General features: G+C 43.7%; 2 protein-coding genes across 11 annotated transcripts; one reads left to right on the top strand and one right to left on the bottom strand.

Moving 5' to 3' along the window:
• Positions 1-1,573: 1,573 nt before the first annotated feature.
• Positions 1,574-21,562, top strand: Tor3a (torsin family 3 member A). The gene is made up of 6 exons (XM_021159623.3): positions 1,574-1,853; positions 2,344-2,460; positions 6,265-6,530; positions 8,919-9,097; positions 19,839-19,963; positions 20,477-21,562. The coding sequence occupies exons 1-6, from the start codon at positions 1,628-1,630 to the stop codon at positions 20,725-20,727; spliced, it is 1,164 nt and encodes a 387-aa protein (XP_021015282.1). The 5' UTR covers positions 1,574-1,627; the 3' UTR covers positions 20,728-21,562.
• A 7,180-nt stretch (positions 21,563-28,742) lies between these two features.
• On the bottom strand, positions 28,743-121,668 carry Abl2 (ABL proto-oncogene 2, non-receptor tyrosine kinase). 10 transcript variants are annotated; one of them, XM_029480753.2, is made up of 13 exons: positions 121,278-121,668; positions 55,707-55,769; positions 53,980-54,150; positions 50,252-50,547; positions 46,511-46,783; positions 45,192-45,276; positions 43,386-43,563; positions 42,693-42,877; positions 41,385-41,537; positions 39,804-39,893; positions 36,111-36,284; positions 35,506-35,742; positions 28,743-35,193 (listed from the first exon to the last, which is right to left on the bottom strand). In XM_029480753.2, exons 1-13 carry the CDS (start codon positions 121,432-121,434, stop codon positions 34,019-34,021), a joined length of 3,237 nt encoding a protein of 1,078 aa, XP_029336613.1. In that variant the 5' UTR covers positions 121,435-121,668; the 3' UTR covers positions 28,743-34,018. The 10 variants fall into 10 exon arrangements, with proteins under 10 accessions (XP_029336613.1, XP_029336614.1, XP_029336619.1 ...); XM_029480754.2 differs by having other exon boundaries at positions 35,506-35,739; XM_029480759.2 differs by lacking the exon at positions 121,278-121,668 and adding an exon at positions 60,858-61,362 and having other exon boundaries at positions 35,506-35,739.
• Between the last annotated feature and the right edge of the window lie 22,511 nt (positions 121,669-144,179).

The raw sequence follows: 144,179 nt of genomic DNA, 5'->3' as shown, positions 1-144,179 counted from the left end.
ATGTAAGTATACTGTAGCTGTCTTCAGACACTCCAGAAGAGGGCATCAGATCTCATTTCGGATGGTTGTGAGCCACCATGTGGTTGCTGGGATTTGAACTCAGGGCCTTCGGAAGAGCAGTCAGTGATCGTAACCGCTGAGCCACCTCACCAGCCTCCACCTCAAGAATTTTTTGTTGTTTTGTTTTGAAAAGTTTTTTTTTAAAAACTATACAAGCGTAGCCATTTAATTATTTTACAAAGATATAAAATGCATACATCTAGAAAAGAACGGCCTCTTTAACAAATGGTGCTGATAAACTGGATATCCAAATAGAAGACTGATTTCTGCTGTCTCTCACCCAACATAGCAATCAGTTCAAAGTGAACTGGTCTACAAAGTGAGTTCTAGGACAGCCAGGGCTACACAGAGAAACCCTGTCTCGAAAACAAAACAGGCAAACAAAAGTTCCAAACAATAACAAAACCCCATAGTATGTTAGACTGTCATGCATGCTCAGATATTTATTGTTTACAAATAAGCATAAAGACATGTGTCAGTGTCCTGCCACCTTGGCAAACACCCGAGAGTTATCAAGGAAACAGTTTATTTGGTTCATAACCTTGAAGGTCAAGTTCACTACTTACAGACCTCTGGGAAAAGTGGGCAGTGTGCATCGTGGCGGGAGCAATTACACAATTCTCTTTCAAGAACATGCCCCTACCCCAGTAACCCAAAGACCCCCACTAGGGCTCACTTCTAATTTCCACCACCTTCCTCCTGATGCCAAGCTGGGAACCAAGCCTGAGTATTTGGTGTTTTCTAAATATTGACAGGGTCTCACTATGTAACTGTAGCTGGCTTGGCACTCAATATGTAGACCAGGCTAGCTTTAAATTCAGAGAGCTGTGCCTGCCTCTGCCTCTTGGGTACTAGGATTAAAGGTTTGCATCGCCATCCGCATCTGATCAGATTTTAAAACCTAGCTATGAGTGGGCAAGTACTTAGCCTAACATCTGTAATTCTCACATGATACAATTTCCTCTTAACCCGGGGTTTTCCCGAACTCAAATACCATCCTACCCTACTTCTTACTTCTGCTGGACTGGCATCCATGAAAGCCTGCTGCTGCTCACTGCTCTCTACTGTTTCGTTTTCCTCTTCAGAGGACCAGGCCACCCAGCTCTCCACTGCTTACACTCTTCGGACTGCTTCTGCACTCAGCTGACTCCCCTGACAACAAAAAACTCTCCCTGTTTAGACGGTTTCATCACCCTCCTGTTGGCAGAAAGCTGACCTCCTACGAGGGCAGGGCACCAAACGGGGTTCTTATGTGGGAGGCACAGCTGAATAGCTGGCAGTGGCCATTTCGTGGCCACTTGAGGCCACAGGCGTGCCCCAGAATAGCCTGCATCCCGTGGGGCAGACAGGGGCTCAGGATTCCTGCAGTCTGGGACACCAGTTTTGAGTTTCATTTCGGATGGGTCTCTGGTCTGAATCGAAACTCCAATAGGATGGGTTCCTGAGTCAGCCTCTGCGAGGGCGGAGCGGTCACCACGGCGACGCCAATCCTGGGCCGCGCCCGCTGGTGGGTGTCGATGAGTCCTGGATCCCCGGACTCTTCGAGGCGGAAGCGCTCACTCGGGTCATGTTTCTTGGAGCTCTCTGGTTGCTGCTGCTCCTGCCGCTGCGCCCCCCGGGAGCGGGAGCGCAGGGCCAGGAGGCCGACAAGCCCACCCCTTGGCCGAGCGTCCAAGGCTTGAAGGAGCAGCTGAGGACGGTCGGTGCCCTCTCCAAACGGTACTGGGAGCTTTTCAGCTGCACCTTGTGGCCCGATCACTGTGAAGACCAGGAGACCCCCGTGCCGCCTCTGGGTAAGAGTGGTCCCCGCCGCCGACCCCTCGCTCACCTGCCAGTCTCAGTCTTAAGCACTGCGTCCAGCATATATATAGTCAGAGCACTCTTAAGCACTGCATCCTGCAGGCCTGCATCAGGGGCCTGGTCACTGCATCCCACCTCCGCACGACTCTAGGTGCAGCCCCTAGGAACAACTAAAGGTCTGGCTGCTCTGCCGCCCCTCACCTGCCCTGATTTCTCTAGACACTCAAGCCTCTCCATTCTTGCTCGCTTTATTGATGATGACTTAAGGAAAGCCGTTTGTAGACAGCAGTTTGTAGCCGTTTGTTGTGATTGTCCCAACCCCAGATACTTTCGCTTCTAAGGCTTAGAGAGGAAGCGCTGGAGCATACGAAGGAACCTGGCTGTGAGTTGGGACCTGAACTCTGGTTTGGGCGCTGTCACTGAGAAACCTCAGGACGGTCTCTCTTGTCCCTATCTTGCCATCTCATAGCATTTCCTTTCCAGGCTGGAGCCTTCCTCTGTGGGGCCGGCGGTCGCTGGATGTGCTCACTGCATGGCTCTGCCGCTTTCAGGACTGCTGCAGAGGCGGCGGAGATTGCAGGATCTCCAACAACTTGACAGGTTGGAGCTGATGTGATTTTCAGGGTTCAGGTATCTGGGGGAGGGGGTTGGTGAGTATGGAGAAGCGACTGGTGAGAAAGCTCCCCCTCAACTTCCCCCTCTTCCAATAAGAGGAAAGTCGGGTCTGCAATTATTTGAGAATCTCTCTGACAAGACTTTGAACTCCACGATTTCCAAAAAGGACACTCTCCAACAATAGGAACAACAGAACACCAGCACTGATAGTGCCCTTAGCGGATATTACACTCTATCATCTAGGAAAAGTGCCCAAATACTTGCTATGTGGCTGTTTTCAAAACACTAGTCCTCAGGAGAGCCAGGCAAGTACTTCATCCCCCAGCCCTCCTGGGTTTTTGTTGTTGTTTGTTTTGTTTGTTTGTTTTTTAGAGTATGGAGATACTTAGTGATTTGTTTATAAAAAGATAAAGAAGTTTAAGATATGTTCTATGGGGGTGTGGTGAGGTATGGGGAAGGGGGTGCCTCAGCAGGCCCATGCCAAGGCATCCCTTTCCCCTGAAGGGCCATCAGGGGAAGAAAGGGGAGTTAAGAGGGTAGTAGAGGCAGAGGAAGGAGACAGAGACAGAGAGGTGGGCCATGAGCACGTGGGGAGAGGGGGAAGGGAAGGGAAGAGAGCCCAAGAGAGAAGCAAGCAGGAAGCAAGAGTAAGAAAGGGAGGTGGGGTAAGTAGCCCCTTTTACAAAGGGTCAGGCCTTTGGGTAACTGTAGGTTGGCGTTTAGACAGAATGCTAACATGTATCAAGAGCAAGAGGCCCTTACCTTACTCCCAACCCCAGTCGTGGTGCTCCCAATTTTTTTATCTTGAGGTTATTTATTTATTTATTTAGCGACAGGATTTCTCTGTGTAGCCCTGGCTGTCCTGGAACTCACTCTGTAGACCAGGCTGGCCTTCAACTCTGAAATCACCCTGCTTCTGCCTCCCAAGTGCTGGGATTAAAGGTGTGCGCTACCACTGCCTGGCGAGCTTTAGTTTAAAGGTACAGAGCTTATTAGTATCTATGGGAACCATGAACGTCTCATATCCAACTAAGATAGCTGGCAGGAGACACTGTAAGGTGCAGGCTATGCCCTTCTCACCCTCTGTTCTGAAGATGTCCCTATATTCATGCCTGAAGGACATCTTCTTTTTTCCTTTTTAAAGATTTATTTATTTACTATATGTAAGTACACTGTAGCTGTCTTCAGATGCACCCAAAAAAGGATGTCAGATCTCATTATAGATGGTTGTGAGCCACCATGTGGTTGCTAGGATTTGAACTCAGGACCTTCAGAAGATCAGTCAGTGTTCTTAACCGCTGAGCCATCTCTCTAGCCAGGAAGGGCATCTTCTGAAGAAGAACTGTTAATCTCTGTTGGATCCACTATGTACCAGGCCCTGTGCTAAGAATTCTGCAGCGACTGAGTCAGAATCTGACACAGCCTGCCTCTTTTCAAGAGTGTTAGAATAAGAATAAGAATGGTAAGCAACCTCTCTGAGGAAAGGTGAGATTATGAAGCCAGAAAGCTGATCAATAATTGTGGTTAAAATGTCCCTTAGGGCTGGAGAGATGGCTCAGCAGTTAGGAGCCAGCACTACCCTTACAGAGGGTAGGTTCAATTCCCACAATCCCCATTAGGCACCTCACAGCTGGCTACAACTCCACTTCCAGGATATCGGACTCCCTTTTCTGGCTTCTGCAGGCAGCTGCCCTCAGCTACAGAAACCCAGGACTACATACATATATTTATATACATAATTAAATAAAAAGAATTTTTAAAATGGTATGTTCTAGGGTTTGGGAGTTAGATCACTTGGCAGGGTGCCTACAGGGGAAGCAAGAGTCTTGAGTTCCAATCCCAGTGCCCACATAAAAGTTGGGCATAGCTCTGCACACCTGCCACTCACTGCACTGTTGGCAGAGACTGGTGGCTCCCTGAAGCCTGTTAGCCACAGCCAAACTAATGAGCAACAGGCCCAGGGGCAGACCATATCTCAAAAAAAAAAAAAAAAAAAAGGAAAAAAAAAAAGGCGTGATTAAGAAGATACTTAAATGTTGACTCCTTTTGCATGTACACATGAATGCACACATGAACACACACATACAACACACAGTGACTTTGTGTGACTTTCTAGTCAGGTGTGGTGTCCTGTGGTCTAGCACTTGGGAAACTGAGAAGATAATGCCTAGGAGCTCAGCCTAGGCTACATAGAGAGACCCAGTCTCAATAAAGAAGCGTCCGTCTGTCTCTAGGTTTAACCAGGAAAGGTCTGTAACGTGTAACCTGGCCCAGCAGCCGCAGCATCAGAAGCTGTCCAGGAGCGGTTAAGGCTGGTGGATGCTTTTCCTGAGATGGTCCACTGTCTTTTGCATGGTCTTTGATGGATGAGCTCTTAGAAACAAGAGACTTCATTCCAAGATTGCTTCTTGCTATTCATATACCTTTCCTGTCATTATTAAATTAAGGCATTAGCCCACCCTATTGAGCAGATTTCCCGTAGATCGACATAAAGATGTATTTTCATGAATTAATGCTACTTAAATGAATTAATAATTTTATGGAATTCCTGATTTAATACTAGGGAAAACGTTTTAAAAAATGGTTTTAGTTGTTTTGCGAGGAAGATGTAATAAAGTTAAAATCAAAAATGGAATATGCCCACTCCTCGTAAAGGCTGCATAATAAGAAATGCAATGAGTTTCATAATTACACTAAAAAGAGAAATAGGCTTGAGACAAATTTGTGTTCAAAGAAAAACATTCATTCTAGGTCAGATCCAAGGATGGAGTCACAGATGTGCACTATAAGACAAGGCCATAGGAAAGAAACTGTTGCTTTGAACTTATAATGAGTATACAGAATGAAATACTGCTTTGAACTTAATATCAACATCCTTTTGTAACTTCCATTTTGGGTAGCATTTTATCAATGAGGTAATTTTCTAAGAATTTTTGTCTATAAAAAAGCCAAAGAAAAGAAATAAAGAGGATGGGGTTGGCTTGGGGGGCTCTGCCCTATCCATCCATCCATCCATCCACCCATCCATCCATCCAAATGTCTATGTGTGTTTATATGTATGTATGTGTGTAGGTATATGTGTATGTATATAAGCATCCATGAACACTTGTGGAGTTGATTGAGACAGGTGACTGGGTCTGGTCAGAATCTGTGTGTGTATATATATGCGTGTCTGTCTGTCTGTCTACACATATATACGCTTAAGAGTTAAAAAAGCCCAGAGTTTCTCACTGGGCATTCTTGCCAGCCCCAGATAATTAAGGATTGTTCTGTCAGTAGTATTGACCCCATAAATCGCTCACCTAGCCCCCTCTGCTCCCCCAATTCACTTCCTTCCAGATCTGGAAACCCTATAGATGTCAGGAAGGTCATGGTACAGCAGGACTAGTACTCAGTCCGTATCTTAAGTGTTGTTTTTTGGCCCGATTGAGGGCAAGGTGCCCTTCCATGACCTCCCCCATGGCAGCTTGCTTTTTCCTCTTTTTTGCCCTTTGGAGGAACAACAAAGAAAGCAGATAATGGGCCTTAGAAATGACAATACCAAACTTTCCACCAGCATCTGGCACTGTTGGCACAGCAATTAACAGTTGTATACACAGGGGCACACCCACCTAGCTATTTGATAACAATGAGTGTGAGTGTAGGTCATCCCAACAGAACATCCTCTGCTGTGGGGTTTGCCTTCTTGCTCTGAGGCCGCAAGGATCAGACAATAGAAATCCCGGCGTGGGGAGGGGAGGTGGTGCACACAGGCCTCTGTGCCTCTCACGGGCACCTCTTTTCTCCTAGGCTTAGAATCAGACTTGCGTGTGCGACTGCACGGCCAGCATCTCGCTAGCAAGCTGGTCCTGAGAGCAGTGAAGGGCTACTTAGAGATGCCCCAAGTAAGCAAGGCCCTGGCTCTGTCATTCCACGGCTGGTCTGGAACAGGCAAGAACTTCGTGGCACGGATACTGATGGACAACCTGTATCGGGATGGCATGAGGAGTGACTGTGTCAAGATGTTTATCTCTACCTTCCACTTCCCACACCCCAAGTATGTGGACACATACAAGGTGAGGCTGTAGTACTGGGTGTTGGGGGTTGGGTAGCCTCACTGGCCAGGCAGGGTTGAGACCCTATGCTGAGAGGAGATCCTGACTAAAGGAGGTGGACTCCTGAGCAGCCTAGCACAGGATGGGGGCAGGCAGCTGCAGGGACAGAAGCTGGGACAGACAGCCATTCCCTTCCCTTTCACAGAGGCAGCCCAGAGTTCCAGGAGGGAAAAGGTTTCCAGAACACCTTGGAACTGTTTCCATGACAGTTGCATGTAGCTGTCCAGCAGCCATGGATGAACTGGGTACCTGAAAGTGAGGCTGGAAATGAAGAAGGAGCGGGGCAGGGTGGAAGAGAAGGATGAAGCCAAGACAAAGGTTTCTGATCATGGCTGGAAATTTAATATTCAAAACTGGGTTTATGTAGGGACAGCTCACAGACCCCATCCTTTTAGCTGGATTGAGCTCTGCAGAAGGTCAACTCCTCTTGGCTCCAGCAGGAAATTGCAAATGGACACAAGTGCGACTCCTGCTAGGTGGGGGGTTGTTTAGCCTTCTTGAGGCTGGAGGAAGGGCACAGTTGCACCCTGGAGGCCAGGCACTGCACCAACAGAATCAAACAGTGGGGGTGGGGAGGTGTTGAGTGTGTTAAGTGTAGTGAAATGTGACTGGGCATGGTGGTGCAGGCCTATAATCCCAGCACTCATTGGCTATGGCAGGGAGATCTTGAGTTCAAGACCAGCCTGGGCTACACAGAGATCCCATCCGTGTCTAAGGAAGTGTGGACTGGAGGGAAGCAGAAAGTCTACTATCTCCTCCCCAAAGGCCACAGCCTCCTTAGCTTGACCCAGCTGGCCTTCTATGCCTCTGCTGCTGAGAGACAGACCTCTTTCAGGTCGTTCCAGCCTTGGTAGTTTTATTAGACAGAACACTCATACCAGCCTGTGGCTTACAGACAGATTCTTTGGTTTGTTTATCATTTTCCCCCCTCAAGGTATCATTGAATAATAATGAAAGCAACGATTTGAGGGTTTGGTTTTCTTCTTTGTTTTTGTTTTTGTTTTGTTTTTCCGAGACAGGGTTTCTCTGTGTAGCCCTGGCTGTCCTGGAACTCACTCTGTAGACCAGGCTGGCCTCGAACTCAGAAATCCGCCTGCCTCTGCCTCCTGAGTGCTGGGATTAAAGGCGTGCACCACCATGCCCAGCTTCTTCTTTGGTTTTTCAAGACAGGGTTTTTCCATGTAGCACTGGCTGTCCTATATATAGACCAGGCTGGCCTTGAACTCACGGAGATTCGCCTGGCTCTGGGGGCTTTTTAAATGATAGTTTAACTCTTATGACTTAGCCTCCCAAGTCTTGGGATCATGAGCAGGCGCTCTGCTCATATTTTTAAATATGTGGGTGTCAGAAGTTGAACTGAAGGCCCCCAGCAGGCTAGGCAAGCACTCTACTGCTTAGCCACACTGCCAGCCGTTTCCTCACTTACACAGGTAGTGAAATTCCCTGAAAAAGAGCAAACAGCTGTGACCACACACCCGTGTTGGCTCTCAACTGTAGTACTGGAGAGTGTATAAACCCGGAAGATTAGTCAGCCTTGAGGGCAGAGCTTGCCTGAGTCACCTGGTAATTTTAGTATAGCCTTGTTGGAGGGCAAGGGCTGGACATATGGTACCTCAGATAAGCAAGCGTCAGACAGCCGACCACAGAGCTTTCCCAGGAAGAATTCTCTGGTCTTGGCTGCAGCAAAACCACTTGAGGATATCAGCTTCCCTACTAGAAACCAAAATACACACACACACACAGATGCTAAGGAGGCTGAGAGGCACAGTGAGTGTGGACTTGCTGAGCTGCCCGTGAGAAGCATCTGTGCCCAGCTCTGAGAGCACCACAAAGCTCATGTTCAGTGGAGACCTCATTGTCTTCTTGTGGTGGGCGACCTGTGTGGTAACCCTCAAGTTACACATAGCCTGAGCACCAAGATAGAGCAGGCTGGCTGCCTTGAGATCCCTACCAGCGTAGGCGCTGCTTCTGAGAGGCCAAGGGAATGTGGCTGGCAGGCAGCCTTTTATCTCCGGGGCTGTAGAGCCCATGCCCCTGGGGAGGGTGAGGTGGTCCTTAGCTCCTGGATGGGATTTATTTAGTCCTGGAGAAGGCACCTGGCTGGTGCTTGTTCCCTAAGCAGTTGGGCTTCTCTCAAGAACTTTTCAGCACTGGTCTTCATCCCAGGTGGGCATGCTGAGCCCAAGACCAGGGAACATCACCTGGGGAGCTTGGCAGCCTGCTGGGGCCAAGGGCAGGTTCGGTGATTGTGGTGGGTGGAGCCCAGGCTTAGGTGGTCCACAGCACCAGGGCCTAGGAAACAGGAGAATGCTCTCCTTCGAGGTCTGCAGCTCCCCATGTTCTGTGCAGGAGGAGTTGCAGAGGCAGATGCAGGAGACGCAGTGGCGCTGTCAACAGAGCACGTTCGTCTTTGACGAAGCGGAGAAGCTGCACCCGGGGCTGCTGGAGCTGCTTGAACCCTACCTGGAACCGAGGAGCCCCGAGGCCCATGGAGCTGAGGCGCCCCGAGCTATCTTCCTCTTTCTCAGGTGAGGTCTGAGCAGGAGGTGGGGCGGTGGGGGGGATGGGGTACTGACTGGCAGCGGAGCGGGGCTGGAGAGGGCCTTGTGCTTGGTTTGCTTTTTTTTTTTTTTTTTTTTTAAGTTTTTCCTGCAGTGTATTTTGATCATATTCACACACATCTCAACCCTAGATCCATTCCTCACTTTCCTACTCATCCAACTTTGTGACTTTTTTTTAAAAAAAATCCATCAAGATATTCTTGTATGTGTGGTCTTATACTGGGTCGTGGTCAACTTACCAAGTGCTACATGAAAGAAAATTCCCTCTCTCATTAGCTAATACTTGCCTGTAGCTCCTTAGCTAGCGTGGGACACACTTGGTGAGCTGGCTTCTTTGGAGCTTGCACAGATCTTGAGCATGAGGTGACAACAGCTGTGTGCTCACAACTGTCCTTGCTGTGTCCAGGAGACAGTCTCCTTGTGGTCCTCCACCATCCCTGGCTCTTAGACTCTTCCTACTCCCTGTCCGGAAATGATCCCTGATCAATGATCCTTCTCTTGGGAGGAGAGGGTGAGGTATTTATGTTCCATTTGGGACTGGGCACCTTGGCCAGTATGGGTCTCTGTGTTAATCACAACCTACTACCAATAGAAGGTTCTGGGGGCTGGGAGACACATTAATCTATGGGTATAGTGATATGACATTAGAAGTCCATTTAATGTTATGTCCGTGTAGGGGGATAATAGTTGCGATTATCCTGTAAGGCTTGACCATTGGTTCTTGGCCCTATAATGGTACAGTGGAGTGAGACTTAGATCCAACCGGAAAGTGAGTGGTTACTTCCATGCCTTTCCCCAACATCTTTTTTGTTTTGTTTTGTTTTGGAGACAGGGTTTCTCTGTATAGCCTTGGCTGTCCTGGAACTCACTCTGTAGACCAGAAATCCGCCTGCCTCTGCCTCCCAAGTGCTGGGATTAAAGGCGTGCGCCACCACGCCTGACTCCCCAACATCTTTTAATGTTATCCATCATAAGTCCCTCCTCTATTCTGCCCTCCCCCCCCCCTTACCCCAATTTAACACTCTCGTTCCATTATTCCCCATTAGCCCTTTAGACTACTGTGCCCTGTCATCGCCCTCCTTTGGAAATCTTCCCCTGTGGCCCTGTGGTAATTTTCTGAGCTCCATGAGTAATTTCAAACAGAACACACACGTCTGAGAGCTCCAAGCTAACGTTCACAAACGAGAGGAGGTTTGATGTTTGTCTTACCAAGTCTAGGTAATAACCGCAGAATGGTTATTCCTAGCCCCGCCCACTTACCCGACGATTTCATTTCACTTTTCTTATGGGTGAATGATATTCCATTGTGTAACTATGCTTCATCGTCTGTATCCGTTCATCAGTAGCTGGCCATCCACGCTTTTACTTCTTAGCTATTGTGAGTAGAGCAGCAATAAATATGGATGAGCGTATACAGTCCTTTGACTCTATGCTCAGGAGTTATGGCTGGACCGTGTGGAGGAGTCTCCACACTGATTTCACAGTGACTTCACCAGCTGGTACTCTCAACAGCAGTTTCCTTTTCCCCACATCTGTGCCCACATCTGTCACTGGTTGTTGTTGTTTTTATAATTTTTAATTTTTTAATCTTAGCCATTCTGACTGGGTAATATGGAATCTCAAAGTTGCTTTAATTTGTATTTACCTGATGGTTAACGATGTTGAATTTGAGAAAAAAAAATGTTTCATACCTTGTTTTTCATTTTCCTGTTTTCTTCATGTTGGTTTGAGTTCTTTGACTATCCCAGACTCCAACCCTCAGATGTGTAGCTGGAAAAGGTTCTCTCCCCCATTTTAGAGGCTGCCTCTTCACTCAAGCGATGGTGTAGTTTCATGAGGTCTCATTTCTTAATAGTGGATTTCAGTGCTTGTTCTTCTGTATTCATTCAGTCCTTCCATGTGCATGAGTTCAAGTGTACTTCCCATTCTGTCAGATTCAGGTCTTGTTTAAGCCCTTGATCCATCTGGAGTTGAGTTTTGTACCGGGTAAGAGATAAGGAAGAAATCTTCTGTAGCTATACCATTTGACGAGCCCCAGGTTTTGAAGATGCTGTCTTTTCTCCGATGTGTATTGTTGGCATCTTGGTCAAAAGCCTGTGGGTGTGTAGGTTAATACATGGTTCCTTGATTCTATCCCACTGATTAACAAGTCTGTTTTTAACCCTAGTACCATGCTGTTTATTACCATGGCTCTGTAACGTAATTTGAAATCTGGGATGGTGGTATCTGCAGAGGTTTTTTATTGTTTAGGATTGTCTTGGCTGTCCTGAGTTTTTGTGTTTCCATATGAAATTTAAGATTCAATTTTCAATTTTTGTGAAGAACTGCAATGGAATTTTAATGGGGATTGTGTTGAATCTGTAGTTTGCTTTTGGTAGAGTGGTCATTTCACAGTGTTAGCATGGGAGGCCTTTCATCCCTGGTATCTTATTCAATTTCTTTTCTTTTCTTTATTCCTTTTAAAGGTTTTAGTACACAGGTCTTTCACTTCCTCAGATTTGTTCCAGGGTATTTCTGGGGGCCATTGTGAATGGGGTCCTTTCCCCGATCTCTATCATGATGTGTTTGATATTTGTATATAGGACGCCTACTGATTTTTGAGTATTTTGAATTTTGCTGACAGTATCACCTGTAATTTTCCAGTGGACTGTTTAGGGTCCTTTCTATATAAAATCACATCCTCTGCCAATAAAGATATTCAGTTTCCTTCTTTCCCACTTGTATACGCTTAGTCTCCTCCACTTGTCTTACCGCTCTAGCTAAGACTTCCCGCATCATGTAAAGCAGTAGGGTGAGGAGTGCATATTCTGGTCCTGATCCTGATTTTAGTGGAAATGCTTGAGTTCTCCTCTGTTTAGGATAGCGTTGGTTTCGGCCTTCCTGTGTATTGCATTTATGTTGTATTAATTATTTAATGAATATATCTCAACTCGGGTCACTACCAGCCCCAAAGGTCTGTGTACTCGAATGAAAAACACACACAGCCTTCATATTTTAACATTCCTTAAACAGCACAATAGTTGGGCCACCACCCACCATGCTGTTAATCCCCAGCTATTACTAATTTTATGCTCCATCTTTGTTGCTCTTAACTGCAATTAGTCCTCAGGACCATGTTTTCTTGGCCCAGAGTCTGGGGCCCCTTCCTTGCTTTTCTGCTCCATGGCAGACTTGTCTCTTCTCTGTCCACCCTCTACCCCAGCACTGCAGATCTCCCTCCTCCTCCTGGTCCCAAGCCCAGGAAACCTAAAATCCCACCTTGGTTTGTCCTCCCCAGTTATTGGCTGTTGGCATCTTTATTTACCAATCAGAATCAACTGGGGGCAGGTTCCCAGAAGCTACGTGTAGACCCTCTCTCATGTACAGTTTACTATTCATAATGCAAGCAGCTGCACATTTATTATATTGAAATAATCCTCTGTATCCCTATTCTTCTAGGACTTTTTATCATGAATGGATGTTCAATTTTGTCAAAGGCCCTTTCTTTTTCTTTTTTTCATTTTTTTTTTTTTTTTTTTTTTTTTTTTGTTTTTCGAGACAAGGTTTCTCTGTATAGCCCTGGCTGTCCTAGAACTCACTTTGTAGACCAGGCTGGCCTCTAACTCAGAAATCCGCCTGCCTCTGCCTCCCAAGTGCTGGGATTAAAGGCGTGTACCACCACTGCCCAGCCAAAGACCTTTTCTATATCCAATGCAATGATCCACTGTGGGCCATGACTACTGACAGACTGAATTCTGGGGTCAGCTTCAGTGAGACAGCTCAGCTTTATTTGGGTTGAACAAGGACTGTGTTGCTCTTGGGGAGTGGGTAGGGATTTCCAGGGACTGTGTACGTTACTGGCTAGGGTTGAGGTACTGGGAACGCTTCCTTTACGCGAAGAGGGATTCTAAGAGCCTGCTGGGCAGGTTCTTATTGACAGAGAGGAAGCCGAACCTGCAATCTGACCATAGACCTCCCCAGAGGTGGGGAGGTAGAGGTCATTTGCAGGTAGGCTGAGAGCAAGGAGAGAGCCATCCTAACTCCTGCCAGTCTCAGGAGGAGATTCAAAATCAGTCTTACCCCAGGCCAGCCCTCCCCCCAGCCCCCACAGTTGCATGTAGCCACAATCCATCTGCCTGTGTGTTGGGTTATGTTTATTGATTTTCATATGTTGCTCCGTCCCCGTATCTCTGGAAAAAAGCTGGGTATTCTTTTATGTGTTTTTCAGTTAGATTTTCAAATATTGTACTGAGAAACTCCGAATCTATTTTCATCAGGGAGCTTGGTCTATATTTTTTTCTCCCTTTTTTTGGGGGGGATGGGAGGGGTGGAAATTGGGGCTGATTTTGGTATGAGGATAAAATTGGCTTCATAAAAGGAATTTGAAAATGTTTTTTCCTTTTCTATTTTGTGAATTGGCAGGGGAGGTCTTTTTGTTAATTCTTTGAAGGTCTAATAGAATTCTGTACTAATCTATCTGGCCCTGGGATTTTATAGTTGGGTGGTTCTTACTTTTTTTTTTTTTTTTTAAGTATTAATTTATTTATTTAATGTATGCGAGTACACTGTTGCTGTCTCCAGACACACTGGGAAAGGGCATAGGACCCCATTTCATTACAGATGGTTGTGAGCCACCATGTGGTTGCTGGGAATTGAACTCAGGACCTCTGGAAGAGCAGTCAATGCTCTTAACCACTGAGCCATCGCTCCAGCCCAGGTTCTTACTTTTTTTAAAAATTAATTTATTATTATTTTTATGTGTGTTTTGCCTGCATGCATTTTTTTTGTTTGGTTGGTTTTTGTTTTGTTTTCCAGACAGGGTTTCTCTGTATAGCCCTGGCTGTCCTGGAACTCACTTTGTAGACCAGGCTGGCCTCGAACTCAGAAATCTGCCTGCCTCTGCCTCCAGAGTGCTGGGATTACAGGCGTGCGCCACCACACCTGGCAGTTCAGAGATTTTTAATTACTGCTCTGTCTCACCAGATGTTATGGGTTTATTTGGATTATTTATCTTGATGTAACTTTGGTAGGATTTATATATCTAGAAATTTGCCCACTTGTTTTAGAGTTTCCATCCATAGATTGTTGGTGGTGGTGGGGTTTGTTGAGTGGTGGTTGTTGTTCTGAGGTTTTTTGTTTATGTTTTGTTTTGTTTGAGACAGAGTCTCTTTATATAACCCTGGGTGTCCTGTCCAGAACCTCTCTCTGTAGACCAGGCTGGCCTCAGACTCAAGCGATCCACCTGCCTCTGCCTCGCAAGTGCTGAGATTAAATGTGTGCCTCCACCTGGTGTTCTTCTTCTTGATTTTACTGAGGCTTCCCTCTGGGTTGGTTGTCTGAATTCATGAATTTTTCATGTTCTATTTCATTTTGGCTTTTCTTCAGAGATTATATCTCTTTAAGTTTTGTCTTTGTATCTTAAATTGTTTTCACTATTTCATCCAGTTGTTCATGTTTCAAGGTCTTCAGTCTAGATTTTTGATTTATTTCTTTTGAAATCATTTTTTTTTTGAAATGGTGTTTTTTTTTTTTTTAAGATTTATTTATTTATTATATGTAAGTACACTGTAGCTGTCCTCAGATACTCCAGAAGAGGGCATCAGATTTCGTTACAGATGGTTGTGAGCCACCATGTGGTTGCTGGGATTTGAACTCGGGCCCTTCGGAAGAGCACTCGGCGCTCTTAACCACTGAGCCATCTCGCCAGCCCTGAAATCAATTTTTAAAAAGATTTATTTATTATTATATCTAAGTACACTGTAGCTGTCTTCAGACACATCAGAAGAGGGCATCGATCTCATTACAGATGGTTGTGAGCCACCATGTGGTTGCTGGAATTTGTACTCAACCTTTGGAAGAGCAGTCAGTGCTCTTAACCACTGAGCCATCTCTCTGGTCCTTTGAAATCATTTTTATATATGTCACCTAAGCTGATTTTTCTTAGGCATTTACTAGGGAACTACTACTTTTTGTAGAGACTTGTTTCTATTATTCCTGTGTACTTGCCATGGGACCTAGGCATCTGTAGTTACATTGTTGGTAGTAGTTCTGAAATCTTGTGTCTGTTTCGTTGTATGTTTGAAGCTGTTTCTTGTTACCCAACTTGATCAGTTGAGGCTTAGGTTTGAATCTTTGGGCAATTCAGCATTGAGGTTCCAACTGGGTATTAGAAATAGTCCCCACTCAGTCTGAGCTAAGTGACATTTCTAAGACGAGGTGCAGACCTTCTGTTGAGTTAGAAGATTCTCACAGCCAGTCTTCAGGAGTCTTGAAGAGATGTTCAGGGCCTTTCCTTAAGTAACAGGTACTGATGGTGGTGGCGTTCATGATGCAAATCTAGAATCCCTACTGAAGGTGGTGAGGGGGGATGCAGTAGATGGTCAACAAGAAGCTTGGTCCACAGGCAGATGGTAGAGGTGGGTGGAGTTGCCACTGTGGGTCTAGTGTCCTTTCTTAGAGTGGGGCAGTCCTTGGGTCACCAGGATGGGTGAGGTAAGCAGGACTGGATAGAGTGAGCATCAGCAGGCCACACTCCCTGACGGAAATCTAGTGGAGTAGGGGTTAATGACAAGAGCCTGAGAGCACTGGTTTTTAAGTTAGCTATTTGTTCTAAAATCAAGTAGAAACCCACCTTACATTCCTCAGGATTCCCACCCTGGAAGGGCAGGCTCTTCTCAGAAAATAGTGAGGGAAGGGCAGGTCTCTCACATTTGCAGTGGGCCGTGGAGGCTGCTGAGCAGGATTACTGTGCTCTGTATGCCCAGATCCTCAGAAGGACTCGGTGGGCAAATCTGAATGCTTCACCGAGGCTCCTTGCAGACTCCATTGTGGACTGTTACAAACCTGTTCTCATTTTCCACAGGCTGGGGCTTGCTCATGAGTTGGGTGGGGGGTGGGGTGGGGTTCCCAGGGTGCCCTGGGGAAGTAGGAATGGTTTTTCTCCAGCTGAACTTGGAAGGCAGGTTTGGGTTTAGGGTGGTTCCCCAAGACAAGACCGGACAGATTTAAGCCACGTGGGTTTCTGCATATGGAAGCCAAGGACGGAGCAGGTGAGGGTCTCAAGGGGTTTTAAGAGAAATGGAGGCATTTGTTAACATAACCGAAATGTCAGAATGAAGACTGATCCCAGCTCCCACAGTATTCACCCGTCTGAGTCAGTGGCCTCAGCTGTCCATTCCCATAAGCAGAGGCAGCAGAATGGTTCCCCAAAGCACGGACTCTCCTACCTAGTTGCTTTACAACTTGGCAAACTATCTTAGGTGCTGTATTGCCCAGTGTGACCCAGTGACCCTCCTATCTCAAGGCAAGCATTTTGGATTCTGACCAGCTGGCAGTAACGCTGCCCTTTCCTCTAGAGACCTGACCTTAGTGGACTGACTCAGGCCACGTAGCTATACACACACAATAGTGCACATGGGTGAAGTTGGAGCTGGGCTGATGCCACCTAACAGCAGCCAAGCTGCCATCCAGGGAATTCACTTACCCAGGGGCTCTTACATAAATGAGGCAGTGGTTTCCAGCAACCTGCTGCAGGCGTGCACAAGGCCTTCCATCAAGGAGAGGCCATGAGCCAGACCCCACAGTCCCTCTCCAGCCATGCAGAACCACAACCACCCCTCCTGAGGGTGCCCCCAAATTAGCCACCTCCAACCCCTGCCCCAAGGTTCTCTGGTCTTCTAGTTATGAGAAAACAATGTGTTTGAGATCTAAGTCTCTAGACTTGGTTTCTAGAACAAACTTCAGTTTGCCTTTCCTTTGTGGTAAGGATTCTTGCATGTGTGTTGTGTGTGTGTGCTAGCTTGTGTGGAAGTTGACACTGAGTATCCTGTATCACACTCTCTAGCTTGTTTGCTTTTACCCTTTTTAAATACAGGGGCTCACTGTGTGGCCCCAGCTGGCCTGGAACTTGGTATGTAGAGTATGCTGGCCTGGAACTCATAGATCCATGTACCTCTGTCTCCTGAGGTAATTAAAGGTGCCACCAGACTTTGTTGGCTCTACCTTGTTTTTTGAGACGGGGTCTCTCACCGAATTGGACAGACTAGCTGGTCAGCAAGCCCCCAGGGCTGAAGTTCTAAGGGCACACAGCTCTTCATGGGGCTGCTGGAGACCTGAACTCAGGTCTTTATGCACAGGGAGTAAATAGTTTGTCCACTGAGCCCTTCCCAGCCCCGACACTGCCAACTGGATCTGCAGTTTAATCCTGAAATATACCTGAGACCTGCTGTTGAAATGAGGTACTGGTGGCTTTTCTGCCAGTTCTCTGTGGCACCTCAGACAAAGTAGGTGAAGCCCAGGAGGGATTGCTTGCCCAACATTGACAAAAGCCATTTTCGAGTGCCAAGATTTTGCAAGAGTAAGCTTTATCTGTAAAGCTGACAGTAGGATGGGAGGCAGCCAGGCCTGGAGCAGGGCAGAGTGGAGGGCTGACAAGCTGTGATGAGTCAGCGGACACAGCTGAGATGACGCACAGTCCAGGTGGAACCCTGACATGATCCTGGTCCTGGTCCCTCCTGCATCTATTGATGGCATGCCTCCCGTCTCCTCGAGGGTCTCATTCTTCAGGTAATGCTTATGGGAAACTTTTGCTCCCATTAGGTTCCAAAGGATATTTTAGGTCTGTCGTAGAGTTCCCTGTGCAGTTCGCTTGAACTGTACTGATAGTTTTCAGTAGCAAGGATAGTACTGTTTAGGGCTTGGTTTCAGAGTAATACTGATTTCTGCCTGTGTCCGTCAGTAGAAGACCCCAGAGTCACAAGGCAGGCCTGGAGCTACTGTGCTCTTGTCACGCACCCAGAAGAGGGTTGCTAATGTCTGTTTTCTCTGAGCTATGGTCAGGGTATGAACAAAAGGACTTTGAAGAACTAACTATATGGACGTGAGTTATTCATGAATGACGCATGTGGGTGTTTGTTGACTAACTGCCTCCACACTGATGAAGCACCCCTAGCTTGTCTGGGCCCAGTTTCTCATTTTACCAGTGAAGAAACTGAGTCTAGCTCTGTTTAGGGAAGAGTTCACCATTAGTGATGGGAGCTTGTGACAGTGGTCCTTTCAGTATTCAGTCAGCAGGGGCTTGGAGGGTGAGGAATTCAGCATCTAGCTACCTTGGCATGCAGGTGCCGGAGAGTGCAGCCCTGCTGAGCTGAAGACACTGGACAGGCAGTGAAGGCTCCCCAGGCTTTGTTGTGTGAGAGGTACAACCTGTAACGTGGTGGGAAGATGACATGACTGTAGGCGACAGTGCAAGCAGTTCAGAAGGAAGCTGCATAGAGCTGATAAATACGCAGAAACCATGCAGAATGGGGCCCGTGTCCCATGGTGCAGGCAGGTAGACCTGGGACTGAGAGGGTACTGTACTAGGGTCTGTGACCTTGGGGCTTGATCGATCCACCTCCTCCAGAGGCTTGCCGCTGAGTCCAGGTTGTGGAATCAGGGCTACTGTGGCAGACACGGATGGGGCAATCTCTGCTGATGCAGTTATGTATCCAAAGGCCACCTGAAGGCTGTCCAGCAGGTGCAGAGATCAGATGGGTGATGTAAGCAGTTTCTGCGGGGCTGGAAGTGTGGCAGAGCAGCTGGGCTTGAGCAAGGAGTGGGGATGCCCTTGTTCTTACTGGATTCTTCCAGCAGGAGGCTGGAAATCAGTTAATCAGTGGCTATGAGGGACATACTGGTCTTTACTTGTTTGCTGGGGAAAGATGCTGCCCCACCTAGCTAGGGAGGCAGGTTAGGGATTGGGAGGGGCACGTAGTGAGTATCATCTGCAGGACAGACATTGTCAAAAACATAGGAACGGCCCGGTGTTTAGTGGTGGCACATATATTTAAATCCCAGCACTGGGGAGGCAGAGGCAAGCAGAGCTCCGAGTTTGAAGCCAGGCTGCTCCAAAGGTCTGAGTGATTCCTCTGAGGTAACAAGGACACTGATCCTTGTGAGGACAGAGGACAGGAGATGCTGGACCCAGTTTAGTTTGCTGCCTGCCTCCCCCATCCTTCACTTACAGTGTTCCTCATTCTGTGAGCCTTAAGCAGGGAAAGTGAAGGCACAGCTGTGCAGTCAGACAAGGCTCAGCTGGGTGCCAGCTTGAGACAGGGATGAGCTGTCCTGGTTGCAGGTCCCCAGCACTTGCTCCCGCCCTCCTCGTGGTGTCACTCCTGTCTTAACAGTATGCAGCCATCTCTCTGTGCCTAGCCTGAGAGGACACAGGCAGTGCAAAATAAGCTTTTGCTCTACACTTAGGCATCTCCTGTGTCCACCAACTGCAGGCTCCTGCCAATACGGTTTTCCAAACGAATTCTCTCTACCTCTACTCCATCTCCTACAACCCATTGTAGCCTAACCAAGTTTCTTAGGACAGAGTGGGTGGGGCCACAGCCCTACATTCTGGCCAGCCGTAGTCTAGCTTTCATCCTTACCTTCTGAGCCTTGAAGCCTGTGGTCCTGAGGCATCCTTGAGTCTGTCACTGCTCAGTGTGTCCTCCATTAGTGTCCCATGGTCCCAGAATCTCATTCGTATCTGATTTGCAGGTCAGTCAAAATTTGAGTGTTTCCTGCACTGTGCATAGACTGACCAGTGTTTACCAAAAAGGTCCAGGAAAGCAGAGTGGGGGCAAAGCAGGGCAGTGCCTTTCTGCTCGACACCATAGCAGCAGAACTGATCTCAGCAGTCAGGGAACACAAGGGGGAGTGTGGGAATCGGCTGTTAACAAGCGCTTGTTTCTTTCAGTAACCTCGGAAGCAGTGTCATCAATGAGGTAGTCCTGGGTTTGCTTAAGGCTGGATGGTCCAGGGAGGAAATTACAACGCAGCACTTGGAGGTGCCCCTTCAGGCTGAGATCATGGAGGCTGCAGGTAAGTGGTCAACTCAGATACATACACAGCCTTGCCACGAGCACAGCCAGAGATGATTGTTATCAAATGTGAGGCAGTGAGGGTGTCTGGACAGTAGAGGACATAGGACAGTCTCACCCATCAACTTCTGGTGGCACGAGAATAAGCCTATACTCCTTCCCTGGAAATGCATTCTGAAGAGGGTCACTGGTCCAGCCCCACCCCAGAAACAGCTGTGGTCTCTGACCATAGGCTAGCAGATCTCCCTGAGACAACAGTGCAGGTGAAGGTGGGGCAGCTCCACCTTTTTGCTACACCAAAGCCATCATGCCATCATCTGCTGCTACAGCCACAATCACTGTGCTTCTCCATGCCTAGAATACCACCACTGCACCGTCCTTGGCAACAATGCACACAGTACTCCAAGAGCTTTGTGGGAGACCAGCTCTTGTGCAGGTCTCAATTTGGGGGTCTCCAGCAGGGTTCAGTCCTAGGCTAGGTCAGACTCTATGTAACTCTGGGTCTTGGTTACAGACAGCAGCTTTGGCTCCAGCCGTCTCCTGAAGAAACACCTTATTGACCACTTTATCCCCTTCCTGCCACTGGAGTACCGCCATGTGAGGCTGTGTGTCCGAGATGCCTTCCTGGGCCAGGATCTCCCATACACAGAAGAGACCCTGGATGAAATCGCCAAGATGATGACATACGTCCCCGAGGAAGAGCGGCTTTTCTCCTCTCAGGGCTGCAAATCCATTTCCCAGAGAATCAACCTCTTCCTGCCTTGAAAGTGACTCCTGGGCACCCTAAACAATCTTGCTCTACAAGAGACAGCCATCTGCCAGGTGCCCTGGCGTCCAGCAATCACTGCTTTCAGCTGGTGTGCAAAAGGCAGTTCCTAACAGAGGCAGTTTCTAAAAACCACTTGGTGCCTTAAAAACCTACCTTCTAGACAATCTAGACTGAGGGTCAGGAAGCCAGTGGAATGGAAGGTCCAAGTACCAAAGGGTCCTCAGAACACTCCCTACAGTCTCCTGGCACCATAGCTCTTCCTGGAAGGCAGCTGGAGTTCATATGAGCCTGAGGCTCTAGGATCTTTGGGCTACAGTACAAGGAAGATGTGTGGACTAGAGGTGTGTGGCCCAGGTCTGCAGGTCTGGCTGGCTTTCCTTGCTTTCCGACAAAGTGGGGAGAGGGGCAGCTTCTGCATGTGAGACCAGCAAAGGGCCTTAGGCTAAAGGACAAACCGAAGCTTTCAAAACATGATGGGTGTGGCCCAGAACTGTAGTAGGCTAATATGGGAGAGAGAGCTAAAGAAACTTGAGCTGCCTCGTTTGAGCAGCCTGCCAAGCTTGACCAAAACACAGGTGTGTATGGATAGCTAAGGCATGTTCTGTTGTGCAGACTGAAAACTTTTTTTTTTTTTTGAAACAGGTTTTCTCTGTGTAGCCCTGGCTGTCCTGGAACTCACGCTGTAGACCAGGCTGGCCTCGAACTCAGAAATCTGCCTGCCTCTGCCTCCCAAGTGCTGGGATTAAAGGCGTGTGCCACCACTGCCCGGCCTAAAAACTTTTTAAAGAGGCCTCATCATGTGTAATTAAATCTTGTATTTTTCTAGCATCCTTTCTGACTGAAACGTGGTCCTTGCACTGCCCCGGCAGGCTGGCACAGCACGTGCCGTCCTACGTGCTGGTTCCAGGCTACTTGGAAGCTTCTTAACTAAGCTCCTCTGACTCAGCCCTCGAACACACATGTTCTCCGCTCCAGCTCTGACAAGGAAAGCTGTGGTTCCCGAGGCTGATGTGGCGAGGCAGGTCAGTACCACCTGTCTTTAGGATACCGTGGGCCACTCTTTTCTGGTCCCTTCACAGTTTTTAAACATACAGGTCTTTGTGTTTTCTCAGAATTTCCCCCTCTTATTAAAAGTCCTCCTCAGCACTCCCACCTTTAGTTCTTGGAAAATGGACCATTTCTGCAACCCCCACTTACCAGTAAGTACATGTGTACTCACTCACCTGCCTTAAGGCCAGGGACCACCTAGCCCAGCCATACTCAAATAATTGAGATAAAGGAGTGTAGTTTGGAAGTGGGATCTCAATTAGCAAAGGCGGACACAAAATTCAAAAGCTTGAGTTCTGCTGCCACAAACCCCAGGGACAGAAATTTAACAATTAAGGTTTCTTATAAAGCAAGACCACATGGTAATTAATAAGCATAAAACGCCCAGTGAGACTTAGATTCTTGTTCAAGCCAGGTGTTTCCAGGCTGTCCTCAAATTTTCAGGAGGACAGAGCGGGATGGGCACAAAGTGAGAACCAAGTGAACTGTAACAGGAATACTAAAGAATCCCCCCCCAGCCAAGAGCCAGACGCACTGTTCTCCCTGTGGACAGGGGATGCTGGAGCGCGGAGCAGGTCTTACCTGATCTAACAGAACTGAAATCCTAGAATACCTTGTGGTCATGAGTATTATAGGCAGGAAAGCAGAGCAGGGATAATAAGCAGAAACTTACAGTCCCAGAACAACCAGCAGGTCAGTGGTTAGAGTGAAATGGAAAAATCTTAATTTTGTGAGGCAAAGCCCATGAGGAAAACAGCTCTGAGAAACTGCAACAACACACACACATCTCAGACAGGCACTGTGCCCAAAGGACTAGAAAAACACTCAACTCCAAATTAGTATAATAATGAACACCACAGTGGTGAAAAAGCTACGTGTGGTAACACACCACAAACCCATGATCCAAGCACTCCGAAGACTGAGGCAGGAAGCTGTCTAGTAATTCACTGAGACTGGCAAGGGATGTACAGCAAGACTGTCCCTGTCTTTTTGAGACAGTGTCTCATATAGCTAAGAATGGTCTTGAACTCAGTATGTAATCCTGAAGTGACTTTGCTTTTTCATCTCCCAAGTGCTATAATTACAGGCGTGTGCCAGTGCACCTGGCTTTATCTGGTGCTGGGCTCAGATCCAGGGCTTCTTGCTAGGCAAGGACTTTACTGATCCCCAGCCCCAAGACCCTGTTTCTAAAAATGACACTGGACTGGACAATAAAAACAAGGGTCAGTGCTAGAGCTGCTGGTTCTTCCTTTGTTTCTGTAAAATAAACATGACCCGTACAGCCAAGGAAAGTGAAGGGGGTGGGTGGGGAAGGAGATATTACGACTGGTAACACAGAAACAAAGAATTCAAAACCCATTATGATTAGACACCAACTAAATTAAATCATCAAGAAAACAGACAACCTGAATAGATTTTAAATAAATCATATGATCAGTAAAATTTTAAAAGTCTCACATTAAGGATCTGATAGCTTCATAACTGAAATCGACCTTTTAAAGAGTTAAAAGTCTGAAATGGGCATGGTGACAGGCCTTTTAATTCAGAGGAAGTCGCATCTCTGTAAGTTCAAGGCCAGCCTGGTCTGCATAGTGAGTACCAGGACAGCCAGGGCTTAGAAACCCTGTTTGTAAGTAAGTAGTTAAAATATGGGTGTGAAACACATTAGTAATCCCAACACCAAGGAGGCTGAGGAAAGGGTTAAGGCGTTTAAGACTGGTTTTATTACACAAACGTCAAGCAGTAAAAACCAATTCTAGTGAAACTGCCTCCAAAATTGAAAAAGGAATACTTCCAAACTCATTCCATGATAGCCTGATACCTTGATGGCTCAGGGGATCCAACACTCTTCTGGGTCTGCAGGCACTAGGCACTCAGTGATACACAGACATACAAGCAGACAAAACACTCATGCACATAAGTTTTTAAAAAGTCTTAGGAGAGAGACAAAAGGATTCATCCTAAAAAATGAAAATGCCAAGCTGTGAGAGAACACTGCACAGCTTTTCCTGATTAAAAAAGACATGAACAAACTTATGTTCACCAAAGGTGGGGCACCAGTGCCAGACGGAAGAGGGGTCTCCATGCAAATCTACCCTGGTCAGTCAGTGCATTTGCTGAGGTTATGCACACAACTCTGGCGACCTTCAAGTGCTACCTCACTGAAAAGCCTCTCCTAGCACGGTGTTGTGCTGCTGCAGCTCTGCCCGGAGTGAAATGAACTCTGACAGCTACTCTCGAGTGCTTAGGTAGCCTAGAGGAAGGGGCTTGGGAATCTTTCTAAGCTATATGAGCTTCTCACCCCCACTCCCAAAGAAAATGGTTCTGCCCAAAGGAAATACCCTACCCCAATGAGAATATGAAAACAACAGATCCTAGGGTAGATACAGAAAAGGAAGGAACCATCGGACACTGCTGGGGAGTGTAAATCAGCACAGCCGTTATGGAAATGGGACAGAGGTTATGCAAAGCATTATACATAGCTTGGCATAGAGGTGCCTATCTGTAACCCCAGCACTCAGAAGGCAGAGGCTTAGAATCCAAAATTCCAGGCCAGCCTGGACCCTATGACGACGACATGTTCTAGGACTGTACCTTAGAGGTATTTTCCTAGCATATGTGGCCCTAGCACGATAAAAAGGAAACACATTTAAGGCACTGAAAAAGAGTATCTAGCTAAAACAATTAAATTTGAGTTAAATATATAAAGGTTAAGATCTGAACCTATGAAATTACTGTAACAAAGCAGTGAGTCCTTTAGGATAGTAGAAGGTGAAGACAGTTAAAAAAGGGAACAAGGAGAGGCCATTGGTGGGCACCGCAGGAGTCAGAATTCTGACTTGCAGAGTAAGATATGCATGGTTCCTAAGTGAAGGGTGTTTGCTGCGGTTCCAGGACCAGAACTTGGTTCCCAGCATGAACATCCAACAGCTTATACATCTACCTTTAACTTCAGCTCCAAGGATCCAATATACACACACAGGCACATGCACACACACACACACACACACACACAAATAATTTAAAAAAAAAAAAAAAAAAGTAAACTGGGGGCTGGAGAGATAGATGGCTCAGTGTTTAAGAGCACTGACTGCTCTTCTGAAGGTCCTGAGTTCAAATCCCAGCAACCACATGGTGGCTCACAACCATCCGTAATGAGATCTGACGCCCTCTTCTGGGGTGTCTGAAGACAGCTACAGTGTACTTACATATAATAAATAAATTAAAATTTAAAAAAAGATGTAAACAAGCTAAAAGGGTCTGAGCCTGAGCATGGTGGCACACACCTGTAATTCCAGCATTCATGAAGGAGAGGTGGGATGATCAGGGATCAAGGCCAGCATGATCTACACAGCAAGGATGAGACCAGTCAGGCTGTCTTAAAAATAAATAAATAGTAAATAATAAAAAATAAATAAATAAAATAAATACTGTTTTAAAAATAAGAAAGGATTAGACAAGAATATTTAAGGAAGTGGGTACCTTTAACATTTCAACATAATGCAACGTATACAATGATGTAAACATCACATAATACCCATAAATATGTATCTTTATATACATAATATTTTAATAATATATTTTCAACAGGACTGCTCTAAATATGCTATAATGTATATTATTCTAGTGTACACAGAATTTTAGGAAAACTGAAAAATAAACAAATTCCACTACAGGGAGCAAAGAGAAATGCAGTTATGCTGCACTCATGCTCAGCGCAGCACTGTGCATGATGGGGGAAGACAGAAGCAGCCGGAGGTGTCATCAACCAATGATGGGGTATCGGGAAATGCACACACAATGGGAAAAGCATTGGAGCACAGTAAACAATGGAATCTAGTCTAAACTCGAAAGGAACCAGCCACACAGATACTGTGGATCACCCCACTCACAAGGAATGTCAAGAAGCTGATCACATGGAGGGAGTGAGAGAGTGTACTCATGTCTGCGGTTGGGGCTGGGGGATAGAGAAGGGGGGACAACAGTGAAAACGCTGGCCAGTAGCTACCGTGACAGTTACAGGCAGGTAAGAACTCAGTTATGGCGTTTTACTGCAGTGAGTGGCTGTAGTTCACCATACTGCACAGAACATTTCAAAAGGGCTAACAGAAGAATCTGAGTGTTCTCACCACAGTGAAGCCAGGTCGTGGATATTCTAAATACCCTGATTTGGTTATTGCAATGTGCACATGTACAGAAACACCTCACTATTTATTCTCAACGGATGTGTACAGACGTCAAAATGTCCTGGGACGTGGGGATGTGGTTCAGTTGTTAAGAGTGCTTATTATGTATGAAGCCCAGCACTCACATAATAGTGTCATGGTATACAACAGCAACCCCAGCTTAGGGTTCCTAAGTTCAGGTCATCTTTTGTGCATGGCAAGTTTGAGGCCACCTTGGGAAGGATAGAAGAGGAAGAGGAGGATGAGGAGAAGGAGGAGGAGGAGAAGAAGAAGGAAGAAGAAGAAAGTGGATGCTCACAGTAAGCTATTGGATGGATCACAGGGCTCCCAATGGAGGAGCTAGAGAAAGTATCCAAGGAGCTAAAGGGATCTGCAACCCTATAGGTGGAACAACATTATGAACTAACCAGTACCCCCCACACCCCCAGCTCATGTCTCTAGCTGCATATGTATCAGAAGATGGCCTAGTTGGCCATCAGTGAGGAGAGAGGCCCATTGGTCTTGCAAACTTTATATACCTCAGTATAGGGGGACACCAGGGCCAAGAAGTGGGAGTGGGTGGGAAGGGGAGGGGGGGACTTTTGGGATAGCATTGGAAATGTAAATGGAATAAATACCTAATAAAAAAAGAAGGAAGGAAGGAAGGAATGAGGAGGAGGAGAAGAAGGAGGAGGAGGAGAAGAAGGAGAAGGAGGAGAAGAAGGAGGAGGAGAAGGAGGAGAAGAAGAAGAAAGGAAGGAGAAGGAGGAGGAGGAGAAGGAGGAGAAGGAGGAGGAGGAGAATGAGGAGGAGGAGGAGGAGGAGGAGGAGGAGAAGAAGAAGAAGAAGAAGAAGAAGAAGAAGAAGAAGAAGAAGAAGAAGAAGGAGGTGGTTCTCTTGGAGGGTCTATACTTATTTTAATTCCTGTCTCAAGACACTTTAAGAACATATATGCAGTTGAGTTCAGAATGGATGTTCAGCTAATTAAATATCTGTGTGTAGTCCTTTACATTAGACACACACTCCTAAGGTACCTACCTGATGTCTGCCAGCACAGGCTCTAGAAGGTACCATATGTACAATACTCACTCTAGGATGAGGATTCATACCACAGCTCACACTCTGGAAAGAGTGTATCAGAGGGATGCTTACTAACCATCCTCTGGACTTTAGCGACCTCTACTGAATGCCTGCCTGTAAAGATCTGCTCTGCTTCCCTGTCAATTAGTATCCTGGGAGAAATACTCCAACTCAAGCCCACTTTGCCTATAAAACATTTCAGCTTTTATTTAGAACAAAACACAACTTGCAAACCTTGTGAGACATGGCAGGAAGCAGTCCCTGCCAGGGGCATCGTTTATTTACATCAAGTTTTTAACACTGTTAGCAGTTCACAGTCAGACAACAGAGAGAATTAAATTAGAAAAACAATTGAAAATATATTACAATAACAATTAAGAACAAATACTTGACAACAGTGGTAGTGTGTCCCATGACTGACTTGTTTTAGTAAAATCCCATATGGTCTCACTGGGCACTGTGTCCCTTTAGCAACGCACACAGTGCCCACTATAGGGAATCACCCTCTGTGTACCACCTGCAGTGTAACCTTTGGTATAAACATTAGAGTTTTAAAGAGTCTGAATTAGCAAGTTTTAGGACAAAGTTCTATCAACCACCACAAAATGTTCAAATTTACTTTTATCAAGCAAACACAAAGTCGAGGCAGTTCCACTGATAGTCATTACAGAATCAGATTGCAGAAGTGCAGGGTCTACAAGGAAGGGGTGTGTGTGTGTGCAGTGTGCTCACCAGCCACTGCCTCTGCCCTCAGAGGGGTGATAAGGGAGGTTTCTGAATCCTCATGTCCCTGAAGGTCATTTCTCAAGGGCTCAGCAAACACTTCTCAGGATGGAGTTCAAGTGGCATAAAGGAAGCTGGCCATGGAGATCAAGAAAGCAGGTTCTCGTGGCCCTGACCTGATATCAGCATTCTTGTCATTCACAACACAGCATGGGTCTTAAAGCACACCAAAGACAACTTGGGAACTAATGGTCCTGGAGCACTACAGCCCCTGCATTGTCCCCTGACTCACTTTATATCTGCTGAAAACTGGGAACTTAGGTATGTGACATTTTTATGAAATCCCACTAGTCCTAAATTATATATGGTCGCTAAAAACAAGATGTTAAAGTGCTATTCAGGAACTCAGAAACAAACCGAAGCTAGCGAGCAAGCTCCACCCACAGAACTCTTGGTATTTCCTTTCACTACCTTGCTAGTATCTGACAGTGCCTCCTCCATGTCCTAAAGGGCTGGGGTCCAAGCTCTCAAACCAGGTGAGTAACTCAGGACCCCACACAGCCCTATTCTTCTCAAGACGCTATGGTCTGAGGACAAGTGGGCATATTTTATCCTTAGATGGCAACTTTGCAGATCCACTCAGTGTGGATCTTGTTTGTCCGCCGCACCAGGGAAATAAAGATTATTATTATCTAGGAGGGGTAAACAGTCTCAGATTTATAAGTGTACATGGAACAAAGGAAGTGTGAGTGGAGGTGGAGGCTGGTCCAGAAGGGCCTCCTTCCCTCAGCACATCACATAGGATGGAGAAAGCAGGCAGCAATCTGCCAGTGTGCAGAGATGAATGGAGAGTCTGAAGCCACGGACTTTGAGCTCTAGTTCAACAGTTATGCACACCAGCCCAGCAGGCAAGTATTTCTCCCAGCATACTCAGGAACTCATCTTTGATGATACAAATCTCTGAGGATGACTTCTGTCAGTTTCTTTCCTTTTCCTTCTTTTTTTTTTTTCTTTCGAGACAGGGTTTCTCTGTGTAGCCCTGGCTGTCCTGGAACTCACTCTGTAGACCAGGCTGGCCTCGAACTCAGAAATCCGCCTGCCTCAGCCTCCCAAGTGCTGGGATTAAAGGCGTGAGCCACCACCGCCCGGCTTCTGTCAGTTTCTAATCAAGATAAACTGCCCAGACTCCATCCAGGGTCCTCCTGAGGCACCTGGGGAGCTAGTCCAAAAGAAGAGTTATCATTACACAGTCAAGATGGAACGCAAACACACGGCAGTGGGGTAGGGTGAGCTGAGCCAGCCTCCGTAGCAACAGGATCACAGGCAACAGCACTGAAGTTGGGTCACTGTGCTGGGCTCATCAGCACAGGTAAGAGGAACCACCACTCCAAGCACTCCTGAGTCCTAAGCTGGAAAACTGGAACTCTATGCACAAGACTTAGGAGTAGACCAAGTGTTAGAACCATCCCAAGGTCTCGCCTCTCTGCCTCAGAGCCACATGGGAGCCATAGGAACCTGAGCACAGGTTCCCTGGGAACTACCTTGCTCTAGGCCTCTGTATGCCTACAAAATCCAAAGACCTAAGCTACCAGGCTTGACCAAGCTAAAGCAGTTGACAAGAAATACAGAAAGTACTGGCCATAGCAGATGCTGAGGGCATAAAGATGTATGCCAGGTTCAGATGCAGCAAGTTAATGCATGCGAGGTGATGACACAGATCATTGAGAACAGAAATAAAGATGACTCTGTCAACCCAATACCAATTCCCCTGAAGATACAGCCCAATGAACAGGGCATCACTAGCAAAGGTAGAAAAGGGGGGGGGGGGGGGAGAGACTAGAGTGCAGCAATATGCAAGCCACCTCCACATGATTTCCTGGAATACATGATAATCTAACAGGTGAGTTAAGCTCAGCTACTTTTCTTTTAAAGGAGTGATGATAAATGTCACTGTCATTTATAACTGGGAGAAAATTCTAGAAATTCTCCAAGTACATCAGTCTTCTACCCCCAACTTTCCCCCCACCCCAAGACATTAGTTTTAAAAAGAAAGTGTCAACATAAACAGGAGATGAGTCTGCTCCTACCACACCAAAAGCAGAGCATGTAGCAGAGGACTGCTCAAGAGGAAGGGGGTCTTCGTCGTCCAGTCAAGGGTCTGGAAAAGCTGCTGGCTTCACCGGGAGTAATCTATTCTTCCTTTCATCTCCTGAGGCTGAGGCTGGTCTAGAACTTGAGACTCTCTTGCCTTAGCCTCTTTACTGCTGGATTGCATGCCACCACTTGACTACTTCTTAAAAATGAGAATTAAACCAAAAAATTGGCCCCTAAATTTTCTGAAGCTGTTCAGCTCTAAACTATTAGCAAACATCGCTGTGTCTTCCCATGCACATTTAGCAGTGTCGGACATATGTCTGCAACAAACTACAGCAGAGGGTGAGTTTCTAGCTTCAGGTCCAGGTCAGCTCATCCTCTACAGACATTCGCAATTCAGCTTTACAGTGAATGCATTTGATTTCTCAAGGTGCTTTCAGATACACTACCTTGCATGCATTAAAATGACACTGAACAACACATTTCTTTTTGAACAAAAAAAGAGTGTAGGACTAGTTCTTTTTCTTTTTCCTTCTTGTTTTTAAACAACTCAGGCTGGTATTCTTCAACTACAAAGTGCAGATCTCTATGTGTGCCTGAGGTCTAGAAGAACAGTGCTAAGTTCTCTTCAGAGTGGAGTTCTACTAAAGGCTTGTCCAGCTACACTGCCATTACCAAACATCCAAGCCCTTCCTGGCCAGGCCTGCCAGAGCCTGTGCTTTAGAAGTGTGCAGCACCACGTGGGCACACTGATTGTCTAGCTCAGCATCTCACAAGGCAGCAAGCTGTGGAGAGATGCCAAATGTCAGGACTCCTGAATTCTAGCCTTAGCTTTGCCATTAACTGCTACAAGATATGAACTAGTGACAATAGTCCTCTCCTGTCTCCTCTTCTGTACACAGTGTTCAGAGAATGGGGAGTGTTTGAAACCTGGAGAAGATCTTGGGAAACATGCTAGCTAGTCTCTCATCCCACCGGGGATTCCATCAAAGTGGGGCTAATTCATCAGTTTTCCTTTAAAAATCTCTAGAGGATGTTTGTGTGCTCCCAGGTTAGGAGTTCATACTAGCAATTAACAGCCTAGGTGGTCACTGCACCAGGCACCTGAGCTATAAACATGGCCTCACACTATCGGTATGCTGTACCCCTAACTTAAAAACCACTGTCTTCATTAACAGAAAGTGAGTTAGCCAGCCAATTGTCAACTAAGGAGGAACATTTATAAATGAAACCTTAAAATGAGGCTGGAACCTAGTCTCCAATCCACTATGATGACCTTTTACAAAGGGCATCTTGAAAATGACCAAACCCGTTTCTTACATGCCAGACCACAGCTTGGTAGGTATATTATGTTCCATTTAGTCCACCTCACTGCAAACTACATCTCATACAAAAGGCCAGTTTCAAAGCCTGCCTTTCTGAACAGCATGATGGAAATCACCTGGAAATGTGAAATACAATTGTACCCAAAGCTTAAAAAAACAACAACAAAAAAGTTCCCCGTAAAGCAGAATTTGGATATCTTCAATACAGAGCACTGCATCTGAAGGCAGGAGATGCAATGCAGTCACGGGACTTGTAATGAGAGTAAGCAAGCGAGCCGTGGCCGTGCAGAGGTCTGCCCGGCCGAATGGATGGCTTTAGGAGTTGCCAGAGCCTTCTCTTTCGCCATCTGCTTTGTTTTTAGGCTACATAAATAATTACATTTTTAGCTTCTAAAAGCAGTTTTCTCTCATTTAGATTCAAACCATTTAATTTGCCCCTCCCCACCCCTTTTAAGCTGGTCCCTTGCAGGTAGATGCAAGACAAACGTAAATAATTCTTCCACAGCAAGTTGACAGTGCCTCTGTGGCCCGAGGCCTCAATCCCTGTAAAGGACACAGCTCATGCTGTCACGAGGAGAGGACAGTCAGTTCAGCTCATGGATTTAGTGATGCTGTGTGAGCAGGGCAGGCGCTTGAGTGAGACATGACTCAGGGCCTCAGAGAAAGAAAAGCAGGCAGCCAAGTGACTCAGCAGTGTTTTGAAGAACACTACTTGCTTGTTTTCAGAACTCTGAAGGGAAAACCAACAACAAACAAACAAAAACGAGACCCAAACCCAAAACAACCACCATCCGTTAAGACATCCCACGCTGCAGGGATATACGCTAAAAGCAGCATTAATAATGCCCTCAAGTTTTCACTTCCTCTGCCCCATCTAACTAAGCTAACTGCTAGAATAAATTCAAGTTTATGCGTGCATCCGATGTGCAGAATAGTGGCCAACAAGGTGGGGGGAATCTTCTTCCGTGACTCCAGGGGCACGAACCTGGAGCCTGGCTGTCAGGCTGCAGCTGAGGGAACATGCTACCACTGCAGGGCTGTGTCCTTTACCCCAGGCCTCGGCTCACCCTGAGCTTTCTTCACTAGAGCAGCAGTGACAGGCATCCAAATTTCCTTTTTCTAATTGAAAACTAAATTTCTTTCTTGGTTAAGGATGCCAAATGCGACTTGAAATAGTTTCCCCTTAGGGTTCTGGCCTGATTCTGGCAGTTCAAACGTTTCTTATTTGTGATTCAGCAAAGAGAATGAAAAGCGACCCAACAACATTAAGTAAAGAGCTTCCCAGAGAGCCTCTCAGCGGGAGTGGTATATTAAGTCTGCAAAACCCTCTTGAGAATGTGGGCTATTGCCTTCAATTAAGAGATCAGAAGACAGGGTAGCGACTTGACGGCATGGATCAATGAGCCAAGAAGAAAACACTGCTTAGTGCGCAATTCGCATCTTCCTACATTAATATTCCTTTGGAAAAAGAAACATCACCATATTTTGTATTGGTTCTCTTTGAAAGAAAAATCAGAAACTAGAATTAGACACAACACCAAAACCATCAGTAATGTGCAGCCTGCTACAGTTCTATCCCATGTTACTCTATTAGCTTCCATGACTGTAATTAGGGAAGGGGAGTGCCCATTTCTCAAAGGCAAAACCAACTCTCAGGTTAAACCCTGAGGTTTCTGGGCCTAACTGGTGCTCCCTGAAAATAATCCACCCCTTCTATTATGCACTGTGAAATAGAGATGAAAGGAGAAAATAAATAAAGTATATTCCCAACACAAACTCCAAGTGCAACAGGGCTTAGGGACGGTCTGGGAGCAAAGACAAAGACGACGAGATCCTATGGAGGCCCTCGGTGGACACGGCTCCCCACAGCCAGCCAGAGGACAGCCATGTGGCCAGCCCCTTTCAGAAAGGTACTACATCTGCTTGTTATTCTCATTAAGTACAGAGTATGTGTAGCTGCTCAAGTGGCCATTGTGTCAGTGTTCAGGGGCATAGGAACCTGTAGTGTGAGTACTATTTTCAACATCGATGCTGGGTAATGCCCGGTATGCTGTCAGGAATGAAGGAAGAGAGACTGCCCCTATGCCCATGGCTTACAGACAGCCACCAACAAGCTGCAGGTGGATACTGGCCCACTAGCAAGTAACATTCTAGAAGAGTGGGAGAAGTGACTGCTAGTCAGTATGAGAGCTTGGAGGTGTCTGTCTGACTAAACTTACGCTACATTCTGTACTTTCTGCACCAACTGACACGCCAGTGGTAAACAGTGCAAAGCAGATGGAAAGGCCATGTTTCCCAGTGGAGTACTCTGGTAATCTAGTGTGCAGTTCCCGCTACAACAGCAATGACCATGGAAGCAAGGCCAACAGCCACTTCCACTAGCCTCGAATAAAACATCTCCTGCTACAACCCCCACACTGCTTTCTCCTGCTCCCCAGATTTGCAGTAAACTGAAACGTGATAACCCCCAGGACTGGCCAGGTCAAGGCCTGTTTCGTAGTACAGCACAACTGAGAGCAGCCCAACAGTGGGCAGTGGGCGACACAGGCCACCGCAGAGAGAGGGCTGTGCTTTCCTACGATGTGCACACGAGGTCCCCTAATCTCCCAGTGCACTTTTCAACCCTGCCCACACTGCGCTGCTCCACCACACTGACTTTTGTCTACTTCTGTGACTTCCTTTCTGCTGTTCTGAGATGACCCTGTAAACGTGAGAACTCAGGGACCTGAGGTACTTCACATAAACACACTCAAGTACCAGTCTTTCACTTTTTGAGAACGAGAACACAGGAAAACGAGTCCCTTTCCCTCTCCCCTCAGAATGTGTGCATTTCCCCACTCGGCCGACGATGGCTACCTCTGCACCACATCGCTAATTTCCTGTACACATGACAATAAGTTATTAAGGACGGGGTTTGTCCCAGGCACACCAGCAGCTGTGGAAGACACCTGCAGCTCCTGTAAGCTAAGTTCCAGTTTGCTCACAGCCTCTCGGAAGGCAAATTTGTTGCGAGTCTGAGGGATGCAGTCCACATACCCTGAGCAGTAGTCGAGCAGCTGGTGCCCAGTGTCCACCAGTTGGCTGTTGGGCACAGGTTCCGTGATTGCACTGGACAGTAGGTCGGCACACTCCAGCAGGGCCTCTTTGCTGATTTTGTCAGCTGAGATTTTCTCAGCTGCCTGTTTGGTTTTTCTCAGGGCCACCTTAGTACCTGCTGTGCCATTGGCCATTTTGGCCGGTGAGATGGAAGATGTGGGCAAAGGCACTTGAGGTGGAGGCATGACTGGCCTCCCAGGTTTCCCACTACTGGGCACTGGGCCTGGAGCTGCCTTTTTTCCTCCCTCCTGGGTTTCTGGAGTGTGCTGTCCTGCAGGTGGGGCAGTCGGCTCTTCCTCGGGGTCTGAGCACGTGGACGGATGCTGCAGTAGTCTCATCACTGGGGGTGGGGGTGGGGCACACTTTGGTTTTACCCGACGGGGTCGGTCCTTGTCTCCAGAGGATGTGACCTGATGCTCAGATAAGAGCTTGAATTTGTTCCCCTGAGAGTCTGTGCCAATGAGCTGCACATCAGCTGGAGTGTGTTTCAGAGTGGGAGAGATAAGGACTGGCACTTTGTGGTTGTGAGTGGTTGGGAGGACAGCTACAGCCTTGGCTGGAGAAGACCAGCCTAGCTGCTCTCCATCCTCGGGGACTCCAGCGACTCCAAGTCGCGTCCCACCATTCCTTTCCTTGCCTTTGGGGGCAGCTGCCACTCCAGCCACCCCTACCCCCGGAGAGTCACTCTCTGTGATGGCTGCATCAGGGGCTCTCAAGGGGAGAGCTGTGGCTCCTCTGGGCAATAGTCTGGCTTTTGGTCTCTCCCTGGCTGGAGCAGCACCTTCCTCAGATTTTTTTGGAAGCATGTCATTAGCCCTGTCCACATTCTCTTCTGGTTGAGAAGAGGTGGACACTGTCCTTTCCAGCTGGAGTTTGGACCTCTGGCAGTTCCTGGGAAGGGTCATTGCCATCCTATCCTGCTCTGGAAGCCCTGAGGACATGGAAGATGTAGAGTTGGACCTTGGAAAAGGCTTCGAAGTGTCATCACTGGCTGTGGGCTTACCTGCTCGCAAGCCCAGTGTCTTTTTGATTAAGCGAGGTGTAAAGAAGCCTGTGATACCAGACCACCCACCCCCAGCAGTGCCACTGCCCCCACCCCCACCACTGTCATCATCAGCACAGAGGTTCCTCTGTGCAAAGCTCCCCCCATAGCACTTGGCTGGCACCAGATTCGACTCTTGCTGGCCGGGAGTGACAGAGAACCCATCAGCATGCTGTAGAGAAGCAACAGGTGAGAAGTTACCCGTGAGCTCATATTTCTTGTGGGGCTGATTCTCCATTTCTCGAAAGGAGCTGCTGCGCTTCGGGGGCGTGGGGGCGTTTCTTTTTTTCATGAAGGAGCTGAAGAAGCCTCCCTTCCTATCCCTGGTAAAGCATGTCTCTTTGGCATCTTCTAAGAGGCTGCTGGGTGACTTATCTCTTTGCTTTCGAGGCAGAGCTGGGGACCCACTGGAGGCCTGTGTGCTTCTAATGAACCCTGCTGAGAAATGGCCAATCAAAAACAGGAGAGATAAGAGGTGAGCAGTTAGTATGACTACATTAGAAAGCTCTGTCTGCATTTATTAAATGTCAGATGTTGGCACTACTCAGGAAATTGACAAATAAACCATTGATTCAGTGACTAGTGTTCCAACTGTGATGTGTGTATTAGTGGTGACACCTGCTGGCTTGTTCTGTATTCGTCCCTTCTCTATAATATGTGTATGTCATCACCCATCTGGGTGCCAGGGACCACAAATACAGAACTGGTAACAGATTGTATGGGGCTGGATAAGCCTGCCCACACTGGCAGTGCAGGCCCAAGGCCCTGGTTCTTCAGGGGGTTCCTTTTCTGCTGACCCCTCCTACCTGGTGCTGAGCTGGAGGCCAGGCTCTCGGCGGCATCAAGGCCCCCATCTAGGTTCTCTTTGTTCTCCCCCTGCTTCCTCAGGGTCCTCGTCTTGGAAGGAAGCAGCGGTAACCGAGGCAGGTATGGAACCACAGAGGAGGAGGAGGCCGTTCTCCCAAGCTCCTCAGCTACCTCTGTAACAAAGACACAGTCTGGCTTAAAAAAAAGACAATTTTAAGACAGAGACCAAGGCATACAAGGGTGCACAGTCTGCTGTAGTCCCAGCTGCTCTGATAGTTGAGGCTGGGGGATCCCTTCATCTCAGAAATAGGAGACCAGCCTCGGCAAAATGCCACCTTGAAAATAACAAAAATACAATATACAAAGCATAAAAACAATGAAATCAGCATATAGAGTCTTATGTGTATACAGGCACACACATGGAGGTCAGAGGCCAATGCCAGGTGTCCTCCCTGATTGCTCTCTACCTTACCTTTTAAGAAAGGGTCTCTCACCAGCCTAGAGCTCAGTTTCAGCTACACTGGCTGGCCAGCAAGCAGCAGGGAACTCCTAACTCCATCTCCCACAGGTATGTGCTGTCATGCCTAGCTTTGCACATGGGTACCAGTGATCTGAATTCATGGGGCCTCTGACCAGAATGCCAAACACTTCACTAACTGAACTACCTTCCCGCCCCAGTATACTCTAAGGGACAACTTCTTTTGCTCACGATTATTCCTACAGATTTATACATTGCCACAAAGTATTCTGACATGTGACACTATCAAATTCATTTGTCCTCCTCTCAGCGTTTACGTAGGATGTTTCTAGTTTGAGTCACTACAAATATGTAGCTAGGAAACCTGATACTTGTTCCGTGTCTCACAAACTTCTGTGTACATCTAATTGGTATAAATGGATAGGTCATGGGGTGCACACTGATCTTCTTCAGACTCTGACCAATTTAACAGCCATAACATGTGGCACCCACATTACCAGTGTGCAAATGTACTGGTTACATACTTGGCATGCTTTTCAAAATTGGAAGCTGTTATTCTACAGTGCATGTAACTTTACTTTTGCTCATTCTGGTGGGCATGCCTTGGGATAACTCCTGTAATCTGTACTTCCTGCTGACAAGTGATGCTGCTCATGGCTTCCTGTGCTCACTGGACATTTGGATAACCTCACTAAGCACTGTTCAGGTCCTGAATGAAAGGACTCACTCATGTCTGGAGAGATTTCTATTTTAGAGAAGCAGTTTTCACTAAAAAGGAGAGCAATATAAATTTATTCTTTTTTTTTTTTTTTTTTTTTTTTTTGGTTTTTCGAGACAGGGTTTCTCTGTATAGCCCTGGCTGTCCTTGAACTCAGAAATCCGCATGCTTCTGCCTCCCGAGTGCTGGGATTAAAGGCGTGCGTCACCACGCCCGGCTCAAATTTATTCTATTTCATTCAAGTGAAAAAAAAAAAAATCAATGTTCTCCCCGACCCTCCCGGCCCCAGCTCACTCACACCACACACACACACACACCCACACACACCCACAACTGACCAACTACAACAGGAAAAACAGAACCCTAACACTGTTGAGCTGGGGATGGGGCTCAGGTGCTGCAGTGCTTATCTAACATTCACGAGGCCTCAGATTCACGCACAGGTACCAAAAGTAAAGCAAACCAACCAACCAACACCCGATTATGAAAACAGCACTCCAAACAAACAAACAACAAAAAAGAAAACAGCACTCACTCAGTTGGTCACCCAGGGCTGAAATGAGCTTTGTGGCTTTTACTGAGGCTAAAATATATTTTACTCTTTATTCTGAAACAGAAGTATATCAATTAATTTAATAGTACAAAGTTGTTACCACTTGATGAATTTTAATTATATTTATTTATGTGTATGTTATGTATATATTTATATATGTGGTGTATATGTGTATGTCTGTGTGTGAGGGGACAACTTGAGAGAAGGATGGATATACTTTTATAGAAATGTCAGTATTGTACTTCCATTTTCTCTCCTTTTTTTTTTTTTTTTTTTGGTTTTTCGAGACAGGGTTTCTCTGTGTAGCCCTGGCTGTCCTGGCACTCACTTTGTAGACCAGGCTGGCCTCGAACTCAGAAATCCGCCTGCCTCTGCCTCCTAAGTGCTGGGATTAAAGGCGTGTGCCACCAGGCCCGGCTACCATTTTCTCTCCTTATCTTGTGATAAATCACTAGAAGACAACAAAACTCAACTTCCTTGATTTCTTCTTCTAACATTTTAAAACTTGAAAGTAGAAGAAAACTTGAAGTAGACCAAGTCTACTTCATTATGAAGGGAAGGAAAAATATGTAAAAAAAAAAAACCCAAAAAACTCCCAAACCCTTCAGAACAGTATTCTCACAGCATCTAAGAGGCAGATAAAAGTAAGGATTATGTATCCTTAGCTCTCCAAGAACAGGGTCTCATTCCTCACCACAGAAAGGCAGAGGATTGGCTTTATCAGTCTCATAGCCTGGCTCAGGGCAGCCTTGACCCTGAGCTCCTCCTGCCTCAATGAGTGCTGAGATAGCTGCTGTGCCTCCACGACCTGCTCACTGTCTGACTTCTGCAGGATCTCCACAACATACATACAAAAGCAAGCAGCTTCCTGTGTGTCCACACTCTTCCTGCGTATGTGTGCCCATAAACCCATTTCTTAAGTAAGGGCAGGTTTATTTCTATTGATAACCTAATATATCTAAAGATATAAGTACTCAGTTATGTTTATATAAATAAAAGTTTGTTAGATGCTTAAGTTGCTCCTACTGTTTTCAATATTATAAGCATAATCAGACATCACAAGAGTCTACATAAATCTTAGTTATACTGTCTATATTTCTAGAAATGGAATTTTCTGATACCGCGCACGTGCATGCACGCGCATGGGTGCTGCTGGTCTTGCTGTAAATGTGATTTAGTGTTAGGATATATATTTTTAAAAGATTTAATTTAAATTATTTGTATATATGTGTATCTAAGTGTGAGTATATAAACATGATGCTGGTGCCCACAGAGACCAGAGAGGGCACTGGAACCTCTACACCACAATTTTCAACCTTCCTAAAACTGTGACTCGTTAATACAGTTCCTCATATTGTGGTGACCACAACCACAAAATTATTTCATTGCTACTTCATAGCTATAACTTTGCTACTATTAGGAATTGGAACTTAAATATCGACCTCTTAAGTACTGAGTAAGTACCGTAAGTACTCGACCTCTGTGAAAGGTTACTTGACCCTCAAGGTGGTCGTGAGCCACAGGCTGAAAGCTGCTGCTCTAGAGCAGTCACAGGTAGCTGTGAGTTGCCCAGAGTGGTGCTGGGAACTGAGCTCTGGTCTGACCCTCTGCAATGCTGAGCCATCTCCCCACTGCCTACAATATCTTCACACTTAATTTTTAATCTTCTTTGTATTGTGTTCTTTAAGAACTACTGAAGTTATTGATTTTCTTTGTAGAGACTGAGTAAATTTTAAATCAAAATGTAATTTCAGTATGAAATATGATATAGGAAACCCCAGAACTAAAAAAGTATAAAAAAGTAGTAACACGAGAATAAGAGAGGCCAAAAGTCAACTCAGTATCTTTCAGCAGTCAACAGCTGTCAGAGCTTCCCATATTTGAAATTACCATTATCACTCTGCACTCGGCCACAAGTCGTCAACCCCCTGCCCAACACTCACCTTCAGAGATGCTGGAGTCATGGAACATTGTTTCAAAAGCTTGATGGGTTTCAGCAAAAGAGGGCCTGTCAGCAGGGCTCCACTTCCAGCCTGCAGCAGAAGAGAGTTTACAGACTCTTTGAGAGACTCATCCCCAGTGGCACACCAAGTAATGGGCACACATACCATGGCGTGTGCCTAGCAGAGTTACAGCATGTACAGGAACTATGAGATGAGTGGCTATCTCTCAGTTCCAGCCTTGGGAGCTGTGAGCGCCCTCGTAGTGCTAGTCCTATCTATCCTTGGTTCCTATTCCTACTACTACAAAAATGAAGACAGGACCAAAAGAAAATTTAGAAAATAGCAAGTTTTTCTCTATTAGAAGTGAACTAACCACGGAGTGGTGGTGGTGGTGGTGGTGGTGCATGGCTTTAATTCCAGCACTTGGGAGGCAGAGGCAGGTGGATCTCTGAGTCCATCCTGGTCTACAGCATGAGTTCCAGGACAGCCAGGGCTACAAAGAGAAACCCTGTCTTGAAAGAAAAAGAAAAACAAAAAGAAAAACAAAAAAGAAGAGAGGAGAGGAGAGGAGAGGAGAGGAGAGGAGAGGAGAGGAGAGGAGAGGAGAGGAGAGGAGAGGGGGCGAGGGAGAACTATGATGGGGCTGGCAAGCTGGGCCAGTGGGCAGAAGTGCTCACCACCATGCCTGAAAACCCAAGTGGGTTTCACATGGTGGAATAAGAGAAGTTACTTATCAAAAATTTCTCTTGATTTCTACACCACTAATACTGCATTGTGTATGTGTGTATGCAACATGAGCAGCGTGAGAAACAAATGACTACAGGAGAGAATAGTAATGACCCAGCGCCGCATGAACACAAGCACACTTCCACTTCCCGCCCGCCTCCTACATGTGTGTCTCTAAGCAGCCTGATGGCTGCTATTCATATCCATAAGAGATGACTGTTTGGTTTTTATTTGTGTAGTAAAGAGATGGAAGATGCCCACGGGTAAGGCATGTAGAAGCCAGAGGAAAAGACAGGACATCTTTCTCTTCTGTTCCACACTTTATTGCCTTGATCTAGGGTCTCCTCTGAACCAGAAGCTGGCCACTTGAGCTAAGTGTGCTGGCCGGCCAGTGAGTTCCTGGGATCTCTTGAGATCCTGATTGGGGTGGGGGGGGTACAGGCGTGTGCAGCTGAGACAGGCATCTCATGTGGTTACTAGGGATTTGAACTCAGGCAGGTCTTCCAGGCCAGGAGAGGTTACTTAACAATCAGTCTTTAGTAACCATTCATATCTAGCTGAAAGCAGCCATCCTTCAAACATATTATGCAAACTCAACTTCTTATTGTCTTACTGAATACACAAATGTTTTTGAGAAACTGGCAGTATATTTGGGCCACAGACAACTACCCCGAGGATTCCAATAAGACTCAGTGGTATATCGTGCACTATGCCAACTGGCCTGTCAATGACAAGCTATGCAACTGTTAACAAGACTAGATCCATCTGACAAAGCTGAGAGCAGAAATGGTGCCCATTTCATTAACCATCCTGTTGCTGGTCCATTTTGAAAGCTCAAACATGCAAAACACTTACATGCTCTCATAAGTTCATACACTTTAGGGGGGCATCCCTCAGGCTGTTCCATTCGATATCCTTTTTCCAGTAGGTCATAGACTTGAGATAGGTCAATACCTGGATATGGTGACATTCCATATGTAGCAATTTCCCACAACAGTACTCCAAAGGCTGTGTAAAGGAATTAAAAAATGTATTTCTATTTGGCCCCAAGTCCACATTTCTATACTAATTTGGTCTATGGAGTCTTTTTAATTAGCCTCTACTTCTCAGAGCAGCAGAAATTAGATCCAGGACAAGGACAACTCTAAGTGAAATGTTATCTGACCTTATAAGGTGCATTCACTATTAGAGAACTCTGGAAATAAGCAAAGCCTCACATGGAGCGGGAGCTTTAGAGAGGAAAGGCTGCTGAGATAGCTCACACAGTCCAGGCTGGCCTACAACCTCTAAAGAGCCCAGGAAGTCCTCTGCACTTGCATTCCTACTCTTCAGTCTGAGTGCTGAGACCAGAGGTCTACGCCACAAGGCCAAGCTCCTTAGCTGTTGTTCTCACAGTCCCAGCATACTGTCCAGGCAGGTCTCAAACTCATGGACACAAAGGATCCGAGCATCCAGCATGCTGGAACTCCAGCATCCACTACCATACCCCAGCTGGAGTGATTACAGTTGTTCCCCTGTGCCTATTCCCAACCCCTGAGCTCGACACAGGCTTGTACCTCCAGACAAGCAGCTTTATTTATAGGACAAAGGTAACGATGCAGGACAAGGTAAAGATAAGATGATATCCTTGAATGGGGTGCTGTAGGCTTCGAGTATGGAGAAACTGTCAGCGAGCAGCAGGACTTCCCTAAAGGGTCACTAAAGGGTCCCTAAAGAGTGGAGAGATTTGGAGTATGTGGGTCATGTGGCTTCTGTACTACCATGTGACATAAGAAGTCTAACACAGTCATAAACAATGTGTGCATGAACAGGCAAGAATGTTCCCTACCACTAAACAGTACCTTAACCCTATGTGGCTCAACTTGGCCTTCAATTTGCTGAGTAGCCCAGGCTGGCCTCAATCCAAAATCCCAAGTCTCTCATCTCAGTCTCCTCAACTTACTTTTATTATTAGTTGAGCATCCTCAAAATTCTGAAGAACTAAGAAAATTATCTGTGGTCCTAGTGCTAAGGAGGCTGAGTCTGAAGAACTGTCTCAAGTTTTACCCTAATCTAGTGAACACCTGGCTAGCCATAGCTAATGTTTAAAAAAAAAAAAAAAAAGATTAAGACCGTGTACAAAGAAAGGAAAACAATCCATGTAAGAAATGATGTCAGCCTTACCCCAAACGTCAGATTTAATTGAAAAGGTATTGTAGGCCAGACTCTCAGGTGCTGTCCATTTAATAGGAAACTTGGCTCCAGCATGAGCAGTGTAGGTATCTCCAGTCATCAGTCTACTTAAACCAAAGTCGGCCACTTTCACCACATGGTTCTCGCCCACTAGGCAATTCCGGGCAGCAAGATCTCTATGGGAAAGAGAACCCTGTGTTATTCCCTCGGATAGTAAGATGGGTGTGGACTACATGTCTTGGTTCTCTGCTGCAGGCATAGCTGGTAAGGAAAGGATAACTAACACTGGAATACTTTATGATCATTACCAACATGGTAGAAACTTACTAATTTGTACCATGCACTGAATACCCACAAGGAGGCAGAATAAAGATGCTGGACAAAATGAATTTCTATTTTTAGGAATAATGGGAATAATTAGAAATAATCTATTTCACAGGTTAGCAACATAAGCCCTCCTAAAAACTTAAAATAACAAAAAATAAAAATATAAACAACCACGCCGCCCCCACCTTAGGACAAATGTTACTTTAAAAGTTTGGCCACTAGGTGGCATAAAAGGACCTTGGATGTAGTGTTAGAACGGCAAAGACCTTTTTTCCAAAAGCTCTGACAAGTGTTGGCTTCCCCTTCATGCCAAGCAGGCCGGCCTTGTGGCTGGAGGCCACAGTCAGGCTTACTCACCTATGGATGAAGTTCTTCTTCTCCAAGTACTCCATGGCAGAGGAGATCTGGGTGGCCATGTAAAGTAGCACGACGGCGGTCACCTCCTCCCGGCTGCACTCCCGGAGATAGTCAAGCAGGTTCCCATACGGCATGTATTCAGTCACAATGTAAAACGGTGGCTCCAGGGTACACACACCTGACCAACGACAATTTGATAACCTTCACCACATGCTATGAGATAAATATAACAAAAACTTACAAACAGGTCAGTTAGGGTGCCTGCTCTCTGAAGCAGCACAGGCCTTTTCAGCATCTGCCTGAGAAGCAAAATAATTTCTTACATTACCCTGACAAGGGATAAGACCAATTTTTTTTTTTAAGATTTATTTATTTTATGTATATGAGTACACTGTTGCTGTCTTCAGACACACCAGAAGAGGGTACCAGATGCCATTACAGATGGTTATGAGTCATCATGTGGTTGCTGGGAATTGAACTCAGGACCTCTGGAAAAGCAGTTGTTGCTCTTAACCACTGAGCCATCTCTGTAGCCCCATTTCTTGAGTTTTATATGTGCCCACCTCCCCCTGCAACTGTGTGCAGCCTATGTTAATATAAAGCAACACCACTTCACTTATGTAGACCACCTGCCTCTACCTGTGCTTGTAAAAATATGTTTTCATAGTTAAAGACTTCACTAATATATGGCAGATAGCATATTAATTTTTTTCTTTTGGTATAGCTTAGCTAAATTTGAGCATTCAAAGGAAATGGCTGGGAGTGGTGGTGCAACCCTTTAATCCCAGTAATTGTAAGGCTAAGGCAGGTGGACCTCTGAGTTTGAGGCCAGTGTGAGTTGCAGGACAGCCAGGGCTGCACAAAGGAATCCTGTCTTGAAACAAACAGGCCCAATTTTAAAAGGGGAAAATGTTTACTGTGATCCTTTCTGACCCAAACGGAAGAAATCAACCCACTGCAGCGCAACCATTTATCGCTTGGATAAACTGATCAGCCACAAGTTTTAATTCACTTTTTTTCAATGGTCTTTTGCTTAATGTCTCTATTTTATAAAAATATTTCTTGACTTTTTTGAAACTATCTTGAATGCTTCTAACAGCAATGGCCGCTCTTTCTGGAGGACCTACCTGGTCCTCCCTCCATATGGCAGCGCACAATCACCTGTAACTTTAGTTCCGGGGGATCTGATTCCTTCCTCTGATCTCCAAGGACACTAGGCACACATGTGGTACATAGATACACGTGTAGGCAAAACACTCATACACATAAAGTAAGTAAAAAAAAAAAAAAATTAAGGGGCTGGAGAGATGGCTCAGTGGTTAGGAGCATTGGCTGCCCTTCCAGAGGCCCCAGGTTTGATTTCCAGCTCGCAGCCATTTAAAACTCCAGGCCCAGGTACTCCAATGTCCTTTTCTGGTTTCGCTGGACACTACAGAAGCATATATTTCCAGATAAAATATGATACATATAAAATAAATGAATAAATAAAATACTTTTTTAAAAAAGTAATAAAAACCAAAACAAACAAAAAGTAATCAACCTGGGCTACTGTCTTTGTTTTAGCACCTGATTAAAATGAGAAGAGGGGCGTGTGTGTGTGTGTGTGTTGTGTGTGTGTTTGGAGGACTAAGCCTAACTAAGACTTGATGCTTACTAGCTAAGTGTTCTATTCACCATAGTTGATTTACATCTATCATTTCTACCACAGTGCTAAAGCAAACTAGAACAAAACAAAACAATCGCCCTGATCTGAATAGGAAGCTGGGACAGGAATTCGGACCTATGAAGCCTACGGCGGACTCTCACCTAGCAGTTGTACTAAGTTAGGATGCTTGATCTCCTTCATCACTGCAGCTTCCTTCAGGAACTCCTCCACCTCCATGGTGTCTTCCTGTTAAAGGGAAGAGAAGGCAAGGTAAGAAAGACAAAAAAGGAGATCAAAGCTTTCATTTAAGTCAACTCACAAGCCTACTGAGACATGACTCAGTAGTTAAGAGCACTTGCTGCTCTTGTCCAAGAACGATATGGCTGACAGCTCACAATCACCTGCAGTTCCAGGACTCTGATGCCCTCTTCTGGCCTCCCTGGGTTCTGAACTCACAGTAGGCAAAACACAGCAGGCAAAATATCCATATAGATACATATAATATTTTTTTAAAGTAAAAGATCATTTGAGTATTTTAGCATATTACTTTAAGAAATTTTGCTACAATCTAATATGCTCTATAGAAGAACAACAAAGAATAATATCCTTAAATTTAACCAGTGTCAGACACGGGAATAAAAGTAAACACGGAAGCAAAATTCAACAACTTCATCTTACAACTACCACAGCAGAGGGGACAGAGTCAGTTTCTGGTAGGTTGGTGTCTGATCGTCTGATCAGAGCCCATGGTTCTTCTTAAAGAACAAAGCACATCTCTAGAGCCTGACTGCTTCCTTCACATTCAGAGCATGCTCAGTAAGCGGGGCTGACTACTACCTGTGATAGCTCACACCAATGTCCACAGTGAGCGGCAACTTTGTGATTTTATAGAAGAACACTTAAAAAAAGAGACAGTAGGGTCAGGGAGAGGGCTTCTGTGAGTTTAAAAACAAGATGTGATCTAGCTGGGTGTGGCAGTGACACCGGTAAGCCCAGCACTCAGAGGTTAAGGCAGGAGGATTGTGACTTGAAGGCCAACATAGACTACTTAGAGAGAGAGAGACCTTGTCATTTCTACTTTTACTAAAAAGGGCATCTCTAATTGTAAGGAGGAAGGGAAAAACAAAAGCCACAGGGATAGAGATCAGAACAGGGAACTTGTGATGTTGTAGATTACACATGAAGAATTCTTCCAGCAGGGGTTGTTCTCAACAGAACTTATAATTTGCTTCTAAATTCTCACCGAGCTCCCTATCAACAGCCTGCAGAGACGAGCCTTTCCCCACACGTGGGTTGCACTGCAGTGAATAATCTGCCCCTGCACTGTCAGCAAAGGCACTAAGCTAATCACCACCATTTGCTGAAGTGTTTGGCACCAGTGGGTGGAAAGTGTTCCAGAGTTGAGAAGGGCACACTGATCTTTCCAAGTGATTTAGTGCACACACAAAGATGCTTGGAAGCCTGGCTCTCAGCAACCTACCTTCAGTGTTTTCACAGCCACTGTAAGGCTGTACTTCTTCCAGACGCCAACATAAACCTCTCCGTACTGACCGCCCCCAAGTTTGTGCTTCATGGTGATATCTGTCCGCTCCATTTCCCACTTGTCATGGATAGGAGACACGCCATAGACGGTTGGCTTGTTGCACTTCGGTGCTGGGTAGTGCAGCGTGGTCACTAGCCCATCAGCAACTGTGGAGTGGTGGTGAACAAGCTCTGCCAAGGTGCTAAAGCGGCTCTCAGCTGTCACGTACACCTGGAGAGAAGAGAACACTCAGCAACTGGACAAAAGAGTCAAAAGCAAGCATTTCACTGCCGTCGGGGCATGAAGACAGCAGGGAGGGGGTCTGTTTCTTTTTTCAGACTGGGTCTTAACTATGTAGCCCTGGGTATCCTTGAACTCATATAGATCAACCTGCCTCTGCCTTCAGAGAGCTTAGATTAAATGTGTGCACTGCTGTTCCTGGCCTGACTTTTTTGTTTGTTTTTGAGATGAGGGTCTCCATTATGTAGCCCTGGCTGGCCTCGAACTCCTGACCCTTCTGCTTCCACCTCCAATGCACAAGGATTCAGGTTGTATGTTAGTGTTACTAGCGCCCCAGGCGGTTATCATAATTAAGGCAAAGTAAGTGTTAATGCTTAGGGTAAGGGAAATGGCTTAATCTCATTTTAATTATCCTTACTGTTCTTTCTAAATTAGCCTTGAATGAGAATGCCCAACATAGCTACAGGGACATCAGGCACACGAGTCCTCAAACTGTTTTTAAGCAACAGGACTATACACTGTGTAGGCAGCACTCCAAAGACTCTGGAGGAGGAGAACCAGGGGTTCCAGGTCAGCTCGGCTAAAGCCAGACACAGTCACAGACAAGGGCTTGTACAACCCAAACCTGAGAGAAGTGATTAAGTAGGCAATCTGGATCTGCCTTCTAGGCTAATAAAGTATAATGTCACAATCCATTCAGAACATAAACTGACAGCCATTAATTTGGATATTGCAAGGTTAATATGGGTAAAATTTTGATTTAATATCACATAATTAATTATAAATTTTATTTACTTTTATAACACCCTTTAAGAATGTCCAGGCCATTAAAAAAGAGACATAATTGGATTTCAGAGTTATTAACAAGATGCTTGCTAATTTGCGATAATTAGTTAAAGTGTAAAATAAGATAGCAGCCTTTGGCTTTATCGTCTAAGGGAGTATGATTTATTTTTAATTAACTGACTAATTAATTTACAGAGTTTCTATATATAACCCAGTCTGGTCTCAAACTTGTGGTCTTCTTGCCAGTTTCATGACTGCTAGAATTCTAGGGTATGTGCCATTGTGTCCAGGCTGCTTAAATAAACAAACATTGTTTAAAACAAACACATGAAAAGTTGTATTTTTATATATTAAATGTACATAATTCATAAGTGGAGAATGTGGTCTTTCACAAATAAACTCCCCCAGTAAACATCACCCACACCAAGAATGGCAACATCACTAGCACCAAGTCCTTGCCAGCTGTTTACTGCTGCAAAGGTATTACTGGAAGTGTACATAATTTTCTAAACTGCACATAAAGGAAATCATAGGGCATGTGTTGTCTAGTGTTGATCTATAATTCACATGCTATAAAATTCAGTATTTTAAGGTATACAATTCAATAGCTTTCAGGACATTTACAAAGCTCGCTAACCAACCACCACTGTCTAACTCCAGCACAGTTATTTATAGCTGTTAGCAATCACGCCCACGCTCCTCTCCACACAATTCTCTGGCAAATACTAATCTGTCGGTCAACTTTATGTGTACGAAACTCATCTATAGGAGAGGGTAGAAAAACTCTCTGAACAGGGATGAAAAACAGGTATCTTAGACTTGGGGCTATATAGGGTTCCTATAGCAACTACTCAGGTCTGCTTAGAAATCCAAAGTAGCTTCAGAAAATTCAGAAATGGATAGACAGCTAGTAGGCCACAGCTTCCTACTGACTGTGTCTAGAGCATCATGTTTATTTCTGTTTCTGTAGGAGATTCTATCTTAAAAATATATCATAATTTATTAGTCAATTATGCCACTTGATACTTCGATTGTGAGGCTATCATAAATACTGCTGCTGTGAGTTAATGCTCTTGCATAGTCTGACACATCTGTGCGTGTCCCCCCACAGACCCATGCTGAAGAGCTCAGGGCTCAGTCAGTTGCTCCTGCTGCTTCTGTTCCCTTTCTCTGCTAATTCTCTTAGAGAGATTTCTCCAGCACCCATTCCAGTTCTGGGGATTCCAAAGCCCTCTTTTGGCCTGTGTGGGTATTACACCCATATGCACAAACCAGCACCCATACGAACACACAACATATTCTAGATACATCATTAATATAAATCAAAAGTCAATGAGGGCAAAGGGAGGAGGTATGGTGGTGCACACCATAATCATAGCACACTGAATTCAGACAGGCAGGACAGTTGCTACAAGCTCATATTTGTATGTATGGTCTATATGGCAAGTTCCAGTACACAGAGATCCAATCTAAGTCAGCATCACCACCACCCAAACTGAGACTTAAGCAAAGTTAATAAATGGTGAGGTACAAAGCACAGCAGTTCTGCCTGCTCTAAGGCCACATGCCCCTCCCACTTTGTCCGTCCTACAAAGTGGGAGGAAAGGGGGCTCAACTTCACGCACGAACCATTCAATAGAACAACTGGTTTAAGTTCGGAACTTATAATTTATGTTTGATTTTGTTTTGTTTTTAATATTTATTTATTTATTTATTATATGTAAGTACACTGTAGCTGTCTTCAGACACTCCAGAAAAGAGTATCAGATTTCGTTACAGATGGTTATGAGCCACCATGTGGTTGCTGGGATTTGAACTCAGAACCTTTGGAAGAGCAGTCGGCAATCTTAACCACTGAGCCATCTCACCAGCCCTGATTTTGTTTTAAAATGTAATTACTATTATTATTTTATATGTATGGGTGTTTTACCCACATGTCTGTGCACCACACATATACCTGGTGCCCATGGAGAGAGCACTGGATCTCCCAGAATTGGGGTTTCGGATGGTTGGGAGTCACCATGTGGTACTGTAAATCAAACCCAGGTCTCTGGGGCCCTAAAGGATCCGTGTAACACATTCACTCTACGCAGACTGGCTGGGTAATTCATCTATCGCCATTAGCACACACTGATGAGAATAGCAGCCTCCAAACATCCTCTCTCTCTGTGACCTCTCTAGTGGACAGGAGTCTCCTTCCAAAGGCTTATGGTTGACGTCTAACTTCCTCTCTATGTACTTGGTGTGCATTTATGCTGATGATTAAAACAGCTAACCTGTATAAATCTCTTCAATCCTCAACTTCAAATATGGCTTACCCTTAATTATTTACAACTTTTTTTTGTTTGGTTGGTTGGTTTTTCGAGACAGGGTTTCTCTGTATAGCCCTGACTGTCCTGGAACTCACTTTGTAGACCAGGCTGGCCTCGAACTCAGAAATTCACCTGCCTCTGCTTCCCTTTGCTGGGATCAAAGGTGTGCGCCACCACGCCCGGCTTATCTACAAATTTTAACTCGTGTTTTTTGAATTGTTTTGAAATAAGCAAGCTCTAATATGCTAAATAGCCCAAACTCACCAGGTTAGGCAATACTTTATTTTATATGAGATATAAAAATTATTTTCTATTTTTTCCCCTTCCTACTGAAGAGCTAGTCCACATGAACAGGTCTTACCTTGCTGTCTGTGGTGGTATTGATCCTGTAGTGATACACACGTCCCTCATACCTGAGAGAGATGGACAGCTGCCCAGGGCTGCTTTCACTCTCTCGAACCAGGAAGCTGCCATTGATTAGGCTGCTGAGGAGATATTCTGCTGCGCTTCGGGATACAGGTCCGTGGTACCAGGAATGTTTCTCCAGGCTGTTAACTGGAGTGATGTAGTTGCTTGGCACCCAACCCTGTCCATTCTTGGAGCGAACTTCACTCCACTCGCCATTCTGGTTGTAACCAAGGACTCGCAGCTTTTCCCCTAGCCATTAAGTCATCACAGAAAGAAAGGCAAGCATGTTAGGACTGTCAGACTGCAGCAGTGTAGTGTCAAACTGCAAATCACTGAAAAATGAACCAAGGACTTTGGTTCTTGCTTACTAACATCCTGACTGATCTCTACTTTGAGCAGCTTAACAAAAGAATGGTTTCTGAAGGGTTACATATCACTTAAAAAGTCTTCCAGAAACGATGAATTGTATTAGAATACAGAATTTACTCAAATAGATAGAAAATGACAGTGACTGAATGTCTGTGTGTGTCCCCCAAAGAGGGGATGAGGCCACTGGAACTGGAGTAATAGGCAGTTGTGAGGTACCCAACATGGGTACTGAAAACTGAACTCCAGGCCTCTGAAAGAGCACTAAACGCTAACTACTGAGCCGTCAGCCCAGCCCACCTACCCACCCTTTTCCTTTTATGTGAGTCTCACTTAGTCTAGACTGGCTGGCCTCAGACTCGTGATCCTAATTCAGTCTCCTGAATGCTGGACTACAGACATGCACTAACACCTGAGCAGTACTTACTGAATGCTGGACTACAGACATGTACTAACCCTGAACAGTACTTACTGAATGCTGGACTACAGACATGCACTAACACCTGAGCAGAACTTACTGAATGCTGGACTACAGACATGCACTAACACCTGAGCAGTACTTACTGAATGCTGGACTACAGACATGCACTAACCCTGAACAGTACTTACTGAATGCTGGACTACAGACATGTACTAACACCTGAGCAGTACTTACTGAATGCTGGACTACAGACATGTACTAACACCTGAGCAGTACTTACTGAATGCTGGACTACAGACATGCACTAACCCTGAACAGTACTTACTGAATGCTGGACTACAGACATGTACTAACACCTGAGCAGTACTTACTGAATGCTGGACTACAGACATGTACTAACACCTGAGCAGTACTTACTGAATGCTGGACTACAGACATGTACTAACACCTGAGCAGTACTTACTGAATGCTGGACTACAGACATGTACTAACACCCGAGCAGTACTTACTGAATGCTGGACTACAGACATGTACTAACCCTGAACAGTACTTACTGAATGTTGGACTACAGACATGCACTAACACCTGAGCAGTACTTACTGAATGCTGGACTACAGACATGCACTAACACCTGAGCAGTACTTACTGAATGCTGGACTACAGACATGTACTAACCCTGAGCAGTACTTACTGAATGCTGGACTACAGACATGTACTAACACCTGAGCAGTACTTACTGAATGCTGGACTACAGACATGCACTAACACCTGAGCAGTACTTACTGAATGCTGGACTACAGACATGTACTAACCCTGAGCAGTACTTACTGAATGCTGGACTACAGACATACACTAACACCTGAGCAGTACTTACTCCTCAAAAATACAACATATTTTACTTTCACTTAAAACAGATATACACACACGCATACATACATACATAATTATTCATTGTTAGTGAACAGGACATCATGTGAAATACAAAGTTACTTAAATTTTCAGATGATACCAAAGCAACAAAGCCATCAATATAAGCAAACACCTCCCAAGACCCTAGACTCAACCAAGAGTTTTCGGCAAGGAAACTGTTTAGAGGAGCAGCGGGGGTGGCAAGGACTCTTAAAGCACAAGGGTTTCCAGGACTCGAGGTTTAAAAGTGCCTATTTCTCAGTTTCTTCCTGTTTCCCATAACAATGACTCACTCTTTGCCATTCCTCTAAAATTAGTCTATGGAAACAGAAAATAACTCTTAAGTTGGAACCCAAAATTCCAAACACTTGGTGACTCTTTCTATCAGCTTGAATTTCTTGATATTGTATTAAAAGTGGAAATATCTAGTGTGGACTTTGACACACACTCTGCCCCACACCTGCAGCACAGACTAGAGCAAATGTTCATCTAAGGCCACTCTTCTTTCCAGGAGATGCAGCTTTTCTATAGAATTCACACCTATTAATGCTAGAGAGCAAAGAGAAGACAGAGCAATCTGTAGTGCAGGGCACAGGAGAGCCAGGTCAAGGCTGGTGAGGAACAATTCAGCCTTCCTGTGGTAGCCATCTACTTTTCTCCTGTGGCCTACAGAAACATTTATTAGACTACTTTCTCTGCCCTACATCATTTCACCTGAGATACCTAAATATGAAAGCACCCAGAGGTCTGTGTAGGAACTCTTCCATGTACATATTATACACTATATATATATATATATTATAAAACATGAGTGTCTGGTATGGTGATGTATCTACACAAATGTGCAGGTGCACAGTAGCTAACTATGTGTCCAAAAGAACTTGCTAGGAAACTCAAGATATATGTATATGTGTGCCTGCACAAGTGTTCATCTACCCTGCTGCTTCCTTAAACACTTGAACAGAACTGCTTACTACAGGCCATCATAATCAGGATAGAGCCAAAACCCATACGATTTTGATACTCCCACCCCCCACCCCCCCTTATTTTGGTTAGAATTTTCTGCTCTGGAACTCCTGACTGCTATGGAAATGGACAGGGAGACAGACATTGAACCTATCAGTACAGGACAGAGACTCACTTTAGCCCCATTCTAGCCAACTATGTTTCTGCTTCAAGTATTTCAAAATGCTGGGATTGCAGACAAAAGCCACATGTTCAACACAAAACTTTTCTGAAAAAACTTTCATTTTATGTGTACAAATGTTTTGGCTATATGCATGCATGTATGTATACCATGTATGTGTGTGGTGCCTTAAGAGGCTACAAGAGCGTATCAGATAGTGCAAGTCACCACTGGGTGCTGGCAATTGAACCAGGGTCCTCTGCAGGAATAGCAAGTGCTCTTAACCACTGAGGCATCTTTCTGGCCCCCAAACTTTTCTTTATTTATTTCAAGTAAGCTATCTCCAGAAAAGTAACTAAAGTAAGTGTTATTTTCTTTTAAAGGATAATTTTTTTCCTCTTAAAAATATAAAAAAGCAGGCCTGATGTCAAACACCTGTAATTCTGACACCTGCCTCATTAATAACAACAAAGCTTTAGCATAAGATCTTTTTATTAATAAGAACCTGATATAAAAAGTAGGCATTTCAGGGTTTTTGAGAAACCATTGCCAATTATGATATAAAGGGACTCCTGGTCCCTGAGCAACATACTAAAAGTCGTTATAACTATTAACCAGTAAGACTTTACCAACGTTTTCTTGGTGAAGAAACTATCTTGGAAAACAATGATGAGAAAATTTTTTCTAACCCATAATGTTCTTAGTCACTGCTTTGCAGCAACAGAAACAGGTAAAAAGAAGGATGAACCAAAAGTGCTTGAGCACAAGTCACCTGGTCAGTGTCAGCGGCAGAAGCCAGCACATGGCGCTTCATTTCTCAGCCTAGGAAACTAGAAAGCACAATTCAGAGATGTCTCACCTTTAGTGATACTGAGTGTGTTATCACCACTTGCCACAAAGTCATAAAGTGCAACAAAGAGATTGGGGTCACTCTCAGTGGCTCCCAGCAAGTTCTCCTTGGAGCTCCACCTGATAGCTTCATTCAGTGCCTGAGATTCAGCATCACAGCCAAACGGGCGGTGCAAAACTTCTGAAAGACACAAATGAGAAAGGTATCCAGTGAGTAGTCAAACAGCTAAGAATTCAGAGCTCAGAGTGAGGGCTGCATGTGAACTGTTGGTATACACTTAGACAGGCTCAGAAAGTTACAAAGACTAAGCCAAGAGTTAGTTAGGTCATCTTCTACGGACTGTACAGTGAATTCAAGGCAAGGCTGAGCTACATACAACTGTATCCCAAAAAACAACACACACACAAAGAGTTGGCATAGGTGCTGTTATTTCCTGGGCTTATGGCAGCAATTGACTTGTTGAAACTGTAATACTGTAGTCAAAGGAAAGACCATAACCAGAGAAGTTAGTTCTGGTTTATATGCATTCACCTAAATCAGACTTAAATGAACAACAAAGGTGCAGCTCTCTAAAATGAGAAACAAAACTTACAAACAGTAAGCTAGCTTTATAAAGCACATGCGATACATTGTTGTGTAATGACCTGCAGCTCTATGGAGGTGGGCTGAGTTAAGAGTCTCAAATGGCTCATACTGGCCTCAGTCTCAAGCTTGCTATGACCTGAGGGTGCCCTTCCTTCCTCATCCTTCTGCCATCTAGGCAGTGCTGGCTTGACAGGAGGGAGTGTCCTTCACCCCTGGCTAATGTGGTAATGAGCTGAACTATGGATGGTAAAGTTAAGAAACCCTTCTAAGCTAGGTGCTTGCTTTATGCCTTCATACAAAACAAAGCAGGGAAAGTAAGTTTCTCAAGAAATAAATATCTTATATATCAATATCATGTATTTACAAATAACAAATACAGACACAGTGCTTCGAGCAAGATTAATCCTGACGCTCTCTGCCTAAACAGAAACACATCTGAATCAGGCATGGCCGCTCACATCTGTAATGCACCACTCAGGGGACTGAGGCCAGGAGTTTGAGGCCAGCCTAGATTACGGAGTGAGACTTACCTTATGTCAAAACAGTAAAGAAAGAAAAAGAAATACATTTTAATTTATTACAGTACTGTTAGCACCCAAAATATGGCTCTATATTATGATAGATTACATTTCTTCTTTTTTTAAATTTTTTAAAAACTCTGATCTCTTTTCCTGAGCAGTAGATTTTTGTAAACTATTAGTGACTTAATCAAAGTTCTAAATACCATCCATGTACTTCTGAGTTTGAATTATGCACACCAGCTAAGACCTTGTAAGATCTGTTTCTTCCTTAAGGCTTTTGAAGTTTCTGAATCTAATTATACACTTGTTAAAAATTGCCTGATTCTCATATCCTAGTTTGGTTATACAAAACAAACCAACCAAAACCAAAACCAAAAAGACCCACTGTTCTCTCAGGAGCAATGTTCTTGCTTCAAGGGGCTGTGTTAAATGGCTGCTTGCCAAGGCAAACAATCCATCTGTCTGTGTCATATAACATTTTCTCTTATGTCTCCTTCCTAGTTTATTCAAAATTGATTTTGCCACATTTGAAGGGAAAAGAGCTTGGCATCTGCGGTTTCCTTGTGTTTCAAGTCATTCTCTCTTCTCCATCTCTCCTTCAATGCTTTGTTCAATGCCCACAGATCTCACCTGGACTACTGCCTCCAGTCTTGTCTCCCTCAAATCCATCCTCCACACAGCTGGCAAAGTGATCTATTTAAGACAAAAATTGGACCACATCACTCTTGAGCCCCTTTAAGAGTTATTCATCAGACTCCTGGTCTCCTTGTTTCTGGCTTTCAAGTCCTTTCCTGAGTTAGGCAGTTCTACCTCTCTGCTTTACCTCTCCCCACCCCACACTGTAAGCTTGACTGGGACTGCCTCCCACAGCTGGGCCTTGTCCATGTACTCCATTACACCTGTGTGTGTGTGTGTGTGTGTGTGTGTGTGTGTGTGAAGGCGAGAGAACAACCTCAGTGTGACTCCCCATGAGCTCCCCTCCTTCTGGTTCAAACAGGTGTCTCATCTAGTAGATTATTCAGGCTGAACCCCCCAGCACTGGAATTCAAAGTGTGCCACCATGCCCAGCTTTAAAACCATGGGTTCTGGAGCTCACACTCAGGCCCCCATGCTTGAAGGCAAGCCCTTGACTTAAGAGCCATTTCTCCAGCCCCTTCTCCTCACTTTTCTCTGATTGGCTGACCGTCACTTTTCAACACTCAAGCAGTTCCCCTGTGAATCTTCAGTCTCCCCAAGAAACCACACAGGCCTTCATTCCCTTAGTGTGTTCTCCAAAGAGTACTGCAGCAATCCCTTCTCTCTGCAACTCTTCCTCAACCACAGATGTATTCTTATGAATAACAATCATGTTTTCCAAAGGCTCCATAATCTGTACTCAAGAGCTATTAGTTGCATGATACTCAACTTACAAAACTGTAAGCAACAGGAAACAATGAACTATGTCTTTAATCTCAGCACTGAGGAAGCAGAAGCAGGCAGATTTCTGTGAGCTCCAGGTTCCAGGCTATTCAGAGCTATAAGGAGTACATAGTGAGACCTTCCTCTCCCCTAAAAAACCAAACAATAACTAAAAAGCAAACTACCCATTAACTAATGTTTAGAACTTAGGTTTCTGTGGCATTTAGAAGATGCTAAAACCAACATAAGCCAACAAAGGCAAAAAAGTAGCAAATAGCACATCTCTGTTATTTTGTGAAACCCAACAACTTCAAAGGTAAGATCCACAAAGCTAATTTACGTAAACATAAAACTGTTTCCTAGCATGAAGGCTAGCAATCACTAATGACACTGTTGGAATTTACCAAACAAAGCTGCTTCCCATTCCATATCTTACTTCTAATCTACTCCTCCTCATGCTAGAATCCTCCGTCTCACTCAATGGTAACTCTATATTTCCAGGCACTACAGCCACAACCTTTGTGACCATTTATGACTCCATTCTTATTTTCAGACAATACCTATCAGTCCAGAGAGATGGCTCTGGAGAGTGGTAGAGGTGCCTGCTGCCCAGCTTGATAACTCTGGTTCCATCTTCGGATCCCACAGGGTAGAAGAGAGCCTACTCTTGCAAACTATCCTCAAACCTCACATGTGAACATGTACATGAGGGCATGTGCGCACACACACACACACACACACTGTCCTTTGACCTCACATGCGAATGTGTACATGCACACACACACATAGTCCTCCAACCACACGTGTGAGCATGCACATACACACACATAAATTAATGTAAAACATTTTTTTGGCTTTTTGAGACAGGGTTTCTCTATGTATCTCTGGCTATCCTACAACTTGCTCTGTAGAACAGGCTGGCTTTGAACTCATAGATCCACCTGCCTCTTTTTCCCCAAGTGCTAGGATTAAAGTTGTACACCACCACTGCCTAGCTTATGAGAAATTTTAAAGCACCTGAAATCTATCCATTTCTCATTCATCCTTGTCACTTAACACTGCTTCCTTCACTAGGTACTGATTTCTATGTGTCTATACTTACTCCTTTAAAATTTTTAAAAAAGGTCATATTTTGTAACTCTATGTTTAAAATTCTTCATTGGTCCCAAACTTACAGTAAAAATCAAATCTTTAAAGGGCCTTTCAGGTCCCTTATAGGTTAATTTGCCCAATTCTTCCTTCCTTCCTTTCTTCCTTTCTTTCTTCCTTTCTTCCAGACAGGGTCTCACTCACTCTGTAGACCCTCCTGGTCTTGAACTCACAGAGGTCCACTTCCCTCTCTCCTTTCCCCACTGCTGGTGCTGAGGTGTGCACATCACACAGCAGTTTGTTTTGTTGTTTAAGATTTTTAAAACTTAATTTATGTATGGGTGCTCATGGAGGGAGAAGGGCATCAGGTCCACTGGAGCTGGGGTTACAGGTGACTGTATCTGCATTTCTGCACTCATGTATGGATGCCCGTGGAGGAGGTAGGAGGGCAGCATATACACTGGAGCTGGAGACACAGTGAGGCCACCTGGTACTAGGATCTGAGCTTCAGTCCTTGGCTAGAGTAGGGAGTATTCACAACCAATGAGGCCTCTCTCCAGCCTTGGTCAACTTTCTCCCTTACCCTTGCTTTCCTGCCCACCACTACCCTCCCCACTACTGCTTAAACAGGGCAGGCACACACCCTGACTTTTTTTTCCCACTTGCCTTTTCTTCTGGCTAAAATAGTTGTCTCAAAGATATTTCACTCACTGTCTCAAACCGCCCCCCCCCCCCCCTCCAAAGATATTTCACTCAAATGTAAACCTTTGAGGGCAACATTTTCTGATGATCCTACTCAAAAGTGCATACACTCCTATATGCACGTATATTATCTAACTCTCCTGGGTGCAACGGTTTGAGGCCAGGAAGTTTCTTATTTGTTCATTGACAAATAAGTACAGACACACAGAACAACACCCCCCCCCCCCAAGAGCTTAAGTACAAGAGGCTTTTTAAAAAAGATAACAAAAACAAAAAACAAACAAACAAACAAACGACAAAAGACCCAGGCATGTGGCACATGGCTGGAATCCCGGTATTCCAGAGGCTAAGGGAGGAGGATGTTAAGTACCACATCACATAAGCACAACATAACAAGACCCCATCTCCAATCAAACTACCCAGCACACAACAAAAGGTTTGCTGAAGGATAATGTGTGGCTTGCAAACTCACAACAGGCACTATTAGAGAGGAGCAGCAAGCCCTCTGGAGCCACGCATAGCTCAGTTTACACTGCATGTCTCTTTAAATGTGATGAACTAAAGTTCCACACTGACAACTGTCACTATACAGGGAAATATCTAGACATGTTCCATCTGCTCTAGGGAGGAACTTCAGGTCCAAAAGAGGGCTACCAAAGTCAAGGTGTCAAAACATAAAAAGAATGGAGTTCACAGGGTAAAATTTAAAGCTATGGGAAGAGTTGGGGGTATTCTTGTCCTCAAAACATTGCACCCTGCCGGGTGCAGTGGCGCACACCTTTAATCCCAGCACTCAGGAGGCAGAGGCAGGCGGATTTCTGAGTTCAAGGCCAGCCTGGTCTACAAAGTGAGTTCCAGGACAGCCGGGGCTACACAGAGAAACCCTGTCTCAAAAAACAAAAAAAAAAAAAAAAAAAAAAACAAAAAACACTGCACCCAGGAGAGTTAGGCAATATATTCAATATATAATCAACACATACACAAAAAACTCTTCTTAAAATTTTAATAAATTTAATAAAAGCCAACCACTGGCACATACCCCTGAGATGAAGTGAAAAACACAAGATAAATGCAGTACCTAAGAGACAAGGCCCAGAACCCAAGCCGAGGAGACTGTCTTTCCGTTCCCTGGCCTGGCCGCCCCTCCTGTCTCTGGCTCTTACAGAGCTTCCTTCTTTCCCTCCTTCCTTCCTTCCTCCTTCTTCCCACTCCTTTGTTCTTGTACAACAAGTTCCTGTCCAATCTGTCTGCACAGGATATCCACAGAAAACACTGTCGGTCCTACCCTCTAGCACCAAACAAAAGGAAAATATCATCAAGTAAAAATGCCCGAATTCCCACTGAGGCCAAGACTAAGCACGGAGCTAATGGATGATCTTAGCTGGAAGGCTGCGGAGCGATGAGTAAAAGAAACAAGAAAAGGCAGACTAAGAGCAAAGCAAAAGCAAAGGAAGCCCTGGAGCCTCAGTGACCAGGGTCCATGGTATGTTCGCCACTAGTTAAGACAGGCAAGCCCTATGAGTCAGATGTACTGCGTCCAATTCAGTGTCAGTGTGGGCTAGAATGTTTAACTTCTTAACAATGCAAGTTAACTCAATCTTTTAATTGACCCACTGCAATAGCAGTAGATTGTGAGGATGTGCAAAGAAGGCAGCAGAGGACCCCAAACTCTACTGAACTGTGTAAAAGACTTAAAGAACAGAAATATTTTGAGAACCAAAAAGAAGTAATTCTATCAGTAGAAAAGTTATCTTTTCTACTGATACATTTGTAGGACAACACACACACACAAACACACACACACAAAACAGCAACATACTTAAAACCTATAATAATAAAACTGAAACACAAATTCAAATTTGGAGGAAATTTGGATATTTAATGCTTAGCTTATAAAGCACATTTTCAATATTTAAATTGTTACCTTTTTTACCATTCTCATTATAGATTGTCAGGCAGTAATCATTGCCTCAAAGTGTTTTCATTATTTTATATTACTTAACATTATTCTACTTTGTATATGCTCTAAGAGGCTAGTAATTTTTAATAACTCTTCTAAAAACTATTTTAGTTGGGAATATATTTGATAATTTTCAATTGAGCTTAAGTTTTTCAATCAAGATGTGCCATTTAACATCATTTTACATATTATCCATGCTCTTCCATTCATTACACATTTATTAAAGGTCTAGTATGTTGGGTGTACTGGTACACACATTTACTCTCAATTCTCATGAGGCAAAAACAGGCTAACTACTCTATGAGTTTGAAGCCAGCCTGGTCTATATAGCAAATTCTAGGCTAGCCAGTCAGACAGTGAGATTCAATCTCAAATAAAACAAGACAGTGCTGTGGCACACACCTTAACTCCTGGTGCTGGCTGGCAGAGGCAGACAGATCTCTGAGTTCCAGACCAATGGAGGTTACATTGTGAGACCCTGCCCCCCTCCCCATAAAACTGAAAAGATAAACAAGCACACAAACAAGCCATGTAATCCTCACTGGAATTCCCCCAGTGGAAACTACAGGAGCAGATAACCCACATTTCATTACTGTGTTGTCTACCCCCACCCCAGCCTCATCTCTACACACCTGTCACGTGAGCCACAGGCCACTCGGAGACATCCCTGCCCAGGCAGGGAAGCAAGGTGTCCTGGTCTCTACAGTAACTGGTTGATGGCAGCTGAACAGGTCCCAGGACCATGCCTTTGGCCGAGCAGCATGAAAAGTTAAACTGTTCTGAATAGAAGAGCCTTAAAATTCCACACTGGTCAGCAATCCATACACGTGGGACATTACTCACACAGTCAGCGGCCAGAAGGAACAAAGTACAAGTTCAACCCACAGGGGCGGAGTCCTGAGTAAGGGTGGAGCCACTCCAAAACCTCAGGGATCCGGCGGGTGATACATAGGTTATTTCAGTCTCACAAAAGTAACTGGTCACTCATACAATCAGCTAGGGTCAGTAAGTATAGAAACTTCCAATCCCAAGGACATGAGGGGGTATGAATGACTGTTCAGTGTTTCCCTGGAGAAGCCTGTTTAAATTACAGTACACCACCAAACACTTTGAACAGACAGGAAACGCCTAACAAGACTCATCTTTTACATCACTCCAGTTAGTTCAAGAAACCACAAATCTGAAGTCAAAGAAATAGCTACAGCGTGACTCATAAACACAGGCAGAAGCAGAGAGCAACTAACTGCCTCCCCTAACAAATGGCCTGTGCGGCTCAGTACAGGTAACGGCCTGGCACAGTGTTCATGTGTGAGTGCTGAAACTTGGAAAGGCAAAAGCTTAACTGTGTACAAAGTGGAAAGGTACACAAAATTTAAGACCTTAAAATAAGAATGATTTATGAGACAAACTAGTAAAGTAAGTAATAAATAAGTATACAGCCGACGAAAATAATTCAGAAAATATCTGGAGCACACATTTGTAACACTCTAGCTTGGCTAAGTGGAGGCAGAAGGATTGCAAATTCAAAGCTAGCCTGAGCTACAGATCCTGTCTCAAAGAACCTGAGTCATAGTAATAACACTCATAATTACTTATAGTAAGCTATTATAAGTCATAATACTTGTAACCATACAGCCGGGAATGCCCACTGTACTGATTATTAAGTACCTACTATGTATCATTTATTTAGGTCAATAAAAGAAACACAGTAAAAATTACAGGAAACCATGACCTAAATACCCACATTAAAATAAAAACACAAGGGCTGCAGGGATGGACTCTTCCACAGGTCCTGAATTCAATTCCTAGCAACCACATGGTGGCTCACAACCATCTGTAATGAGATCTGATGCCCTCTTCTGGTGTGTCTGAAAACAGTGACAGTGTATTCACATAAATAAAATAATAAATCTTAAAAAAAAAAAACAAAACTATTGAGAAAAATAACTTGGTCTCCAAAATCGTTTACTGTATATTAAAACCAAGAAATTTTAACAATGATTATTAATTCTAAAATGTCAAATCCATTATCAGTATGAATAACTTTTATTAAAAATGACATTTTTCAAGAGACAACTGAAATAGCATTGTCGTCGTTTACAAATGTTTTTAAGCAACACTGTGAAGCAAGGAAGTGTTCTAGTTGAAAGAAAGGGACAGCTTGGGCCAGCAGTTAAAGAATCTTAGCAGGTGTCCTTGTTATCCAGTTATCTTAGCAGGTATCCTTGAATGGGGCAGGGAAGATCCTCAGAGGCAAAACCACTGAAGCAGAAAGGGAAGAACCTGGTGTGTGGAGAATGAAGTGTGTGGTCACTGCTGAGGACGCCCGAGGCTGCCAGAGCAAGCACTGAAGGATTTACAGCTCTATTCCAATTACAAAAGGAAATCCGGTGGACCACCCAGAGCTCCTCGGCTTGAGAAGAGGGGTTTCTCACACAGAGAGGACAGTGAAAAGCTGCTGGACTCAGGAGCAGGATCCTGTGAGCTTGGAGTGCACGGACAGCAGTGGAGACAAACAAAGAGCAGATGGATTGAAGATGTGGCTCACAGATGGAGGCCCTAGGGCTCAAGACTGCTTAGAGAGAGAGCAGAAGGAGAAAACAAAGGCTTCAAGCTTGAGAACGTGGGTAGGTGCCATGCACACTCAGAAGCAAGTCTGATGAGTAAGTAAATTTAGAAGGTACAAAGAAGCACTTTGCTGCATAAATCTGAAGCTCTGAGACAATCTTGGGCTGAAGGCACCAACATTCATATGGTAATTGAAATCAGGACTCAAGCTCAGCTCAGCTCAGCTGGTAAAAGCACTTGTCACCAAGACAGTAAGAGAGCGCCAACTCCCACATGTTCCCTGACCTCCACAGGCACATAAGGGTATGCACACAAGCACACCAATCGCCACCCCCCAAATAAATAAATAATTTAAGGTGCAATAAATTGGGGCTGGAGAGATGGCTCAGCAGTTAAGAGCTGATTGTTCTTCCAGAGGTCCTAAGTTCAATTCCCAGCAACCACATGGTGGCTCCCAACCATCTGTAATGGGCCACAATGCCTTCCTTCTCCTGATGTGTCTGAAGACGCTACCCTGTACTCATATACATAAAATAAATAATTCTTTTAAAAAAAATAAATCAAGACAGGGGCTGGGGAGCTGGCTTGGTTGCTAAGTTACTTACTTGTTATACAAGTAGGAGGACCTAAGTTTTATCTCCAGAACCCACTGGTGGCACCCAATTTTTTTTTCAAGATTTATTTATTTCATGTATGTGGGGACACTGTTGCTGTCTTCAGACACACCAGAAGAGTGCATTGGATCCCCACTACAGATGGTTGTGAGTCACCATGTGGTTGCTGGGAATTGAACTCAGGACCTCTGGAAGAGCAGTCAGTGCTCATAACTGCTGAGCCATCTCTCCAGCCCTGGTGGCACCATTTAATCCCAACACTAGAGAGTGAATGCCTGGGCCAGCCCAAGTACTGACTGAGTTCCAGGCAATGAGAGACCCCGTCTCAAGAACAAAGAGAGTGGCTATGGCTCCCAAGCAGTGGTACTCAAGGTTATCCTCTGCCTCCACACACATGCACACTCACCTGTAAAGACTTGCAGCCACATATGCGTGCACACACACACACCCCTAACCACATATATAAGTGAAATAGTTTAGATAATGAACAAAAAGCATAAGCTCACTCTTAATGGAGAATGATGGTTGAACTCACTGAAGAGCCTTTTCTAGTTTGAAACTATGGAGCCCACAGACCCAGTGCCAGGAGACGAGGAGGAGTAAATGCTGCCTTGTTTTATGTGACCTAAAACTTTTTTAAATGAAAAAAATGTGAGTGTTTTTTGTTTTTTTTTTTTTTAAGAAAGGAAGAAGGAAGGAAGGAAAGATCGGGATGACGTCATGTTACATGTGGAGAAAACCAACAAGCCCCGTCCAATCTGTATATAGTACTTGTTCATTATGTGAAAGGCTCCAAGTTCAACCCTAGCATAACAAAACAAGCCAATATGAACCTAAATTTCTATCTATATCCATTGAAAATACCTTGCAGGGCTGGAGAGATGGTTCAGTGGTTAGGAGTGCTGGCTGCTCTTTCAGAGGACCTAGGTTCAATTCCTAGAACCCACATTTGAGGTTAACTAACACCTATAACTCTGGTTCCAGGGGAGTCCCAAGTTCTCTTCTGGACTCCACGGGCACTGCATGCAAGTGGTGCACAGACATACGTACAAGCAACATCCTTATACATAAAAAAATTTTAAAATACTCTTCAGAAATAATAGTAACCTAGACACATCATCAGCAAGAATCCAATGCCAGAAGCCTGGCTCTAGAAGAATTGCTAAAGGAAAATATTTAGACAGAATGGGAAATTTTATGAAATTCTGGAACACCAAAAATGAAAAACTAGAGTCTGGAGAGAAAAACTAGAGTCAGTGGTAAATAAAGCTTGGTTTCCATTGCCCAAGTTTTTGGCCCATCACTTGTAGCTACAGTACCCAGTGTCCTCTTCTGTCCCTGAGGGCACTACTCTCATGCTCACACTTATATAAACTCACACACATGATAGTTTGAATGAGATCAGCCCCCAGAGGCTCATATATTTGAATTTGAATACTCAGTCACCAGGGAGTGGAAATGTCTGAGAAGGATTAAAAGGGTTGAGAGGTCTGGCCTTGTCGGAGGAGTTGTGTTACTGGGGGTGCTTAGTCAGTCTGTCTCAGTCTCCATCTCCCCCTCCCCCAGACTGTTTTTCCAGAGGTCCTGAGTTTAATTCCCAGCAACTACATGGTGGATCACAACCATCTGTAATGGGGTCCGGTGCCCTCTTCTGGTGTGTCTGAAGAGAGCAATGGTGGTGTATTCATATGCATAAAATAAGTAAATAAATAAATCAAGAAAGAAAGAGAGAGGGAGGGAGGGAGGGAGGAAGGGAGGGAGGGAGGAAAGGGAGGGAGGGAGAAGGGAAAGAAAACCCAAGATACACACAAATGTATAATGTGGTTAGAATATAAATTTAGAGCCGGGCGGAGTTGGCGCACGCCTTTAATCCCGGCACTCGGGAGGCAGAGGCAGGCAGATTTCTGAATTTGAAGCCAGCCTGGTCTACAGAGTGAGTTCCAGGACAGCCAGGGCTATACAGAGAAAACTTGTCTCAAAAAAAAAAAAATTATATATATATATATATATATATATGTATGTATGTTTAGGAAGAGATTGAGTTAGAAGGATGGGAAACCTGAAGATGGAGCTCACTGAGGACTCACCTCAAGGCAAGCAGAGCCATACACATTCACACAAAACTTCCCCATAGTACTTCCCAGCATCATCCCTAAGAACGGAAAGCTAAACTAACCAAATCTCCAGGACCCGCTCATGAATACACACATAAGATTATTAAGTAATAAAGAACAAAACACATGCTATAGTAGACAATCTTTGAAAGCATTATGCCAATTTTTAAAACCTGTCAAAATGTAATGCATACTCACTCTATGCTTCCACTTAGATAAGCAGTCTTCAACCTGTGGGCCGCAGCTCCTTCGGGGTCCAAATGACCCTTTCTCAGGGGTTGCCCACCAGAAAACATAGATATTACATTATGATTCATAACAGTAACAAAATTAGTTATGAAGTAGCATCAAAAATATTTTTATGGTTGGGTGTCACCACAATCTGAGAAACTGTTTGAAAGGGTCTAAGTGTTAAGAAGGATGAGAAGCACTGCCCTAGAGTCTCTTACCAAACTTTCTGCTTACCAGGGACTAGTTCCTCAAAGTAAAGTTTGATATTAAAATGTGACAGATCTTCCCCACAACTTCATACTTATCTTTGACTCCATGAAGTCATTATCATTTTTCTTCTGGGTTGTAAATAGCTGTAAACTCAGAGCCCCACTATTTGAGTGGCAGGTCTGAAAACAGGACACAAGTCAGTAAGTTTTTTGTCTATTTTTCCAGGAGTCACAGTTTTTCAGCTACCATTACAGTCTAATCTTGGGACTTAAGTGAAGCCTTGTGTAGATGTTAGCAGTCACTCTGTGTTCCTCTACTGCAGCTCAAGGCTCCCACTAATGTGCTTTCTGTTCCTACAGATTGCCTGTTCTAAATGTTTCATCTAAACCTTTCTCAGAGCTGCGACACTTTAATACAGTTCCTCATGTTGCAGTGACCCCCCCCAACCGTAAAATTATTTTTGATGCTACTTCATAACTGTCATTTTGCTACTGTTATGAACTGTAACATAAATCTCTGATCTGTGACCCTGTGGGGTCATGACCTACAGGCTGAGAAGCACTGCTCTAGATAGACACGAGCAGTTTTCACTCAAGTTTCTTCATTATTTTCCCTTGCTGGACTTGCCTCCTCCCTGCCCACAAAGAACTGTTCAGTAGGACTCTCACTGGGAGCAGGGGTGTTGATGCTGCTGTGGTGACAACCAGCCAGCTTCCCTTTCTTTGGTTGCATTTATCCAATCGTCCCCCCCCAGCACTAAGCAGACAATTCTGAGGGAGAGTGGAAACTCACCCTACTCATATAAAAATGTTGGCTCTACTTTCTCTGCTTCCCCTTCCCACCCGAGAAGTCAGTCAGTCTCCCTCCTCCTCTTCCCCCCAACACCGCCCCCCCCCCCCCCGTGTGGTGTGTCTATGGATGGGGTATGTGGAGGGGTGAGGGTGTGTTTGTGTCCAATAAATCTTTGCTGAGTGGTCAGACCTTGCTTTTCCTGTCTTTTTATTTTGTACAACAGCAGATAAAAAGGAGTGGTCCTGCAACCCTAGACCATCTCACCATGCTGTCGTGAGAATTCTGGCTTAAAATCCCAGTTATATTATGTGACTATGTTTTTGTTTTAATCTCTTTAATGAGTGAGATATGGGACTGCTTCAACTGGTCCACAGCCTTTAACTATGATTGTCTCCTGCTCTAGGAAGAGCATGATTTTTGCCAGCTGCAGATAGCTTAATTTTGGGGGATTCTGGAGAGGAAATAAATGCCAGGGCCCCAAGAACGGTAAGAGGTGTTCCGAAGGAGGAGGATGCTGGCCCCTCCTGCTGGCCCCAAGGAACTCTACATCCCTAACCAGTTGAAAGGAGTCAAAAGATATCTATCTTCCCTTTTCCCTCTAACCTTTCTTCTTTTCTATCAAGTGCTGGGGGGTGGGGGGTGGGGTTGGAAGGGATTAGGGTGGGATAAGGGTTAAAAGGGAGAGAAATTTAAAAAAACCAACAACAATAAAGTACATTAAAAAAAAAAACAAAAGAACCCACGCCTGTAGCATGCCACTATTACTTGTGATCTGGGCCTTGCAGGGTAAAGGCTGGAGGGTCACTATGGCTTGCTGACCAGCCACCTAATCTAAAACAAGATAAACAACACCTGAGGAACAACACCAGAGGCTGACCATGTGTGCATGTGTATATGTCACACACACCATTTATGCTCAGTCAATGGAATTACTTCTTAGCGCTATGAATTATATGCTAAAGTGGTAGGCTCAGGATCAGACCAAGATACATGGGAATGTGGCAAGCTATTAATCTTTCAAGCTGAGCATGGTGGTGCAGGCCCCCAAACTGAGGCTGACTAGGGAAAAAATAAGGACCTACACTTGAGGCTGTCCTTTGACTTCTACACATGCACCCTGTGCACACATAAGGACACACACACCATACAGGGTTTTGTTTTGTTTTTTTTTTTTTAAGATTTATTTATTTTATATATGTGAGTACATTGTTGCTGTCTTCAGACACACCAGAAGAGGGCATCAGATCCCATTACAGATGGTTGTGAGCCACCATGTGGTTGCTGGGATTTGAACTCAGAATCTTTGGAAGAACAGTAAGTGCTCTTAACCACTGAGCCATATCTCCAGCCCTCCATACAGGGTTTTTAAAAAGAGAACAATTTGAAATATTTAGAGCATTGCTGAAGAGCTATACATCCAGCTCTTTGTATTTGTGGGTTCTATATCCTCGAACCCAACTGTCAATAAGGTATTTGTGGGTATGAGGCACCAGGGAGGGGTATACATATTCATAAACTCTCCTCCTTTTCATGAGATCACAGGCTCTGCACTCTGGAATATTTTAAGAGAACTCAAAACAGACTGCTATTTGGCTTTCCACACTTAACATAGCAAAACAGACCTCTGACTTAAAGCTAGAAATGAGCAATACCATCTTTCCCATAGTGAAGAGACGGCAGAAAATGGATTGTAAGCAGGAGTAAAGCAAAGCGGACATCATAGGAGAAGGACAGATCAATATTCCTTATGATTACTAATTTAAAAACCTTTAATAAATTTATAACAAGCCAAATCCAACAGCAGGAAGGCAAAGTTCAAAGAACATAAAATCAATGTGACATATGTTAACATAAATCAAGGAAAACATGATCATCCCAATAGTTATTTAGGAAAAATTTAAAACAAGCCTTCCCTGATTTACATTTGATTGTAATTGTTTAAGTGATGCTTTAAAGTCATGCCTTAAAGAATAATTTCTAGTTATATTTAGCAAGAATATATAATAATAGCAGCTCCATTTTGCTAAATACCTATCACAGGTAAAATAAGAGGCACAAGAAGTTTAGCTGTAAACGGCCCTGTAACTTATGTGAACATAAGTGAGTGGTAGTACTTGGTGACTGAGTGCACAGACTCAAGCTATAGTCCCTAAGTCTAAGGAGTCTCTATGACCTTTATCAAGGTGGCATCACTGTTCTTCAATTTCTTTGTCCATAAACAGACAGTACAAGGGCTGGAGCGATGGTACAGTGGCAAGTTTGCACATACATAGGACCTAAGTAGGCGTCCCTGAAACCTACAAAAGAAAGAGGTATGGTGGCACTACCTGGATACCAACCCTGGGAAAGTGGACACAGGACGATACCTGGGCTTGCTGGCCAGAGTCTAGCCATATCCATAAAAATCAAGGTTGAATCAAAGATTATATCTCACTAAGGAAAGTGGAAAGTGATTGAGGAAGGTACCTGGGTTCAACCTCTGGCCTTTACACACACACACACACACACACACACACACGAATTCAGGTATACACGTTCCTACACAAAAGTACATACACAAATACACACAGACAATACTATAGTCATTACTCATAAAAGTAGCATAAGAACTAAGTGAGATATTATATGTAACAAGAACTAAGTAAGATATTATATGTAAAGATCTTAAAATAAGGACTATATATATACTTTACTGATAAAGTCAGAGTAGAAGGGAAGATAGCAAGCCTTATCTCTAGGCCTTAACAACTACATGTTTAACCTTTCGCACATGCTTACATGCTTACCTAGAAGACTGCATTGGATGAAAGACAGACTCAATGACTATTTGGATAAAGAAAATCCACGTGGCAGGGCTGGAGACAGCACTCGGTTGACAGAACCACAGGATCTGCATTTGGTCCTCAGAATTCGATTTTAAAAGGCTGAGTGAAGCTAGGTCATGTGGTGCACGTCTTTGATCCCAGCACTCAGGAGGCAGAGGCAGGCGGATCTTCAAGGCCAGTCTGGTCTACAGAGCTAGTCCAGTACAGCCACAAAAAATCCCTGTCTCGAAAAACCACACCCACCCACCCCCCCCACACCCACCCCCCCCACACACACACACACGTACACACACAAAGGCCAAATAGGTGGAGCAGGTGCTTGTGCCTCTGAGCTATAACCCCAGCTGTGAAAGAAATATGTTCTTCTCATAATAGAAATTTTAATATAATTTAATGCCAACTTTATCCACTCCTAGCTTAGAGGTGGATGAAGTCGGAAGATTCCTCGATGTACACAACTGTCTTTTGCATGACAATGTTCAGCAACCATGCCATCGCCCTCTACCCACTAAAGGCCAATAGCTCCCCTTTCTCAGATGTGATCATCAAAACTGTCTCCAAACTTTCCCAAACATACTGGGGAAGGCAACTTGCTCCCAGCCAAGAACCACTGACTTAATCTTTGCTGCAATCTACAAGACTCAGGGCTCTGATGAATCACACTCAATTGTTCACACTTTGAACCCACTGCAAGAGAGAGTCACAAAGCAACTTTTTATGAGGTAGACGGATTCTTCCATTCCTTTTTACCCCTCTCTTCGACTACAGATAGCTTTTCCACTTAAGTAGATTTTACAACTTGTAATTTGAAAGCTGAACTAATGTTAAATGCTTTATAAAAATTCTCCACATCAACAGATGGCTCAACAAAGGATGTCCTAGTCAATCTTGGTCGGTCCCAAACTATCACAATCTTTTTTAGTTGTTTTGTTGGGTTAATAAAACCAAAGAGAATGATTCCATAGGGTGGTTCCCCGACCTGAGTGCACAGCATAATCACCAGGGGAAGCCAGCAGGAAATGGGCAATACTACATCTCACTCTGGGTTTCTGCCATGGCCCAGGGCAGGACCTGAAGATGTACATTTCTAGTACTGCTCCAGGGTGGTTCCAAACTTACTTTTTTTTTTTTTTTTTTTTTTTTTGGTTTTTCGAGACAGGGTTTCTCTGTATAGCCCTGGCTGTCCTGGAACTCACTCTGTAGACCAGGCAGGCCTCGAACTCAGAAATCCGCCTGCCTCTGCCTCCCGAGTGCTGGGATTAAGGGCGTGCACCACCACGCCTGGCCATGGTTCCAAACTTTCAAACCAATGCCTAGACCTTTCTTAAGTAGTAGGGTTATAAAGTCATAAATCGGGACTGAAGACTTGGCTCAGAGGTTAAGGGAATAAACTCCAGCAAAGGACGGAGTTCAGTTCTCAGTACTCAGGTTAAGTGGCTCAGAAGCACTTCTAACTCCAGTTCCAGGTGATCTGACACCTCTGGCCACTAAAGGCACCTCCACTCAAATGTGTGCATGCACACCCCAACGTGCATAAACACCTAACTAAAAATAAATCTTTAAAAAATAGATCACAGACACTTGCCACCATGCAACTGTTATGCCATGCAGTGCAGACAGGGGTCACCCAGAGGGCTACCAGCCGGCTGAAGTGGAAGCCACTACAATGTGCAATTGTGTGGTGGACAGATGAGTGAGAAAGAGAAGTGCGATAGTTCTGAGCCTTGTGAAGGTAGATGGAACTGGAGATTCGAGGGAAGACAGAAATAGCCTGCTGGGAGTAGCCAGCCTGCCACCTGAGGCCATGGTAAAGTCTTAGCTCATGCTGTTGCTCAGGGCCATATCTGAGACTGGCTATGCAGAGGCAGGGGTCAGGGTTGATGTCCATGGCTCATATTACCACTAGAGACCACTTGGATGTCCCTGGTCTGGACAGTCACCTGGGACTAAAGTGGATGTCATGGCTCTGTACAAACTGGCCCTTCCCTCACCAGTTATAGCATTCGAGAGAACTGGCCCCACTGCTCACCTATGGCAGCACTCAAGCGAGCAAGCCCTGTTGGCAGAAGCACAGGTGAGCTGGCTCCAAAGGTAGGGCAAAAGCACAGGGGTGCTGGCCCTGTACCTTGCCTGGGCAACACAGTGAAATAGGCCCTGATGGTGAAGTCCTGAGAGCCAGCCCCAAGGGTAGGAGAGCTGGCCCAGGCCTGTCAGCTGCAGCACTTGGAAAAGTGGGCCTTGCACCTCGACTGGGCAGCACAGCAGAGCTGGCTCTGGAGGTGTGGGTGCAAGTGAGCTGGCGGAGGGCATGAGCACAGGAGAGCTGACCCTGCCTGCTGCTGATGGGGGCATTGGGTGGCCTCGCCAGGGTTGTGCTGGAGAGCTTGCCCTAGTGGTACAGATGAGGGAGCTGGAGTGCTGACCAGCTCAACTACCACCCAGGCCCAGATCCAGGGTTTTGAGTTAGCCCATCCCAACATCTACATCATCTGTGAACTGTTGGGGTGCCATGAAAGGGAATCAACAGGGTAACAGGGAGGAGTCCCGGGAGGAGCCAATATTGGTGGTATCACAGAAGCCAGAGACCTTCAATGAGACGTCGAACCAGACCAATTACTCGTTCCAATGAACAATCACAAGTGAAGATGTATGGATAGAGGGGTATAGTGTGGGACACACTGTGATACACTGCAGCTTCCGTGACCAGATGGATTTGCTTTGTTTTGTTTTGTTGGTGTGTATGTTTTATTTTTAGACGGAGGCTGCAAAGTTGGAGGGCGAATATGAGGGGACTCGGAGAGGAGTGGAGCTGGGGTGCATGATGTGAAACTCACAAAGAATCAATACAGAGTTTAAGGCACAAAAGAGAACCTTTCCAAAAAAGTGGTAAGCTATAAAGCTCATAACTCTTCATAAAGTTTTAAATGCTTGCCTCAAGATTTGAAAACGGAATGTCACACACCTTCAGGTTTCACAGTATGTGTTGCCTGCCAACATGGGGGTGGCATACTATATTCATCAGTACTTCCCAGTCAAACAGATGAGGATAAACTAAAATGTTCACGTTCATGTGACTAAGGAGAGAAAGGAGCAGTACAGTTAAGCTGGAAAGCAACTGGATAGTTCCCCATAGTGTAAAACACCGGAGTAGCCAGGCGTGGTGGCGCACACCTTTAATCCCAGCACTCGGGAGGCAGAGGCAGGCGGATTTCTGAGTTTGAGGCCACCCTGGTCTACAGAGTGAGTTCCAGGACAGCCAGGGCTACACAGAGAAACCCTGTCTCGAAAAACCAAAAAAACAAAACAAAACTGGAGTATCCCCACATTAGAGAAATGAACATTTTCAATTCATACAAAACCTGCATGCTACTTTTTTTAAAACTCTTTTCCCAACTTCCTCAAACTGGGGCTGTAGAGATGGCACAGGAGTTAACTAAGAGCAAAGACCTGTAACTCGAGCTACGAAGGACCTGATGTTTTTTCTCTTCTGGCCTCCCCAGTCACCTGCATACATACAACATGCAGATACATACACAAAATAAAAATCTTTTTAAAAATCACTCCAAACTGGAAAATTATAAATGTCATCTAATGAATCAAAGAGTATAAGCAAAATCTGATGCTTATCTGATAGAGAGCAACCAAACAATTAGAGGAATACCACCAGCACACTCAAGTTGCCTGATTCTCAAAGGCACTATGCTGAGCTCCCCTAAGAAGTGATTCACAAAAGCTTATATAGCATATACTTCATTTATGTGATATCTTTGAAAAGACGAAGACTATATTGGCAAGAATAAATCAATGGTTGCCAGGGGTTAAAGATAGGAAACATAACTCCAAAGGATTGTTACTTGATAACTATTCAGTCCAGAGGAGCTGGCAATCCTCCAGAGTTTGAACAGTGATGTGTTCTGGAGTGAGTGGTTCTATTAGTTGTGGGACATGAATTTGCAAATGTCAAAGTTCATAGAACTTGCAAATATGGCAGCACAGACTTGTAATCCCAGGACTTAGAGAACTAATGCAGGAGAATTGAGAGTTTAAAATCAGCAAAGGCTTTATGGTAAAACATGCCTCAAAAAAACCAAACCAAAACAAAAAAACCTAAGGAAGCAAATCATTAAATTCACAGAATTATATAAAAAATTCTACAGCAAAATTTTTAAATGAAAAAAATAGAAGCATTAATTGTTGATTTTCATGTCAGTTCCATGAAAACTGAAAATACTGTAACCAGCACATCACAAATTTTACAATTATCTACAGGCAAAAAATGTACAGCCCACCCTGGCTTATCTTAACTTATTTTAGATATAAATAACTTTTGTTCATAATTGTAAAGGTTTTTAGTGGAGGCCTTACTGTGGTGTGGTGTGGTGTGGTGTGGTGTGGTGTGTGGGTGGGTGTGGGAGAGAGAGGGAGAGAGAGAGAATATATTCCAGTGGAATTCAGCATTCCAAGGTCTTTTCATCTTAGCAGAAGTGCATCATTGCCTATGTAGCAACGGCAAAGACAATGAGCTATCTAAGGGATGAGAGGAATGTGCCAATCCTCTTTCCCCCACGGAATTCCCAAAGTCAATGCAGCTAGCACCTGGTACAGTGACCTCAATGCAAGCTTGGAGTTGACATTCCTTGGGAGGGATTCACAATAAACCTAGATCATTCTTAAAGATCTAGAATACAATCCTTTGTAACATAAGCAGTCAGCTGTTTCACTAAAACTATGGAAGCATGCAACAACTGTGCATGTGCGTTCTCTCTCTCTCTCTGACACACACACACACACACACATACACACACAATCCCACACCATACCACAGCTTCTATACATAAAATGTACATATGTCTATGTGAATACAAAACCCAAGGCAATTGAGCATCTTAGTTTCTTTTCCTGTTGCTGTGATAAAATACCCCGACTTACAGGACTTACAGGACTTACAGCAACTTACAGGAGAAGGGGCTTATTCTGGCTTATAGTTCCATGTTAGAGTCTGTCATACAGGGGAAACCACAGAGGCAGTAGCCTGAGGAGCTGGCCCTTCCTGTCACATCCTTAATTGTGGAACAGATAATAAGACATAAAAGCATGGTTACTACAACTGACATGTTAGCATCAACTGACAAGATAACTTGGATAGGGGAAATCTCACAAAGCCCACCCCTAGGTGAAGAGCTATAGGCAATCAGTGGATGCTAAGAAAGGGAGAATTTGTTTTCTCCCAACATCCACATCCAGTGGTCAGCAGTAAATACATGTACTTAAGAGCAACACTAAATGGACTCAGTTGGCTGTATGTATGTATGTATGTATATATGTGCATGTGATATGTGTGTGTATATGTATGTATGTATGAATAACAACTAAAGAAAAGGTCATGAATTTGAGAGAGAATAGAGGAACATGGAAGGAACTGGAGGAGGTGGTAACAGTGTAAAGTGTTCATTTACACAATCTTCAACAAATTAAAAATGATGAAATCTTCTCACATCAATTACCAATACCAATAAAATCCCTCATAGACATTCTCAGAGGCTAACTTTAATGCAGACAGTCCCTCAAAGGTATGCCAAAGGCTTGCCTTCTATGTGTCAGGTTGGCAATACTAACATCACACACAGGAAGTTCTAAAATGTGTCCCTATCAATAACTTTAATGTATCCATTAGTATCTATTTTTGCCACACACTGTAACAAAAGGTACATGAATAGACTAGAAAGATGAGATTTATGCTCAGGTATATCCCCCACACTTTAATTCACTAACAGGATATCTTTCTAAAAGCCACCTAAACAAGTGTGGGTCATGATCTCTTTGATTCCTTTCACAGGGGTCACATATTTATCAGACATACTGCATATCAGATATTTATATTATGATTCACAACAGTAGCAAAATTACAGTTATGAATTAGCAACAAAAACAATTTTATGGTTGAAGGCCACCATAACATGAGAAACTGTACTAAAGGTCACAGCGCTGAGAAGGTTGAGAACCACTGCTCTAAAGTAAAGGACGAAGGCATTCCAGGTCAGGGATGACTAGTGACAATGTAGCACCATAAGACATTCTGAGTGAACAAATACATATTATGGCCTCAAGATTTGTTTGTTTTGAGTGTAGAAAATATGTGTGCATCAAATAAAGTGCTAAGATAACAAAAATAGGAGGGAGGTAAAGAAGATGAGAAAAGCCCTGCAACCACACCAAGAACTCCAGATTTATCTAGTTGGCAACTAGAAAATGTTAAAGAGCCATGAGAAGGCCAGTATGGTGACACACAGACGAAGGGTCTGGTTTCTTCGGTCCTCCTCAGCTACATCACTAGCCCAAGTTAACAAGTGGAGAAGAAAGAAAAGGCAAGGAGACAGTCAACAAAGAAGAGTTTCAGGAGGGTTTTGGTTTTGGTTTGCTTGTATTATGTTTTGAGTGGCAGGACTGTAGGTGTGCATTATCATAGCCAGTTTATATGGTCCTAGGGATTAACCCAGGGCTTTCTGCATGTCAGTCAAGCTATGAAGTACATCTCTAATTCTAAGTTTCTGTTTTAAATAAGTATGTATTTTTAAATGCCTGGATTAGGGAGATGTATTTACATATGTACACTAAGGAAATATAAAACAAAAGGTCGCCAGTAGTTAAATATGGATCAGTTAGGCTCAATATACCAAGTATTCACTCAACTCTCCCAAGTATAAGTATCAAGAAAGTGTAATGGCTGTATTAGTTAATTGCTTTGCTAACTTTTCAAATCATTCTTAGCTTCTCATGCATTTGCTCTTAATCTAAGACATAAGATTCCAAAACCCCGAGTGTGACAAATTTACTATTTGGTAAATACAATTTGTGGTGGTTTTAATAGGAATGGCCCCCAAGACTGGTGTGTTTGAATGCTTTGCCCATAGGGAGTAACACTATTAGAAGGTGTGGCCGTGGAGTAGGTGTGACCTTGTTTAAGTGTGTTACTGTGGAGGTGGGCTTTGAGGTTCTATATATGCTTAAGCTAGGCCTAGAGTGGAATTTACTTCTGTTGCCTACACAGCAAGAAATGGAACTCTCAGCTCTGTCTCCATTACCATGTCTGCCTGCATGCTGCCATGTTTCCTGCTATGACAATAAAGAACTAAGCCTCTGAAACTGTAAGCAAATCCCAACTAAATGTTTTCCTTATAAGAGTTGTTGTGGTCATGGTGTCTGTTCACAGCAATGAGAACCTAAGTCACAGTTTGAATTAATATTCTCTGGGCCTGATTCAATGACTTCATTAATTTCTCAGCTGAGTTTTTGATAGTCTGCACACTGCTCTTATCTAGTATCAATGGGATATACATATATAGCCACGGCTGGTTTTATTTCATTTATTTATTTTGTTTAGACATGAACAAGTCTGACCATGTAATTTTACAAGGACTCCCTCACTTGCTTTCAAGTTTCAGCTCTCACATGGCACACGAGGCTCTTTTGCAAGGTGTACAACATTTCTCTACCACTTTCTTTTTGGCAAACACCTGATGGCTCACTTTGGACTTACTGAACTCTGTAGCTCCTGAATCATCCCCAAATATTTTCTTCTCATCACCTCTTTAGTCCCTAACTCCTGCTGTTTGAGATGTCTCATTCCAGTAAATTATATCCATAGACACTAGAAAAAATACCTCATGTCTTGTTACCCCTGTAAGAAGACAATGAGATAACTGCCAAAGGCACTACAGCAAGATATGTCCCAGCTGTCCCAGAGACTCATGGAGGATGGGAAGTTTTAAGTTACCAATACCTTGAAATCACTTAAACAGCAATGGAGCAGTAAGAAATTCTTTTTGAAAATACACAATCTTGCTGCTGGGCAATGGTGGTACATGCCTTTAATTCCAGGACTCAGAAGACAGAGACAGGCAGATCTCTTTAGTTTTAGAGCCAACCTGGTCTACAAAGAGAGTTCCAGGACAGCTAGGATTACACAAAGAAACCTAGTCTGGTGTGTTAACACTAAAAATCAAATTTGTAACCTGTATTGGTATATATATTCTCTACACAGTGAGGAGTTCTCAGGCTTTCATTCATTCAAGTGTCATCTTGTTCTTTGATCATATTCACCCTGTATTTATACCTTCCTGCCACTTCTACTTTCATGGTGTGTGTTTGTCTGTTCATTTACCTACATGAACTCCAGACTCTATAAGAGAAACCATGTATTATGAATCTTTCTGAATCTGAGCATTTTGCTTATAACAATCTCTAGTTGTAGAGGAATTTTAATCTGGCAGCATGACTACTTCAGCCAGGAATCACATCCAAAGACTTTCTAGGTCTATGTGATGTGGCTGGAATGCAGACACACCCTTAGTATACACCTTTAATCCCTAACAATAAAGGTAAAGTTAGTTTGTAGAAGGAAGTGGACATATTTTAAAGTGATATCTGAGGGCCAGACAAAACAAAGATTTGACAGAATGAGTCAGATACAGGATACGCCCAGCTCTCACAAGGACAGGAAAGAGATATTGCTTAAGAGCGTCCCAGAGTGAGTTAGGAGTGGAGGGCAGCTCAGTTGAATTTGTGCAGTCAGCATAGTCCATGCAGTCAATGTCCGTTATGTTCACAGAGTTCAGAGGCAGTTTTCCCACGCAGAGGAGAAGCTAAGAGAAGCCAGTTTGAGTCAGTCAGCTTGGAGAGGAATTTTGAGCCAGAACAGCTGAACTGAAACAGCCACCTAGAATTCAGAAAGAACTAGAAAGAATGAGCTTATTCAGCAGTACGTTTCTGAGACAACAATTACATCTGGCAAGTAAAAGACACTTTTAGATCTTGTTGTAATGTTTTCCTGCAGATCATCCAGGGTAGTTGTGTTAATAAGAGTTTTATTGCTGTGAAGAGACACCATGGCCACGGCAATTCTTATAAAGAAAAACCTTTAATTGGGGCTGACTTACAATTCAGAGGTCATGGCAGGAAGCATGGTGGCATGCAGGCAGAGAAGTTAGCTGAGATTTTTTTACATCCAGATCAACAGGCAGCAGGAAGAGTGCAACCCTAAAGCCCACCCCCACTGATACACTTCCTCCAACAGGGCTACACTACTGCAACACTGATACACTTCCTCCAACAGGGCTAAACTACTGCAACACTGATGCCCTTCCTCCAACAGGGCTACACCTACTGCAACACTGATGCACTTCCTCCAACAGGGCTACACTACTGCAACACTGATACACTTCCTCCAACAGGGCTACACTACTGCAACACTGATACACTTCCTCCAACAGGGCTACACTACTGCAACACTGATGCACTTCCTCCAACAAGGCTACACCTACTGCAACACTGATACACTCCTCCAACAGGGCTATACCTACTGCAACACTGATACACTTCCTCCAACAGGGCTACACCTACTGCAACACTGATACACTTCCTCCAACAGGGCTACACTACTGCAACACTGATACACTTCCTCCAACAGGGCTACACCTACTGCAACACTGATACACTTCCTCCAACAGGGCTACACTACTGCAACACTGATACACTTCCTCCAACAAGGCTACACCTACTGCAACACTGATACACTTCCTCCAACAGGGCTACACCTACTACAACACTGATACACTTCCTCCAACAGGGCTACACTACTGCAACACTGATACACTCCTCCAACAGGGCTACACTACTGCAACACTGATACACTCCTCCAACAGGGCTACACTACTGCAACACTGATACACTTCCTCCAACAAGGCTACACTACTGCAACACTGATACACTTCCTCCAACAGGGCTACACTACTGCAACACTGATACACTTCCTCCAACAAGGCTACACTACTGCAACACTGATACACTTCCTCCAACAAGGCTACACTACTGCAACACTGATACACTTCCTCCAACAAGGCTACACCTACTGCAACAAGGTCATACCCCTCATTAGTGCTACTCCCTAAGAACCTATGGGAGCCATCTGCATTCAAACCACCACAGCAGTATAAAATTCCTTATGTATATATGCTCTGTTTTCTTTATGCCTCTTTTTCTTTATGCATTGCTGATAGATGCTTAGGCAGATCCCACAGCTTGGCTATTGTAAACAGCGTCTTCAACCAGTCTTTCTCTTGAATACCTGGCATATCACACCACTAAGCACCAAAACCTTACTAAGCAGTAAGACCTGAGAATTATCAGAAGCATAAGGAGAAAAATCAAACATACTTCAAGAATTAATCTGGAACAGTCTTGTTAGGAACATCATCTTAACGCTACCCAACTACACACACACACACACACACACACGCACACGCACACACACATACGCACACACCTGTTAACAACAGGTTTATATTAGTCATTGTGACTAAATATTAAATACCTTTCTCTAAAAAAAAAAAAAATCACAATGCAAACCTCCAAGTGTTAAGATGGGAAACTGAATAATCTGTATCAGCATTAATTTTTTAAACTTAATTTTTGGGAGGAAGTTAGTCTCCTGAGGACTAACGTTCTGCCCTGACTGGTGCTCAGTCACCCTGTAACTACTGAGCAACCGTCTGCATCATCACACTGACAGTTCACTGCCTTCCTCCCAATAATGCATCAGATGCCCACCTCCACTCACAGCAAGTCTGCCACCACACCCCCCAGTGGTCTGTGCTCCGCTCTCCACAGGGTGTTAGCTAGACAGCATGGAAAATACAGAGCTGCGAGACACTGAGATTCTGTTCCTAAGGAGATTACTGTCTGAGTTGGGGGCATTCTGAAAAGTTTGCCTTACACTGTTAGGAAGTACAGCAAGTACTTAATCCCATTACATTTAAGTACGAGGATATAGAAATACAAGTTTGTAAAACACCCTGTGAAACAGCAAGAAATTCTTTTTTAGAACCAGAAAACTCTTCTGAGAAATAATAAAATCACTGTTAAAAACCCCAACTCTAACCTCCATTGGTCATAGATACTCCTACTGATCACCATAGTATTTCCCAAGAGTCAGGCACAGTGGCAAACATTTGCAATCCCAGCACCCAAGAGTCTGAGGCATTGAGGACCATGAGTTCAAGTGTCGAGATTTGAACTAGAGGAACCACAAACAGCTTTGGAACTGGTGGAATTCAGCCCACTGGTTAGCACAAGCTAGATGAGCGTGCCTCGGGAAGGCAGAGCCCAGGAGGGGTTATGTGTCCTGAGGACTTCATGCTGTTATGGGCCATGGCTCTGCTTGTTGTCCTCGAGGTCATCACGTCCCTCCTGATGTATGAGTTGTATGAAAACTCTAAGGGGTTTTCTAGCCCCTCGCTGGGCAGTACCATTGGCACTTAAAATAATAGTGACCACCTTCAGACAGAATTTAGAGATGTAGATAGTAAAGTTAGGTTAAGATGTTTTTGTTAATGACTTTGATGGAGAAAATCTTGGGGAACAATGTAAAGTTCAGAAAGGCACACTCAAGAGTTCAGGACAGCCAGGGCTGATAACATTGAGAAACCCTATCTCGAAAACCACCACCACCACCACCACCTCTGACCCCGCAAAAAAAAAAAAAAAGACCTAGCATACTCTTTATCACTGAGCAAGGTCTAGCACTAGCTAACACACCTCTCTTGGTCACTGAGCAAGGTCTAGCACTAGCTAACACATCTCTCTTGGTCACTGAGCAAGGTCTAGCACTAGCTAACACACCTCTCTTGGTCACTGAGCAAGGTCTAGCACTAGCTAACACACCTCTCTTGCTACAGCTGGGCTGGTGGTCAAGGTGGTGATTAATTTCTTGTCCCCAGTTTTGCCCTTGGCTTCCTAATACAATATAATAAAAAACTGTTAATGAGATGTACGCCCTGAGGATTTAAGATAGAAATGACTGTTTTTATATATAAGTTTAGATTTGTGATTCTTCTAAGTTTTTTTTTTATTCTTCTAAGCTTTTAAAAATGAGATTACTTTTTAAAATAAATAATAAAATAATTGATCCTTTCTTTGTAACCACAAATTGCAATCTGCCAGTAAGAGAAACTGGCTGAGAAAATTACCTTGCTTGCTTACACTCTGATAATCTATAATAAATTACCATGAATTCTTAAACCATGAATGTGGGTTTTCACAATCACTCACTAGAAGAAAAATAGAATGTAAACACGTTGGAATTTTTATACTGCTTGGAAGATTTTACTAGGATATATAAACTGTGAGGAAAAATTACTTATTGGAGATTTGCTTCCTTCACCAAATATATGTATACGTATGTATATATGTAAAGTTGTTGGAGCTCTGCTTCATCCACCAAGTGTTATGTATATGTACATATGTACATATTAGCATATTCCTTTCCTAGGTATATACTTTTTTAAAAATGAAAAATAGGACTAGACAGATACTGGCATGTACCAATGTTCAGAAAGCCATGCTTAATAATAGGCAGAAAGGGGAAAGAATGTAAGTGTCCACCAATGGATTAATAGACAAAATGTAGTGTGTTAAACCTTGACAACACACTTACACGAACTAAACACTAGACAACAAATATCACACTTACTCAAAATATCTATCCAAGGCAAATTCATAGAGAATTCATAGAGAGGCAACCAGGATCATGAGGAAGAATGAGAAGGTGCTCTTTGCTGGACACAAGACTTTCCACGTGGTTGGTGAAAAAAATTTAGAAATAGACAACAGTAATGGTCACACACTATGAATTTAATTAATGGCATGGAATTGTGTGGTGGTTTCAAAGAAAATGGCCCTCACAGGACCATACAGAGAGGCACTGTTAGGAGATATGGGCTCATTAGAGTCGGCGTGGCATTTGGGGCAAGATTTGAGGTCTCAGATGCTCAGGCCACACTCAGTGGGACAGTGTATTCTTGCTGCTTGCAATCCAGATGTAGAACTCCCAGCTCCTCCAGTACCATGTTTGCCTGCATGTTATCATGCTTCCCACCATGATGATAAACCTTTTGAAACTATAAGCATGGTCCAATTAAATATTTTCTTTGTAGGAGTTGCTGTGGTCATGGTGTCTTTTCACAGGAAAAAGATAAAACAAAACAAAAAACAAATGAACCTCTAAGACAAACTGTATACATAAAATTTGTGAGATGAAAAATCATTTTATATACATTTTACAATAATTTTCTAAAAATGTGAAAACTGATTTAAAAAAAAAAAAAGCCAATCACAAGGAGTCTGGTGCAGGGCTTTAATCCCAGAACTCAGGAGGCAGACACAGGTGGATTTCCACGCCTTGAAGGCCAGCCTGGTCTAGAGAGTGCATTCCAAAGCTACACAGAGAAACCCTGTCTCGAAAAACAAAAAAATTAAAAAATAAATTAAATAAAAGGCCATTCTTCTTTTCTTTTAAAAAAAGAGTTATTTATTTTATGTATATGGCACACTGTAGCTGTACAGATGGTTATGAGCCATCATGTGGTTGCTGGGAATTGAACTTAGGACCTCTGCTCCCTCTGGCCCCACTCGCTCTGGCCCAAAGATTTATTATCATATGTAAGTACACTGTAGCTGTCTTCAGACACCCCAGAAGAGGGCGTGAGATCTCATTACAGATGGTTGTGAGCCACCAAGTGGTTGCTGGGATTTGAACTCAGGACCTTCAGAAGAACCGTCAGTACTCTTAACCACTGAGCCACCTCTCCAACCCAAGGCCAATCTTCTTTTGGCAAATAACTAGAAAAAAGAATTGGCCTAATGGAACAAGGAAAAAAGTAATCAGTTTTTTTGAGTTTTGGTTGGTTGGTTGGCTTTTGTTTTACTTGTTTGTTTGACAGGGTTTCTCTGTGTAGCTCTGGCTGTCTTAGAACTCACTCTATAGACCAAGCTGGCCTCGAACTCAGAGATCCTCCTGCTTCTGCCTCCAGAGTGCTAGGACTAAAGGCATGCACCACAACATTTGGCTTAATTCTAATTTGTTCATTTGAAATAAACAAATACACTTGAATTTTCAAACTATTATTTGCATGTTAAACTTTCTTCTTTCCCACTCCCCTCCAACTTGGGGCCCATACATGTTCAGCAAGCACTCCACCACCAGGTTAAATCCTTGACTCTGTATAAAAAAGCTCAAGCCAAAAGGGGAAAAACTGCCACTTTTAATACACTTGCAAGTTCCTTGACTACTGTTTTACCTCACTGCTCTCGCAATTAGGGAACACATGAGAAGCAGAAAACTGTATGGTGAGATGATTAAGACTATGTCCTTTCAAATGGAAGAACATCTTTTAAAAGCTTTCCGTGGGAACAACGTATTGAGTCATTAATTCTAAGGAAAACACACGGCACCAACTGACGTCAGAATACAGAAGAAAAGCGGATGGGAAGGGGAAACTGGGAAACAACTGCAGTTCACAGTCACATCTAAGCAGGAGGATACCTCAGCCTCAGTGAGTCACCAGTGGGAAGTGTACACAACTCAGCTATACTTATCTAGAAGGTATGGCTTACATAATTCAGTACAATTATTTAGAGTGCATAGATAACTCCTCCACACGAAGGCAAAGTCTGTAATTCTGAGCTTCCTATCTCAAATCCCAATTCTGTAATAAGCATCCGCATTACACTAATTATGACTGTTACAATAACTACTCATTGGAATTATTTATAACTGATTATTTTCTAAGCAATCTTCATCTTGAAAGGACAAGGGCGGACTAGTTCCAAGGTATAGGCACTGCCTAGGCATGCCAATCCCTCAGGTTAATCTCCACACAACAGAAAACAAAAAGAGGATACTCTATAGCATCACATATTATAAATACTAGGAAATTCAAGAAACAGGCTTTTATTTAAATTTTTAATTTTTGTTTATTTTTTATTGCAAAGCACCTGTCTGTCAAGATGACCCAGTAAGTAAGGGAAGTTGCCCCTAGGCCTGACAACCTGAGTTCAATATTTACCTTTTTTTTTTTTTTTTTGAGTCAAGGTCTCTCACTGAACTAAAAAAAAAATAAAATAAAATAAAAAAAGTAAATAAATACCTGAGTTGAGAACCAACTTCCCAAGCTGTGCTCTGACCTCCACTCTGTGATGTGTAAATGCCACACACATACATTCACAATAAATAAAAATGGTGGGATAGAGTTAGAGGAGACTAAGATGATAATGAGCCGTTGTCTTTGGTCCTTAAGAACCTCACATACTAGGACCAGAAGGATGGTCCAGACAGTACAGATGCCTGCAGCCAAGCCTGATGCCCTGAGTGTGAGCCCCGAGGCCCACAGCTAACAAGGAGAACTCTAACTCCCACACATTACCCTCTGACCCACACATGTACTGTGCCTTCTCAGTGCCCACATACATACACACAAATCAACAAAATAAATGTAAGTTAAAACGTTTTAAAAACCTCTTGAGGCTAAAGAGAAAGCTCAATAGCTATGAGTACTTACTGCTCTTTGCAGGAGAGCAAGGTCCAGTTCTCAGCACGCACATGACAGCTACAGCTACCTGAAACTCCAGTTCTATCAGATTCAGTGCCCTCTTCTGACCTCCATGAGCTCTTGCACATGGTGAACACATACATACTCTGGCACAGGTAGCATGTGCTTGAGAGAGAGCACACGCGTGCACACACACACATACACAAGAAATAAATATGTCTTAAAAAGATTTCTGCCTTTAATCCCAGCACTCGGGAGGCAGAGGCAGGCGGATTTCTGAGTTCGAGGCCAGCCTGGTCTACAAAGTGAGTGCCAGGACAGCCAGGGCTACACAGAGAAACCCTGTCTCGAAAAACCAAAAAAAAAAAAAAAAAAGATTTGTGAACAACGATATGAATTAACCAGTATCCCTCAGAGCTGTGTCTCTCTCTAGCTGCATATGTAGCAGAGGGTGGCCTAGTCGGCCATCAATGGGAGGAGAGGCCCTTGGTCTGGTGAAGATCATATGCCCCAGTACAGGGGAATGCCAGGGCCACGAAGCAGGAGTGGGTGGGTTGGGGAGCAGGGTGGGGGGAGGGTATAGGGGGCTTTGGGGACAGCATTTGAAATGTAAATGAAGAAAACATCTAATAAAAAATGCCTTAAAAAGATTTTTTAGAAACCGTACATACTAATAGGAGCAACACAAAAACAAATCAGGCATTATAATATAACCAAATGCTTTTGAGATCACAGAGCAAGAATAACTACTAGCTAAGCTAGGTGTGGTAGTCTATGAATATAATCCTAGCACTTGGGAAATGGAGACAGAGGATCAGGAATGCAAGCTCAGCATCAACTATATATCAAGTTGCAGGTCAGTCTAGACGAAATGAGATGCTATCACAAGACACAAACCAAACAATAAAGAAAAAAGAAGTATGTCTACTAATACAGGCAAAAGTAAAAGGCTCTTGAAAGAACTCGCAAAGCTAGGTAGAGGGTTCAATTGGTCAAGTGCTTGATGCATCAGCATGAGGAGCGAGAACTTGAAGTACCATGCTAAAGCCAGGCAGACACAGCAGCCAACTCCTGTAACTCCTGGCCAGAGAAGCAAAGACAGAAGGAGCCCTGGGGCCTTCCAGACAGTCAAGCCAGCTGAACTATGGAGTTCAGTGAGAGACCTTGACTCAAAAAAAAAAAAAAAAGGTAAATAAATACTGAGTAAGACCCCCCCCCACACACACACACACACATGAGCACTCTTGGCTTGAGTCAATGAAAGCTGGTAAGCAAGAAGAAATAGGGAAAAGAGATATATTCCCACTTTAGCACACACCACCTTGGCGGAGCTGCCAGCAAGGCTGGAGAAGGCAGGCAGAGCTCCTATGCGCCTGTGTCCCAGCTCCAGCACTACACGGTGTTAGGGTCTAAGATCTGCCGTCTCTCTCCCATTTGTTCCCAGACACTGTAAAGTCTCAGGACCAGCACCGGGTGGGAGGCAGGGGCGGAGCTCCTATTCTCAAAGTGCTTGTGGATCACTTCTCGGGGAGGGGAGCAGGGGTGGATTATTTTCAAGGGCTGCAACACCACCATAAAGATAAAACCAGAGCCTAGTAAAACATCTGGTAAGAAGGCAACTTGTATATCACACACATCTTACCATAATTTCAAATAAAATATATTTTAAAAGAAAAATGTAAAATTTAATATAAATAAAAATTATCTGAAATTTAAGAATACTATTTTACTACTTCAGCAAAAACCTAGAAATGATAAATGTTGGTCCACATTATATTTAACAATCTCTCAATCCTTCTTTCAAAGTTACCACAACAACAACAAAAGTGTAAAAACACAATTAAAAAGCATGGTACTTTCTCACTTGGGAATGGGGGGAAAATCATGTTATCAAATAGACAACTTAACCTAACCTTATCTTTGTAACTTGTAATGATGCAAGCTGCCACCATAAAGAATGCACATGCATTTGTCAGCTACATTCTAACAGCACAGCTGCCTGCCCGAGCACACTGCTCAAAGACTATTACATTCCTACTTGGTCTGTCTTCCACCAGCCTAAAGGGGAGATTAAAGAAAACAGTCCTATGTGAGCCTCTGGTATGTGTATACTCACAAGAAGGTCAAGCTAGGTCAACATTCGTAGTCAACCCCCTCCATCACCCTTAGAACCGTCAAGAAGATTGGCTGCCAAATGGGCTCAGCAGGGAAAGACACCTGCTGTCAAGTCTGATGACCTGAGTTCAAATCCTAGACCCCACATGCAAGAAGAAACCCAGTTCCCAATTTGTCTTCTAAGCTCTATGCATACACATACTATCATTCTCTCTCTCTCTCTCTCTCTCTCTCTCTCTCTCTCTCTCTCTCTCTCTCACTCACACACACACACACACACACAGCTCAGTGACACAGCAGAACATATCTAACATGTATGGTGCGTGTGTGTATAATAGGGGCTGTCATGATCTGAGATTTCCATTTAGTTACAGAAGCAGAGAACTCATCTGCTTTGGTAAAGGAATGCTGACAATCAGATGAATGACATCTGAATCCTGGAAAAATGCCCTAACTTCTCCATACTCATCTACAAAACATACACACAAAATAATTCTTAAGCCATTTGGACATTTTGAGGCTACTGTGACAACCAAGAAACCCTCTGTGGTACTGCAGAGATGGCTCAGCAGTTTAGAGCACTTGTTTTTGCAGAGGACCTGGGACTGGTTTCCAACATTCATCTGTTGATTTACCACCATTTCTAACTCCATTTCCAAAGGATCTAGCGTCCTCTTCTGACCTCCATGGTCATATAACCACTAGACTTACTTACATGCAGATAAAATACCCATACACATAAAATAAAAGTAAATAAATCTGAAAGAAAAACCCAGCAGCTGAGCGTGACAGCACACACACACAGAGGACTGAACCTAGGTCTTGTACATGCTAGACAAGTGGTGTGTCACTGAGCTGCAACCCTGAGACTGAAATACAGTCAGGAACAAAATAATTTTCTTCAGTATTTAAAAAAAAAATGTTAGTATGGGTTTAAGGCCAACCTAATCTATATAGGGTTCCAGGAACTGCCAGGAATACAGACTCTTGTCTCAAAAAACCAAACCAAACAACTCTAAGATGGCAAAGCACTTGGGTGGGTCACAAATTACAACTTCAGATCCTATTTTTCCCTCTGGCCCTTGCAGGCACCTGCACACATGTGCACATAACTACACATAAGCACAAATGCATACACACATGTACACATTCATTTTTAAATGTACCTTAAATTTTTTTTGATGTACTTAATTAGGGTTTTACTGCTGTGAACAAACACCATGACCAATACAAGTCTTATAAAGGACAACATTTAATTGGGGCTGGCTTACAGGTTCAGAGTTCAGTCCAGTATCATCAAGACAGAGGGACATGACATCATCTAGGCAGGCAAGGTGCAGGAGAAGCTGAGAGTTCCACATCTTCATCTGAAGACTGCTAGTGGAAGACTGACTTCCAGGCAGAAAGGGTGAGGGTGTTAAGCCCACACCCACAGTGACACACCTACTCCAACAAGGCTATACCTCCTAATAGTGCCACTCCCTGGCCTAAGCATATACAAGCCATCACATGTACCTGAAATATTTTTTTCTTTCACCTATGTTCTACTCTTTACTGTCCCTTAAGGCAGTCCCAACCTCTGTGCTGCCATGGCTTCTTCTGGTTTCCTGGCTTCCATTCAGACTCCAAATTAAATATACCACACTAAATACTCAGGGGAAGGATCACACATAAGAGAATAGTCGGCATTTATCTTCTTGAGCCTGGGGTTACCTCAGTATAATTTTTTCCAGTTCCATTCATTTGCCTGCAAATCTCATGATTTAATTTTTCCTTAGAGCTAAATAAAATTCCATTGTCTGTATGTACTACATTTTCGTGGATATTTGGCTGCTTCCATTTCCTACTCCTGTGACTAGAGCAGCAATGTTACCTGTACAGTTAATCCAGTCAGACCTGCAGCATGGCTGGGCCAGGGGTTCCTACGGCCCTGACTCCAGAAGCTACTGGCAGTTGGTGGCTGCTGGGAGAGAGAGAATCATTCTTCCTTAGGGGTGTAGCCACTGACAGATTGTTCACACTTTAAAATGACCCCACCTTCAGTACATATATGTGCAGTACTAATTGGGTTCAGGATACTGAAAGAGAGACATTTAGGGCATCCTGGGGAAGTTTGAGATAGGAAGGTAAATAGAATCAAAATACATTATAAAAAATTATCATAAATTTATTATTATTTCTTTTCTTTTCTTTTTTTTTCTTTTTTTTTTTTTTTTTTTTTTCGGAGACAGGGTTTCTCTCTGTAGCCCTGGCTGTCCTGGAACTCACTCTGTAAACCAGGCTGGCCTCAAACTCAGAAATCCGCCTCCTGAGTGCTGGGATTAAAGGCATGCGCCACCACTGCCCAGCTATTATTTCTTATTCCCATTCTTCAAACGCAGAACTCGAGGAAAACTAGAATATAGCTAAATTTAAAAATACTTCTTGCAATGATCAGTATTGTCTATTCTACCATTATTTTGGCCTCAGAACTGCCTCTCTGATCTTATCTTTATCCCAAGAATGCAGTCTTTACAAAGCAGCGAGGTTGAACCTTTTCAACCTAAATCCTCCAAAAGATTCCTCCTCTGGTTCCTCGCAAAGTCTTGTAGGAACGAGTTATCAGCAATTCCGATCACCCATCCTCAGTCGCCTTGTTTTTTCTGTTTATATATTTTTCCTTACTTTTTCTACACAAGTCAGTTCTAGCTCCCTTTGTCATTTTCAAACACAATGTCTCTCTGCTCCACAGATTCCCTCCAGAATCTTGCCCTAGTCCTTTCCCTGCAATGCCTTTCTCTGCAAAACACTAGTCAAAGTCCTTTAAGACATACTTCTCTACTCAAATGTCACCCTATCAGTAGCCTATCCATAGTGTCACCATTACCCTGCTCTCTCACTCAACTTCACTCTCTTCAGAGCTCACCCCACATGATACAGTAAATAAGTTAAGAGTCTGTCTCCAGACCACCACAATGCCACGGCCACCAAGGCAGGGCTGTGAAACATCACTGCATCCCAGCACCATGACCTTCTGAACAAGCTCACCTGTCTGACTCCATGTTGGTGACTCTAACTACTTATCACATGAAGGAGTCCTTTAAGTCATAAGGGTTATATTTAATCTAAGAATATCAATTACTTCTTAGGGAACAGAAGTGACAAGGAGAGTAAATGTAAATTTCTGAAATCTTCAATTAGTAATATGTTAATTTTTCAAAACTAAATAAAATGTAAAATTTTAACAGTAGTAACAGTTAATTTCCCAGTTCATTTTGCATCTTATAAGATACAGCCCATGTCCTGGGGATGTAGCTCAGTGACTGTACGAGAAGGCTCCAGGGAAGCGCCGCAGCCAGGGAAGAAGGAGCACTTGAAAGGCTGCTCACCACTAATGACAAAACCGAGTAGTTCTTACTCTGAGGTGGGTTAGTATGATGTTTAACAAATCCTCAGAGCACAGGAACATTCTAGACATTACTCTCTTGTGTCATATCTTAACTAGCAGCTACACTGTCACTAGGAAGTTACTCACATCCATTAGCTCATCCGGGAAGAGTAAAATAGTCACTGACACACTTCCACTGATTACAAAGCCTGATGACAAAACAAACAGTTGTGACACATGGGGTATCCTTCCACTAAATCAAATCAATTCTGACACTATTATCCAGAGGTGGCATTGGAGCCCACTCACTGGTTGAGGGCTCAAGTCCCATGTAACTACTGCCCACTTCTGATGCTAGTACATCAGGGTTCTCGTAACATTTTCCTCTGGGTTTGTCTAATTTGCTAAGGGTATCCAGAGAACTATTTTATGTTTATGGATCCTATTTTTAAAGTACAGACCATCACAGAAATACACATCAACAAATGAAGGATGAGACTAAGGACATAAAACCTCCGAGCCCTGCAGGAGCCACTTTCTTTATGCACTCAGCTATCAGAAATCTGAAAGAACCCAGTCCTCTTGGGCTCATACAAGGTTTATTATGTAGGCCGTTGAAATAATCAATAGCTACTGACCATAAAATCATCCCTCATCTCTTCTCCCCACCCCAAACATTGGGGTAGGGCTCAAATTAAAACAAGCATATAAAGGTTGCACTGCTATCAGAAACTATACTGCCAAAGACAAACAACAAAGAATATTCCAGAACATGTGTAACTATGCAAGCTGTACAGTTATGGGTCTCATAATGAACAGAATAGGCTGGGAAAGGAGTTGAGAAAGGAAAACAAGCAGAAACCCACTTCTCCATTGTTATGTTACTATGGAATGCTAAAGACACAAAGATCCTCTCAGCTAGCTAACACGAAAGTCACGGGGCAGAGGACAATATCAGAAGAGGAGACCTCAAATGATGATAGGTGAAAGTTATAAATCGTAATTGAAAAAGCAAGTACTGATTCTACCAATTTCAACAAAAAAGACGATTGTACTTAATTTTCTTTTTTCTTTCCTTTTCTTTATTTCTTTTATTTGAATGAGTGGGAGTTACTGAGTACCAGAAGGGGCAACAGGGTGTAAGATAATGACTTTAAAGCCTAAAGCCTTAAATTTAAACTCAGATGTTATATGCCTCTCCATTTCTTCAAAATTAAATAACTATAGCATGATAGTAACTATAGTATTACTATATAGTAACTATAGTATTCTCCCTTTATGAAATTACTTTATATATACATATTCTCATGTCACATACTCTCTATTGTTCCAATTTTAACTGAAAATTGCCACTAATCTACACTCAATTCAGATTTTTTTGTTTTGTTTTATTTTTTGAGACACAGTTTCTCTGTGTAGGCCTGGCTGTCCTGGAACTCACTCTGTAGACCAGGCTGGCCTCCAACTCAGAAATCCGCCTGCCTCTGCTTCCCAGTGCTGGGATTAAAGGCCGGCTCAGATTTTTTTTAGTTAATTAATTTACCTTATCTCCCAACAGTAGTTTCCCCTCCAACCTCTCCTCCCAGCCCTCCCTCCACTTTCTCTTCAGAGAAAGGGAGGCCTCCTATGGGTATCAACCAGCCTTGGCATATCAAATTGTAGTAGGACTAGGTACACCTTCTCCTATTGAAGCCAGAAGAGCAGCCCAGTAGGGGAATAAAGGTCCCAAAAGCAGGCAACGAGTCAGAGACAGCCTCTGCTCCCGCTGTTAGGAGTCCTACATGAAGACCAAGCTGTACAACCATGTATGCTCCTTGGTTGACAGTTCAGTCTCTATGAACCTCTATGGGCCCAGGTTAGTTGATTCTGTAGTTTTCCTTGTGGTGTCCTAGACCCCTCTGGCTCCTACAATCCCTCATCCCCCTCTTCCATAGGATTCCTCAAGTTCTACCTAATGTTTGGCTGTGGGTCTCTGCATGTTTCCATCAGTTGCTGGGTAAAGCCTTTCTGATGGCAATTACACTAGGTTCCTGTCTCCAAGTACGGCAGAATATCATTAACAGAGTCAGGGATAGACTCCCTCTCATGGCATGGATCTCAGCTTCCTCAGTCTGGTTGGCCATTCCCTCAATTTCTGTTCCACATTTACTCCTGCACATCTTTTAGGCAGGACAAATTGTAGATTGAAGGTTTTGTGTCTAGGTGGGTGTCCCAATCCCTCCATTGGAAGTATTACCTGGTTATAGGAGACGGCGGCCAGTTCAGTCCCCTCCTCCCAGTTCAGATTTTTAAAGTCAAGACGTCTCCCCCTTAGTAATCAATATTATATACAGTGATATGTGAAAAACCAAACAAAACTAAAATTTTAAAACGTGAACATCAATTGGAAATGGCCATAGACATTAAAAGTTTGGGCCTAGGGCTATAGCCCAGCGGTAAACTCTTTGCCTCACATGCAATGCTGATGCGTGATGCCATGAAAATGAGAAAGCAAACTGCTCTAAAGACAAGCATTGAAATTGTTTTTTTTCTTGTTGTTTTCTTGTTTTTTCTTATCTGAGAAAAATGCATTTTACTACAAATATTCAAGAAAGTATAAAACAGAATATGGTTTTAGATGAATCAATCATATTTCTCAGCTTAGTCAAGACATACAACCAGGAACTTCACTTAGTAGTTGGAGAACTAGTTAGGAAAGTTGATCCACAGGAAGACAATGCCTCTTATTCCACCACAGCTACTATCATGGGAATGAACTCTTAAGTCATCCAAACCAGACAGACAAGTAAAAGGCCCAATTTCTCACTCCCCATGTCACTGGGGAGATAAGGATAGAACAAATGTACAGTGAGAATGTCAAACGCAACGCTAGCACTCAACACTGTTGCTCTGGGAGCCTTGTAGACCTCTCTCTCAGGCCCCCTTCATTTTCAGACAAATCCATACATTGTCTGATCCCACATGCCTCAATTTCTATTTCCAAATCTCTCAGAACTGCACAGAGCTTCCCATTTGTTGTAAACTAGCATAAATCAGGTGAACTGAGTTAAATTTGGTAACTCAGGGCCAGGCAGTTATGGTGCACACATTTAATCCCAGCACTTGGGAAGCAGAGGCAGGCAGATTTCTGAGTTCAAGGCCAGCCTGGTCTACAAAGTGAGTTCCAGGACAGGCAGGGCTACACAGAGAAACCCTGTCTCAAAACATCCCCCCTTCCTCCCCCGCCAAAAAACAAACTAGTAACTCTTGTTAACCTTTATTTATTAACAGAATGAAACAGTAAGGAAAATAATATAATCATCTCACACAGAAAACCGTGTGTGTGTGTGTGTGTGTGTGTGTGTGTGTGAGAGAGAGAGAGAGAGAGAGAGAGAGAGAGAGAGAGAGAGAGAAAGAGAGAGAGACTGATTGATTAGGACACCTAAATTTGATGTGGGCCTGTAGTCAGGAGCCTGAGACTGCGGGCTGCTGAGTTCAAGTCAGTCAGGGCAACTCGGCAAGACCCTGCCTCAAAAGAAAAACTTTTTTTTTTTAAGGAGTGGAGAGTGAGAAGTAGAATAAGACCCATAAGATGGCTCAGCTAGGTCCAAGTGCCTGCCACCAAGCCTGATGACCTGAGTTCTATCCTCATACTCACAATGGAAAGGAGAACCGACTTTCAAAAGTTGTCCTTTGATCTACACACACACACACACACACACACACACACACACTTATTTTTTTAAAAGGCACATAAAAAATAAGATACTTTAATAGATTAAGGATACAGCTTAGTGGTAGAGCAGCTGCCAAGCATGTGTAGAGACTTGACTTCAATCCCCAGCGTGGAGAGGACAATGAATAGGGAAGTCAAAACCCATGAAGTTTGTTTCAAGTGGGAAACTACAGAGTCAAAACCCATGAAGTTTGTTTCAAGTGGGAAACTACAGAGCCCAACAGGCTACGTTAACTATAAGGTACCTGCTGTGATCTGGATGGGATTGAGTGTATATCCCAATGGTACATGCACTCATTGAAACTTAATCTCTGTTATCAAGTCAGACATTCACTCTATGTTTAGAGGTGAGTACTTTAGAAAGTAGGATTAAATAAGAGCTGGGGCTTCTGTGATTAAGTCCTGGTGGCATGCAAAAAGGAGTAGAAGCCAGGACAGACACATGGATGAACACAGACACACACCCCCTAACATTCTTTTCTTAATACATATGTGCCTAAATTATTTTCCTGCAAATCTGCCATATTAAATATGGAACTAAGTTCAAGGCCATCCTCAGCTATATACTGAGATCAGGACCAACCTGCAAACATGACACACTGGAGGGGTAGGGACAGAAAAGAGCAAGAGCACGCTCTCGCTCGGCTTCATGTTTTTCTTTAAATCATACTTTTCTATAAACCACACTGCACTGTATTTCCTATGTAACTAGAAAGAAATGTAGACAAAAATAAACTGTTGAATACCTTGACTAGCTGTCTGCGTGCTCGGTTTTGGCACCAAAGCCTGACCACCAGCCCATGCTAGCCCTGCACTGAAGATCCTCCTGCTTCTTCTGTCTCCCTTCAGAGTCCCAGTGCTAGGACCACAGGCACACACCACCATATCCACTCCTTAAATACTCTTTTTTTTTTTTTTAAAGATTTATTTATTATATGTAAGTACACTGTAGCTGTCTTCAGACACTCCAGAAGAGGGAGCCAGATCTCGTTGCGGATGGTTGTGAGCCACCATGTGGTTGCTGGGATTTGAACTCTGGACCTTCGGAAGAGCAGTCGGGTGCTCTTACCCACTGAGCCATCTCACCAGCCCCCCTTAAATACTCTTGAAAGTAACATGAATATTCTTCTAGCTGTCTATCTCCAAGGCACACATAATTTTGGAAAAAAAAAAAAAAAAAGGTAGCCAAATACCAGCTTTTCTGAGTTTCTAAGGATTGGTATAATGTAAAAAAATCAGAAACATGTTCTGTACCAAAGAAGAAAACTATAACTTTCCCCAGTGATCAAAGAAGTCAGTTTGAGGCAGCACCATTAGAAAAAGTAGCCAATGAATTTTTACACACAAAGCAGGGCCAGCAAGATGGCTCAATGAATAAGGGGGCTTGCTGCCAAGCCTGATGACCCACGATCCAGCACTGGAATTCACATGGTAGAAAGAAAACAGACTCCCACAGGTTGTCTTCTGACCTCTTCACATACATCATACCAGTAAATAAATGTAAAAAGTAAAATTACTGCAAATCAAAGGTGCATATTATTATCAAAATTAATAGCTCAAACCAGCCTTAAAACTCTACTTTGTTCATGTAAGCAAATGAGACAGTGCTAATTACACTAGGAGGGAGATGACTTTTAAACTGCAGTGGTAACTGTATCTTCTGCCTAAATACAGGAGTAGCCCCTAGTGGCCTGGTAAGGAACAATTTTTTAACTTAGTAAACCGATAATAAACTCACAAGAAACCCTCCTTTTTACACACAGTAAAAGCAGTATTATGGTTTTTGTAGATGTCGTAATTTTGAGATCAATAAAATTCTTATGAAACAGAAACCTATCTGTTTTTTCCTAAAGTATTGTTTCTAGTATATTCTCTTCAAAGGTCCTATTCGTTCGTTCGTTCAGTTGAGACAGGGTTTCTCTGAGTAGCCTAGGCTGTCCTGGACCTAACTCTGTAGACCAGGCTGGCCTCGAAACTAGTTCTCTGCCTGTGTGTTTACAATCTTGAGTGCTGGGATTAAAGGGACATGCCACCACCACCAGGCCAAAGGACTTTTATATAAAAATAAATTTTAAAATTAAAACCAATTTACTTAATATTTCCCAAGTAACACAATTTAAACAAAGGAATTTCTTATGAAAGTTAAAATACTTCATTGATCAAAGTCAACAACCTAATTATAAATATTAAACAGGATGCTTCCCAAAAAGCCAGTATTTGACAAAACTATTTGTAGAGGACTTAGAAATTGTTCACATGTCATATTATTTCTGCTAATGTAGAATAAAAAAATAACTGAAAAAGTTTGATTTTTGCTCAGACAAGGTCTCCTATGTTGCCTCAAGTTTACAATGACCCTCCTCTATGTCTCTTCAATCCTGGGATTGCAAGCCCACACCAGCCACCATGACCATGGAGGTTAACAATTTTAAGGTACTGTTAATGTCTTTACGGTGAAAAAAAAGAAAAAAAAGTACCTACTTGTGATAGGCAGTCTTGACTACATCTGGAATTAACTAAAAACCAAAGCAGCTAGGCATACCTAATGGGTTTTTCTTAATTGGATTATTTGAGGTAGAAAGACCCATTCTAACTCTGGGCCACACCTTCTTGTGGCAGCCAACATAAAGGACATGGGAGAGAAGCCTTTGCGTTTTGCCTGCTCGCCCTCACTCCCACTGGCCAGTTCATCTGTCCTGAGGCTGTATAATACCTGCTTCACTGGCAGAGCCTACTTCTTCTGGATCCCAGGACACACTGAAGACCAGCTGAGACACTCAGCCTCATGGACTGAAAGACTACTGAAATACTGAGATTCCCGTGGAAGACAGCCATTGTTTGACTAGCTAGACCACTGCCTGTAAGCCACTCTCATAAATCTGCTTGATACAGAGATTCATTCTATCAGTTCTGTTTCTCTAGAAGACCGTAAGAGAAACAGTGTGCTGAACACGCAGAGTGCCAAGCTCCCCACTCAGGAGAGGGACACTGTTGCCTCTCCACATTCACATTCCGCTCCTTTGCTCTGAAGCCCTTCCACTCTCTCCTGCCGTCTAACTTCTTAGCTCTTGCTTTCAAATCTTAACTAAAGTCAACAAAACTCCCAAAGTGGAATTTCCATGCTAATGTCACTTGCTCACACTGCCACGCAGCTTCGTTTCTTCTCTTATTTATACATCACCAGGCTCTTGAAGATGGCTCCATTCTCGTCCATGTTATTATAAAGTGAAATGTAAATGTCTAAGCCATTGGTCTAGAACGTCAGACACATTAGCTCCATCAAATCTATCAAATCATAATGTGCTTCTGTCTCCTATTTTTTAAAATTAGAATTCTCTTTAAAGAAGCATGTTAGCAGGGAATGGTGGTGTACACACATCATCCCAGCACTTGAGAAGTAGAACAAAGATCTGAGTTCAAGGTCACCCTCGGCTACTCAGTAAGTTTGAAACCGGACTGGGTTACTTAAGATTTTATCTCCAAAAAGAAAAAAGTGTCTTTCTGGGGGTTTTGGGTTTTTTTTTTTTTCCCCAGTACCGATCATCTAACCCGTGGCCTCGCACACACCAGACGAGCAAGCGCTCTGCCACTGAACTACATCCAACTCTCATCCCTAGCCAAACTCTTTGATACTTCTTTCAAGAAGGGAAGATTAGCTCCCTCTCTGGGTAGAATTAGACTAGTTCCTAACCCAAATATACTGGGGAAAGCTGCCATTGTGTGAAGACATCCAGAGAAGTTCATGTAACAAGACCTGGCTTTCCACTGCTGGTGACGTGCTGAGACATCTTAGAATAGATGCTGCAGTCCCAGACAAGTCTTCAGATGACTGGTGCTCCAGCTAGCAGTCTAACAGCAAAACAGCCAAGCTAAGTTGCTCTCACATGTCTGACACACAGAGAATAATCAATGTTGGTTGTTTTAAAAGGCAGATACATTTGGGGCAATTGGATATTCAAGAATGAACATAACTAACACATTGCATTTAATGTGCTCAAGGGAAAAAGAAGAATGCTGGTGAAGCAAACCAAGACACCAACAACCAGGTCCAACAATCCACCAACAAAAAGGAAACAGCATGATCCAAAAACACGCAAAGGACTTGGAAATCTTTCCCAAGACAGTTCCACAGTCAACATCACTAGTCATTAGGGAAAGCCCATCAGAACCATTCTGAGACTCACAGTCATAAGCCACGGCTACTATTTTTTTTAAATTATAAGCTTAATAAAAAATATGTGGAGAAATTAAAATCTTTGTGTGCTTCCAGCTGAAGGGGTGGTGGTTTAAACAAGAATCAAGTATTTGAATACCTGGTCCCCAGCTCATTCATGGTGCTGGGTTTTTTAGGGGGCGTGGGGGGAAATTGTGCAGCCTTGCTGAGAAAATTATGCCACTGGGGTGGTCTCTGAAGCGCTCACATCCCTACCCTACTTCCAGTTTTTCTTTTCATGCTGGCGGCTGACAATGTGAGTGCTCAGCTCTCTGATCCTGCCACCCGCGGCCAGGACTCCCTGCCACGGCAGACTCTCATCTCCCTGGAACTGGAAGCCAAGAGACTTTCTTCCATAAGCCTCTGGTCATGGCGCTTTAATCACAGCAATGCAACAGAACAGTAACTGAAACCGGGTGTCAAGTTCCTTTCTATTTCGGTAAAACAGTCTGCCCCAAAGCAATCTGGGGAGGAAAGGGTTTCTTCTGGCTTCCGTTCGTTTTAGTTTTCTGTTGCTGTGATACACACCATGACCAGGCAACCTCTAGATGGGAGGATTTTACTTGTGCTTACATTTCCAGAGGGATACGAGACTGTCACAGCAGAAGGCATGGTTACAGGAGAACTCATACCCTGAACCACAAACACAGAGAGAGCATGGAGTACTAAACGGTGTCTCTAAACTCTCAAAGCCTTCTAGTGACATCCTTCCTTCAACACGGCTATACCAATTCTCCAAACAGAACCACCAGGGGACCAAATGCTCAAACCCCTGAATTCACATTCTCATTCACAGCACCACACACTGGGAATGTAAAAAGGTGTAACCACCATGGAGGGTCTTCAAATACAGAATTACCATGATATAACAATTTAACACCTGGATATAAGCCAAATAAACTGAATGGTACTTGGCGGCATCTGTGGCTGGTCTATCGATGCGCACCCATGAGCTGCACACTGAGATGCAGACAGGAGACGAAGGAGCCCAAGGTCACTCTCAGCTTAGTGAGTGAGTTCAAGCCCGTCAGAGCTAGAAGAGGCCCTATCTCAGGAGAAGGATAAAAAGAGTTATCTGTACCTCAGAAACATAAGAGCATCATTTACTTGAATACTCAAGTGATCCATACAAAGGGGCTGGACAAACAGTACAGTATAGCAACAACGTACAATGGCCTAGTCAGCCTTAGATGTAAGACCTGGCAAGGTCAGGAGAACGCTCAGCTGGTAAAGGTGACAGCCACCAAGCTTAACAACTCAAATTCAACCCCTGGGACCTACAGGGTTAAGAAAGAGCTAATTCCTCAGTTGTCCTCTTACCTCCACATGTTTGCCATGCCGTGAGTAGGCATCGACATACACACAAAATAAATAAAATGTAGTAAAAAAAAGAAAAAATCTGAAAAGTTACCTGGAATAGTCTACTTCATGGAGGCAGACAGAAAAGCAGTGGTTGCTGGAGTAATAAGGAGCTAATGTGTAGAACAGTCAAGTTTTGATCTGGGAAGAGACAGGGGTCTGGAGAAGCCTCACTGTGATCCACAGCATTCATCCCAAGCACTCAGGAGGCAGAGGCAGGAAACTCTGCGTCTGAGGCCAGTGGTCTACAGAGTAAATTCCAGGATAGCCAGGGCTACACAGAGAAACCCAGTCATGAAAAACAAAACAAAAGAGTTCCAGAGAAAAATGATAGTGATTATCATATAATCAAAATAAAATCAACACCAGTGATCTGTACACTTAAAAGTTGTTAAAAAATACATTTTATGTGATCTGTACAGTATTTTACCGTAACAAAAACAAGAATGACGTTTGTCTTCAGGAAGTCAATTATACCAACAGCTACTTTCTCAATAGCAACAATAGGACCCAGGAGATAGGAAAGCATTCAGCGAAAGACAAAATTAAATATACTTCAAGGCTAGTTAACTAAGTCCACTATAACACTGAGGGTCTCTCACTGGATATGGTGGTGCGTGCCTGTAATCCCAGCACTCTGGAGACCAAGGAGAGAAAATCACTTGAGCTTGGGAACTGAAGAGCAGTCTGGGCAATATGGCAAGAAGCCTTCTTAAAACATTCGCACAGGGCTGGCGATGAAGACCACTGGGGCCTCTTGCACCAGATCGGACTTCAGCTCTCATTATCTGATTTTGAGTCTCACTATGTAGCCCAGGCTGCCCTCAAACTCACAAAGCTCCACCCACCTCTGCTTAGCAAGCACCGGGATTAAAGGTGTGCACATCGATACCCAGCTTCCTGTCGTCAAGTCTTAGCTGCTTATGGTACCTCTAACCTGCCAGGGAGAAGTATTATCAATAGTACACCTGTTTTTTTTTTTTTTTAAATACTTTAAAGTGTTTTCTAGGTGATTTTGATGCATTCTAATTAAAGGGAAAAAAGACAGAGAAGGAATATAAACAAAATAACAACAACTGGGAATGTAGGCTGTTCTTACAATTTTTCTATCCTCTTGAGTCACTGAAATTTGCTAACATACACATATGAACCCATGCCAAGCAGCATTCATGACATCTCTACTGAGCTCAGTGCTCAGTCACTTAGTGGCTCCCAGTTCTCCTTCTACAGCTTTATATTTTTATCACTAGCTCCTGTAACCTCAAAACTCAGGAGGCTGAAGCAGGAGGACTGTTTGTGAGTATGAGGCTAGCTTGTCCTATAAGGCTAGCTTGAGGGTTTTTTATGTTTGGGGACAGAGTCTCACTATGAGGCTCCTGAACTCACCACATAAACCAGCCTCACCTCGAACTCAAAGAGATTCACCCACCTCTGCCTCTCAAGCCCAGCTTACATGTGAGTTCTAAGGAAGCCTGGACTATAGAGGATCCTACTTCAAAAAGAAAAGGCAAATACTGGCCCTTTAAAATAAATGTCATACCCACGAATCAAAGGGAGTATTTGTGGGGTTTGCCCCCTCCATTCCTCTCCCACCCTGAACTAACTTTCCACTTACTTATTCTACCTACGGGTAGCCATTTGGGGAAGAAAGGACAAGTGGCAACTGTTCTGTGGATGCTCCCTCCAAGCGGCTCCAGTTATAAATGTGCCCCACCCACTGTCTCAGAAAGACTGAGAGCTAGTGAGGGAAACTGCTAATTGAAGTGGAAGTCCACCATTGTCCAGATAGCCTTCTGCGGCTCGGCACAATATGGAGGACTCCCTTCATTGGCAGGCCTTCTCTGACCTTGTCTGGGGGGTTAGAAACCCCACACATCTACCTGCAGATTGTCAGGTAGCCTTGGTTAAGATTACAGATTCAACTTCCTTTCTTCTGATAACCTATTAAGCTAGTACCTGAGATTCCTAAAATGTTTCTCGCATGCTTAATGAAGCATTTTGGTACTCTAAGCCTTCAGCCTTTGCCCATCCTGGATGTTTCTCCCACACTCATCCCCCCAAACTATATAAGGCTTGAATCACACCAAGTACAGTTGATCTGCCTCCCTGCCGCTGGTCCAGGCGTGTCTTTTTCACTGTACATACTCACAGGGATTTTAAACACACAATCACCACCACCACCACCACCACCACCACCACCACCATCACCACCACACACACACATCCGTCTGTTGTCCCTGCTCCCTTTGCCTTTGTGGACAGATCTCAGCCGACACTCCACAAGGGTAGGGAGTCACTTGCTAGCACATACCTGTAATCACACTATGACTTAATAGCAAAGAGATCTAACCAAAGAGGTGGAGAGCTATGACTTATCATAGCAAAAGAGCACAAAGCATAACCATCAGAACCACTGGCACGATGGCAGTTTAGAAGAAAGCAGGCACTCTTCCAAAAGGATGTAGCTCAGCAGTAGGGCACTTGATCAAATGGTGTCTCCAGGGCAAGTTCTCTTTATTTCTACTGGGAGGCAGGAACATAAACACCCTCTTCCTATTCTCTATCAAAATTTCAGACTCCTAGAAAGAATGCAGATGCCCAGTATCAACCACTTTGTACAGTTTAGTAGACGGATTGATTCTTTTCAGACCTGAGAAAGCAGGGAAACTTCCAAAAGCCCAAGTTCCCACACAGCCAAGTGCCAGCCTGCAAGCAGCTTTTTCTAAGGCTGTTTGTCATATGACTTTCTTTTTTGGGGGGGGGGTGTCCAACTAAGGTCTCCCTTTTGGAAATAACATGGGGGTTTTGTTACGGTTTTAGTGATCCTTACTTTCTGTCCAAAAAGAAATAACAAGCACAGTAGTAGAATGCTTGTTTAGTCTTAAGTTCAATCCCCAGCACCACCACAAAACAAAACTCAAAACTTACCACTATTTATCGACATTTTAAACTTCAATTTCCTTTACTGAGATTTTCATAATATCTATTTATGGTCAACTTTAAAAACCTACAAACTATAAATGTACTAGATACAATATTAAATTATAACATTCCCTACCCATAACAAGGCAGGAAATCTTTAATAATTTAAGTTGGTAAAAATTTAATCTTCACTTATTAGGAGAGACATCACTTGATACAATTTAGTAAATATCATCTACATCAAGAAAGTAACGATTACTGACTGTATTTTTTAGAGAATAAAAGGTATGCCCTATTTCCAGATGTCTACTTTGTGCGGGTTGACAAGGACATTCACAAATCACAGACTAACACTGTGGGAAGAGTGCCAGGCCTGGGTAAATCACCACCTGAGGCGGAGACACAAAGCCCACGCCTCCTGCTTGAGGGAAAGGAAATTCATGACATTTTCAAGGAATAGAAATTAAACTTACGACACTTTTAATGAATAGAATATTACCTTGCAGTCTTCCTCCACACTGTTTTCAATAGTTACCAATGCCTTACTTGGACTAAGTATGTTCTATTCAAAGAGTCACAAGAATACTTCACTTGAATAAAAAGATGTGGAAGATGACTTAGCAGTTAAGAGCACTTGATGGCCTGAGTTCAGCTCCTGGCACTTGGGATGGGTGGCTCACAACTGCTTACAAGTCCAACTCCAAGGGATCTGACACATTCTCTAAGGGCACACACACATAGCATATACACAGACATAGACACGGACAGACAGAAAGACAGACAGACAGACAGACAGACACACACACACACAAATCTAAAAGGGGAACAGAGCTAAGCTATCAAATCGGAGTACAAAGTTCATAATCCCAGTTTACTGGGAAACTTGGGAAAGTGTAAGAAGGTGGAGCCCCACAAATTCCAGGCCAACCTGAGTTACAGTTACTTTCAGCGCAGCCTAAGCTACAGAGTGAGATGAGAAGGTAGGGACAAAGGCATGCCATGGTGGCACCTACCTATAATACCAGCACTTGGGAGATAGAAGCGGGACCATCAGAATTTCAAGGTCATTTTTGGCTAAATAGCAAGTTCAAAATCAAAGCCAGCCTGGGTTCCATAAGACCCTGTCTCAATAATAATAATAATAGTAGTAGTAGTAGTAACAATAACAATAGACAACAATAGGCTTTGGTTATTATATCAAATCAAGTAGCTCTGACTCCCAGGACATCAGTCACTGAGTTGTACCCTGAAATGACTGCTGAAATGGTCACTGCTTTGCCTCTGTAATCACTTCTGTTACTGTGCTCTGCTCCTTGAGGTCTCTTAGGAGGGGCTCTAAGATGATTATGGCAGCCCAAGCCTGTAACCCCAATAGTGGTGAGCCTGAAACAGAAGACAGGCTCAAGCACAAGGCCAGCCTGACTATAGTATGAGGTCAATGAACACTTTCTCCTTCACTCAAGAACTCTAGTTTAAAAGGTTCGCAATTAACAAAGTGATAAAACATTTATCCCGAAATTAAATTTACTCTTTGTTTTACTTTGGTTGTCAACACCAGTGAGTGACAGCAGAGCTTCAATGACTGTCCTCCAAGGACACAGGGCTAAGGGTCTGGTTCCAGTTTTTGTTTACATTCTCTCTGATGTAATGAAAAGTACTTTGCTAGAGAAAGGGTAGCAAATGCCTATGGGGCTTTTCCCTAGTGTGGAGACAAAGCAAGATCCCTCTGCCCTCCATGTTCAGAACTGAGGACTCAACTCAGGGCCTAGAAAGCTCTACCACTGAATAAAACACCTAAACCCCCCAAATATCTGAATTTTATTTTTGAAAAAATCCAAGAAAATGTTTTCATTCTTCTGTTGATTCTATGTCTTTAAAATTCAGTAATTAAAAATAAATACAAATGGCCAGGCAATGGTGGCACATGCCTTTAACCCCAGCACTCAAGAGGAAGAGGCAGGTAAAGCTCAGAGTTTAAGGTCAGCCTGGTCTATCGAGAGGATCCTGTTCTAGGACAGCCAGGGCTACCCAGAGAACCCTGTCTCAATTTAGCTGCGCAATTTAAATTCAGCTCATCTAGATCCTGACCATCATGTTATGCTACATATTGCAAAAGTTCAATAAAACAGTGAGATCCTGGTACATAATTAAAAAGGCAAATCAACATAACAAGAACAGAAAGACCAGGAATAGACTCAAAAGCACACAGAATGTTGTACAGGTTGTGCATGCTTGCTCCAAAACACATGCTCCTAAACTTGAAATGACTCAATATCCCAAATGCTGCTTCCTTTTTTTTTTTTTTTTTTTTTTTTTTTTTGGTTTTTCGAGACAGGGTTTCTCTGTGTAGCCCTGGCTGTCCTGAAACTCACTTTGTAGACCAGGCTGGCCTCGAACTCAGAAATCCACTTGCCTCTGCCTCCCGAGTGTTGGGATTAAAGGCGTGCGCCACCACACCCGGCTCCCAAATGCTTCTTGAAAAAAAATAAATAAAAAATTAAAAGCAAGTTTCAGACTTTGGATCATTGCAGGTTTCAGAATTTTAAATTAGGGATCCTCAACCTGCAGAATCTGTACAATCTATGCAAGGTCTAAAAGCTCCCAAATCTGAAACACTTGTAACAGCACCAAGTATGTTGCTGGATAAAGACACTGTATGCACAAAATAAGCATTCAATGGTGGTTGTATTGAAATCCTTCACCCTTTCTGTTAGCCATTCCAACTCCATTCAGATAATCCAGAGCTGTAATATCTATCATGTACATTTTTCACTGGAGCACTGTATACAACCTAATAATAAAATTCACCCATACAATGAGATGACATATATCCTTGGGGTGGGGGTGGGGGGGTCCTTAGGAGATGGTTCAGCTGGTAAAGGCAGATTGGGGGTTGGGGGGCCTCAGTGGCTGGCCAGCCTAACCTAACAGGCAAGCCTCAGGTCCCAGTGAGACCTGTTTCCTGAAGAACACCAAGGCTGACCTCAGAGCCTAACACACAAAAGGAGTCAAGTATGGTTCACACAACTGAGAAGCTGAGGTAAGAATAGCATCATGAGTTTGAGGTCAGACTAGGATACAGTGAGAGATCCTGTCTCAGAAAAGAAAAGGCAAGAGGGATATAGCTCAGAGCGGAAAGTGTTTGCTGCCACAAGCCTGGCACCCTGAGTCAGGTTAGCTTACACTGTCAATTTAACACACCTTAACTGAGAAACTGCCTCCATGGGATTGGCCTGTGGGCATGTCTATGAGGCATTTTCTTGATTACTAATTGATGAAACAGGCTCCAGCCCACTGTGGGTGGTACTATCCCCAGGCAGGTGAGTCTGTACTGCATAAGAAGGGAGAGAATGAAATTAGAACCAAGCCAGTAAGTAAACAGCATCCCTCCATGGTCTCTGTTCCAGTTGCTGCCTCAAGTTCTTGTCCTAGCTTTCCCTGATGATGGACAGAAACCTGTAAGCCAAACATCCTTTCCTTCCTCAAGTTGTTTTTAGTTAGTGTTTCATCACAACATAAGGAAAACTAGAACACCACATAAAGGAAGAAGACAGCCAATTCCACACATTCACTGGACACACACATCATGCATACGCTAATAATAAATTCCTGATGTGGAAGAATCAACCAATATAAATTAAGGGTAGTAAGTAGGAGATAAATCGAAAAACAGTGTATATGTTCCCACTAGTCTAAAGTGGAGGGAGAAGGGCACACAACACAAGTGAGATATCTTGGGAGAAAGACACTTGCCACCAAGCCCGGGTTTGATCTCTGGAATCCACTTGGAAGGAGAGAAGCCAATCCCTCAAGTAATTGAGGCTGACCTCCACCATGGCACTCATTACCCACACATTTACACAGTTACTTACACAACAAGTAAATAATTACAGAAGTTTGACAAAATAGAGAAGGGTAGTGGCTATATATGCACATAGAGATACGCATGTGTGTGTGTGAATATAATGTGCTACCACATTAACACAGCTGGAAAAAGAGTGCAGAAATACCAAGACCTGCCAGACCTTCTGAATTCAAATGGTTAAAATCACTAGCCCTTCAATAAATAAATCATTTACAGCTTAAAAGAAATACCAAGCCCTTCAGCAGTAGGAATAAATGCCAAAAGAATATTTTAAGAGTTATGATAAAGAAGAGCCAAGCAGCCATTATACCCTACAGACAAGCCAAAACTGAGAAAGCCAGCTGGAGGGAAAGTACACCAGACAGATGCACAGAGCAAAGACACCAAAACCCTGCAGTGCTCAATGGGAAAGGCAAGTACTCAGACTGGACTCTCATAGCACGCCAGCTCCAGGCTTCCACCAGGCTCTGCCCACTCGAGAGATCCCTGCCCCGTACAGAGGTGCCTCCATTCCTAGCACCTCTGTGCTTAGCTCCACTGGCTCTCCATTTCTTTTCTAGCTTAGCTACACAAGAGGAGTGTTTTTAGGATCGTTTTAAGATATGCTTTGTCCCTTTTAGGAGGGAAGAAGTGGGGAGACAGGGTCTCCTGTAACCAAGAATGGCCTTGCATTTACTAACCTTAAACTCTTGATCATCCTGCCTCTACTTCCCAAGTGCTGGTACCCAGCTCTTTGTAAGAGAGGACTAACTGATTTCCCCAAGTGAAGTGCCGAGCAAACACATCCAATCAGAAAGTTGGTGTGGGGATGGGGGTTGTACATGCGCTTAGAAACATGAAAATTAAGCCAAGGCACTGAATATATCTAAATATGATACAATATGTTAATACCTCAAAATCATCTCGGCCTTAACACTTGTCAGACTGGGTTTTTGTTGTTTGCTGTTTGTTTTTGTTTTTGTTTTTTCCAGACATGGTTTCTCTGTGTAGCCCTGGCTGTCCTGGAACTCACTCTGTAGATCAGGCTGGCCTCGAACTCAAGAAATCCACCTGCCTCTGCCTCCCAAGTGCTGGGATTAAAGCCAAGTGCTAGGATTAAAGGCGTGTGCCACCACTGCCTGGCCTTTTTTTTTCCCCCAGTCTGTTTTTAAAAATGCATTTTGGAGAGCTAGAGAGCTGGCTCAGCGGTTAAAAGCACTGACTGCTTTTCCAGAGGTCCTGAGTTCAATTCCCAGCAACCACATGGTAGCTCCCAACCATCTGTAATGGGATCCAATACCCTCTTCTGGCGCGTCTAAGAGAGTGACAGTGTACTAATATATAAAAATAAATTAATATTTTTTTTATTTAGTATTTTTTTAATTAGGTATTTTCTTCATTTACATTTCCAATGCTACCCCAAAAGTCCCCCAAACCCTCCCCCACACTCACCCCCCCCCCAACTCCCACTTCTTGGCCCTGGTGTTCCCCTGTACTGAGGCAGATAAAGTTTGCAAAACCAATGGGCCTCTCTTTCCACTGATGGCCGACTAGGCCATCTTTTGATACATATGCAGACACGAGACACGAGCTCCCGGGGGTACTGGTTAGTTCATATTGTTGTTCCACCTATAGGGTTGCAGACCCCTTTAGCTCCTTGGGTACTTTCTCTAGCTCCTCCATTGGGGACCATGTGATCCATCCAATAGTTGACTGTGAGCATCCACTTCTGTGTTTGCTAGGCCCTGGCATAGCCTCACAAGAGACAGCTATATCTGGGTCCTTTCAGCAAAATCTTACTAGTGTATGCAATGGTGTCAGCGTTTGGGGGCTGATTATGGGATCTGAAGTGCTTCAACCAAAAACAAACAAACAAACAAACAAAACCCAAACCAAACAAAGAGAAAACAAACAGGAAAAGCAGAACTATATGTAACTCGGGTAGAACACTTGCCTGGTACATGAAAGGCCCTAGATTCAATCCCAGTGCTACACACCCACAAATAAAATAACTGTAATTTGAATTTGTCAAAAGTTTTAAGTACTAACAACTATTGCCTTCTGAGTAGCTAACATGTACCACCCACTCCGGGAATTTTACACATAGCAGTTAATTTCTGACAACAACTCTGTCAGGGAGGTACTCCCAACACTATTGAGGGAATAGTGATGAGGGAAAAAATAGACACACAGAGAAAAATAACTTCCCTATATCTTCCTAAGTATCTTAAGGTTCTAAGTTTGTTTATACCTAAGTCAAGCTACCAAATCATTAATTTAATTGAGAATTTTAAACTCACCCAGTCTAACACAAAGTCTGTGCTATTAACAGCATGCCTTACAAATGGTACAGCCAGATGTGGTGGTGCACACCTTTAAGACTGGCACTTGGGAGGTGGTGAAGGTATGTCTCTGTGAGTTCGAGACTAGCCTAATGGAGACTAGCAAGCTCCAGACCAGCCAGAACTACACAGTGAGACCTTGTCTAAAACACAAATAATTTACAGCTTTATGCTGTAATTGCAAGGATCCACCAAGAAACCCCAAAAGCCTCAAGAACATAAGTATAAACTGGACGTAGTTTTGGTGCAGTTTTCTAATCCCAACACTCAAGAGGCACAGGAGATGGATTAGGAGTTCGAGGCCAGTTTGGGGTGTACAGTGAGGTCTAGGAAGATCACTTAGTCAATGAAGTGCTTGCCAAGCAAGCATGAAGACCCGAGTTCTGACTCCGGCACCCATATAAAATGTCAGACCAGGCAACACACACTGTAATGAAGCACTAGGAAGGCAGAAACAGAAGGGCTCCTAGGACTTGCTGTCCAGCAAGTCTAATCAACTTTTCAGACTTTGTCTCAAGAAATAGTGAGTGGAGTTTTGGCCCAATGTTAGAACACTTGTCTAGAAAATACACATATGCATGCACGCACACACACACCAAAAACTAGACAAATGCATGCAAAACCAAACAACAATGAAAAGAACTTTAAAATAAAATAAAATAAAATAATCTGTTTAAAGTTAGAAAAGCCACTTTGTTAAGCATGTCTCTTGCCACCACCCCTTCCTTCACTGGGGACTGAATGTGGGGCTTCACATCTGCTAAGGAGCTCTACCATCAGGTCTCAGTGCCCATGCTGCTTGCAAACTCATTCTGTAGCCCAGACACATCTTAAACTTTGGCTTCTTCTGCCGTTTAAACCTCCAGAGCTGAGGGGGTTACAGGTCTCTACCACCTATTTTTATCCCAAATTGTTTAAAAGAAATGCTATCTCCTGATAATAATTATATATGCTTGTTTTATTAATAGTTATTTTAAGTCTAAAAACATGAGATTAAAATCATGTAACACCATTTCTACAAACTAGTATCAAATAAACTAATCCATTCACCTTTAATAAATGATATGCCACACGCCCCCTTCTGTATTATGATAAAGGCTTTGGAACAAGGAGTAAAATGTGAACTATCTCCTAGGATGGCAGAGAACTAAAGTATACAAACAATGTAAAGTCAGGCTGCTTGGGGCTGGGGGTGCAGCTCAGCTGACAGAGCACCTGCAGCTGCAAGAAGCCGCTCCTATACTAAGTCCCCATAGCCACGTGTGCTTGCACACTGGTGAGCCACTCTCAGTGATACACTGAGTTCTAGGTTGGCCTGGGCTACAGGAAAGTCTGTCTAAAGAGGGGATGTGGGGTGGGGAGTCAAGCCAATGGCCGGAAACAATCTCTAAGTGAAACATCCTTGTGTGTAAAACCAGAGGATGTACACCTCCCAGAGTGTCTCTTACAATGATAGAGTAAGAAGAGTGACTTCCGTCCTCCCTCCCCTCCTCCCCATCTAGTAACAGGCTGTCAGCTCTCAGGCATCAGTCTGCCAGTCTGTAAATCAACTTTATCAAAATCACAAATCTTTTTTTGTTGTTTTTTTGGTTTTTGTTTTGTTTTGTTTTTTCAAGACAGGGTTTCTCTGTAGTCCTGGCTGTCCTGGAACTCACTTTGTAGACCAGGCTGGCCTCGAACTCAGAAATCTGCCTGCCTCTGCCTCCCGAGTGCTGGGATTAAAGGCATGCGCCACCACCGTCCGGCTCAAAATCACAATTCTTCAGGTTTCTTCCAGTTCTAATCCTTTACACTTCTAAGAACCAAATCACAATTTGTTTTTTAAAATAACAACCAATAACCTTCATACTTGCTCTTAGGAAAAAGAAAAAACAAAGCAGAGGGAAATGTGGGGCAATGCAGAGATTTAAAACAATGACCCAGACGACAAGCTCTATAACTAGTCACAGAGTTTAAGACAGCATCTTCGGGCTGGGAAGACCGCTCAGCAGGTAAAGGCGCTTGCTGCCCAAGTCTCACAACCTGGTCAATGCCTGGGATGAAAGAGCAGTTGTCCTCTGACCTCCACACATGCATCGGGGTGCATATGCTAACCCCAAAATAAACAAATTTGCATCTGGGGAGGGTATAAGGAACTTTTGGGATAGCATTTGAATTGTAAATGAAGAAAATATCTAATAAAAAATTGAAAAAAAAACCAAATTAGCATAAAAATAATAAATGTTGGCTGACTACTGGTCTCCCAAACTTTAATAGGGCATGGTAGCACATGCCTTCAATCCCAGAACTCAGGAGGCAAAAGCAGGCCAATCTGTGAGTTTGAGGACAAAGGGGGACAGAGTTTGGTTTACAGAGGGGAGCTCCAGGACAGCTGGGACTACACAGAGAAAAGGGGCGGGGCGAGCACAGTTACTACAGATATATGAGAAAAAAAAGTTTGGAGAAACAATTTGAAGTTGCTACAAAAGATGGCAAAGACCTCCCCAACTTGCAGAGCCTCCTGACATGCTTGCTCACAGTGCTAGGCTGACAGCAGCCAAAGACATTTTTGGTTAGATATCCAGCAATACCTAGACACATTTCGGATGCTACAATTGGAAGCAGAGTGCTACCGACAATTATTTGGTAGAGAAAAGGAGGCTATACAGCCTATATACCAGTTCAGCCTCCATTACAATCTATCCTGTAGCTCGAAATATTATGGAAGTTGAAAGACTCTTAACAGCTATTGTCATCACAGTGACAGTCCTGGAAACTTAAAAGCTGAGACCAAGAAATTAACATTATATGGACTGTCCTATTCATCAGAGAAGAAGGTTAAAAAATAGTAAGTGTAATATGAACTGAATTAGAAAGGAAAATAAAATGAGCAAACAGAAGCCAAAACAGGAAACAAAAAAATAAACACTAGCTGAGCTTTTAGCAGCCCTCCACTTCCTGGTTCTGGACAGGCCTTGCTGCATTCCTGTCTTTTGAGTTCTTTACCTGGCCAGTGAGCTTTCTATGGACTGCTTAAGCTGATCTCTGCTTCTTATACCTAGAGTCCTGCCAACACCCACCACCCACAGCAACCGCGAAAGTAGCTAGAAGCTGCAATTCTCAGAGTATGGAAGAGATGAGTGCAAGCAAATCAGCAAAAATGTGAGAAAATTTATTAATTAAAAAAATTGTGTAGCCGGGCGTGGTGGCGCACACCTTTAATCCCAGCACTCGGGAGGCAGAGGCAGGCGGATTTCTGAGTTCGAGGCCAGCCTGGTCTACAAAGTGAGTACCAGGACAGCCAAGGCTACACAGAGAAACCCTGTCTCGAAAAACCAAAAAAAAAAAAATTGTGAAGACATCAATGTGAATAAATTTATAATATAAAGTCATGAGAGAAAAGGCAAGTATTGTGGAAAGCAGAGATATAATCAAAACGTCTTAAACTTGAATAACAACAAAGTCCAACTCTGGTGTGTGTTGATCCTTAAGACAAACTCTTCCCACCCCACCCATGTCAAACCTTTACCACTTAAAGAATTTTAAAGACTAAAAATGAAAAGCTGGACAAAAATATAACTCAGTGGTAGTACACTTGCCTAGCATGCACAAGGCATTTCCAGAACCAAATAAATTCTACATACTGCCAAAAGGAACAAGGAATAAGCAGGGGATGTTGGCTCATGCCTATAATCCCAGGACAGAGGCAGGAGGATTGTTCAGAGTTCACCACTAGCCCGGGCTACTCAGTGAGACCTTGTCTCAAGAAACAAAATGAAACAAAAACAAAACAAGCAAACAAAAACAAAGCAGCCAAAAAACCCAAACAAAACCAAACTACACTAAACTAAGTGGGTGACCTAGTGAGACTTGAGAAGGAAACAACCAACTTGCTCAGAGCTGAAAACACCTTGACAACCACAGTCCATCACTAAGATGACACTTAATTTTGAACACAGTTAATAATGAAAAAAAAAAAAAAAGCCTTGAAGTAATTAGGTCAAAGAACTTTTAAAAGCATTAAAACTTTTCTAAATAACAAGGCTAATTATAGAACATAATAAAAATTTTAATGAAACAGATGATAAAGATAGACTTTTGTAAAGTTTCACTTGAAGACTTAAAAAGTCAAGCATGGTTGCTCACTCTGGAACCCAAGGTAGGAGGGTTGGCTAGAGTTCAAGGCCACCCTAAACTACATAATGAGTTCCAGGCCAGCTAGGGCTACAAAGTAGGATTGTCTGAAACATATATGGTAAAATACAGTTAAGCTAAAAATAGGCCAACTGAGGTGGGAGGAGCATAGTAAGAAAATAAAGGCAGATTTAAAATACATTTTTTAAACCACCAGCAATACAAAAACCACTCAAGTTTGTTTCGAAGCACCTCCACTGACTATAAATTATGTAGTATAATGTGTCAGATATCATATAATCCCAGACAAAGGGCTTAGGTGCCTGTTTAACATATCAAAGCTAGCCTGGCCTCCAGGTTCTCCCAGCATCCCTCAGTCCCTACCCATTACAGGGTTTCTTTCCATCCCAGAAGCTAGGCTACTATCCTCCACCCAGAGGCTCTTTCCTACATAATACAGATATTTTGATTACCAGCCCTTTTTGTACCTTTGATTTCTGGGCTGCTGCACCTGGTCCCCCTTTCTGCATATGGCCCAGCCCAGAGTAATGTCCACTCTGGACTCTCATCTCTGACTCTTGCTATGCTCTCCTACATACCTATAATAAACTCTCCTCCACCATACCTAGGAGCAATCATGTCCTCTCTTTTTTATTTCTTTTTTTCATTCAACTCTCTGTACAACGAAGATATATAAATACATACATACATACATATGAAAATGTCAGGGTGAAAACCATTTATTTATATGCTAAAACATTAATTTAAAGGAAAAAAAAAAAGTGATTGTCTGTTTTGTGCCCATAGATCCGGGCTGGAGAGATGTTCAGTGGTTGAGTACCTTTCAGAAGACTCAGTTCAACACCCAGCACCCAAATGGTGGCTCACACCTGTCTGTTATACCAGTGCCCTCTTCTGGCCACTGTGGGCACTGCACACATGTGTTAGATACACATGCAGCAACATACCCATATACATAAAACTAATTAAATCTTGTTTTAAAAGTTTCAAATAGCCAGGCAGTGGTGATGTACGCCTTTAATCCCAGCACTTGGGAGGCAGAGGCAGGCGGATTTCTGAGTTTGAGGCCAGCCTGGTCTACAGAGTGAGTTCCAGGCCAGCCAGGGCCACACAGAGAAACCTGTCTCCAAAAAAAAAAAAAGAAAAGAAAAAAGAAAAGTTTCAAATAAACCTTAAACTTTTTTTTTCTTGGAGACAGGGTCTCTATAGCTGTAGCTGTCCTGGGACTCCCTGTGTAGACCAAGCTGGTCTCTGCCTCCCTTGTATTAGGGTTAAAGATGTTGCCACCACACCCAACTATTTACTACTACATAAGCTCTCCTCCACGGTCCATTTGTTTTCTGCATTTAGGTGTCATTGTACAGTAAATGCAATCTTTAAATCAATCATGAGCTACTATAACAAAAAGCCTCAGGCTCAGCCTTTTTACAGATAAAGAACACCTGGAGGATATAAACAATAGTTGTTAATTTTCACAGAAAATTTTCTTAGCAATTACCTGGAACCACAAAATACTAAGTAGCAATCTTGGGTTTTAGCTCAGTAGTATTTTTTCACTTTGTTATGGTTAACATAAAGAAGGTATAGATTATGAAAACATGTGTATACACTCTTCAGTATAATACCTTTGTCCTTGACCACATCAACTGAAAGACTTCTGAGCCAGCCCTCTCCTAGGACAGCGCCCGAGAATACAAATGGCCTGAGCCTGCTGAGCTCTGTGTTATGCTGATCAAAACCCAACCCTTGGCAGGCAGAGCTCACTGGAGACTCCAAAGAATCACCACTCAGCCCACTTACAAAAACAAAATAAGTGAGAGTCCAATGTAGTTATTGTTTCTTTAAAAAATCCAGACTAAATCTGGGATACTATTAAATTAAGTGTGTATTCATCGGTGCTTTTATGTTTGACTGAAAGCAATATTGAAAGAGTTCTAATTTGTATGGTATTCTCAGAGTATGCATGTAACCCCAAAAGGCAGTGGTTGCTAAAAAAGAATTGTTGCACAAAATATCTTACTTTCACACACACAAGTTTTTAACATTTAAAAATAAAAAACTGTAAAGATTGGTGACTGTGTCTAGAGAGACGGCTGGGTAGGTGGTCAGGAACACATGCTGGCTGCCCCTAAAGAACACCTGACTGTGGCTTCCACCAGGGCCCGTAGCACCTGCAGCTCAACTCCAAGGGGTCCAAAGTGTCTGACCTCTATAGACACCTGCACTAATGTTCACATACCTACGCAGGACACTTACACATAACTAAAAATGATAAAATAAATCTTTTCGCTGGGCATGATGGTACCTTCCTCTAACTCCAGCACTCAGAGACAGGGAGGGACAAAAGGGTCTTCTCAGATGGAGACCAGGCCAGGGCAGAATAACTTCTGAAATGAAGATGTTCACTAACAATTACCTGAGCATCAACAGCTTTGAAAAGCAGTTCTGTCTAAATTATACCTAAAAATTCTCTTAAGAGTCATTAGCAGGGGCTGGTGAGATGGCTCAGTGGGTAAGAGCACCCTACTGCTCTTCCGAAGGTCCAGAGTTCAAATCCCAGCAACCACATGGTAGCTCACAACCATCCGTAACGAGATCTGGCGCCCTCTTCTGGACTGTCTGAAGACAGCTACAGCATACTTACATATAATAAATAAATAAATCTTTTTAAAAAATGTATTTATCCCATTCCTTTAAAAAAAAAAAAAGAGTCATTAGCATGTACAATTAGTAAGTCTAGGCTATACTAATATAGAAAGAGAGGAAATGCTCTGGGCTGGCAAGATAGCTCCACAGCTAAAAGTTCTTACAGCACAGGCCTGATAGATTACCTAGAAATAAAAAGGTTCTTATAAGTTACATAATATACTAATAAACTAGACAGAATACCTTAGGCATCTATTAGGAATTCTAATACAAGATCATTGGAGTATTTCAATTGTATATCCTAATGTCATAAGATGATACCCCTCCTTCACATATTTACATTTATGTTAAGACAAAACGACCTGCCATAACTGGATATTCTGTTATCAAGGAAAAAATAGCTAACTACGGTTTTCTTATTTGTTCTGGTCTTCTTTTTTGATGTGTGTGTCCGCATGTGTGCATACACTGCATCTATGCATAGGAGTGTGAGTTTACCACATGGGCTCTTATGGAGACCAGAGATTGACATGAGGATGTCTTTCTCAATCTTTTCCCACCTTATTTTCTGAGACAGGGTCTTCACTGTTTCAGCCAATGAGCCCCTAAGGTTCAACTATCCTAGTTATCTCCCTAGCCCTCACCTACAAAACTGTATCAAGTACATTTGCTACTTATCAGCTATGTTGTCATTTTTAAATCTTTTAAACTGATACTATTACAGAAATATATAAAAGGAAGAATATGTGTGTGATTTAAAGGAACACTGTAGATGTAGAGTTCACTGGAGATGTGAGCTCTCAGCTGTCTCTTCTGTTCAGTAGTTCTGAACCATTTACCCAGTATGGTCTATTCCTAATAAAGGGTCTGAATGGTGAGTATTTTACACTCTTTTACATTCATAGCTTTCAATCCTCCTGCCTCAGCCACCTGAGTGCTGAATTAAAGGTACATACTACTGTGCCCAGCCTAATAGATATGTAGATACAGAGACAGAGATAAGAGATTCTTTTTTCTGGCCTACATAGTGAGTTGCCTGTCTGCTAGTGATACAGAGTGAGGACTTATCTAAAAACAACAACAAAAGTTTAATTCTAATAACAATTAGTGACCACTACCAGACATGATTACAATTTAGAGGTGGAGGTATACTACAGAGTTCAAGACCAACCTACAAGTCCCATGTGGTGGTGCACATCCGTAATCTCAGCTTTTGGGAAATGGAGGTAGGGAAATTGGGAATTCAAGGCTCTCTTCAGTTTTCAAGTTTCAGACCACCCTGGGCTACAGGAGAATCATTCTAAAATAAACAATACAAGCCTGAGCTACACAGAAACTGTTTCAATGAACAAAGAATCATAAGCGGTTGCTATATCAGATCACATTATCTTTCTGGAATATCACTTCATTTTGGGGTATCCACAACTTATTCTGTAAAGACTTAAAAATGCACTACAGACACAGAAGAGAAAAATTCCAATTATTCAAAATAGTGAGTTTAAGGAAAAAATGTTATTATTTACAACTTCATAATTTGTGGTTAATTTTTAATATAATTTTCAGAAAGTAGATAAGAAGCAACAATACTTGAAATCTATTAACTGTTGAAAGGTAAGCTAGATACTAATGGCAGACAACGCAGCCAGGCACAGTACACACCTCTAAGACTGCCAGAAGCTCAAGGCCAGCCAAGGATACACTGCAATACTGTCTCAACAAACAACAAAAAGACAGGTATACACCCAACTCTAGACCACCAGCACAAACATCAGCTCACTAACAAACCATCAACTAGAAACTAGCAAGTCACACAGCACCTCATTCCTCCGCACCAAGAAATGGCCTACTGCATTCTTTCTAATTACATTTCTAAAAACATTTCTGGCAAAGCAAATTATTCTAACTGCTTACTCACATTAACGATGAAAAATTGCCATTCTTGGCTAAAGAAAAAAAAAATCATGAACTCTTGATAAACTTTCTAAAATACATAAAACATGTAACTTACATTAAAATCTGTATGTAGAGCCAGTAAGACAGTTCAACAAGCAAAAGCAATCGCTGTGCAACCCTGATGACATGCGTTCAATCCAGGGCCCAGGACAAGAGAGAGAAGTCCCAAAAACTGTTCCCTGCTCTCCATACACACCTGCACTCAAACACAAGTGCACACACACACTGCCCACCTACAAAATATATGTATGTGTGTGTGTGTGTGTATGTGTGTGTGTGTATACATGCACACACACACACACAATAATAATAAAATTTAAAATATAAATCTACACATGCCGGGCATGGTGGCGCACGCCTTTAATCCCAGCACTCCGGAGGCAGAGGCAGGTGGATTTCTGAGTTCGAGGCCAGCCTGGTCTACAAAGTGAGTTCCAGGACAGCCAGGGCTACACAGAGAAACCCTGTCTCGAAAAACCAAAAAAAAAAAAAAAAAAAAAAAAAAAAAAAAAAAAAAAATATATATATATATATATATATATATATATATAAATCTACACATAAAGTCAAGGCCCTATCACACTTTTAAGATTTGTTTTTATTTAGTGTGTGCATTAGAGGATGCTGGAGGAAGCCAGAAGGCAGCAAATCCCCTGGAATTAGAGTTACAAGCAGTCATGAGCCACCCAGAATGAATGGGTTTCAGGAACCAAACTCAGGTCCTCTGCCAGAGCAGCAAGCTCTCAACCACTCAGCCACCTCTCCAGCGCCACACCAGACATATGGACTTATATGCTAATAATTCAATAGTAATAATAATTCAGTATACTCAAGACAGGGATTTCTTTTTTCAGTTTTTTGAGACAGCTTTGCTACATGGGCCCTTTTGGTCTGCTACTCACTACATACCCCCAGGCTAACCTCAAATACACAGCAATCCATCTGCCTCAGCTTTCCCAGGCTGGGATTACAGGATGTAGTAGGAAAAGGATAGTGATATATGTGTTACTTCCATGATCTAGACTATTTTCCACAATCATGACAAGTGTGTACTTCCTATGTAGACCAGGCTGGCCTCAAATTCAGAGTGTGTCTAAGCCGCAGGCGTCTGTCTTGAAAACAGTATAGGAGGCTACAGGCATGGCTTTGGACAGGGTAGGCAAGCGCCTGACCACTGAGCCACCTCCCTAGTCCTTTAGTTTGTCTCCTTAGGTACAAGCAAAAATGTCTCCACATTTCCTACCCCAGCCTCTCTGGTGGCCAGGTTATCCTTTGTGGGTCACTTCTGTTAGAATGTGGTAGACTTTGAATTGAATGGCTATATTAACTAAATTCCAAGTCCTCCTTGTGCTGGATGCCTGGGCTCATGGGAAAGCACCTGTCTAACTTATATGAGGCCCTCAGTTTAATGCCCTGGAGCACCTGCCCCCCAAACTAACAAGGATTTACTATATTTCTTCCAGTATTTATTAATTCTTTTTACACTAGTCTTGAGCTACCATATTCACATCCTATCCATCAGCTTTTAACTTTTAACTTTGTCAATAAAATTGTTATTATCCCAGTTTCCCAGGTTGAAAACCTTCATGGTAATTTTAACACATCCTCATTTTTTATAATTAGAATACTGGTGAAAACAGGTAAGACCAGGTTGGCCCTGAACTCTTTTTTTTGTTTGTTTGTTTTTTGTTTGTTTTTTGTTTTGTTTTGTTTTTTGTTTGGTTTTTGGTTTTTCAAGACAGGGTTTCTCTGTGTAGCCCTGGCTGTCCTGGAACTCACTCTGTAGACCAGGCTGGCCTGGAACTCAGAAATTCGCCTGCCTCTGTCTCCCAAGTGCTGATATTAAAGTTGCGTACTATTATAGTTGCCCCAAACTGAATTCATATGTGCAAAAATGCTGTTAACCAGTGTTCTTCCTGAGAACCTGGGTTCAGTTACCAGCACCCACAGAGCAGCTCACAACCATCAAGCTACAGGAAGAGACCTAACTCCCTCCTCCTTGTCTCTACGGCATCAGATATGTATACGTATGTGCAGCAAAACACACACACATGTAAAATTACATTTTGCTTTTACAAATTAAAAAAGGAAAAGGGAAACAAAATCTGTCTATTCCTAAATCCAAATGCAGAACTGGGACAGAGCTCACCCAGCAGCTACAAGTCCTGGGATCTTCTCTCTGTGTGCGATCGTCACTTCCTTTGAAACGCCCTTTCCCGTGACTAGTCTACACTTCTTCTCCTTCCCTTTCCCCCGAGCTATGTGCAGTGGGACAGTTTATCCTTCACTTCACTCCTGTATGTATTATCAGTGAAACCAGCTTGCTACCTCTGCTAGCCCATCCTTCCTACAGATATTACATCTCCATCACCAGCCTCTCAGGTCTTAGGATGTCTTCTGATTATTTTTCTCCTTCTCTATTCTGCCCTCCTCTAGAACAATGCTCTTAAAAATGGTCAACAACACACTATGGAAGAACAAAAGAATCCACTTGGCATCAAGGGAAAAAAATATTCATTCATTCTTCTTCTTCTTCTTCTTCTTCTTCTTCTTCTTCTTCTTCTTCTTCTTCTTCTTCGCTCTGGGGCTTGAACTCAAGCCACAGAAAAGCTGTGAACACTGTCACTAATTTACAAGGCTCTATACTTAATTTTCCTCATGGCACCCTTTCTTATACTCTATTTCTGATCGTTGATTACATTATTTGTTAATTACTATAACCTTGTCTATATTAATAAAGACACACAAATTAATGGAGTATGTGCTCAAAATTTGTATTTATTAGAGTTCAGGCACTTGCCCCCAAGCCTGATAAAGAGTTTAATACCTGGGAGAAATGACTCCCCAAGTTGTCTCCTAACCTCTGAATACATGGGTGTGTGCGCACATACACATACACACAAAATAAATATAATTTTAAATAGTTTAGAAACAGCCCTTCTGAAGAATATGACACCGAGTAAGTCCCAGACTACGTGGAGCACATATGTATACACCAAGGCGGCTCAAAGAAAAACTCATGTTCAGACCACATGGAAGGAAGCCCTAACCATGCCCACCCATCGACAGCCCCGCCAGCCATCTCAGAATCCTGTGTCCTACTCGGATAGGCAGAACAGGGTGGTTTGGCAAAGCCTTTCATTTCTAGTTTGGAGAAAACAGTCTGTTGAAAGTAAAAAGATACGGAAAAGGGTTTCACGGTTCACCATTCCGACACTGCTCACCGCCTGGTTCATAAAGCACATACCGAATATGCCACCACAATCTCTTAAAGATTCAGTACCTATTTCCCAATTCCTCAGGGCACGACTCGTTCCCGTCGTTAACAACCGGTTTATCCTCCCACCTCCTGAACCTGAGCTCATACCTGCCTTCATCCTTCCCTCCCTGGGGATACCATCCACAGTTCCACAGTCGCCCCGTCCTGTCCCAGGACAGCAGGACAGTCAAGCCTGGGTCCCTAAGACCCCGGTTCGTGCTCGCCGCCGCCGCCGCCGCCCCCAGACGCTGCCAGCCAGGCGGGGGGAGGGGTGTGCCTCGCCTCCCGTGACTGGCCCAGATGGCAGCCGATTCCGCCCCCACTCGCGGGCACCCCTCCAGCCCTCGCCCCCCGAAGGCTGCCCGTCCGCCTCGCACCTCGCCCCGACCCCACCCCACCCCTCCCCGGCCTCCCTCATGCCCTCCGCCGGCTCCGGACACACTCACCGTGCTGGGTGAAGACGTTGAAGCCGGCGTCTGCTGTACGCCCCGCCGGGTCCCGCCTGCGGCCCGAGGGCCTGGCTGCGCTGCTGCCCCGGATCCCGCGCGGCTGCGGCTGCTGGAGCCCCGGAGCCTCCCCGACGCGGCCCACCTGCTGCCCCATCCCGCCGCTCGCGTACTCCCGCGCCCCCGCCGACCCTTGCTCACATTCCTCCTCTGCTCCGGCCTCCGGAGCTCCTGGCGCCGCTCCGGTCTCTCCGGACCAAGCCCAGGCCCTCTGGGCCGGAGTTGCCGGCGGCTCCGCACGCGGACTCCTCGGAGCCGCTGCCGCGCTGCCTCCCAGCGACTCACAGACTCTCCTTCTCCCTCCCCCTCCGGCGGCTCCTCGCCCCAGCCGCCGCCGCCATCTTTAAACCACCGAGCACAGGGCGAGCGTGGGACAGAGCGTCTCCCGCCCCCCTCTCGCCCAGGCACCTCCGCTACTCGGTGGGCGGAGCTCCGCGGGGCCCCGCCCCGCGCCGCGCCCCGCTGGGTGGAAGCCGGGGCCCACCGGGTCAGCGAAGCTCTCGAGGGCCCTCGAGTGCTTTTACCGCGACCTTCACCCACGTTCGGCTCCACACACTGCCCCACTTGGAGGACTGTGGACGCCCGGCTTTTCCTGTCCCACCTCCACCTGTCAAGTCAGAAGAGGCTGAGAAGCCACCACGTGCGCCGCGCAGATCAGCACCAAACAGCTGAGGCTCCTGATCCCTGGGCTTCTCTGCCATTCAATTGGGAGCCCTTCACACACACTTAGCATCGGGCCCAGAGTGAAGTTTGGAATGGTACAAAATTCACGGGGAGATGGTGAAGTGCGAGGTTAACTTAATTCGGTGAATTATTTCTTGATGTGCACTTTGCCGTCTTATTGGCAAAGCGGTTGGAGCTCAATTCTTCATACTACCGTGGATTTCTCTTGAACTCTTCCACCATCGACCTACCCGCATGTGTTTCTGTTTACTTTAAAACGCCTGCAGAGGGGCTGATGAGATGGCTCAGTGGTTAAGAGCGCCTACAGCTCTTCCAAAGGTTCCGAGTTCAAATCCCAGCAACCACATGGTGGCTCACAACCATCCGTAACGAAATCTGATGCCCTCTTCTGGAGTGTCTGAAGACAGCTACAGTGTACTTACATATAATAAATAAATGAATCTTTAAAAAAAAATAAAAAATAAAACGCCTGACAGTAAAGTGACTCTTCTCACAGACATGCTTTCCTCTCAGTACAGGTCGGGCCCTCTTTTTTGGCAAGGAAAAGATAAATCACTTTGACCTTGTTTCTGAACTTACTCATCTTCACCTTCTGGGGTCTAAATAGAGAAATGGGCAGAAGAGAAGCTATTTTTATAGATGTGCACCCTATGTGCAATTGCCTCCGCCATTCCACCCCGTTATGTGTTCTTTTATCTGAATGTTTAGCCAGTTGTTTTTTCATTTCTCAAAGACGTTGTACTGGCTAGTTTTGTGTCAACTTGACACAGCTAGAGTTATCACAGAGAAAGGAGCTTCAGTTGAGAAAATGCCATGAGATCCAACTATAAGGCATTTTCTCAATTAGTGATCGAGGGGGAAAGGCCCCTTGTGGGTGGGACCATGTCTGGGCTGGTAGTCTTGGTTCTATAAGAGAGCAGGCTGAGCAAGCCAGGGGAACCAAGCCAGTAAAGAACATCCCTCCAGGGCCTCTGCATCAGCTCCTGCTTTCTTACCTTGAGTTCCAGTCCTGACTTCCTGTGGTGATGAACAGCAATGTGGAAGTGTAAGCTGAATAAACCCTTTCCTCCCCAACTTGCTTCTTGGTCATGACGCTTGTGCAGGAATAGAAACCCTGACTAAGACAGAGGTGATTATGCTTCTTTCCCACTATTCCTTTTTCTTCCTTGTTAGTTTTGTTCTTTAAAAGGGCATAGATAGCACCTGAACTTTTGCTTTCAAATGAGGACTGGAGCCATTGCTTAAACCAAGGAAAACCACCCTGGGGAAGAAAAGAATTAGCAAAATAGATGTAGTTCCCCATACACGTCTTTTGTAGAACGGTGTAAGATTACAAGTGCGTGTGGATGAGACTCAAACTCAGGACCTTGAGTTCCAGGCGAGTGCTCTACTGATTTTGATATTCACTATTAAAGAGTCTTAGGGGCTGGGGAAAGATGGGTTAATGACAAAAAAGACTTGCACAGCAAGCCTGACCACCTGAACTTGCTGCCCAGGACCCACACAACAAGCTACTGGTCATAGTGAAAAGCCAGATGCACCAACCCAAGCTCTGTGATCCCAGCTGGTCCACAAGAAGAGGGGAGGCAGAGATAAGGGGGTCTCCAGAAACCTGGCTTACGTGTGCAGTGGCTAAGGGACCCTGTCTTAAATGAGGCAAGAACTGACAGTAAAAGTTGTCCTGTGACCAGCACGCACACACATGCACACATATGTGCCCACACTAAGAATACTCTAAATTATTTCATCACCACCCAGGTTACAGCCAGATACAACGGAATTTAGTTCCCATTGAAAAGAAGCACTACACTTTAGCATTGGATGGAATATGAATTTTCATTTATATCAACCTGTATTTAAAATACCCTTTTTTCCCCTGAGAGTCATGTTGTACCACTATTATAATAGATCCAGAGGCAGTTGGATCACAAATTCAAGGCTAGACTAACTGCATCGTAAGAGCCTGTCTGAGAACAACAAAAGTGGCCACACACCTCGATGCTATGCAATAGGCTTGTACTCGCACTGCTAAGAAAGCTGAAACAGGGAGACACTTGACTTGAGGCAGAGAACCTGAGTGAGACCAGCCTGTGTGGCATAGCAAGACGCTGCCCCAAATACTATTTATTTTCTTTTCATTCACAAAGTGGTTGCAGCTACTGAAGAGATTAATTCACAAAACACAAAGATGATCATAGAAGTAGGATTTGTTTTTATTGTTTGTTTTTTATTTACCCGTGGAATTTCAATTTGGTGACAACAGTTTGGTTTCTCTGCTAATTCGTGAATGATGGACAGTAATTGCTGTGTACAACAGTGCTGTGGTTAAGGGCAGGGACTCTGAAATTAGAAGGCTTAGACTCAAAACTGAGCTCTGGCAGAACAGGGATAGTTATATGCCTGCAAGCCCAGAAGCTCTGAAGGCTGGAACTAGAAATCAAGCCATCCCAGGATAGATAGCAAAACCTTTTATAAAAAACAAGCATGAAAGGAAAAAGACAAAAGAAAAGAGGGAAGGAGAGAGGGTAGGAGGAAAAGAGTATTTGTTGTATAAGAAAAAAAAAAAGTCTGTGGTGGCACAAACATTCAGGCAGATGCAAAGCCTCATGTAAATATATACTGTTATTCACACACACACACACTCAAAATATAAGGCAGAGGAAGAGGATTCAGAAGTTCGAGGCCAACCTTGTCTCAAATAAACAAACAAACAAACAAAAAAAAAAACAGTAAAGCAAAAGCAACAGAGCAGTGCTTGTAGAAACCGTTTACATAGATTCTCCAATGACAGTGGATTCTCTAATTCTGTTTTCTCCTTTCTGGTTACATTTTAATACAGTTTTTTATTACTGAGAATGTCATATGTATACACATGTATTTTGATCATATCCTCCCACTTCTCAGCCCTTCCTCTGCCCTTGTCCCTGAGTGTCGACAACCAACCTACCAATGGGCACATCCCCAAAGAGAACCACTCTCCCACCCCAGCAGCCACCAACTATTAATAACCTCTCAGCTAGAAGTGGGGCCTCATGAGCGCCTCCTCAATTCATGCTGGAATTTTGGCTTGCTTGATGTGTGTGTGTGTGTGTGTGTGTGTGTGTGTGTGTGTGTGATTTATTTATTCACTTTACATCCCAATTGCTCCCCTCCTCTCTTCCCAGTCCCACCCTTAAAAGTCCCTCTCTCCATTACTCCCTCCCCTTCTCCTCAGAGAAGGGGAAGCCCTCACTTGGGTACCACCCCACCCTGGGACATCTTCTCCCACTAAGGTCCAACCAAGCAGTCCAGTTAGGGGAAGGGGAAGCAATGGCAGGCAACGGAGTCAGAGACAGCCTCTGCTCCAATTGTTAGGGGCCCCACATGAAGCCCAAGCTGCACATCTGCTACAAATGTGTAGGAGGCCTAGGTCCAGCTTCTGCATGTTCTTTGGTTGGTGGTTCAGTCTCTGTGAGCCCCCTGAGGCCCAGGTTACTTGACTCTGTAGGAATCCTTGTGTTGTTCTTGACCCCTCCTGTTCACTCAATTCTATCTCCCACTCTTCCACAAGACTCCCCAAGCTCTGCCTGATGTTTGACTGTGGGGTCTCTGCATCTGTTTCCTTCAGCTGCTGGACGAAACCTCTCAGGAGACGGTTATGCCAGGCTCCTCTCTGCAAGCACAGCAGAATATCATTAATAGTGTCAGGGTTGGCTCCCTTCCATAGGACACATCTCAAGATGGGAATGATACCTAAAGCTCCTATGAGTTCCTCAGGTCAATGACCATGTCACATCAGATATGACCAAAGTTAAAAGCAGGCCGAATGTGGGTAGAAATATAAATATGTAGAAGGTGATTTGACACATTTAGCAAAACAATAGTAAGTTCCCACTAGGGCCTGTGAACTTCTCACCCAAGGGCTTGTGACAAGATCAACTGTGCCAGGCATGAGTTCTCTCCCGTGGAACAAGCCTCAGATCTAGTTTTTAAAAGATCACATGGATAACCCTTAACAATTATGCTGCTATTGCACCGCACCGGTGAGCATATCCTGCCTGGCAAGTGAGTGCTGGACCTTTCACAATTGGTGTCTTACCCAATGGCCTACATAGCTACATAGCACCTTTTAGTACTATGAAAGCTAACCTACAGGGAGGAAATTTTACCAACCAATTCCAGATTGAATTCTGTATGTCCTACAACCACAGTACACAGTGTCTTCAGCAATAGAATTATACTGTCCAGTTCTGGTAGGTAATTAAGAACCATAGCAGGGCTTGGTGAGATGAGCCGTGACATATAGGCAGTTGCCGCCAAGCTTAATAATCTAAATTTGATCCGTGGGACTCACATAGGAAGAGAGACAATGCCCTCAAATTGTCCTCTGGCCTCTACATGTGCCCATGACATGTTCACACACACACACACACACACACACACACACACACACACACACGTGCACACACACACACTTGTGCACACTCACACAGAGTAAATAAACAAATAAATAAATACTTTAAAAATTCCAACTTGGCGGTGGTGGTGCACACCTTTAATCCCAGCACTTGGGAGGCAGAGACAGGTGGATCTCTGAGTTCGAGGCCAGCCTGGTCTACAAAGTGAGTTCCAGGACAGCCAGGACTATACGGAGAAACCCTATCTCAATAAATAAATAAATAAATAAATAAATAAATAAATAAATAAATTCTGGCTCAAGAAAGCTAGTTAAGAAAAACATAGCAGTAGCCCTTGCCCAGCGTCTGGGGGCTTTCAAGGGGGCCTCAAGACCACTAACGTGTAAGGAAGTGTGTCAATTCCTGGTACTGAGATTTTTCATGTCTTACTGGAGAAGGGTTGTCCACCCATGCAGGGCAGGGTACTGTGTTCAAACTCATTTTTTTTTTTCTTTTTCCTTTTATGTACATCTTGGGACATGCTTTCACTATGTAGCCTTGACTGTCCTGGGATTTGCTATATAGATCAGACTGGACCCAAACAGAGTCTGGCCTCAGCCTCCTAAGTGCTGAGATGAAAGGCATGCACCCCACACCCAGCTTTACTATATTTGCTAATTGGCTTACAAAGCAGTGGGTTTCTATAAGAGTTTTTCATACATCCTTAGTTTTTTTTTAACCCACCTCCTCTTCCTCTTCTCCCCCAACTCGCTTGCTCTGTCACCCTTTTAATTTCCAGGCGTCCCTTTCCACTTCTTTCATATCCTTTGTTCTACTACACCCTCCCCCATCCAGGCCGCTTCCTCTCTCCTCTCCCATGGGTTCTTCCTGGCTTCCTGTCTCCTTTCTCGAGTTTTGAGACATGGTCTCTTTCTGTAGTCCAGGCTGACCTCAGACTCACAGGACCCCTCATACCGCAGTGCTCGTGCTCTGATTACAGTCCTAGGTCACCACTGCCCTGTATGAAACTCTGGTTTCCTGGCTCTCTCCATCCTCCTGCCTGCCTAAACTCCCAGTTTCTGGGATTTATAGATGGGTGCTGCCATGCCTACCTCCTCTGATCTCTAAGAACCTATTGGGACCAATGCTAATACTCTGTAAGTGGAGACTTAGGGCACATCCATGATCTCACAGAGTTTCCTATCCTTCTGTTTTCAGAATGAAGGGAGAGCTTTGAGAATTCAGAATGGAAAGCAGAGAATAGACCAGGAAGGGTCTGGTTGGTTATAATATATGTGTATATGTATATAAATATATATATAATATACATACTATATAAAATCTCACCCTGTTTGTATGCTAATCAGTAGATACATCAGAGTTCCACATTAAAACAATTCCTAGTACCATCTCTACCTGAACTGAAGGTGGCTGGGAGCTTTAGGGAGTAACCAGGTAAAGAAAGTAATAGAGAGTTGGAGGTATGCATAGCCCACTGTCCAGTGTGAGAGTGCTCGCCTATTATATATAAGACCTTGGATACACTCGCAGGAGAGATGCAGGGGGGGCAAGAGGAAGAGAAGAATGAAAATAAGAAAAATAGAAGAGGAGGCTGGAGAGATGGCTCAGCAGTTAAGAGCACTGATTGCTCTTCCAGAGGTCCTGTGTTCAATTCCCAGCAATCACATGGTGGCTCACAACCATCTATAATGGGATCTGATGCCCTTTTCTGGTGTGTCAGGAGACAGCTACTACAGTGTACTCATATAAATGAAATAAATCTTTTTTGAAAAAAAAAAAAAAGATAGAGGAGGAAAGGGAGGCAGACCTGCTACCACAGAGGCCCAGAGCAGCCTTAGCCGAGAGCCTTGCTGCCCAATGCCATCGCTATCTGCATCAGAAGCCTCACCACCTTCACAGAAGCTGAGCAATACCTCCCTAACCCTTGCCTGGGGGCGGGGGGGTTACATTCCAAGCTCTGTCATGTTTACAGTTTTCATAGGAGCTCCCACATCCCCCTTCTCTCTACATCTAGATGGACAGACGGACAGTGTTGTTGACCACACCTCCACACCAAGAGAAAGCCAGTGATGAGTGTCTGTGACCCCGCAACACAGATTCAGGTTGCCCCAAATGACATGTCTAACGTGGAAGTGGTTTCATGAAGTTTTCATAGTTGCCAAACACAGAAAACAATAGCTCAAGGCATCTTATCGACAGAACATAATGTAGGCAGGTTGTAGCAAACTGGGAAGACCTCTGCTATAGCCTTGAGATGCTAGCTGACGACATTCCTCTCTGGAAGGGGAACAGAGCATCACACCACATGGGGGCGAGGGAGGGTTAGGACACACAACTAGTAGTCAGCTAAGTTGGTACATTCCAAAAGGTTTTGCCTGATAGTCACAAAGATATAGGTTGAGCCGGGCTTGTTGGCACATGCCTTTAAATCCCAGCACTTGGGAGGCAGAGGCAGGCGGATTTCTGAGTTCGAGGCCAGCCTGGTATACAAAGTGAGTTCCAGGATAGCCAAGGCTATACAGAGAAACCCTGTCTCGACCCCACCCCCCAAAAGATATAGGCTGGGGGACTGGAGAGACAGCTCAGCAGTTAAGAGCATTGACTGCTCTTCCAGAGGTCCTGAGTTCAATTCCTAGCACCCACAGAGTGGCTTACAACCTTCTGTAACCGCAGACGCAGGTTACCTAATACCCTCTTCTTATCTCTTTAAAGGGTCACCAAACACCCAAGCAATGCACAGTATACATGCACACAAAATACCCATACACATTAAAAATGTTTGTAAAGTCATCTTTTGTTAAAAAGAAAATAAAGATTTAAGGTCAGACACTCAGGTGGGCAATGAATGGCTATTGAGTAACGTTAGCACAAAATAACTTGGCTTGGGATCTATGACATCCCAACTTTCTATAATTATTTAGTTCTAATCAGCCCACCAGCCTTTCAAAATCTTTAATGTACATGTGTCAATTTTCTGGGAGTTTCAACTCATATTGTTATGTGGGACACTGTTACTTTAAGCTCAAGTGATTTCTCTGTTGAATTTTGCTATTACTTAGCCTCTTCCTGCCTTGCCCTGCCCACACCCAGCTCCTTGCCTTTAGCACCAACCAGTTCACTAAACCGAAACTATTTATGGGCCAGCAAGAGGGCTCAGTGTGTAAAAACATTTGTTGCCAAGCCTTTAGACTTGAATTTGATATCTAGGACTTACATGGTAGAATAAGAGAACCAATCTCAAAAGTTATCTTCTGACTGTCACACATGGCTTGATTGCTCATACACATACACATTCTTACACACACACACAGGCACACATTCTTACACACACACAAATAAATAAATATAAAAAGTTTTAAATAAATGTCATTTCTCATTGTTTAACCTATACTCTTCCTCCCCCTTTGTTATATAAAGAGGCTAAAATTGTATATACTGTTTCAAAGTTATTTTTCCAAGATACCTTGGTCCTATTCCTCCAACCTCTAACTTGCCTACAGTAGGCACACATGCCTAATTCTGGCGTGTCTCCTCTGTACCGATTTTGTAATACTTGTATTCTCCCTAGTATGGTCCTGCATGCTCCTCCCCCTTACAGAACCCAAGAGACTACTCAATTCCTTTCTCCACCATAAGAGAATCTCAGACTTCACCAGGGACCTGAGAGTCTCCTGGGAAATATAACTGCAAGGAATCTTTGCCTATAAAATTAGCTTGCTTTCATCTACATCTTCCAAATATGATTAATTAATTTTTTCATATCTGTATTCTGTGTTTTGGTCAAATCTGTTCCCTAATATGTTTAATTTTTGATATGCAGCTCAGCTTCATAGAGTTGGAGAGAGTGTTAGACATCATTTAGGCTAGTCTGGAAACTCTCCTATAGTAATTCCAGTGAGCGAATCCATTTATTTTGAAAGGCAATGGTTATCTAATGTTAGCCCTAAAGATAAAATAAAGCACACTCACTTGAAGTCTGGGGATGGAACTCAGTTGGTAGAGTGTTTTGCCTGGTGTAGATAAAATCCTGGGTTCGGTCCCTCATATCACATAAACCAAATGTAGTCATATGCACCTGTAACCCCAGCACCAAAGAAGTAGAGGGAAGAGAATACAGAGTTTAAATAATGAGTTCAAAACCAGCATGGGCTACATGAAATGAGAGGTGAGGAGAGCCCACTTGCAGCTTCTACCTGTTCATTCTGCCTCCTTTTTTGCTTTTGTTTCTGTGTAAGTGTGTATCTGTGTGTGTTCATGTACATGAGAATAGGTTCCTGGAGAAGCCAGAAGAGAGCTTCAGACCCCCAGAAGATAGAATTCTAGGCAGTGTGAGCCACCTCATGTGGCTGCTGGGAAGTGAACACCATCCATGCCCTGGAAGAGTAGTTTGCACTCTTAACTGCTGAGCCATCTCTACAGGCTCTGCTTATTCATCTACCTGCCCTGAGAACATTTTGTAGACAAATGGAAAGGGGGAAAATGCTGTCACTGTAAGTCTAACATTTCTCTGAAGCAGTCTGCGCAAGCAGTACTTTGGATTTGAGCTGCTTCGTCTCTGCATTGTTGTATTAAATCTTTAAAGGCCTATAGACTGCCAAATGCAGTCCTGCTTATAGATCAATACTTTAAAAGTTGTTTTGACAGTAACGAGGGGGAAGCAGAGAAGGGAAGAGATGAGGATTTTTATCTGGCTGAGATGGAATAAGTCATTCTCTTTGAAGGTGAAGAGATGGTGTAAGTGACCTCCTGTTGTTCCTTTTAGCCCCAGGAGTCTAGCATTCAATATTCCTTTGATTAAAAAACCTTATAAATTATTAAGAGACTGTTTCAAACAGTTGGCAAAGTGCTACATAGATGTTACCAGTAGCACTGTCTATTCATTTTAAATTAATAAATTAGTACTCACTTTCCTTTCAATGGTAATAATGAAAGAGCTGACTAACCAATCCATTTTACATGTAACCTATCATCAAGTGCAGTGTAATAGGCTCAGGCCTGAACTGGAAATTATGGGAAGTGGGGTTGTTTCAGTAACCTGTTGTTACGTAACAAACTATCCCTGAAAAAAATGGCTTAAACAATAATTCACTGGGAATGGTACCACTCATATAATTCCAGCACTTGGGAGGTAGATATAGGAGAATCGGGAGTCGTCCTCAACATTCCAGAGAGTTCAAAGCCAGCCTAAAGTACACAAAACCTTAGCTGGGCTGTGGTGGCACACACCTTTAATTCCAGCACTTGGGAGGCAGAGGCAGGCAGATTTCTGAGTTTGAGGCCAGCCTGGTCTACAGAGTGAGTTCCAAGACAGCTAGGGCTATACAGAGAAACCCTGCCTCTTCCTGCTTTTAAACTAACAAACAAACAAACAAACAAACAAACAAACACCACTCACTTAGTGCTTTGTGTCACACATCTGCTAGACAACTCTGGTAGTCTAACCTCTGGACAGTTTTACTGAAGGGTCAGCTGAGCAGGAAGGGACATGATGTCCCCATTCACGTCTGACAACCAGTGCCGCTGTCAGTTGGAGACTGTGGGTCCTCCTCTGTGAGGCTTCTTGCTATGACCTGAAGCACGCCCCTCCCTCTACTCATATATTGAAATCCTGACAGCACAGTCCCCGTGCTGGCTTAGAAGTCACAGTATAAGCCGGGCGTGGTGGCGCACGCCTTTAATCCCAGCACTTGGGAGGCAGAGGCAGGTGGATTTCTGAGTTCGAGGCCAGCCTGGTCTACAGAGTGAGTTCCAGGACAGCCAGGGCTATACAGAGAAACCCTGTCTCAAAAAAAAAAAAAAAAAAAAAAAAAAAAAGAAGTCACAGAATAGCCTAGAGTGGCCTAGGATTGACACTTACCCTTTTGCCACAGTCTTCCTGGTGCTAAATGCTCTGCCCTGAACAGCTTGCTTCTGGAAATCTGACTGCAGTGACTTGGGAACAAAGAATGACTGACATTGAAGAAATGATAGATAGATACACATGCAGAGAAGCTGGGACTGGGGAGCTCGGTTTGCTTTGATGGATGACGCCTGGAAACTCAGAATTTATGTTGTACAGTACAAGAGGAGCAGCTAGCCAGTCTCAGTAGGAAGTCTCCCCCGTCGGGGATTGGTCTCAGTTTGTGGATATCCGGGAGGAAGAGGAAGCTGCAGCTGCTAGGTGTTTTTTACATAGTAGTCAACTGTACAGAGGAAGGATTTGGCAGCCCCCTCCCCTACCCCCAGCCTCACTAAGGGAGCTTCTGCCATTTCTGTGGGTCTGAGGCACGGAAGTCCTTGACATGTCTGTGTCCCTGTCAATAATACACATTCACTTAGGATTTTATTCAGTCCCCATAGCTGGGATTACAGGCATGTACCCATTACGTCTTGGTAAATCTAGTAAGTCTGACTGTCTCTTGCCGTTACCAGCATCACTTGTAAAACTCAAGGTGCTAGACAGCTGACTCTCACATTGGTATCAAGGTGCAGAATTCATAGACGTCTCAGAAACAAACACACATACACTTAACATTTGTCTGGATAGGCGGCCCAGTGGTTCAGAGCACAGGTTACTCTTTCAGAGGACTCAAGTTTGGTTCCCAGCACTAATCTGGTATCTCACAATTATCCATAACTCCAGTTTAGGGGATCTAACATTCTTATGACCTCAGGGGATGAAGCACATATACATACATGCAGGCAAAGCTGTCATATACATAACGTAAATATAAATACATCTTTTTTTTTTTTAAAGGCTGAAGGCAGCACCATTTTTAGTGTCAGTTGGGCCCAACATACATGAACACCCTACATTCTGTCATGGATGCTTGCTGCCCTCCCTCGGTTGTCTCAGGCTGATGTCTCCACCTCAATTAGCAGTCCCTCACTGTTGCATCCCTGTGAGGCATGTAATTTAAGGACAACTTGTAACAATCTCTTTGACTTTGCTGGTGGATTAACCATTATGCCTGGGTGAGTATATTGCTAGCTTAATGTTTAATGTTGTGGCCACCTGTGTTATGCTAACGATAGCTTCTATCAAAACAGCACACTGTACAACTTGTGGGAAAGAATTTGGCGTCGGAGGGCAAAGGCAGTGACTTCAAGAATGACTCTCATCTCGGGCATCATGGTTAAGGCAGAAGAATCACCACACTTAGATACAAAGTAACTTGAGCTATAGATGGAAACTCTTGTCAAAAATAAATAAATAAATACTGTAAACTTGAAAAGCCCAGAGCTCAGAGGTTATAAGGCCTAGAGGAGAACCCACTATTGTTCCACCTAACAGGATGTTGTCAAACTGCCTCCTTAAATGTTGTGTTTATTATCCATAGGTTAGTGCTGTTCTCAATCTTGGCCAGAGAAGTTTCTACAGTGGTGAGCAGTTAGTGCAGAGACTCATAACTAATCAAGGTCTTTTGAATAAATGATGAGTCCTCAACTTTAAATGGGACCTCTATACCAACCCTGCCTCCCTAGCTTCAAGGCACAAGGAATGTCACAGAAAAAGGAGGTGAAGAAGGTTTCCACCTTCTTGATTTGAAGAGCCAGAGGAAGGGTAGGAGTGCTGTGAAGTCACAGGAGTGTCTCCTCTAGAAGATGTGGCCATTGTACTCATGAATGCAGGACAGCAAGATCAGTGTTCCAGCCAGTGGGCACACTAACTGGACACAGTGAGTTACAGAACAAAAGGAGACGGCGTGGAAAGGAGAAAGGGAGCAGGGGTTGGCTAGGTATCCCCTGAGAATGAGGGGGATGTGGGAGGTAGATATATATGATCAGGATACATTGTAAACATGTATGAAATTGCCAAAGAATAAGTAAAAGATTAAAACTAGACTGGCTCTCAAAAGTTCAGGATGGGAAAGACAAGTATTAAAAAAAGATCTCAGGCTGGAGGGATGGCTCAGTAGTTAAGAGCATTGACCGGTCTTCCAGACCTCCTGAGTTCAATTCCCAGCAACCACATGGTGGCTCATATCCATCTGTAATGGAATCTGATGCCCTCTTCTGGTGTATCTGAGGACAGCTACCACGTACTCATATACATAAAATAAATAAATATGTATTTTTAAAATCTCAAAAAGAAAAGAAAAGAGACTCAGTTCAGTCTCTTTTGTGGACAGGGTGTCAGGTTGCTGGGATTACGGTCATCTGTTTTATGCAGTGCTGGTGAGGAACCAGGGCTTCCTCCTGCCTTCTAGGCAAACCTTCTATTAACCTCGATATATCTCCAGCCTCAAATTACACACTCTCCTCTCTCCCATGACTCCAAAGCCCAGATTAAAACAGATGCTGCCGGATGTAGCATAAAAGGACATGCGCTCATGTGCGTTAGCACCCGTGCTCCATGACTAATCTGTGAGATCATAGCTCCCACTTGAGTTTTGTTAGCAAACAGAAAGGGAAATTTTAGACAGATGTGGCGATGCATACCTTTAATCCTGTCACTGGGGAAGCAGAGGCAGGCAGATCTCTGTGAGTTTAAGGCCAGCCTGGTCTACACAGTGAGTTTCAGGCCAGCCAAGGCCTGACATCTTGTCAGAAAGAAAGAAAGAAAGAAAGAAAGAAAGAAAGAAAGAAAGAAAGAAAGAAAGAAGAGAAGAGAAGAGAAGAGAAGAGAAGAGAAGAGAAGAGAAGAGAAGAGAAGAGAAGAGAAGAAAAACAGAAACTTCGCTGACAGATGGATTGTTCCCTAAAAGTGCAGAGCTGAAAGTGACAAGTCCTAATGACAACCATGTTTTCTGTGGTCTGCCAAGCAGTGCCTCTAATCCCAGGAACAATTGCAAAATGTTCTTCCTTGCTTTTAAAGACGCTGAGAGGAAAAAAAAAAGTTTAAATAGGTTTCATGATTTGGTGAGGTGAAGAACATGTAAGATAAGATTATATTTTGCCCAAAGACTAGACTTTATTCTACCTGCATACTCAACGGACAGTATAAATCCAAAGTTAGCTAATTCCATTGTCTGTAAACTACTTTGAGGTTGCAACAGGGTCTCCTGTAGCTCATGCTGGCCTCAAAACTACCTACATGGCCAAAGATGGCCCTGAACTCTTCATCCCTCACTCATCCTGGGTGCTGGGATTACAGGGCTGCATCAGCACACCCTGCTTCTGTAACTTCTTACCCCAAATGAAAACTTCCTACCCACTAAATGCCTTGCACTGTCCACCTTGTACATAACCCTTTACATAACACTGTACATAAGACACAGTGTGTGTGACACGGTTTTGCTATACAGCCCCTGGCTAGCCTTGAACTGTAGCCATCCTCCTGCTACCACCTCTTAAGGGCTGGGATTACAAGTAAATTGCTACCAAACCCAGCTCAACAGCAATTTTTTCTTTTTGTGTTTGGCAGAATCTTGAAAGTTGTTTTCTGACAGGATACCAACCCCAACCCATCCCCCAGTAAATAAATTCATGTAATTTAAAATCCTTTTAAAGTTAAAAAGAAGAGGGCTAGTGATGTAGCTTGATGGGAAAGCCCTGGCCCAGCATGCAAGGCCCTAGGTCTCATCCCGAATACCACCAAACATAAACACAGCAGCAACAACAAACCCTGAAGTCTTGGTTGGAATAAAGTCTTGTCATAATAAAAGGGGCTTGCTGTGACTGTGCACGAGCCTTCAGGTGCGAGGAGGCCATCATTAGGCTGGTGGATGCTTTCTGGGAGGACACTTGGAGCTGGTCTAGGTAGCTAGAGTAAAATCCATCTGAGAACTTAACTCCAGTGCTGGTGAGCTTACTGAAGAGCCTTTCCAAGTATAAGGAAGGGAGACCCATGGTCTCTAGCTCTCCACAAACAGGTTCATACAGGCTCGAGAATCTGGGCACTGAGAAAGCCCCTTGCTGAGATAAATATGGCAAAATCTTTGCAGACTGCAATGGTGTCTATATGAAGGTTGTTGTTCTAGCTAAGGTAATAAAATAGGGGAAAAAATAGGTGGTCTAATTGTTGGGGAAATATTTACCTTCAGGCATGACTACATGTAGAAAATATAAGATAGTTAGCTGGTTTTAGAAACAGTACCACAACTTGAAATACTAGATACAAGTAAAGACACATCCTCTTGATATAACTGCATTGTAAAAGCAATACTGAGCTACAGACAGGACTGTAGATGGCTCAGCAAGTTTTACCACCAAACCTGATAACCTACTTGATTCTCAGAGCCCACATAATAGAAGGGGAGAACCGATTCCTACGATCTGTCCTAGGATCTCTACACAGACTCTACATAAATGCACACAAAATAATAGTAACTAAAATTAAAGGTTTAAAATTAGTTCAGGGGCTGGAGAGATGGCTCTGAGGGTAAGAGCACTGGCTGCTTGCTCTTCCAGAGGTCCTGAGTTCTGTAGCCCAGCAACCTACATGGTGGCTCACACCCATCTGTAATGAGATCCGATACCCTCTTTTGATGTGTCTAAAAGTAGTTCAATAAGTAGAGAGTACTTTTGGGTTTTTTTTGTTTTTTTTTTAATTTTTAATATTTTTATTACATATTTTCCTCAGTTACATTTCCAATGTTATCCCAAAAGTCCCCCATAGCGCCCCCCACTTCCCTACCCACCCATTCCCATTCTTTTGGCCCTGGCATTCCCCTATATTGGGGCATATAAAGTTTGCAAGTCCAATGGGCCTCTCTTTCCATTGATGGCCGACTAGGCCATCTTTCGATACATATGCAGCTAGAGACAAGAGCTCCGGGGTTCTGGTTAGTACATCATGTTGTTCCGACAATAGGGTTGCAGATCCCTTTAGCTCCTTGGGTACTTTCTCTAGCTTCGGCATAGGGAGCCCTGTGATACATCCAATAGCTGACTGTGAACATCCACTCCTGTGTTTGCTAGGCCCCGGCATCGTCTCACAAGAGACAGCTATATTTGGGTCCTTTCAGCAAAACTTGCTAGTGTATGCAATGGTGTCAGCGTTTAGAAGCTGCTTATGGGAAGGATCCCTGGATACGGCAGTCTCTAAATGGTCCATCCTTTCATCACAGCTACGAACTTTGTCTCTGTAACTCCTTCCCTGGGTGTTTTGTTCCCAATTCTAAGAAGGTGCACAGTGTCCACACTTTGGTCTTCATTCTTCTTGAGTTTCCTGCGTTTAGTAAATTGTATCTTATATCTTGGGTATCCTAAGTTTTGGGCTAATATCCACTTATCAGTGAATACATATTGTGTGAGTTCTTTTGTGATTGTGTTACTTCACTCAAGATGATGCCCTCCAGGTCCATCCATTTGGCTATGAATTTCATAAATTCATTCTTTTTAATAGCTGAGTAGTACTCCATTGTGTAAATGTACCATAATTTCTGTATCCATTCCTCTGTTGAGGGACATCTGGGTTCTTTCCAGCTTCTGGCTATTATAAATAGGGCTGCTATGAACATAGTGGAGCATGTGTCCTTTTTACCGGTTGGGACATCTTCTGGATATATGCCCAGGAGAGGTATTGCTGGATCCTCCGGTAGTACTATGTCCAATTTTCTGAGGAACCGCCAGACTGATTTCCAGAGTGGTTGTACAAGCTTGCAATCCCACCAACAATGGAGGAGTGTTCCTCTTTCTCCACATCCTCGCCAGCATCTGCTGTCACCTGAATTTTTGATCTTAGCCATTCTGACTGGTGTGAGGTGGAATCTCAGGGTTGTTTTGATTTGCATTTCCCTGATGATTAAGGATGTTGAACATTTTTTCAGGTGCTTCTCTGCCATTCGGTATTCCTCAGGTGAGAATTCTTTGTTCAGTTCTGAGCCCCATTTTTTAATGGGGTTATTTGACTTTCTGGAGTCCACCTTCTTGAGTTCTTTATATATATTGGATATTAGTCCCTTATCTGATTTAGGATAGGTGAAGATCCTTTCCCAATCTGTTGGTGGTTTTTTTGTCTTATTGATGGTGTCTTTAGCCTTGCAGAAGCTTTGCAGTTTCATGAGGTCCCACTTGTCAATTCTCGATCTTACAGCACAAGCCATTACTGTTCTATTCAAGAATTTTTCCCCTGTGCCCATATCTTCAAGGCTTTTCCCCACTTTCTCCTCTATAAGTTTCAGTGTCTCTGGTTTTATGTGAAGTTCCTTGATCCACTTAGACTTGACCTTAGTACAAGGAGATAGGAATGGATCGATTCGCATTCTTCTGCATGTTAACAACCAGTTGTGCCAGCACCATTTGTTGAAAATGCTGTCTTTCTTCCACTGGATGGTTTTAGCTCCCTTGTCGAAGATCAAGTGACCGTAAGTGTGTGGGTTCATTTCTGGGTCTTCAATTCTATTCCATTGGTCAATTTGTCTGTCACTATACCAGTACCATGCAGTTTTTATCACAATTGCTCTGTAGTAAAGCTTTAGGTCCGGCATGGTGATTCCACCAGAGGTTCTTTTATCCTTGAGAAGAGTTTTTGCTATCCTAGGTTTTTTGTTATTCCAGATGAATTTGCAGATTGCACTTTCTAATTCGTTGAAGAATTGATTTGGAATTTTGATGGGGATTGCATTGAATCTGTAGATTGCTTTTGGCAAGATAGCCATTTTTACAATGTTGATCCTGCCAATCCATGAGCATGGGAGATCTTTCCATCTTCTGAGATCTTCTATAATTTCTTTCTTCAGAGACTTGAAGTTTTTATTATACAGATCTTTCACTTCCTTAGTTAGAGTCACGCCAAGATATTTAATATTATTTGTGACTATTGAGAAGGGTGTTGTTTCCCTAATTTCTTTCTCAGCCTGTTTATTCTTTGTGTAGAGAAAGGCCATTGATTTGTTTGAGTTAATTTTATATCCAGCTACTTCACCGAAGCTGTTTATCAGGCTTAGGAGTTCTCTGGTGGAATTTTTAGGGTCACTTATATATACTATCATATCATCTGCAAAAAGTGATATTTTGACTTCATCTTTTCCAATTTGTATCCCTTTGATCTCCTTTTGTTGTCGAATTGCTCTGGCTAGGACTTCAAGTACAATGTTGAATAGGTAGGGAGAAAGTGGACAGCCTTGTCTAGTCCCTGATTTTAGAGGGATTGCTTCAAGCTTCTCACCATTTACTTTGATGTTGGCTACTGGTTTGCTGTAGATTGCTTTTATCATGTTTAGGTATGGGCCTTGAATTCCTGATCTTTCCAAGACTTTTATCATGAATGGGTGTTGGATCTTGTCAAATGCTTTTTCCGCATCTAACGAGATGACCATGTGGTTTTTGTCTTTGAGTTTGTTTATATACTGGATTACGTTGATGGATTTCCGTATATTGAACCATCCCTGCATCCCTGGGATGAAACCTACTTGGTCAGGATGGATGATTGTTTTGATGTGTTCTTGGATTCGGTTAGCAAGAACTTTATTGAGGATTTTTGCATCAATATTCATAAGGGATATTGGTCTGAAGTTTTCTATCTTTGTTGGGTCTTTTTGTGGTTTAGGTATCAGAGTAATTGTGGCTTCATAGAATGAGTTGGGTAGAGTACCTTCTGTTTCTATTTTGTGGAATAGTTTGTGAAGAACTGGGATTAGATCTTCTTTGAAGGTCTGATAGAACTCTGCACTAAACCCGTCTGGTCCTGGGCTTTCTGGTCCTGGGCTTTTTTTAGTTGGGAGACTATCAATGACTGCTTCTATTTCTTTGGGGGATATAGGGCTGTTTAGATCATTAACCTGATCTTGATTCAACTTTGGTACCTGGTATCTGTCTAGGAACTTCTCCATTTCATCCAGGTTCTCCAGTTTTGTTGAGTATAGCCTTTGGTAGAAGGATCTGATGGTGTTTTGGATGTCTTCAGGATCTGTTGCTATGTCTCCTTTTTCATTTCTGATTTTGTTAATTAGGATGCTTTCCCTGTGCCCTCTAGTGAGTCTGGCTAAGGGTTTATCTATCTTGTTGATTTTCTCAAAGAACCAGCTCCTTGATTGGTTGATTCTTTGAATAGTTCTTCTTGTTTCCACTTGGTTGATTTCGCCCCTGAGTTTGATTATTTCCTGCCGTCTACTCCTCTTGGGTGAATTTGCTTCCTTTTGTTCTAGTGCTTTTAGGTATGTTGTCAAGCTGCTAATGTGTGCTCTCTCTAATTTCCTTTTGGAGGCATTCAGAGCTATGAGTTTTCCTCTTAGAGATGCTTTCATTGCGTCCCATAAGTTTGGGTATGTTGTGGCTTCATTTTCATTGAACTCTAAAAAGTCCTTAATTTCTTTCTTCATTCCTTCCTTGACCAAGGTATCATTGAGAAGAGTGTTGTTCAGTTTCCACGTGAAGGTTGGCTTTCTATTATTTATTTTGTTATTGAAGATCAGCCTTAGTCCATGGTGATCTGATAGGATGCATGGGACAATTTCAATATTTTTGTATCTGTTGAGGCCTGTTTTGTGACCAATTATGTGGTCAATTTTGGAGAAGGTACCATGAGGTGCTGAGAAGAAGGTATATCCTTTTGTTTTAGGATAGAATGTTCTGTAGATATCTGCCAGATCCATTTGATTCATAATTTCTGTTAGTTTCACTGTGTCCCTGTTTAGTTTCTGTTTCCATGATCTGTCCATTGGTGAAAGTGGTGTGTTGAAGTCTCCCACTATTATTGTATGAGGTGCAATGTGTGCTTTGAGATTTACTAAAGTTTCTTTAATGAATGTGGCTGCCTTTGTATTTGGAGCATAGATATTCAGGATTGATAGTTCCTCTTGGAGGATTTTACCTTTGATGAGTATGAAGTGTCCCTCCCTGTCTTTTTTAATGACTTTGGGTTGAAAGTCAATCTTATCAGATATTAGAATGGCTACTCCAGCTTGTTTCTTCATACCATTTGCTTGGAAAATTGTTTTCCAGCCTTTCATTCTGAGGTAGTGTCTATCTTTTTCTCTGAGATGAGTTTCCTGTAAGCAGCAAAATGTTGGGTCTTGTTTGTGTAGCCAGTTTGTTAGTCTATGTTTTTTTATCGGGGAGTTGAGTCCATTGATATTAAGAGATATTAAGGAAAAGTAATTGTTGTTTCCTGTTATTTTTGTTGTTAAAGTTGGCATTCTGTTCTTGTGGCTGTCTTCTTTTAGGTTTGTTGAGGGATTACCTTCTTGTTGTTTCTAGGGCGTGGTTCCTGTCCTTGTATTGGTTTTTTTCTGTTATTATCCTTTGAAGGGCTGGATTCGTGGAGAGATAATGTGTGAATTTGGTTTTGTCGTGGAATACTTTGGTTTCTCCATCTATGTTAATTGAGAGTTTGGCTGGGTATAGTAGCCTGGGCTGGAGTTTGTGTTCTTTTAGTGTCTGTATAACATCCGTCCAGGATCTTCTGGCTTTCATAGTCTCTGGTGAAAAATCTGGTGTAATTCTGATAGGCTTGCCTTTATATGTTACTTGGCCTTTTTCTCTTACTGCTTTTAGTATTCTGTCTTTATTTAGAGCATTTGTTGTTCTGATTATTATGTGTCGGGATGTATTTCTTTTCTGGTCCAGTCTATTTGGAGTTCTGTAGGCTTCTTGTATGTTCATGGGCATCTCTTTCTTTAGATTTGGGAAGTTTTCTTCTATAATTTTGTTGAAGATGTTTGCTGGTCCTTTGAGTTGAAAATCTTCATTCTCATCCACTCCTATTATCCGTAGGTTTGGTCTTCTCATTGTGTCCTGTATTTCTTGGATGTTTTGAGTTAGGATCTTTTTGCATTTTACATTTTCCTTGATTGTTGTGCCGATGTTCTCTATGGAATCTTCTGCACCTGAGATTCTCTCTTCCATCTCTTGTATTCTGTTGCTGATGCTGGTATCTATGGTTCCAGTTTTCTTTCTTAGGGTTTCTATCTCCAGTGTTGCCTCATTTTGGGTTTTCTTTATTGTGTCTACTTCCCTTTTTAGGTCTAGTATGGTTTTGTTCAATTCCATCATCTGTTTGGATGTGTTTTCCTGTTTTTCTGTAAGGACTTCTACCCGTTTGATTATGTTATCCTGTTTTTCTTTAAGGATTTGTAACTCTTTAGCAGTGTTCTCCTGCAATTCTTTAAGGGATTTTTGTGCTTCCTCTTTAATGTCTTCTACCTGTTTACCAGTGTTCCTTTGTATTTCTTTAAGTGTGTTATTAAAGTCCTTCTTGAAGTCCTCTACCATCATCATGAGATATGCTTTTAGATCCGTGTCTAGCTTTTCCGGTGTGTTGGGGTGCCCTGGACTGGGCGAAGTGGGAGTGCTGGGTTCTGATGATGGTGAGTGGTCTTGGTTTCTGTTAGTAAGATTATTACGTTTACCTTTCGCCATCTGGTAATCTCTGGGGTTAATTGTTGTCGTTGTCACTGTTTAAAGATTGGAGCAGAAGCTGTGTTCCACTCACCAGCAGTCTCAAAATCCTGTGGCGGGTGTCGTGGGTAGCTGGCGGGTGTCAGCCGACCCTGCACTCTAGCTACCCCGGCGCTTTTCTGACTGGAGAGGCTTGTGGCCCTACTGAGGCCGGATTTCTGCCTCCCCAACCAAAGCAGTCTCAGGTCCCGCGTGATTGGACTGGAGCAGAAGCTGTGTTCCACTCACCAGCAGTCTCAAAATCCTGTGGCGGGGGTCCTGGGTAGCTGGCGGGTGTCAGCCGACCCTGCGCTCTAGCTACCCTGGTGCTGGTCGGGCCGGAAGTGGCCTGTGGTCCTATAGAGAGTACTTTTGAAGAGAACTTAATTTTATAAAACGTAATTTCTAAGATTTTCTATCCTAATCCTAATTAAAATCCATTTCATATCAAGCAACTATTTTCATATGTATGCTAAATTATGATGTGCACAGATATTTAGAGTCTCTCTAGTGCAGCTGCATTCCATTTTGATGCTCTGAAATGTTGGTCAGTCTGGTTTGAGAACATTCTCGCGTATGTTCTCAAGCCCTTCTGTGCAGGTGCAGTGTCAGGGACTCGGGTTACAGCTGTAAAAAGAGTTCTTATCTATTCCAGGAAACTGTAGTCTTAGGGAGATATCAGTCAAGAAAACGGATAATTAGACTAGACTGGGTTAAGTGCTGAGGCAGGGAAAATGATCTTCCAGCCAAGAAGTAGGGCAGGACGGCTTTTCCAGCACAGGAATCCGGAGGACCGGCAGGAGTCAGCCTGGGAAGCTAGGGTGGGGGAAGGGAGGAAGGCAGCCCAGAGAGACCCTGGCAGTGGCAGGGGCAGGGCGGGTGGGCGGTGTGAGGCTTTCTGTTACCTTTTTAGCATCACCAAGTGTTTGTGTTTGCTGAGCACAGCAGAAGTGATAGAAAGCAGAGAGGATGAGCTGGTGAGCAATCCCCTGACCTGGAGATGCCAGAGGCAGGAAACATTGTTTCCACACAGGCAACAACAACAACAAAAAGGGGTGGGGGGGAGGGCTTTTGTGGTTACGCAGATGCAAATTCAGTTCTGTTTTTTAAAAAAAGATTTATTTATTATTTGTTTTTTAAAAATAGTTATTTATTTATTAAATGTAAGTACACTGTAGTGTGTCTTCAGACACTCCAGAAGAGGGCATCAGATTTCGTTACAGATGGTTGTGAGCCACCATGTGGTTGCTGGGATTTGAATTCAGGACCCTTGGAAGAGCAGTCAGCGCTCTTAACCACTGAGCGATCTCACCAGCCCCCTATTTATTATTTGTATGTAAGTACACTGTAGCTGTCTTTAGACACACCAGTAGAGGGTGCCAGATGACATTACAGATGGTTGTAAGCCACCATGTGGTTGGTGCGATTTGAACTCAGGACCTTCATAAGAACAGTCAGTGCTCTTAACCGCTGAGCCATCTCTCCAGCCCCGGTTCTGTTGTTTTGATTCCAGGTCCAG

This window comes from Mus caroli, unplaced genomic scaffold (assembly GCF_978045245.1).
Source record: "Mus caroli unplaced genomic scaffold, Mus_caroli_1 scaffold_1, whole genome shotgun sequence".
NCBI classification, from domain to species: Eukaryota; Metazoa; Chordata; class Mammalia; order Rodentia; family Muridae; genus Mus; species Mus caroli.
This window is presented reverse-complemented; position numbering and strand designations above follow the sequence as displayed.

What these genes read in the sequence shown, in the direction of transcription:
- Tor3a (XM_021159623.3), top strand. Translation starts at nt 1,628, where the DNA reads ATGTTTCTTGGAGCTCTCTGGTTGCTGCTGCTCCTGCCGCTGCGCCCC. An exon ending in AGTATGTGGACACATACAAG is followed by an intron (nt 6,531 to 8,918) that starts GTGAGGCTGTAG and finishes TGTTCTGTGCAG; the next exon opens with GAGGAGTTGCAGAGGCAGAT. An exon ending in TGAGATCATGGAGGCTGCAG is followed by an intron (nt 19,964 to 20,476) that starts GTAAGTGGTCAA and finishes TCTTGGTTACAG; the next exon opens with ACAGCAGCTTTGGCTCCAGC.
- Abl2 (XM_021159574.3), bottom strand. Translation starts at nt 121,434, where the DNA reads ATGGGGCAGCAGGTGGGCCGCGTCGGGGAGGCTCCGGGGCTCCAGCAG. An exon ending in GACTGGAGGCAGTAGTCCAG is followed by an intron (nt 54,151 to 55,706) that starts GTGAGATCTGTG and finishes TGTGTCTTTCAG; the next exon opens with AAGTTTTGCACCGCCCGTTT. An exon ending in ATACCACCACAGACAGCAAG is followed by an intron (nt 46,784 to 50,251) that starts GTAAGACCTGTT and finishes TCTTCTCTCCAG; the next exon opens with GTGTACGTGACAGCTGAGAG.